At 32.2% G+C, this 135,124-nt stretch overlaps 4 protein-coding genes and 2 long non-coding RNA genes across 7 annotated transcripts; 4 read left to right on the top strand and 2 right to left on the bottom strand.

Annotated features, from left to right (window-relative positions):
• The first annotated feature begins 12,312 nt into the window (after window positions 1-12,312).
• On the top strand, window positions 12,313-17,045 carry LOC127734350 (uncharacterized). The gene is made up of 4 exons (XR_007997520.1): window positions 12,313-13,084; window positions 14,572-14,644; window positions 14,967-15,030; window positions 15,661-17,045. It is a non-coding gene; the product is annotated as an uncharacterized LOC127734350 (long non-coding RNA).
• An 8,211-nt stretch (window positions 17,046-25,256) lies between these two features.
• LOC127734334 (uncharacterized) lies at window positions 25,257-36,863 on the bottom strand. The gene is made up of 11 exons (XM_052244179.1): window positions 35,609-36,863; window positions 33,835-33,894; window positions 33,228-33,280; window positions 32,211-32,355; window positions 30,397-30,625; window positions 29,724-30,091; window positions 29,107-29,221; window positions 28,279-28,405; window positions 27,539-27,650; window positions 27,101-27,210; window positions 25,257-26,403 (listed from the first exon to the last, which is right to left on the bottom strand). The coding sequence occupies exons 1-11, from the start codon at window positions 36,476-36,478 to the stop codon at window positions 26,310-26,312; spliced, it is 2,283 nt and encodes a 760-aa protein (XP_052100139.1). The 5' UTR covers window positions 36,479-36,863; the 3' UTR covers window positions 25,257-26,309.
• Window positions 36,864-53,321: 16,458 nt separating this feature from the next.
• Window positions 53,322-98,878, bottom strand: LOC127734329 (3-hydroxy-3-methylglutaryl-coenzyme A reductase-like). 2 transcript variants are annotated; one of them, XM_052244175.1, is made up of 22 exons: window positions 98,734-98,878; window positions 83,690-83,861; window positions 83,248-83,359; window positions 82,746-82,833; window positions 81,482-81,654; window positions 80,725-80,742; window positions 79,115-79,221; window positions 76,769-76,888; window positions 75,607-75,755; window positions 74,822-75,042; window positions 74,049-74,269; window positions 63,089-63,204; window positions 62,612-62,690; window positions 61,459-61,617; window positions 60,690-60,775; window positions 59,367-59,438; window positions 59,074-59,179; window positions 58,296-58,402; window positions 56,321-56,525; window positions 54,978-55,136; window positions 54,234-54,388; window positions 53,322-53,838 (listed from the first exon to the last, which is right to left on the bottom strand). In XM_052244175.1, the coding sequence occupies exons 2-22, from the start codon at window positions 83,849-83,851 to the stop codon at window positions 53,463-53,465; spliced, it is 2,991 nt and encodes a 996-aa protein (XP_052100135.1). In that variant the 5' UTR covers window positions 83,852-83,861; window positions 98,734-98,878; the 3' UTR covers window positions 53,322-53,462. The 2 variants fall into 2 exon arrangements, with proteins under 2 accessions (XP_052100135.1, XP_052100134.1); XM_052244174.1 differs by lacking the exon at window positions 80,725-80,742 and having other exon boundaries at window positions 81,464-81,654.
• On the top strand, window positions 55,041-56,292 carry LOC127734348 (uncharacterized). The gene is made up of 3 exons (XR_007997518.1): window positions 55,041-55,903; window positions 55,966-56,027; window positions 56,090-56,292. It is a non-coding gene; the product is annotated as an uncharacterized LOC127734348 (long non-coding RNA).
• An 89-nt stretch (window positions 98,879-98,967) lies between the features above and the next one.
• LOC127734340 (protein PRRC1-A-like) lies at window positions 98,968-132,729 on the top strand. Its single transcript, XM_052244187.1, has 10 exons — window positions 98,968-99,082; window positions 102,744-102,849; window positions 110,557-110,657; window positions 111,120-111,151; window positions 111,851-111,942; window positions 113,268-113,410; window positions 117,271-117,325; window positions 118,283-118,392; window positions 126,655-126,812; window positions 129,797-132,729. Exons 2-10 carry the CDS (start codon window positions 102,759-102,761, stop codon window positions 130,110-130,112), a joined length of 1,098 nt encoding a protein of 365 aa, XP_052100147.1. The 5' UTR covers window positions 98,968-99,082; window positions 102,744-102,758; the 3' UTR covers window positions 130,113-132,729.
• LOC127734343 (uncharacterized) lies at window positions 119,222-120,733 on the top strand. The gene is made up of 2 exons (XM_052244190.1): window positions 119,222-119,490; window positions 120,062-120,733. The coding sequence occupies exons 1-2, from the start codon at window positions 119,406-119,408 to the stop codon at window positions 120,574-120,576; spliced, it is 600 nt and encodes a 199-aa protein (XP_052100150.1). The 5' UTR covers window positions 119,222-119,405; the 3' UTR covers window positions 120,577-120,733.
• Window positions 132,730-135,124: the final 2,395 nt, after the last annotated feature.

Here is a 135,124-nt window from a genome sequence, read left to right as displayed (position 1 = left end):
AGCTAACAGCAAGGTTGGTAGATTTATTTCATTTTATATATTTTCATGTTTATGGCTGTATATATATTTAATTTTTATATAGGTTTCTTGAAACAATTGAGGTAATGTAGCTGCCGAACCATAGCTCTTAGGTCTTTCTAATATGTCATAAGGACCTATTTAAGAGCTACCGTTCGGCACCTAATAGTTAGATTGGTTGATTTATTTCATTTTATATATTTTCATGTATATGCTTGTATATATATTTATTTTTTATATAGGTTTCTTCAAAGAATTGATGGTAAGGAAGCTGCGGAACCGTAGCTCTTAGGTCTTTCTAATGTCATAAGGACCTATTTAAGAGCTACCGTTTGGCACCTAATAGTAAGATTGGTTGATTTATTTCATTTTATATATTTTCATGTATATTGTTGTATATATATTTATTTTTTATATAGGTTTTTACAAAGAATTGATGGTAAGGTAGCTGCGGAACCATAGCTCTTAGGTCTTTATAATATATCATAAGGACCTAATTAAGAGCTACGGTTCTGCACCTAATAGTAAGATTGGTTGATTTATTTCATTTTATATATTTTCATGTATATGCTTGTATATATATTTATTTTTTATATAGGTTTCTTCAAAGAATTGATGGTAAGGAAGCTGCGGAACCGTAGCTCTTAGGTCTTTCTAATGTCATAAGGACCTATTTAAGAGCTACCGTTTGGCACCTAATAGTAAGATTGGTTGATTTATTTCATTTTATATATTTTCATGTATATTGTTGTATATATATTTATTTTTTATATAGGTTTTTACAAAGAATTGATGGTAAGGTAGCTGCGGAACCATAGCTCTTAGGTCTTTATAATATATCATAAGGACCTAATTAAGAGCTACGGTTCTGCACCTAATAGTTAGATTGGTTGATTTATTTCATTTTATATATTTTCATGTATATGCTTGTATATATATTTATTTTTTATATAGGTTTCTTCAAAGAATTGATGGTAAGGAAGCTGCGGAACCGTAGCTCTTAGGTCTTTATAATATATCATAAGGACCTAATTAAGAGCTACAGTTCCACACCTAATAGTAAGATTGGTTGATTTATTTCATTTTATATATTTTCATGTATATTGTTGTATATATATTAATTTTTTATATAGGTTTCCTCAAAAAATTGATGGTAAGGTAGCTGCGGAACCATAGCTCTTAGGTCTTTATAATATATCATAAGGACCTCATTAAGAGCTGCTGTTCGGCACCTAATAGTAAGATTGATTGATTTTTTTCATTTTATATATTTTCATGTATATTGTTGTATATATATTTATTTTTTATATAGGTTTCTCCAAAGAATTGATGGTAAGATAGCAGTGGAACCGTAGCTCTTAGGTCCTTATGATATTTTTTGACTATTTGAGGACCATCTATTTTTAAATAAATATCATAAGGACCTAAGAGCTATGGTTCGGCAGTTACAAATAATATGGTTGGTTGATCTATTTCATTTTATATATTTTTATGTGTATTGTTGTATTTGTATTTATTTTTTATATAGGTTGATTCAAAGAATTGATGGTAAGGTAGCAGCGGAACTGTAGCTCTTAGGTCTTTATGATATTTTTTTACTATTTGAGGACCATCTATTTTTAAATAAATATCATAAGGACCTAAGAGCTATGGTTCGGCAGTTACAAATAATATGGTTGGTTGATCTATTTCATTTTATATATTTTTATGTGTATTGTTGTATTTGTATTTATTTTTTATATAGGTTGCTTCAAAGAATTGATGGTAAGGTAGTAGCGGAACTGTAGCTCTTAGGTCTTTATGATATTTTTTTACTATTTGAGGACCATCTATGTTCAATAAATATCATAAGGACCAAAGAGCTATGGTTTGCAGCTTAAATAGTATGGTTGGTTGATCTATTTCATTTTATATATTTTCATATATATGGTTGTATATATATTTATTTTTTATATAGGTTTCTTCAAAGAATTGACAGTAAGGTAGCAGCGGAACCATAGCTCTAGGTCTTTATAATGTATCATAATGACCTAATTAAGAGCTACCGTTTGGCACCTAATAGTAAGATTGGTTGATATATTTCATTTTATATATTTTCATGTATATTATTGTATATATATTTATTTTTTATATAGGTTTCTTCAAAGAATTGATGGTAAGGTAGCTGCGGAACCATAGCTTTTAGGTCTTTATAATATATTATAAGGACCTAATTAAGAGCTACGGTTCCGCACCTAATAGTAAGATTGATTTATTTATTTCATTTTATATATTTTCATATATATGCTTGTATATATATTTATTTTTATATAGGTTTCTCCAAAGAATTATTGGTAAGGTAGCTGCAGAACCTTAGCTCTTAGGTCTTTATGATATATCATAAGGACCTAATTAAAAGCTACAGTTCAGCACCTAATAGTAAGATTGGTTGATATATTTAATTTGATTTATTTTCATGTATATTGTTGTATATATATTTATTTTTTATATAGGTTACTTCAAAGAATTGATGGTAAGATAGCTGCGGAAACGTAGCTCTTAGGCTTTATTATATATCATAATGACCTAATTAAGAGCTACGGTTCCGCACCTAATAGTAAGATCGGTTATTTCATTTTATATATTTTCATGTATATGGTTTGGCTGTGCGGGACATACATATTTGCAGCCACAACTGGTCAGAATGGGGACGTTAAATCTTATGCCTCGTGTAAAGAGAGTGGCACGCTCTTTGCACCTTAAGAAACCTTGCAACAACTCTTTGAGGGGTCCCAAGGTGACCTGTTGCAAGGCTAAATTTCAGTCCTTATCCAATATTCCCTCATTTCCCGTGGCAGTTTAAATTTTGCCAACCTTAACCACGGACGCCCCTATTACAGAACCTACCTATTGTATTTATTGTTAATTTGTTCTCGTCCTGAAAATGCATGAAATATTTGCCACTGGACGTTAAGCAACCAACAATCAATCAATCATGTATATGGTTGTATATATATTTATTTTTTATAAAGGTTTCTTCAAAGAACTGATGGTAAGGTATCTGTGGAACCGTAGCTCTTAGGTCTTTATAATATATCATAAGGACCTAATTAAGAGCTACGGTTTGGCACCTAATAGTAAGATTGGTTGATTTATTTTATTTTATATATTTTCATCTTTATTGTTGTATATATATTTATTTTTTATATAGGTTTCTTCAAAGAATTGATGGTAAGGTAGCTGCGGAACCATAGCTCTTAGGTCTTTATAATATATCATAAGGACTTAATTAAAAGCTATGGTTAGGCACCTAATAGTAAGATTGGTTGATTTATTTCATTTCATATATTTTCATGTATATGGTTGTATATATATTTATTTTTTATATAGGTTTCTTCAAAGAATTGATGGTAAGGTAGCTGCGGAACCGTAGCTCTTAGAGCTAATTTAAACCTATGGTTCCGCACGTAATAGCAAGATTGGTTGATTTATTTCATTTTATATATTTTCATATATATGGTTGTATATATATATATTTTTTATATAGGTTTCTTCAAAGAATTGACAGTAAGGTAGCAGCAGAACCATAGCTCTTAGGTCTTTATAATGTATCATAATGACCTAATTAAGAGCTACCGTTTGGCACCTAATAGTAAGATTGGTTGATATATTTCATTTTATATATTTTCATGTATATTATTGTATATATATTTATTTTTTATATAGGTTTCTTCAAAGAATTGATTGTAAGGTAGCTGCGGAACCATAGCTTTTAGGTCTTTATAATATATTATAAGGACCTAATTAAGAGCTACGGTTCCGCACCTAATAGTAAGATTGATTTATTTATTTCATTTTATATATTTTCATATATATGCTTGTATATATATTTATTTTTATGTAGGTTTCTCCAAAGAATTATTGGTAAGGTAGCTGCAGAACCTTAGCTCTTAGGTCTTTATGATATATCATAAGGACCTAATTAAAAGCTACAGTTCAGCACCTAATAGTAAGATTGGTTGATATATTTAATTTGATTTATTTTCATGTATATTGTTGTATATATATTTATTTTTTATATAGGTTTCTTCAAAGAATTGATGGTAAGATAGCTGCGGCAACGTAGCTCTTAGGCTTTATTATATATCATAATGACCTAATTAAAAACTACGGTTCCACACCTAATAGTAAGATTGGTTATTTCATTTTATATATTTTCATGTATATGGTTTGGCTGTGCGGGATATACATATTTGCAGCCACGACTGGTCAGAATGGGGACGTTAAATCTGATGCCTCGTGTAAAGAGAGTGCCACGCTCTTTGCACGTTAAGAAACCTTGCAACAACTCTTTGAGGGGTCCCAAGGTGACCTGTTGCAAGGCTAAATTTCAGTCCGTATCCAATATTCCCTCATTTCCCTTGGCAGTTTAAATTTCGCCAACCTTAACCACGGACACCCCTATTACAGAACCTACCTATTGTATTTATTGTTAATTTGTTCTCGTCCTGAAAATGCATGAAATATTTGCCACTGGACGTTAAGCAACCAACAATCAATCAATCATGTATATGGTTGTATATATATTTATTTTTTATAAAGGTTTCTTCAAAGAACTGATGGTAAGGTATCTGTGGAACCGTTGCTCTTAGGTCTTTATAATATATCATAAGGACCTAATTAAGAGCTACTATTTGGCACCTAATAGTAAGATTGGTTGATTTATTTCATTTTATATATTTTCATCTATATTGTTGTATATATATTTATTTTTTATATAGGTTTCTTTAAAGAATTGATGGTAAGGTAGCTGCAGAACCATAGCTCTTAGGTCTTTATAATATATCATAAGGACTTAATTAAAAGCTACGGTTCGGCACCTAATAGTAAGATTGGTTGATTTATTTCATTTCATATATTTTCATGTATATGGTTGTATATATATTTATTTTTTATATAGGTTTCTTCAAAGAATTGATGGTAAGGTAGCTGCGGAACTGTAGCTCTTAGAGCTAATTTAAACCTACGGTTCCACACGTTATAGTAAGATTGGTTGATTTATTTCATTTTATATATTTTCATGTATATTATTGTATATATATTTATTTTTTATATAGGTTTCTTCAAAGAATTGATGGTAAGGTAGCTGCGGAACCATAGCTTTTAGGTCTTTATAATATATCATAATGACCTAATTAAGAGCTACGGTTCTGCACCTAATAGTAAGATTGGTTATTTCATTTTATATATTTTCATGTATATGGTTTGGCTGTGCGGGATATACATATTTGCAGCCACGACTGGTCAGAATGGGGACGTTAAATCTGATGCCTCGTGTAAAGAGAGTGCCACGCTCTTTGCACGTTAAGAAACCTTGCAACAACTCTTTGAGGGGTCCCAAGGTGACCTGTTGCAAGGCTAAATTTCAGTCCCTATCCAATATTCCCTCATTTCCTGTGGCAGTTTAAATTTCGCCAATCTTAACCACGGACGCCCCTATTACAGAACCTTCCTATTGTATTTATTGTTAATTTGTTCTCGTCCTGAAAATGCATGAAATATTTGCCACTGGACGTTAAGCAACCAACAATCAATCAATTATGTATATGGTTGTATATATATTTATTTTTTATAAAGGTTTCTTCAAAGAACTGATGGTAAGGTATCTGTGGAACCGTAGCTCTTAGGTCTTTATAATATATCATAAGGACCTAATTAAGAGCTACGGTTTGGCACCTAATAGTAAGATTGGTTGATTTATTTCATTTCATATATTTTCATGTATATGGTTGTATATATATTTATTTTTTATATAGGTTTCTTTAAAGAATTGATGGTAAGGTAGCTGCGGAACCATAGCTCTTAGGTCTTTATAATATATCATAAGGACCTAATTAAAAGCTACAGTTCAGCACCTAATAGTAAGATTGGTTGATATATTTAATTTGATTTATTTTCATGTATATTGTTGTATATATATTTATTTTTTATATAGGTTTCTTCAAAAGATTGATGGTAAGATAGCTGCGGAAACGTAGCTCTTAGGCTTTATTATATATCATAATGACCTAATTAAGAGCTACGGTTCCGCACCTAATAGTAAGATCGGTTATTTCATTTTATATATTTTCATGTATATGGTTTGGCTGTGCGGGATATACATATTTGCAGCCACGACTGGTCAGAATGGGGACGTTAAATCTGATGCCTCGTGTAAAGAGAGTGCCTCGCTCTTTGCACGTTAAGAAACCTTGCAACAACTCTTTGAGGGGTCCCAAGGTGACCTGTTGCAAGGCTAAATTTCAGTCCCTATCCAATATTCCCTCATTTCCCGTGGCAGTTTAAATTTCGCCAACCTTAACCACGGACGCCCCTATTACAGAACCTACCTATTGTATTTATTGTTAATTTGTTCTCGTCCTGAAAATGCATGAAATATTTGCCACTGGACGTTAAGCAACCAACAATCAATCAATCATGTATATGGTTGTATATATATTTATTTTTTATAAAGGTTTCTTCAAAGAACTGATGGTAAGGTATCTGTGGAACCGTAGCTCTTAGGTCTTTATAATATATCATAAGGACCTAATTAAGAGCTACGGTTTGGCACCTAATAGTAAGATTGGTTGATTTATTTCATTTTATATATTTTCATCTATATTGTTGTATATATATTTATTTTTTATATAGGTTTCTTTAAAGAATTGATGGTAAGGTAGCTGCAGAACCATAGCTCTTAGGTCTTTATAATATATCATAAGGACTTAATTAAAAGCTACGGTTCGGCACCTAATAGTAAGATTGGTTGATTTATTTCATTTCATATATTTTCATGTATATGGTTGTATATATATTTATTTTTTATATAGGTTTCTTTAAAGAATTGATGGTAAGGTAGCTGCAGAACCATAGCTCTTAGGTCTTTATAATATATCATAAGGACTTAATTAAAAGCTACGGTTCGGCACCTAATAGTAAGATTGGTTGATTTATTTCATTTCATATATTTTCATGTATATGGTTGTATATATATTTATTTTTTATATAGGTTTCTTTAAAGAATTGATGGTAAGGTAGCTGCAGAACCATAGCTCTTAGGTCTTTATAATATATCATAAGGACTTAATTAAAAGCTACGGTTCGGCACCTAATAGTAAGATTGGTTGATTTATTTCATTTCATATATTTTCATGTATATGGTTGTATATATATTTATTTTTTATATAGGTTTCTTCAAAGAATTGATGGTAAGGTAGCTGCGGAACCGTAGCTCTTAGAGCTAATTTAAACCTACAGTTCCACACGTAATAGTAAGATTGGTTGATTTATTTCATTTTATATATTTTCATGTATATGGTTGTATATATATTTATTTTTTATATAGGTTTCTTCAAAGAATTGATGGTAAGGTAGCTGCGGAACCATAGCTCTTAGGTCTTTATAATATATCATAATGACCTAATTAAGAGCTACGGTTCCGCACCTAATAGTAAGATCGGTTATTTCATTTTATATATTTTCATGTATATGGTTTGGCTGTGCGGGATATACATATTTGCAGCCACGACTGGTCAGAATGGGGACGTTAAATCTGATGCCTCATGTAAAGAGAGTGCCATGCTCTTTGCACGTTAAGAACCCTTGCAACAACTCTTTGAGGGGTCCCAAGGTGACCTGTTGCAAGGCTAAATTTCAGTCCCTATCCAATATTCCCTCATTTCCCGTGGCAGTTTAAATTTCGCCAACCTTAACCACGGACGCCCCTATTACAGAACCTACCTATTGTATTTATTGTTAATTTGTTCTCGTCCTGAAAATGCATGAAATATTTGCCACTGGACGTTAAGCAACCAACAATCAATCAATCATGTATATGGTTGTGTATATATTTATTTTTTATATAGGTTTCTTCAAAGAACTGATGGTAAGGTATCTGTGGAACCGTAGCTCTTAGGTCTTTATAATATATCATAAGGACCTAATTAAGAGCTATGGTTTGGCACCTAATAGTAAGATTGGTTGATTTATTTCATTTTATATATTTTCATCTATATTGTTGTATATATATTTATTTTTTATATAGGTTTCTTTAAAGAATTGATGGTAAGGTAGCTGCAGAACCATAGCTCTTAGGTCTGTATAATATATCATAAGGACTTAATTAAAAGCTACGGTTCGGCACCTAATAGTAAGATTGGTTGATTTATTTCATTTCATATATTTTCATGTATATGGTTGTATATATATTTATTTTTTATATAGGTTTCTTTAAAGAATTGATGGTAAGGTAGCTGCGGAACCATAGCTCCTAGGTCTTTATAATATATCATAAGGACTTAATTAAAAGCTACGGTTCGGCACCTAATAGTAACATTGGTTGATTTATTTCATTTCATATATTTTCATGTATATGGTTGTATATATATTTATTTTTTATATAGGTTTCTTCAAAGAATTGATGGTAAGGTAGCTGCGGAACCGTAGCTCTTAGAGCTTATTTAAACCTACGGTTCCACACGTAATAGTAAGATTGGTTGATTTATTTCATTTTATATATTTTCATGTATATGGTTGTATATATATTTATTTTTTATATAGGTTTCTTCAAAGAATTGACAGTAAGGTAGCAGCGGAACCATAGCTCTTAGGTCTTTATAATGTATCATAATGACCTAATTAAGAGCTACCATTTGGCACCTAATAGTAAGATTGGTTGATTTATTTCATTTTATATATTTTCATGTATATTATTGTATATATATTTATTTTTTATATAGGTTTCTTCAAAGAATTGATGGTAAGGTAGCTGCAGAACCATAACTCTTAGGTCTTTATAATATATCAAAAGGACCTAATTAAGAGCTATGGTTCCACACCTAATAGTAAGATTGATTTATTTATTTCATTTTATATATTTTCATATATATGCTTGTATATATATTTATTTTTTATATAGGTTTCTCCAAAGAATTATTGGTAAGGTAGCTGCGGAACCTTAGCTCTTAGGTCTTTATGATATATCATAAGGACCTAATTAAGAGCTACAGTTCGGCACCTAAAAGTAAGATTGTTTGATATATTTAATTTGATTTATTTTCATGTATATTGTTGTATATAGTTATTTTTTATATATGTTTCTTCAAAGAATTGATGGTAAGGTAGCTGCGGAACCTTAGCTCTTAGGTCTTTATGATATATCATAAGGACCTAATTAAGAGCTACGGTTCGGCACCTAATAGTATGATTGGTTGATATATTTAATTTAATATATTTTCATGTATATTGTTGTATATATATTTATTTTTTGTATAGGTTTCTTCAAAGAATTGATGGTAAGGTAGATGCGGAACCGTAGCTCTAAGGTCCTTATGATATTGTTTGACTATTTGAGGACCATCTATGTTTAATAAATATCATAAGGACCTATGAGCTATGGTTCCGCAGCTATAAATAATATGGTTGGTTGATCTATTTCATTTTATATATTTTTATGTGTATTGTATATGTATTTATTTTTTATATAGGTTGCTTCAGAGAATTGATGGTAAGGTAGCTGCGGAACAGTAGCTCTTAGGTCTTTATGATATTTTTTGACTACTTCAGGACCATCTATGTTCAATAACTATCATAAAGACCTAAGAGCTACAGTTCCGAACTAATAGTAAGGTTGCTTGATTTATTTCATTTTATATATTTTCATGTATATGGTTGTATATATATTTATTTTTCATATAGGTTTCTTGAAAGAATTGATGGTAAGGTAGCTGCGGAACCGTATCTCTTAGGTCTTTATAATATATCATAATTTAAGGATTTATTAAGAGCTACGGTTCCACAACTTATAGTGAGATAGGTTGATTTATTTATTTTTATATATTTTCATGTGTATGGTTGTATATATATTTATTTTTTAATAGGTTTTTTCAAAGAATTGATGGTAAGATAGCTGCAGAAATGTAGCTCTTAGGTCTTTATGATATATCATAAGGACCTAATAGTAAGATTAGTTTATTTATTTCATTATATATATTTTCGTGTATATTGTTATATATATATTTATTTTTTATATACTGGTAGGTTTCTTCAAAGAATTGATGGTAAGGTAGCTGCGTAACCGTAGGTCTTAGGTCTTTATAATATATCATAAGGACCTAATTAAAAGCTATGGTTCAGCACCTAATAGTAAGATTGGTTGATTTATTTCATTTTATATATTTTCATGTATATGGTTCTATATATATTTATTTTTTATATAGGTTTATTCAAAGAATTGATGGTAAGGTAGCTGCAGAACCCTAGCTCTTAGGTCTTTATGATATATCATAAGGACCTAATTTAGAGCTACGGTTCTGCACCTAATAGTAAGATTTTTGTTGATTTATTTCATTTTATATATATTCATGTATATTATTGTATATATTTTTATTTTTTAATAGGTTTCTTCAAAGAATTGATGGTAAGATAGCTGCGGAAACATAGTTCTTAGGTCTTTATGATATATCATAAGGACCTAATTAAGAGCTACGGTTCCACACCCTAATAGTAAGATTAGTTGATTTATTTCATTATATATATTTTTTTTTATATAGGTTTCTTCAAAGAATTGATGGTAAGGTAGCTGCGTAAACGTACCTCTTAGGTCTTTATAATATATCATAAGGACCTTAAATTTAGAGCTATGGTTCCGCCCCTAATAGTAAGATTGGTTGATTTATTTCATTTTATATATTTTCATGTATATGGTTGTATATATATTTATTTTTTTAAATAGGTTTCTTCAAAAAATTGATGGGAAGGTAGCTGCAGAACCATACCTCTTAGGTCCTTATGATATTTTTTGACAATATGAGGACTATCTATGTTCAATAAATATCATAAGGACCAAAGAGCTATAGTTTGCAGCTATAAATAATATGGTTGGTTGATCTATTTCATTTTATATATTTTCATGTGTATTGTTGTAATTTTATATATATTTATTTTTTATATAGATTTCTTGAAAGAATTGATGGTAAGGAAGCTGCGGAACCGTAGCTCTTAGGTCTTTATAATATATCATAAGGACTTAATTAAGAGCTTCGGTTCCGCACCTAATAGTAAGATCGGTTGATTTATTTCATTTTATATATTTTCATGTATATGGTTGTATATATATTTATTTTTTATATTGGTTTCTTCAAAGAATTGATGGTAAGTAGCTGCGGAACCATAGCTCTTAGGTCTTTATAATATATCATAAGGACCTAATTAAGAGCTACGGTTCCACACCTAATAGTAAGATTGGTTGATTTATTTCATTTTATATATTTTCATGTATATTTTATATATATTTATTTTTTATATAGGTTTCTTCAAAGAATTGGTGGTAAGGTAGCTAGGGAACTGTAGCTCTTAGGTCATTATGATATTTTTTGACTATTTGAGGACCATCTATGTTCAATAAATATCATAAGTACCAAAGAGCTATGGTTCCGCAGCTATAAATAGTATGGTTGGTTGATCTATTTCACTTTATATATTTTCATGTGTATTGTTGTTTATATATTTTTTTTTTATATAGGTTTCTTGAAAGAATTTGATGGTAAGGTAGCTGTAGAACCGTAGCTCTCAGGTCCTTATGATATTTTTTGACAACCGGGTAATTGAGGACCATCTATGTTCAATAAATATCATAAGGACCAAAGAGCTATGGTTCTGCAGCTATAAATAGTATGGTTGGTTGATCTGTTTCATTTTATATATTTCCATGTGTACTGTTGTATATATATATATATTTATTTTTTATATAGGTTTCTTCAAAGAATTGATTGTAAGGTAGCTGCGGAACCTTTACTTGCTCTTAGGTCTTTATGATATTTTTTGACTATTTGAGGACCATATATGTTCAATAAATATCATAAGGACCTAAGAGCTATGGTTCCGCAGCTATAGATAGTAAGGTTGGTTGATCTATTTCATTTTATATATTTTCAAGTATATTGTTGTATCTGTATTTATATTTTATATAGGTAACTTCAAAGAATTGATGGTAAGGTAGCTGTGAAACGGTAGCTCTTAGGTCTTTATGATATTTTTTGACTATTTGAGGACCATCTATGTTCAATAAATATCATAAGGACCTAAGAGCTACGGTTCCGCAGCTAATAGTATGGTTGGTTGATTTATTGCATCTCGTATATATTTTCATGTATATGGTTGTATATATATTTATTTTTTATACAGGTTACTTCAAAGAATTGATGGTAAGGTAGCTGTGGAACTGTAGCTCTTAGGTCCTTATGATATTTTTTGATTATTTGAGGACCATCTATGTTCAATAAATATCATAAGGACCTAAGAGCTACGGTTCAGCAGCTCAAAGTTAGGTTAGTAGATCTATTTCATTTTATATATTTTCATTTGTATGGTTGTATATATATACTAGTCAACAAAAGAAATGATACAAGGCAACGTATTTTCCATATATAATGAAATTGGATACACTGCACCAAGGTAAATAATTGCCCAATTGGTCTAATATTTACAAAGTGTTATATTCTTACCAAAATCATTGATTTAAGGGAAATACATGAATTTTTTGTTGATGCCATTTTATTTCAAAAATCGTATTTTCACCCAAAAATTCAAAAATCGATATTAGAACTTAAACTTATGCATGGTCTGCTTAAAATTTTGAATGCCTTTGCAGATATCTGAATACTTAATTTTCATCTTCGAAATTAAGTGCTGACTTTTGTCATCATTTTCCGCAAAATAAATTTGACCCCTATGTTATATAACACGGTAGTTTCTCACTTTCCAATTTGGTCAGATTCTTTTAATCATATGCATTTGCTTTGGATAATTTAACAGTTTTTCCTGTTTTATTATATTTCATGATAAATTGGAGTTCAAACTTGTGTATCGTTACTTTTGTTGACTAGTATATTTATATTTCATTTCAGAGTTCACTCACAGATGTTTAATTTGTAATTTTGGAATTTTGCAGATTCAGCTTAGAGAGGATTTTTCAGTAGTCGACCTTTAATATGGCTAATAGACCAGGAAGAGTGGCATATAGATTAGGCGGGTGGGGAGCAAGAAGGTGAACTGTGGTTTATTTTTATCAATAGTACCGCTTAAGTCGACGCTAGGGGCCGTCTTGACCTTGTTGTAGGGTGTGAATGATTAGTTCATTGTTGAAGACCCTACATCAATGGTCAAGATGAAGAACAGGAATAAAAGCCCTGTTCATTGATAATTTTCTATGTTTTCTATGTATTGTGGTGCGATTTTGTCCCATGTACATTTACTCCATATCCTTTCATTTTCTATTCCGTAACTCTATACTCTATACTATACTCTATACTCTATATATTTTATTTTTATCACAGATGAAGCTAAATCTACTGTAAGCTTTTAAGAGAGCCTGCTTTGATAGAAGTGACAACAATTTTTCAAACATCACTAATCTTTATTATTTGTTTCCATTACAGAGTTCTTACAGAGATATATAGGTTACAATACTGTCTTTATTATTTCTGATGGTCTTTATATGTCCTATGTGTGTAATTGTTTGTCTTAAAGAAATAAAATATGGTATTGACTATTGATTTCAATGGGATAAAACACAAAGAAGAAATCAACTTAAATACCTCGATTTTTCTTATAGATTGGATTTGAGTAGGCATTCATATTTTCCCGCAAAACGAGAGAGCAAGGACCAATAACTCTGCATGTATCTGTATATAATCTTCACCTCCTTATAGGAGATTGCAATCGTTCTTGAGATATTCTTCCGCATGCGTTAATACAATTTTTTCTGTACGTCTGCATAGATATTAATAATTTTTCCTTACATACATATAAAACATTTTAATATTATTAAATTATGTTCTAAAAAAAATATTTGATGAGTATTCATTGAAGAAATGAATTTATAGCAAGCGATAAGGAATGTTATTTTGCACTCGATGATGTCGGCGTATTTATCATGTTTATAGATCGGTTAAAAACCCAAAACTAATTTACATAATGGAAATTTAGGCAATAGCAATACACCGGAATGACCTCACGGTCATCCGCTGTAAAAATAACTGTATTAGACATATTATAAATGTTTTTCTCACAGTAGCCATGTGAAGGGTGAGAACATATTTTCCAAGTCAGAAAACTGAAAACTAAAAGTTGTGAAAACATCTAGCTACCCGACGGAGAATTATTTTACCAGTTTAATATTTAAAGATACATGTACTAAGTATATTAACAAGATTTTCTATTAAAATAGCAATAGTAAATCCTGAGGTTGGAATAGAACTTCCAAGGGGAGGCAAATTCAATAAACAAGATTTGTTAATTTAATGGGAGATAACTCTGTAAAATATGCAGATTTTAATGCAGTTGAAATTCAAATCATTATTCTTTGACTTCCTTTTTTTCCCATCTTTATATTAATTTTACAAACTTAGGTGTTGATGTTATACTATTGTGAACATGTAGTAAGAAATCAAAACAATATTTAGTAAATGTTTATGTTGACAGAAATGGATTTATAAAATATATAATAATGTATCCATTTGAATTCCTTTTTAGGTTCTTTCTGTACGTGACATGTTTTCATGGTGTTGGGAATTAGACTTTGGGGTCTAATACATCTAAAAGGAAGGTAAGTACCAGAATGTTATTCCAGTTTTGAAGAGGAAAAAAAAAACATGTATTATAAAATTTCTTTGGAAAATTCTCTCTAGGCTTTTAGGAGTTGGTCAGGTCTACTCTCTCATTTATCAGTGCCAGTATATAAAACTTAATTTTAGGATCTGATGCAATTACATAAAAGTTTGCTGGGTTGCTGGATAGCTGTCTAATCCACATGTTCTCAACATCTATTACACATTTATAGACTACCAGTATTTATATTAAATATATATAAGTATACCAACAATGATCAGTTTAAACAATTTTTGATGATGAGGCATTTTATATTTCAGGTTAACATCACAGTTGGTCCGTAAGGATTGAGGTTGGGAATGGCAATTGGAGCTGACTTTTATGGTAAGAATTAGTACATAGATTTATGAACTATTCAACTTAGAGAATGTCACTAGAATTTTTCATGTTATAAGTGTATGTATAATTTGGAAGGGGGTATCAAGATACAAAAAAGGGAAGTCAAAGATTTGAATTTTGGATATCTTCTCTCTGTTTTTTTTTATGTAAATTAATCCCGCTATATATATAGAAATTAAGAAATGTAGTATTATTGCCAATGAGACATTAATCAACCAGAAACCACATGACAAGGATGTTAGCAACTATAGAATGCCATTCTATGGTCTTCAACAATGAGCAAAACCTATTCTGTATTGTAAGCTATATAAGGCCCCAACATGGCAAAATATGAAATAATTCATATGAGAAAACCAATGACTTTATAGGATAAAACAATAAACAAACAAAAAATATGATAGACAACAAACAACGACTTGTTTTTCATCTTTTTTTGCCAACAAAGACTGGAAGTCTAAAAGTTATGTCCACTAGTCACTTTAAAGCTAGGTAAAGAAATGTTATATGCATCATAATTGTAATGTCCAGTTAATTATTCTTTTGCATTAAATATTGTTTCAATTATTTTCACATAGTTTTGACAGATATGTTTAAGAATGAATATTTCTTTTTCAGGTAACTTTAACAGTGGCTGCATGAAAATGATTGGGTGACTGTACCAGTAAAGAATGTAATTCAGACAATTTTTGTGTATGTTTGAGAAAATGTTTATAATTTTTTACAAAAAAAAAAATAGTGTAAAGATTTTCCATTTTCAACAAGATTGTAAGTTATAGATAACTTATTTTGAATTTTAAAATCTCTCTTTTTACCATTAAAACCAAAGGATATACTCAGGTAGCTCTACTCATGTCCATTCTTGACAATTTTTTTGTCATGCATATTGATACTGAACTGGTTTTTGTCTCACCTTGACGGAGTCGAAAAGCGAGACATAGGTATGCTGTTTCTGGCGGCGGCGGCGGCGTCAACAATGTATTAGTTTGTGATTAGGTCTAGTTTATGGTGAATCACTAGCGGTAGGTCAATGATATTTGGTATGCAGTTGAATTAGCATTGGCACATCTCATTACCATGGAGATTATTTGGCCCTGCCCCCTCAGTCATGGTTTATTGACTTTGAAACTTTGCTTAGTTTTCATGTATTAGTTTGTGATTAGGTCAGTTTATGGGGAACCACTAGTGGTAGGTCAATGATATTTGGTATGCAGTTGTATAAGCATTGGCATAACTCATTTCCATGAAGATTATTTGGCCCCGCCCTTCAGTCATGGTCTATTGACTTTGAAACTTTTGCTTAGTTTACAAGTTAGTATTTATGTTTAGGTTTCTTTAAAGGGAATGACTTATGAAAAGTCAATGGTATTTGGTATGCAGTCGTATTAGCATTGGCTTATCTCATTTCCATGGAGATTGTTTAGCCCTGTACCTTTAGTCATGGTTCATTGACTTTGAATATTTGCATAACTTACATGTAAAAGTATTGTTATTTTAATTTCAACATTTGCATTATCAAAATAACAAATAGGCGAGACATATCTCTGTGTTAACAGTTTATTGGTATGTATAGTTTTGTTTTGAGTTCATAGTTCAGATTGTATTCATTATTTTTTTCCCCCTGTGGCTAGATTTAATTGGTACTTTGAAAATGAATTGAAATTGACCACTTTTATTTGAAGACCTACTCTTTTAGATATATTAATAATGGTCCATGTCTAGTCAAAACACTTCCAGAAGTTAAGAATGGAGAATCTTAAAATAAAAGAAAAAATGAAATGTATATTTTGGCTTTCACCGTTGTTAAATATATATCTGTTCCGAATGTTTTTGTTTTTTTATGCCCCTGCCATAGAGAAAGGAGGCATTAAGTGTTACCCTTGATGTCCTTCTGTCCTTTTGTTGTTCCTTTTGTCCCATTTTTGTTTCCGCACTATTTTTTAAGAGTAATGCCCCTTTATCAGTTGGAAAATTGCAAATTTGGGCATTGAGTCACTAAATTTTACTAGAGTTACCGGGTATGCTCCTTTTTAAAAATTTTAAAATTGCAAAGCTTGAGCAAGGGCATAGTGTCCTCAGACACATTCTTCTTTTATTTTTTAGCTGAGTTTGATATAATTTATATTTTTATCAATTGTTTTGTTCTGAATAATTATACATTTTTTTATACTGTCTAAAGTATACTTCCTGAGACGGTCTTCAGAGCATTAGGTTTTGGACTCAGGTTTCCAAAATTTTCCCACTACAAATTCAGTTTTTATACGACCGCAAAAAAAATTTTGTGGTCGTATATTGGTATGACGTTGGCGTCGTCGTCGACGTCCGAAGACACATTAGTTTTCGCACTCTAACTTTAGTTTTAGTGAATGGATCTCAATGAAATTTTATAATAAGGTTCAATACCACAAAAGGAAGGTGGGGATTGATTTTGGGGGTTATGGTACCCACAGTTAAGGAATTAGGGGCCCAAAAGGGGCCAAAAATAAGTATTTTTGGAACTTCCAGACATAACTTGTGTGTAAGTGTATGGATCTCTCTGACATTGTACCACAAGGTTTCATATCACAAAGGGAATGCTGGGATTGATTTTGGGGGTAATTGCTCCAAATTTTAGGAATTAGGGGCCAAAAAGGGGCAAAAAACAAGCATTTTTCTAGTTTCATGACAATAACTTGTGTGTAAGTGTATGGATCTCTCTGATATTGTATCACAAGGTTCCATATCACAAAGGGAATGCTGGGATTGATTTTGGGGGTATTTGCCTCAAAGTTTTTGGAATTGGGGGCCAACAAAGGGCCAAAAAACAAGCATTTTTTCTAGTTTCATGACAATAACTTGTGTGTAAGTGTATGGATCTTTATAAAATTGTACTGCAAGGTTCCATATCACAAAGGGAAACCTAGGTTTGAGTTTGGGGGTAATTGCCCTAAACGTTTAGGAATTTGGGGCCAAAAAACAAGCACTTTTCTAGTTTCAAGACAATAACTTGTGTTCAAGTGTATGGATCTCTCTGAAATTGTACTGGTAGGTACCATACCACAAAGGGAAGGCTGGGATTGATTTTGGGGGTAATTCCCTCAAAATTTTAGGAATTAAGGGCCATAAAGGGGCAAAAAAAATCATTTTTCTAGTTTCAGGACAATAACTTGTGTGTTAGTGTATGGATCTTTATGAAATTGTACTGCAAGGTTCCATATCACAAAGGGAAAGCTAGGTTTGAGTTTGGGGGTAATTGCCCTAAATGTTTAGGAATTTGGGGCCAAAAAGGGGCCAAAAAACAAGCATTTTTCTAGTTTCCAGACAATAACTTGTGTTCAAGTGTATGGATATCTCTAAAATTGAACTGCAAGGTACCATTCCACAAAGGGAAGGCTGGGATTGAGTTTGGGGGTGATGAATCATAAGGGGGTTCAACAAATTTGGGGGGGATTTTTTTTTCCTTTTTTTTCTTTAAAATTTTCCATTTTAAATTGGTTATTACTGATTTATATATAAAAGCAAATAATAATGATATGGTTTGAATAGGTAAATTAAAATTTTTTAAGTTCTTAGACCACATTCATTCTGTGTCAAATATTTAATTACAATCCAAATTCAGTGCTGTATCAAGCTTGAATGTTGTGTCCATACTTGCCCCAACTGTTCCGGGTTCGACCTCTGCGGTCGTATCAAGCTGCGCCCCAGCGGAGCATTTTATTTAAAGAAGTTTGACCAAGTTCAGTCGTTTTAGTCGGTTGTCATGGTTGTTACTGGCAGGGAGATTGTTGATGATAAGAGATTTTGTCATTATTTGGTATTTAACTTAAAATACAGCATAGAAGCATTTCATCAATTATGATTTTTATGATTATCTTTTATGTATATATGCTTACAATTTGTATACATGGATATTGTTTTAAAAATCATTAAAATCTGGTGTCCAGACGAGCTGTCTGGGTTATCAGCAACATGAATATATTGTTAGTTTTGTTTAAGCCTAAATATTTAAGGGATAGAAGTTATAGTAATATTATATGAATAGACTCGTTATTAAAATTAATTATACCCCACGAAAATTTTTTGCAAAGGGTATAATGTTTTTGACCCGTCCATCCATCTGTCTGTCCGTCTGTCGGTCCGACTGTCTGTCCGACTGTCTGTCCGTCAGTCCTGTTTCTTGTCATCGCAACTCCTCTCAAACCACACAACAGAATTTCATGAAACCTTTTCAGATAATAAGGACATACTATGGAGATGTGCATATCGACATGAATTTACGAATCAATTTTTTTCCCAGGAGTTACGCCCCTTTCAACTTATTTGCCCAATATACTACTGTAACCTTTTGTCATCGCAACTCCTCTGAAACCACACAACAGAATTTCATGAAACTTTGTAGATAATAAGGAAATACTATGTAGATGTGCATATTGACAGGAAATTACGATTCAATTTTTTTTTCTAGGAGTTGCGCCCCTTTGAACTCATTTGCTTTAATGTACTACTGCAACAGTTTGTCATCGCAACTCCTCTGAAACCACACAACAGAATTTCATGAAACTTTGTAGATAATAAGGAAATACTATGTAGATGTGCATATTGACAGGAAATTATGATTCAATTTTTTTTTCTTACACTTATTTTATTTCTCCAATGACAATGTGGGGACGTGGGGTATGTGAGTGCGCTCACTAAGGTTCTTTAATTTGAGAATGTCATGGACCATTAAAGTACAGGTCAAGTTAAGATTTTGATTTTTTTCACAATTACTGTTCAAGATTTGCAGCTTGCCTTTGAAAATGTTAGTTCTTTGATTTCTGGATGATAATTATAGTACCACTTGACCCAATCCTTTGAAATTGTACATAATATCATGGATCATCGAAAAACTGTTCAAGGTCCATTTTGATGGTTTTGAGAATAACCGTTCAAGAGTTATGCCCCTTAGTTACTTTAAACATTTAACTTTCTTATTTCCAGATGATAATGAAGTAATGTTTGACAAAAGCTTTTTTGATTTTAACACAATTTATGAAACACAAAATACTGGTCACATTTAATTTTGGTATTTCATTTACTGTTTTTTTTCTGCAAGCAGGTGTATCTGCTCAATTATTAGATCTTATCACTTAAATCTAGTTTGAATCTGGACGGCAAATGCCAGTAACAGGAAAGGGGTTTCTGAAATTAGGGGTATTTCGCATGATTTTATTTTTTCAGTCACTCGGTTAAGTTTAGTTTATGACTATTTTTGTTTCTGATCAACGAGACAAAAGGGATAGCCTCAACTTATGAACTTGTAGAAATTGTTTAAATGGATTCAAGTTAATATTTCGAAAGACACAGTGACACACTGCATACATATGGGATAAAAACACGTTTAGGTCCTTTGTGGTTTTTTTATTCACTTTTGTGCTACATAATAGATATAGGAAGATGTGGTATGAGTACCAATGAGACAACTCTCCATCCAAGTAACAATTTATAAAAGTAAACCATTATAGGTCAAGGTACGGCCTTCAACAAGGAGCATTGGCTCACACGGAACAGCAAGCTATAAAGGGCACCAAAAATGACTGTGTGAAAACCATTCAAACAGGAAAACTAATCTATAAAAAAACGAGAAACGAGAAGCGCTTTTTTTTCTTCCCCGGGTGCTTTTTCTTTTCCCCGGGCGCTTACGGGCGCTTTTTAGTAGGACCGGATTTTCATATGATGAAGACATAATCTTTCAATCAGTTTAATTGAGGTCTGGAGCTGGCATGTCAGTAACTGCTAGTAGTCCTTTGTTCATTTATGTATCATTGTCATTTTGCTTAGTTTCTTTTGTTACCTATTCCAGAGACATATATACACATATATACATGTATTATATGTCTCTGGATGTACTAACAACTGTTACATATGACAAGGACCTTAACGTTTTACTGATATATTACTTTACAAGTAAAACAGACATGGAGCATAATGGTTAAGTAAGTATTTCTTGTCACATATCGTAATGACCATCATGCGACCTTGCCCGTCTAATTCAGGGTTAAGCTATTTTTGTAACATTTATTTGTCCGGGTTATGGCTCTCTATCCTTTGACGTAGACTTTGGTTTTGGTATTTGTGTGCATTAGGACAAGAAGATTTTTCACTTCTATTGCAGATGACCTCTGACCTTGACATTCGACCTCAAGTAAAATAACTAATTGTTGAAAGACGGACATGTAAGTATTGCCCAAACCATATGATTATATATTTTTGCCTTGGCTATACCTTTCTGGTGCACTTTAGGGGTTGTACCTGAGGGACATGTCCCGTCACCTGATAAGATAAATTGTTAAATATATCAGAAACCATCAGTTCAGATCTCCACCCCTAAAACCTTTATAATCCTTATTGCCATTATAAGCCATTATAAGACTTTTATTGTGCTCCGTATGTTTTATTGTTAATTTTCTCCTTGATAACATTTATGTACGTTTCGGCAATAAAGTTTATCGACATGTTGTAAGTATTCCTATGGGCACCAATTGCGCCCCTTTAATAGCATACTTGTTCTTGTACTGTTTTAATCACAATGTATGACCAAACTCAGTAAAGAACCGTCTGTATTGCATTTAATTGATAAATTCAACAACACTTACAGTTATCTTGATGATATTGTTTCGTTAAATAATCAAGAATTTTCAAAATATACTGCCGAAATTTACCCAAAGGAACTTACCTTAAATAAATCAAATTTAAACAGTAATAACTGTCCTTTCCTAGAATCGTATATTTCAGTTTTACACTGGAAACTCTACACAAAAATTGACGACAAAAGGGACGATTTTTCATTCCCTATTGTTAATTTTCCTTTTTTTGGACGGTGATGTTCCTTTGGCACCATCCTACGGTGTAAATATATAACAACTCGTTCGCTATGCCCGTGTCTGTTGTGACGTTTTGGATTTCAGTGAACGTAATCTATTTATTACTGGTAAATTATTAAGTCAGGGATTTCGTTACCACAAATGACTTAAAACCTATACTAAATTCTTCCATAGATTCAGAGATTTGGTTTGGAAGTTTGGCTGTACCTGTAGAAAACTTATTTCAAAAACGGGACAGCACATGCTAATGTTTAGGGAGATGTTGTGTACCGAGCCCATAGATACAACCCTGGTAAACTTATCGATCCTTTATATCAACATATTCTAAAAGGTTACCAATTCAACACTGTAATTAGATCTATGAATATTGTTTTCATTGGTATAAATATTGATTTTGTTATCAATAAATTGAAATCAAACTAAATATTATTTTTATATACTTATGCACATTCATGGCTCTACAATCTGTCGATACCTGCATGTATTTTGGCATTGCACAAGGTCATGTTTTTTCTCGGACTGTTAATGGCGTCTTTACACTCAATCCATTGGATGTGGGATGTGTACTGATTGATATTTTAATCTTTATATATATATATATATATAGATGCATGATTTTTTTTATTAGTTGTTATTGGCTTTGAACTTGCTGTCAGTAACTGCGAGTACTCTCAGATCTGTACTTGGTGTCTTTTTTGTTGTAGGGATGTATAATAAAATACCCTGCCACTCCAGATCTATGTTTTTGTTAGATGTTTTTCTGCTTTGTATCGATCTGATGAGTCAATATAAAAATAAGAAGATGTGGTATGATTGTCAATGAAACGACTAAGAGACAAAATGACACAGAAATTAACAACTATTATAGGTCACCGTACGGCTTTCAACAACGAGCAAAACCCATGCCGCCTAGTCAGTCATACAAGGCCTCCAAAGCCCTTTTCAACTGATTTTAATAGTTTGTTCTTATGTTGTACTGTTACACCACTGTCCCAAGTTAGGGGAGGGTATGGCACCAACAACCTACTTTAACTCCGCCACATTCTGTATGTGCCTTTCCCAAGTCAGGAGCCTGTAATTCAGTGGTTGTGGTTTGTTTATGTATAGCATATTTGTTATTCATTAATTGTTTTGTACATAAATCAGGCAGTTAGTTTTCGCGTTTTAATTGTTTTACATTTGTCATTTCGGGGCCTTTTTTTAGCTGACTATGCGGTATGGGTTTTGCTATGATTGCTGAAGCCGTAGGGTGACCTATAGTTGTTAACTTCTATGTCATTTGGTCTCTGGTGGAGTTGTCTCATTGGCAATCATACATCTTATTTTTATATTTTACCCTTGCGCCCATTTCCCACCTCAAATATCGTAAATTGATAAGTATACTACAAAGTGCTCTGATTTCCACCTCTATACCATATATATGTTCTTTATAATCATAAGACCTTTCCTATGTAAACTATAGTTTTTTCCACTAAAACTGTTCCTACAACTTTATAGTTTAATCAAGACTAACAGCTTGTATTTTGTTTGAAAACTATGTACAACTATTCTTTGGTCACGTATCTTCTTGTAATGTTCATGACATTGTTGTAAGGAATCTGATCTCTGGCACAACCACTGATATTAGAGTGAAAGAGGCATGATTTCTATAGTAGCAGATGAAGTACATGGAGCTTGCTTTCAGTAACTACTTGATTCTTTGATGCAGAACTATTTTCAATATCAATTTACTTGTGCCTTTTTGTGTGCGTGTCATATACTGGTATTATTCCTAGCAATTTACCTTTTGATATTCATTGATAACCCCCTACATATTTCTCTTCTGAAGGAACATTATTGATGTAATCGGTATAAATTAGATTTGTAAACTGTAAAATCTTCCTGTAAATTATATCATTCTTTGCTCAACAAATGACTTTATGAATGTTTCTTTGGTCCCATTTAAAGGTTTGTGTGATTTTCCAGGTCATTGACTATACCTGTGTTTGCAGGAACGTCTGAGGTTTCACTAAAAAATAAATGGGGTATGTGTCCATGGGACACAGATGATGCCCCCACTTGCATATAACGGAAACAAAAATTTCAGCAATTTTTCCATTTGTAAAGGGACATAACTCAAGAACACTAAAAGTGATGCTACCAAATTTGTACTTGATCTGAGTTTTGTGGTATTAAGCATTGTGTATAAGATTCATAACATTTGGTTGAGGCAAACTTCAGTTAGAGAACGGAAACGAAAAACCTATAGTTGTTAATTTCTGTGTCAATTGGTCTCTTGTGGAGAGTTGTCTCATTGGCAATCATACCACATCTTCTCATTTTTATATAACTCTAGAACGGTAAAAGCGACACCACCAAAATTCTAATTTGATCTGTATTTTGTGGTAATAAGCATTGTGCATAAGTTTCATAACATTTGGTTGAGGCAAACTAAAGTTAGAGAACAGAAACCAATTTCGGGACGTACGGACAGACGAATGGACAAGGGTAAAACTTAATGCCCCCTCCTCTACGACAGGGGCATAAAAATAAGTGCAAGTGGGAGGGATGGAGGGGATGCTTTCATTTAATCTTGTATATTATGAATATAACTTATTTTTGAAAATTGTGTTATGGAGTGGAAGAGTTAATAGAATAATTTACAGTGGGGAAGTTAGGTCATTGTTACAGTGGAGAAGTTAGGTCATTGTTTACAGTGGGGAAGTTAGGTCATTGTTTACAGTGGGGAAGTAAGGTCATTGTTTACACTGGGGAAGTTAGGTCATTGTTACAGTGGGGAAGTTAGGTCCTTGTTATAGTGGGGAAGTTAGGTCCTTGTTTACAGTGGGGAAGTTAGGTCCTTGTTTACAGTGGGGAAGTTAGATCCTTGTTTACAGTGGGGAAGTTAGGTCATTGTTTACAGTGGGGAAGTTAGGTCATTGTTGAATACTGTACAGTGACCTTCAGATTTTAGGCGGATTTTGTATCTTTGGCGATCATACATCAATTTTTATAATGGACTTCAAACAAGTCATTTTTAAATATTTGGCATGTCAGTAATGGAAAATAAAGATCTAAAAAATAAACCAGGAACTGTAGAAAATGTAGTGCACATATGAGTGTGATAGATTATCCAAAGGAATGTTTTCTGCATTTACTATGTCAACAAGATTTTCTATGTTATTTTCAAGGATTGGTATGACGAGTACAGTTATTGAAAGGGTGTGGAATAGATCAAATTTCTTAGCTTTTTAAACTTCAGTGCAGGAGGCAGATGTTTTGAAAAATGCTAAGTACATCAGCAACAGAGAAGGATGTAGAACAGGCATTTTTTTAACTGATCATGTCTTTTTAGCTGTATTGATAACAATTTGTTTTAAGTGCAACAAAAAAACATTAAAGTATTTTTATTTTATCAAACTTTTTTGCACATACATAATAACATACCAAAATAATAATACTTATGAAGCATATTTTATAGTTATTTCCTGACCAATGTCAGAAAATTGGCATTTAAAAAGGTTTTGACATCAATATAATATATAGCTTCTTTTCCTCTACCATAAAACTGTAGCAACACCATGAAAAAGTCAACTTTAAACATAGAACTTACACAAGCAACTTAAAATCTAATATCCAATTCAAAGAAAAAAAAACAAATAGGAGAAAAAACGGGTATTATCTAAAGAAATATGAACTGGATTGAAGTAAGATTGTAGCTCTTAAAACATGACATTTTTTTTCAAACATGACTTCTGTAAAGAAGAAAAATGTTTGATTTTTCATCAATTCCAGTTAAACATTATTAAAACTACTGAAATTCAAGCTGTCAATTTGTTTGGTAAGACAAATACTGGTAATAGTCCAATAATGGCTACATTTAATTTTCTCTAATTTAAATATTTTGTTATTGTCTTTTTTCTATTAATAAGTTGTCAAGAGAGTCAACTCTTTAAAAATATGTTTACTAAAATTATCCAGATGATAGTGTCAGAAATATCTACAGTAACAGATTTACTTTTTTTTAAATCACTGTTGTCTTTTTTATTTAAGCAATCACAATTTAAAGGCCTGTATCATACTTTTAATTTTAATATAAAAATAACAAATAAAGGTTAGGTTTTTGCATATATCAGGTACTTTTACCTAAAAGATGCTGAAAATATTATCTTATTAAAACATTTGAATAGACATTGATATAAAAGGACATTCGAAAACTATTAAGCAAATTGTAGTATCCATACCTAATTATTATCATTTTTTTCTTCAGGTTACTTTTCATTTAGTAAAGATTCACAAGTATAAAATAAAACAAATTAATGAAATAAATAAAGCCTCTACATAACTGAATGTCAATTCTATGCAGAACATTTTGATACAATTGTATAATATAATAAATGATAGAATAAAAAAATCAGCAAAATTGTTTACAATAACAAAAGAACATCATTTACTGTTCTTCCTTTTCGTTGGTTTGGCTTTTTCTTGAGCTTTCCTTGAGATAGTTTTATTTGTGTTGGCATATTTTCTTGCATCATCCCTAAAAAAAGATATGTTGAAAGCAAAATTAATACACAATTACAACTGCTCTATAAAGTTTAATTATATATATATATAAAATTAACAATCTAATAATAGAATTTTTAATTTAATAATTTTTAGAATAATCTCTCCCAACCACCATAAACATTGTGAAGATACGGATGTGAATTTATTGTCAAATTGGATCATTGTTAGTGGAGTTGATATGCTAACAAATCAAACACTGTTAGTATATGAAAATAGATGAAAGAGGATTAATGTTTTTCTAAAATTAAATCAATTAAAATGTTGTCAGGCTTTGTTCTACTGCCTTTATTGCTATTTCAGACAGGAGTTAAACAAACTAGATATCATTGAGATGGGAGCCATCTCTGTGGGCCCCGCTGGGAATAATGTGGTAAAAAATTTGTATCTTTATCATTGGACATGGGGTTGTCAACTGAAACCAAAGTTTTTGACCTTGACCTTTGTCCTAGGAAGTTGTACATAAATTATGACACACCCTCTGGTGTTGGTTAATATACATGTCAAGTATAAACTTTGAAATCATAACGGTTCTCAAGATATAGAGCGGACACAATTTGTTACGGACAGACGGACAGACCGACGCGAACAGACTGATCACTATAGGGCGTCCGCCATTCGGCGAGGTCCTAATTATTATTCTTATTAATTATTAATTTGTTTATACTAACCTGTTCATTTTCACTTTGTCTCTGCAACCTTTGCCACCTTCCCAGAATGCTGAGCGACTTTTTGTCATCAATTGATGGCAGGCATTACATGGTTTTTCCAATGCAAAAGGCTGAAAATTTAAAGACAAAATAAATTTAAATATACTTATGGTACTAAGAGAGAGAATAATAAAGCAAATTTTCTTGTTATTTTCTAATTGAAGTAACATACTTTTAGCCTTTATACCTTGATATAATGTTGCTTCATTTTCTCTATCAAAATAACTGAGGTAAAAACGTAACAGCTAACATTAAAACAAAAAAATAAATGTTTCTTCTTTTAGTACTGTAAAACTTCTGAAACTCAAGTAAGGTTGAAATAAGTATAATTAAAAAATATTGTTTTCTCAATAGAATGTCACAAAAGTATAATATTCCATAAGAGTTTTTGTTCATTACCTGTTCTTTACAGCAATGTCCACATATCATTCTGTTAGCTATAACCATTAAATGATCTTCTGTGTCATCATGACAAACATCACATGGGTAACATTTCCCACAGCATGGGAATCTGAAAAGTACAAAATTTACTTATTAGAGCTATCAAGCTAGCCATGTGTTAGCTGGGTGAGTAATGCAATAAAAGGAACTCACATTCCGAAATCTGACACATATTTTTCTATGCAGCTTTTCCTGTAATCGCAATAATTATTCTTACATTTTGGTCTGTCATGTCGAATTCGCAATAATAAATGCATGCAATAATTTCAGAATTTAAAAAGTTTCATAAACAGCAAAGCATAATAACTGAATAAATAACAAACCCTACATGTAATATACTCTTAATAAATAGGATAACAATTTTCACAGATTATGCAGTTAAACACTGGTGGATCTTAAAGTGTTACGGGGTGGGACTGACTTCTTCATAAGCTATACAAATTTTAATGCACCAATAAAAGAACTTCGACAGTATCTATTCCAAAGTGAAAAAAAAAAAAAAGAAGACCTGCTAAAGATATGTTTTTTATTGTGTTTTACAATTATATGGCCTAGATAGGCAAAGGTTGATGGGGGTCTGTTGTACTGTTAAATAGTTTTAGTAATTCATGTTACCCTTTAAAGTATCATCTATTTTTACACTAACCTTAACTTTGCATTGGCCTTCTTTAGCATGTAAATTACGGAGTAAGACTTACCTAAACCATCTAAAACTCTTTTTGTAGTGTTTACAAATTCCATTATCTGGAAGTTGGTTGCCAAGAATGATTCTGGGATCTTTTGGAATCTTTTTTATTCTCATCACAGGAATATTCACTGCACCATCTGTAATTCAAAACATGTATCTTTAATAACAAATATATAAAAACTCTGTATGTTTAAAATAATCTGTAAAATATTGTTCAAATGCATTTTATCAAAGATATATATATATATATATATATATATATATATATATATATATATATAAGTCTAGAGATTTGCACAACGATACTAATATAAGATGGTATTATACGATCTTATATTAGTATCGTTGTGCAAATCTCTAGACTTATATAATTTTTTCCTTATCTGCACAGTATCGTCTATTCTAGACGATCCGGTACATAGTAAATTTGCTGGTTGGTCCTTTTTATAGACTTCTATATATATATATATATATATATATAATGGTTTATTGCTGTCTCTTTGTGGATTTAAGAACTGGAACAAATGTACTGAATCAATAAAAGAAATGCCATTTACATAGTTAATAAAATAAGGTCAACTACACACAATAACAAACAATCCTATAAAATATGAAAGCTAAGACAAGTTGTACTCACAAGGTGTTTGGTCAAAGTTCTGTAACTCCTGTAAAAATTTTCAAAGAGAATATGACAAAAAATAATTCTTCCAAGTTTTTGAAAGTTTTCTCTCAAATTGCCTCAGAGTATTGATGTGTTTCAAACAGATGGAGACCATTACCATTTCCCCAGCTGCAAGAAAACTTAGAGAACTTAGTGTGTTTATGTCGGAGCACTCACCCTGGTTAAGATAAGATGGCTGAAGTTCGGTAAACCTGACAGAATCAGCTGCTACTTTCATTTTTTGATAGCAAGTATAGCATGATACATCCTTCAGTTGTTCAGGAGGCAAACCCTGTAATAAATATGCATTTAAATAAAATAAAACTATCAGGGAACACAGTAATATCAAATCTTTTATGACTTATATAATTAACTTTCTTCTTCAAACGTTTCTTTTCTTTTGTGAAACAAATATCACAGGCTATAGCTACCTGGTTTTACCTGAATATTTAACTTTTGTGAAATATATAAATTTTAAAAAAAGCATTTTAATTTCTGTTTATAAAAAGGGTAGAGAAAAATGATATTAATATATTTTTCATCTTTCTTTTGTTAGTTTCAAAAAATATTATTTAATTTTAGATTCAGATGTGAAGTACTTGTGAACGAGACAGCATCCCAACAAAAAAAACAACAGATATCTTGAAGTCAATATATAGTTTTCAACAACAAACACATATCTATTTAACATGTCAAGTTCTAAATACCCCTTAAAGAATTCAAATACAAGTTATGAGTAAATTCAATAGAACATGCTTTATACATATAAATGTATATCAATCAGCTATGTTTACCTGAACTGTTGTTTCCTTTGAACATCTCATGCATCCCAATTTGAACTGACAATCTTGCATAACCAGATCAAAAGCAGTGCATCCTTCTACATCTAAATAACCAATGACAGAAGAATATTGATGAGCCATGGATGGTCGAAAGTTTACCAACTGTGACTGGTTACATTTCTGACAGGGAACAGCATTGACCTGGTTTGGAGGTGTCTTCACATCCAGACGATTGTGACATCTTGTACACTGTATGATTATCTTTATCTGAAGGAATACCATGGTGGATGCAGAATCCCTCAATTGAAGATTTCTTAGTCTTACTTCTGTACCTCTCACTTCAGTTTCTGTTACATCTAAATCTTTCTTACTGTTTTGTTCTACAAAATAATTTAGAGGTTTAAAAATAATTTTGATAAGGATTGCCACTTTGTAGAGTTGAAATATGACATAGAAAATAGCTTATTTCAAAGTGAAACATATTCATTTTTTTTTATAGTTCTGTTGTAAATTTTTATGTTATATTAATAAACTACAACCCTTTTGGTAAGTTGTACATAAAATGTTGAATTTTTTATAGATTTCTTACTAATTATAAATCATACAAGTATAACTCTATGTACATTTGCAAATAAAACGATCAAAATAGCTCTTAACTGTATTTTGTATATATATATATATCTACCTTCAGCATATTCATATTCATCACCACTGCTGAAGTTTTCCATTGGTCCTGTGTAAATTTCATCTACATCTTCCTTTTTATAAACGGTATATTCTCTCTCCTCTGTGTTTGTATCACTTCCTGTTTCATCACTGCTGTCGTCTGTTTGTGAACTGACAGCTTCCTTTTTTAGCTGACTGGCTGGAATAAATTCCATTCCTGCAGCTTTTGCCATAATTTCTCTTTGATACTATATGAGAAAAAGAACTTTTAATGAAAACTTTAGGCAAACTGCATTGCATCAAGGGTAGAAGTGTAAGTTTTTCACAAAGTTTTGTTATCGATGAAAGTGAGCACATTGCGTTCAAAATTTAAATTTATAAATGGGGAATGTGTCCATGGGACACAGATGATGCCCCTGCTTGCATATAACTTTATAAAAGGAAATAACACAAGAACCGTAAAAGTGACGCTACCCAAATTCGTACATTATCTGAGTTTTGTGGTAATAAGCATTGTGTATAAGTTTCATAACATTTGGTTGAGGCAAACTTAAGTTATCTGAGTTTTGTGGTAATAAGTATTGTGTATAAGTTTCATAACATTTGGTTGAGGCCAACTTAAGTTAGAGAACGGAAACAAAAAATTCAGCAATTTTTCCATTTGTAAAAGGGAATAACTCTAGAACAGTAAAAGTGACACCACCAAAATTCAAACTTGATCTGTATTTTGTAGTAATAAGCATTGTGTATACGTTTCATAACATTTGGTTGAGGTAAACTGAAGTAAGAGAACAGAAACGAAAATTCAGCAATTTTCCCATTTGTGAAGGGGTATAACTCTAGAACGGTTAAAGTGATGACACCAAAATTCAAACTTGATCTGTGTTTTGTGGTAATAAGCATTGTGTATAAGTTTCATAACATTTGGTTGAGGCAAACTAAAGTTAGAGAACGGAAACCAACTTTGGGACGTACATTCATACGTACAAGGGTAAAATTTAATGCCCCCTCTGCTACGGCATAAAAAATCAAATGAAGGAATTAATATATCAAACTCTATTAAAAGGTAATACAACCAAGATCTAAAGTGAAAAAAGGTATATGGCTTATTAATTCATGACACAATAAATGGGAAATGTGTCCATGGGACACAGATCATGGACACAGATGATGCCCCCTCTTGCATAAAACGTCATAAAGGGACACCACCAAAATTTGTATTTGATCTGTATTTTATGGTAATAAGCATTGTGTATAAGTTTCATAACATTTGGTTGAGGCAAACTAAAGTTAGAGGACAGAAACGAAAAATTCAACAATTTTTTTCCATTTATAAAGGGGCATTACTCAGGAACGATAAAAGTGACGCCACCCAAATTTGAACTGGATCTGTGCTTTGAAGTAATAAGCTTTGTGTATAAGTTTCATAACATTTGGTCAAGGAAAACTAAAGTAAGAGAACGGAAACCAGTTTCAGGACATACAGACGAACGTACAGACGGACTAAGTGCACTTGAAAAACCAACAGTAAAGGAAGAGGACTTTCATTTCATTACTTTTAGTTATCTCAAAGCAATATTCAAGCTTCCACAACAAACAAAAACATCAAATATAAATTTAGGAGCTTATTTATTAATGAAGGTCATTTGTTGACCTCTATATGATAATTTTCACACGGACTGGGTCACATTGATGTTTACCCTTAAACTTTTGAGTATTTTTGTCAATACCTATGACCTGTGTATGAACATGCATAAGTTTTATCACCACTGTTTTTCTTTTGAACATGTTTACACATAATTTAACATACATGTAATTTATTGTATTTTATACCTGTTTCAAACCTTCTGTAACCATATCCTCCAAACTACGATCAAACCATTTTAAGAAAGGTCTAAACACCATATTAATAACTCCTCTCTTGATATTCTGCTTATCTTTCTCTTCAATCCATTCTTGAATAGACACCTCTACATATCTAAAGAACATTAAAAGGATTATTATTATACATGTTATATGTGCTTAATAAAAAATATTGAAAACTTGCACATGTTGCAATGTATCATTAAGGATTATAAATAGTGCATAGTAAATGTACCGGGAAACTCCAAATAGATTTTCAGTCTTTTTGTTTCTGTCATAATAAATGTACCGGGCAACTCCAAATAGATTTTTAGTCTTTTTGTTTCTGTCATAGTAAATGTACTGGGCAACTCCAAATAGATTTTTAGTCTTTTTGTTTCCGTCATAATAAATGTACTTGGTGACTCCAAATAGATTTTCAGCCTTTTTGTTTCTGTCATAGTAAATGTACCGGGTAACTCCAAATAGATTTTTAGTCTTTTTGTATCTGTCATAATAAATGTACTGGGTGACTCCAAATAGATTTTCAGTCTTTTTGTTTCTGTCATAGTAAATGTACTGGGTAACTCCAAATAGATTTTTAGTCTTTTTGTATCTGTACATACAGAACACAATGTTGTTGAGTTTAAATCACAGTAAATGGAAATACAGATCCTGTGTCTATGCTTCTCATAGTCACTCATACACTGTTTGAAATTCTTTTGTTTCTGTATGTTAATCAGATTGACTCACTGGTGTGACCCAAATTTCTGTGAAGCATTGTTTTGCTGGAGAATCATTTGTATAATTTCTTTTGACCATGCATTTTCCATCGATTAAAAATTTGAATCAAACTCATTCACTGGGAATTTATGTTAACATTACAGTAATGTTTACAGTAATGTTTAATTTACCAAGTGATTTTGAGTACTTTACAAGGCATCCTTTACTATGTACAAGAGTTGAATCATAACTACCATTATAAATATTACTTTGAAGAACACTTACCTTCTAACAGTTTCAGGTAAATTCTGTTCTTGTGGCAGACAAACTTCCATCAGCTGTTTAAAAAGATCAGTGATGTACGTATCTAATCATATATTATCTTGATAATAATAACTTATATTTAATAGACTTAATATACCTTATATGCATATATCACAATTATTGAAAATTTTATAGACAGAAGACTAAATATTATTCAATGAGTAATGAGTAAAACAAAAAAATGCTTGTTTTTATGATACCTCTGATTAAAAGATACAGTATATATATTTATCTAAAACACAATTATATTATGTAAGAAAAAACATTCTAGTTATGACCAATCAATTTCCTTCTTTCTAACATCTACAAGGGTATTATGTATCATAGATAGGATAGAAGTTTAAAGTGTGAAATCTTTCATGGATTCATGTAACAATGTTATGTTAAAGATAATCCTCACTAAGCACACATATACATTTTAAGTATCTGTTGATAAATTCCAGTATAATAGTTAAATCCTTTCTCTGATCTTGGTTGCTGTCTAATTGACAAACATTTAACAAAACATCTCCTTTTATTCATATTAATGAAATAGTGTATTTCAAAATATAATTTTAGCCTAATTTACCTTTAGTGGGTATTTCACAGGAAATGAAATCTCCAGTTCAAACAGTTTCACATCATAGGGCTGAAAACAGATAAGATAGTATGTCTATTGTCATGTTACTACAATTGCATACCACTTAAATAAGCATTTGAATACACAGATATATATAAAGGTTTTTTTTATTTCAATAAACATGATAAACACTTTTAATGAATCTTGTCAAAGTTACTTGACCTTAACCCATGTCTTTCCAAATATTAAAGGTACATGTACATTGATTGTATTATGGAGCTATATTTACTCATGAGGTTTTCAAATTATTTTCCATTGACTTAATTGTAAAACCAGGTTTATCCAGATAAGTTTAAGTACTACGTCCCTATTTGATAATCTCCCTTATTCCAGGATGCTATTAGCAGCTAAATTGAACATTTCTGTGAAAAACACTGCTACATGTACACTGAATCCTGTGCAATGTTATATATTTTAGCATATGTATACAGTTTCCATTAAATACATTGTAGTTCTTGAGCTACTCATTACTCCCATTAGCATGACTAGTCAAAGGAGCACTATAAAAAAAAGTTGATTGTACAAAATGCACCTTTGTCCTTTATATTATCATGATTATAGCACATACAGCACAATAAAATTTGATATTTTACTTTTTTACATGTTTTAATAAAAGCTATTCCATTTACATATACATAGATATAAGAAGATGAGGTATGAGTGCCAATGAGACAACTCTCCATCCAAGTCACAATTTATAAAATTAAACATGTTTACTAGAATAAATAAAATGCTTCGCTGAGCACAGCCTGATACGACCGCAGAGGTCGAACCCTGAACAGTTGGGCCAAATTTGGACACAATATTCAAGCTTGATACTGTCTGAATTTGGATTGTGATCAAATTTTTGACATAATAAAGGTTTCTGACACAAATAAAATGTGGTCATAGATCTTAAAAATCTATTGCGCAATACTGTGCAATTGAAGATTTCTTCTTGAAACTTTTCAAAAAATTTGAAATTTGAAAAATTTTAAGAAAAAAATCCCCCCAATCTTTTTGAACCCCCCTTTTGAAGCAATTACTCCCCCCCCCCCTTTTGAAGCAATTACCCCCAAACTCTATCCCAGCCTTCCTTTTGTAGTATGGAACCATGTAGTACAATTTTAGAGAGATCCATACACTTAAACACAAGTTATTGTCTGGAAACAAGAAAAATGCTTGTTTTTGGCCCTTTTTTGGCCCCTTATTCTTGCATTTTTGGGGCAATTACCCCCAAACTTAATCCCAGCCTTCCCTTTGTGATATGGAACCTTGTGGTACAAGGTCAGTGAGATCCATACACTTACACACAAGTTATTGTCTAAAAACTACAAAAATGCTTGTTTTTGGCCCATAATTCCTGAACTGTTGGTACCAAAACCCCCAAAATCAATCCCAAACTTCCTTTTGTGGTATTGAACCTTCTTATTAAATTTCATAGAGATCCATTCACTAAAACTAAAAGTTATTATCCGGAAACCAAATATGTCTTCGGACGACGCAGACGACGACATTATACCATTATACGCACCCTAAAAAATTTTTGCGGTCATATAAAAATTACAGAAACTGATATACTATTATATCAAAAATATTGCTCTTTTTCACCTGTGAATATGTACATTTTTAGTACAAAGGTAACTCAAGTAAAATTGCAGTTGATTTCTTTGTTGTCTTACATTTACATTGTAAAACAGACAACCCATCTCAATTTTATCATAAACCCATCTAATAGTCTTACCCAATCAGGATCACTGGATGAAAAACTAAGCTGAAATACATCTTTGTCATCAACCTTTGGCAAAACTATCAATTTCTCTTTCGGGAACCTTTTCTTCAATTGTTGTAATTCAATACATCTAAGCTGATCAACTTCCTCATCAGAGGCGGATTCTCTAATCAATTCTCGAATAACATTTCCAGGTGGAATAGAAATGGTCGGCTTCAATATGATTTTCTCTGAAATTTTTGCATTATTGTCAATATCTAGTACTTTTTCTGGTGTATAAGTGGTGCTTGTTTTAGAGTTTTGTTTGACAAAGTCCTTCAAAATAGCATCTTCCTTGTCTTGATGTCTGTATCTGCAATCTTCTCCTTTCTTACAACTGCCAGCTTTGTAGAATTGGCAGATAGGTTTTCTCCTTCTTTTTGGTTTTACCTCTGGAGCATGAGACCTCTCTTGTTTTTCATTAGAAGCAGCAGTACCGTGTGGTGTGATTCTGCCCTCTTCCACCTGCACATGGTGCACTGGCTTAACCTGTTGACCTCCATCTGGGTGTACAAATCTGCACTTAGTTCCAAATTTGCAATTTCCATATTGATAGAAATAGTGACAAACCTTTAAATGTTTGTTAGCGTAGTCTTTCTGATTGAGAGTTACCTCCTCCTTTACTGATTCATTATGTTCTGTTGGTCGGATAAAATCTGGAGAAATGGTAGAACTGAAAGTTGAAGACGAATCTACAATTTCACTGCTTAGAATTCCATTTTTGTTCAGATTTTCTTGAGTAATATCTGGTGAAAAACTGTGCAAAAATCTACAACTAGTCCCAAACTTACAACCTCTAGACTTTTTGTAAAACTGACAAATAGCTTTAGAGGACTTTTGCATACTATGAGAACTACTGTTTGAAAGTTTAGCTGTCTTCTCAGACACCTTTAAATCTGTGTTCGATCCAACAAGAAGATGGACAACAGAAAACAGTTTTGCCTTGTTTTGTGGCTGAAAGCAAACCTGACTGGAGTTGTTAGTAGGAAACACTTTCACTGCTAAATTAAATTCTGAAAGTGAAAGACACTTCCAAATTATTGCTCGAACTACGGTAACTTTTACTTATTCTATAACGCAGGCTCACCAGAGACGCCCTCCACTCAACTGGTGATAAAGTTTGTGGTTCTGTCTTTAAATAGGTAAAACTGGGCCAGATAAACTAAATAAAGAAGTATGACGAAATTGTCTTGCACAACGAGTCGAAATTTAGAACAAGGTTATCTACTGGTTTATATCCTATACAGAAAATACGGAACTAGTAGTTATTGCTTTGTACAGATATGAATCTCCGTTCTATATCGGCGCACTCCAATATAGTATATTCTTTCTTTGTAGTAAATTCCTCCACTTTCTGGAGCACCAGATATATGCAAACAAAATTATAGAAAAAGTATACAAATTGCAGTTGATTAGTTGTTATTTTATAAAGTTTCAAATTTTGTAATTCATAATTGAAGAATTCATGTAAATGACTCTTGTTCTGCGTTATTTTAGTAATACACCTTATCGCTATTCCCGGCTGACCCGATAATCTGTCCCGCTTGAACTTTTGACGTCATACAACAATCACTTTTCCATTGTGGCGTCAGATATTTTGTATTGTGACGTCAAAATTTTACGGGAACCTGTGTGATGGCCAGTAATGGCGGACAAATAGCGATAAGGTGTATTAAAATGGGGACACAGACACTATAATGTATCAGATTTTTTTTTTATATAAAGGTATACAGGTAACAAAAATTTTAGACAAGTGCCTGTGTGACACATGTGCCACTTTTGTTTATTTGTTATTTCACAATTTGTGTACTTTATTACCTAAGGGCTGGGACATATGCCCGGCAGCTTATGGTCAAGCCCAGACCGAATTCTTCTGTCTCTATATAGCCTATATTTCCTGATCTTCATTTGTTTCTTTCAACTATTTTTTTGCGATATTGCACAAGCTAATGTTGTATAAATATTTCAGGACCTCCATAAAAACAAAATTTAAAATTTGAAAGTATAAATTTGTCAAAAATAGTTCATCTTCTTTCGGATGTAAAACAGGAGTCGAAGCCGACTGTTTAAATTCTGCTTGGCTACTAATGTCAAGCACACACAGATGTGGCATCCTAGTCTATTTACATCTAAACATTTGTTAGTTGTACAATTAAAACTATATACATGGGGTCTAGCCTGGCATCCTGCCCCAATCTAATACTTCGTCGAGCAGTGAGCCAGGATCCCAGCCTAACATGTGGTCCGGGCCGTCCCTGTCTAGTATATATAACTGGTACGTAAGGGGTTGCTTGCATTTTATTCATTTTAAACTTTATTAGTTCGCCAGATTCATTCTCAAGGGTTTTAATTAGATTATCATAATTTGAATCTGACAAGGACAAGGTATTGTCATCAGCATATATAATTATTAAGTGAATACTTTTTTATAACCAAAAATATGTCATTTATGAAAACATTCAATAGGAGAGGACCAAGTATGTCAAGTATTGACCATTGGGGTGCCCCCTTTCTAATGTTCTCCCAATTACTAAGGATGGAGCCAATTTTTTATACACTGGACGGCTAAAAATAGTTAGCGAAAAGAAAAACGGCAGAGTGACTAACTCAGAAAGCAGATAATTTAGCTAATAAAATTTCATGAGGAAGACAATCAAATGCTTAAAATTGACAGGTTCATTAAAATGGCTGCCACATACTCATTTGATCTAATGCCTTTTTCCAGTCCTCAATAACTTTATAAGCACTGTCTGACGTCACAATCCTTGTCCTTAAAACTTGGCATACAAAATTATTAAAAAAAAAAATTAAAAAGTCTGTAAACCGATTTTCTAGAGTTTTTTTTTTTAAACACTTTAGATATAATAGGAAGAATGCTTACTGGTTGTAGTTTTTTTTTCATCCAAGGGATTTAGATATAAGAAGATGTGGTATGAGTGCCAATGAGACAACTCTCCATCCAAGTCAAAATTTATAAAAGTAAACCATTATAGGTCACAGTACGGTCTTCAACACGGAGCCTTGGCTCACACCGAACAGTAAGCTATAAAGGGCCCCAAAATATTACTAGTGTAAAACCATTCAAACGGGAAAACCAACGGTCTAATCTATATAAAAAACGAGAAACGAGAAACACTTATGAACCACATCAACAAACGACAACTACTGAACATCAGATTCCTGACTTAGGACAGGTGCAAACAAATGCAGCGGGTTTAAACGTTTTAATGGTACCAAACCTTCACCCTTTTTCTGAAACAATAGTCACGGTAACATCACAACATAGAAAGACACACTATAAAATATCAACTGAAATAGCTTAACTCAATCAAAGGACATATTAACACCATTGAACATACACTGAACAAATAAATTTGACCTATGACACAATGTAAATACAAAATAAATAAACTAAGGGAAGAATAATAAAAGTAACATGTTATATCGGTAAGATCTGCCTTTTTAAACATAGGTGTGACTTGAGCCATTTTAAGTTTATTTGGATAAATATTTCTATCAATAATTATAACTCCCAATAATTACATTACATGTATGTTTCACATGTTAGGTCTATAATGGTTTACTTTTATAACGTATTATAATGAAACATACAGTTTAAATAATGTCAAATTATATTGCAACAAATGGCAACTCTCTTTAAATACAAACAAAACAAAATCCATGATTTTCAGTCAGTCCAAACAAAATGGTGAAACATCACATATTTACTATGAGAATGAAGCCATAGAGAGCGTATCAGAATATTCATTTTTGGGAATGTTGATAAAATGTAATGGAAATTTATCACAAAGTACCTTAGAGCTGACAAAAAAGGCAAAAAAAGTATTTTTTGCAATAAAATCCTATACTAAATCATTGAATAATCTACCTATAAAAGTAGCAAATAACCTTTTTGATTCTTTAGTAAAACCAATTATGACCTATAATTCAGAAGTAACATATTTGGATACATATATTTCTTTTCATAGAGCCAAAAACAGAGCCTTATCTTCAGGAAAACAAATTAATCAACTTGATTTTACAGACAAAACCCCTATTGAAAATATGCATCTTAAATTTTGTAAATCTACTCTAGGAATAAGAAAAAATGCATCCAATTTAGGGGCAAGAGTTGAATTAGGAAGATTGCCTATAGAATGTTTTATTAAAACACAAACCCTTTTATATTTAGCTAGACTATATAATGATAATATTAATCCATTGATAAAGGAAGCTTTTTCTCTAGCACAGTCTCTAGATTTGACTGGAACTTATTCATGGTATACATATGCAAAGAATATTGTTGAAGAGACTAATATTGACCTTAATATTTTTTCTAATTGTAAGGACATAAAAGATGTAAATAAAATAAAAAACGATATAAAGTTAAAAATGAAAAATAGATATGAAGATTTAATTGAAACTAAATTTGAAAACATTGATGATAAAAGTAAATTTTATCTATATAAAAAACTTAAAAAGGATTGCAAACTAGAATCTTATCTAAATATATCTAATTTTCAGATAAGGCGATTGATCACTAAATTTAGACTAAGTGATCACTCCCTCTTAATTGAAAAGGGGAGATATTTTAAAATCCCAAGAGAGGAACGACTTTGTCATAAATGTAAAATACTAGAGGATGAGAAACATTTTTTACTCTATTGTGATTATAATAAAACACTAAGAAATGCCTTTTTTGAACACATATGTACTGAAAATAATAACTTTAATAATTTAAATGAAGAAGAAAAAATTCATTATTTACTAAATCCATCAACGCCTTTACAAACAAATAAGTTAGGATCCTTCTTGAAAAAGTCATTAGAACTGAGGGCAGGGGACTCTTAACAACTTGTTTGTTTTTATAAATTTTGATGCTGTTTTTATTATGTTTGTTTGATATGTATGTATATATGTTTATTGTGTTAATACATGTTGGTCACAAACTGTAAAGTTTATAAGACAATAAAATATTTGATTTGATTTGATTTGTTATTTTGATTGACTAATAGCAATCTCGCGTCATTCTGAAATTAATCTTCATTTCAACATGAAATGTAATATTCATGCGATGACACGAGCTTCCACAATAAAGTGCACAGGTAAACAAAAGAAAAACTTGAAAGAAATCGTGTTTTCATGATCCTAGCAAAAAATGTAATTATAAGTATTGAATGCTTCTTTTAGTAATTTTATAGCGTTGTGAAAGCGTTGACCGTGCGCACATTTTTAGAATGAAGCACTTGGGATCCGCGCTTCATACAAAATGTACTTCGGTCAACGCTTTTACATCCCAATAAATTTACAAAAAGAAGCATCAATTCTTAAATAACTCCAAAACAGGTGGTTAAATTTTCAGATTAGGTAGATCTTGTTATGTTGATCATTTTTGCAGTTTATACTTTTAACTTAGCTCTTATAGTTTCCAAAAACGACAAAGGTTTGACATTTCAGGGGCAATATCTTGAAAAGTTAACAGACTTTTCTCTAATTTTCACGGTAGATACATCTAGCTAGTCATGCTGATCCTTTTTGCAAATTAAATTTTTAACCTAGCTTCTTTAGTCCAACAACTGCTAAAAATTGGAAGAAAAAAGTCGATATATCAGGGGCAATTGCTCCAAAAAAAGTAGATAGTTTTTTTTCCCCAATTTTCAGGATGGATACGTCTTGCCGAGCTGAACTTTTTGCAATTTACACTTTTAACCTAGCTATAGTTTTAATGATAATAGTCAAAACCTGGAAATTGGTAAAAACTTGCATTTCAGGGGCCATAACTCCATTATGGTTCTTTTCAGGTAGATAAAAATTGTCATAATGATTTTTTTGCATTTTCTCTCTTAACATAGCTTCTTAAGTTTTAGAAATAATGACCAATTCAAGAAATGCCAAATCAACATTTTAGGGGTAATAACTATAAAACAGGAGAACAAAATTTCATAAAATTTTCAGGATAAATAGAGCTTGTTGTGCTGAACATTTTTACCCTGTCAAATTTTCTCTTATCTCATTTTTGAGATATTAGCTAAACTTGGAGTTTGACCCCTGTGTTAATTTTTTAACCACCGTGGCCATATGCATGTTGGTTGATCAACTTGGACAAAAATCTTAAACTTTATAGTCGACATCCTATAAATGATGCAAACAAAATTTGCTTTCAAACTATTGAGCAGTTTTAGAGGAGAACATTTTCATAGAAAAGTTTAGGGACACTAGAAAGAAGATAGACAACGGACGCATGTCACAAAGTGATGGTAAAAGCTTACTGAGGTGAGTTAAAAATATGTAAAAAATTGTCATTTAAAGGCAATATGTCTGATGTTTTCCGCAATTTTTTTTCTATTTGTAAGTCTTATCTTAATTGCTGGTCATTTAAAAAAAAATTCTCTCTATCAATTATATTTTCAAGATGACAGCCAAAAACGGTATAATTTGATAAAACTGGAATTTTCAGAGGCACAACTCTCCAAAATGGGTTGTGTGATTTTTCATTAAAATTCAAGGGTGAAACATTTTGAACCGAGTATCATTTTTATTATTGTCATTTTGTTCTACAATTGTCAATACCTGCTTTAGTTTTTGAAATATATATTTATATATATATATATCAACCTGATATTTTTAACCACAGAGGTAATGTTTGTTGATACAATTGAAACCTAAGACATAATACCAAGGAACATTTAAACAAAGATTGATTCATAATCAGTAAGTGGTTTCAGAGATTTTTTTTTTAAGTTTACAGTATGACAATTGCTCACTTTGATCTTTTAGTTTAGTGGAGCGGCGGAGAGGACAGGTTTAGAAGTTAAAATTACCTGCATACCTCATGGCATTATAATAGCTCATTGGAAAACTAAAATCGTGTTCTTTTTGAAAATATGTGTCTTAAATATGAAAGCTGGTGCCACCATGCCTTAAATCAAGGTCAAAGGTCATCACTTAAAAAAATCTTATTTTCATATAGAGAAAAAAACTGCAGAAGATATACATACATTTGAGAATAATATATGTTAAAGGGACATTAGCTACGTGATATAACAAAAAATAAAATATGATTTTTTTTTTGTGTTCAATCATTAATGAAAATGATATAGTGAAATACTAATTCGCTTTTAGCAACCAATTTGGTTCAATTTTGTCAAAATAAGATAAGAAACATCGCTGATGAATTATTCACTTGCAAGTGCATAATTAGTCTTCATTGAATCAGTATTCATGTGACCTTTAATTTAACCCCTTAGCTGGAGATGGGTAACGCATGTATTCAGCTATTAAAAGGAAAAGATGTCAACATTGAAGTGAAACAAGGATGAATCATTTGGTCGACTGATTCGATCCACAAAAAATCTTTCTAACACAGGCAAAAACGACGATAAACATACTTTTTAACCTACAATATGAAATCAAACAGACCTAGAAAAATCCAATTGCACGTGGACGCTATCTGTTTATATTTATATTCATGTTTATATCGGGTTATATGACCGTCGGCAGTCTTCGGAGGTAATCTCGATGGTTAATTAAATGACGTCTAGACAAAAATACACACGAAATGTTGATATATGTATACATATTATCGAGTCCCTGCATTGTTCATTCGTTTAAGGATATTATAAATCAAATATGAGAATTTGAGTCAAATCGTGAACATGATTTTGACAGCTAATTAATGCCCCTTTAATAGAGTATCCAAAATACATTGTCAATAAAATCAAACAACATTTACAGGTTAGATTTTTGTCTCAGTTTTCAAGGATTCAACATGTCACGGAGTTTTCTTGAAAATAATTCTCACTGTTAATCAATCTTTCAGATGATACAAGAAGCATAAGTTATCATAGCGACAACTACGATTAACTTTGAAATTCATTCGACGGTACTGTAATGAATGCAAGCGGATCTTATGACAAATTCAAATAGTAAGATATATGACCGTTTTCATATACAAAATGAAACGTCGAAAAATTGTAGAAAGCTAAAATTCACATACGACATAAACGAGGAACACCCCAATTTATAGTTCGAAAATATTTTCAATAAATAATGTTCATGATATGTCATCTGTGTCATCGGCTATTGTTGCGATTACCTATATTTTGACAAAATTACACAAATTCGTGCAAGAAAGATTGATTGATTGTTGGTTGCTTAACGTCCAGTGGCAAATATTCCATGCATGTTCAGGACGAGAACACATTAACAATAAATACAATAGATAGGTCATGTAACAGAGGACGTCCGGGATGAAGGTCGGAGAAATTTGTACTGCCACTGGAATATGAGGGTATATTGGATAGGGACAAAAATTGTGCCTTGCAACAGGCCACTTACGACTCTTTTAAAAAGAAATCTTACGTCTAAAATTGATCGTAAGTTATACTGAAATGTTCATGAGTCACAAGTATTTTTTCTCGTTACATTGTTTTAGAAAAGAGTCGCTGCTCCTTGTTAACACATGCTTTTCCCCTTTTACGAACAAAGAAGTCTGATGTCATTTGTCCTTCAAAGAAAACTGGCTGTTACTTGTCATTTTGCAAAATTTTCCAAGCAAACGCACATGGCGTGTCATTATTTGGGTTGGCAACATTTGCCTACACCCAAACTTTGCTTTGCCATATATAGTGCACGTACAAATATAGTACGTGTTGCTTAATCACTAATTCATATGGTGGAACCTTTATTACACTCTTATTTTTATATATAGCCAACTGTTGTCTTAGCAAATTTAAATTGTTGTGCAATTTATTGAACTTGTATTTTAAGTCGTATATCGCAGTAACAAACACCCTAGCATCATCTATAGCACTATCAACATCACCGTGTGCTAATGCTACAAGATTACTGAAGTGGCTTGCTTTCGAACCAAAGAGGGAGGTTGCATACCGACTTTTTACCGATTCCACAAAACTTGAAATGGAACAAAATCCACTGTAGGCATGAATGATCGGCATAATTTCGGTGACAACTGCATGGGTAAAAAGACGAAACAGTAGCGTGAAGTGGGATAAATCGTCTGTTATCCTTCAAGCTGTGATTTGAATCAGTCTGAACACATAGTTCTTAATTTTGTAATTTTAAGCATCAGGTAGAAAAACATAGCATCAGCATGAAAAGCATGGAAAATCGTTGTGGTATCTGCCTCTTCATGGTTACAGCGTGAAGTAAGACAGCTGATAACCTTACCGTCTGTCGGCTTTTAAACAATTTTCGATTTTGCTTTGATGTTATTCGCCAATAGAAATGGCGCTTGCAAATTAAATGTTCGATTTACCATGTCCTTGTTTAGAAAAGAACACTATGGCATCTATGTAGTGCTTCTTAAGTTTAGTCTTGAGTTTAGAGTAATTGCAGTATAGGTCTTACTAATGTTATTTGGTAAGAAAGACTGGTACATTATCAACATTGATTGAATAACAAGTCTTTTTGTCACGAATAAGGTCTTTGTCTGTAATTTTAACTACTCTCTGCGTAATTTGGACTTTATGCCAAGCATGTGGTCAAACGTCATCGGTCGTCCCACTGTCTATATCACTCTGTTCTGCTGCTCTTAATATTATTCCATATCACGGCTTTGTGACGTCAAATACGTTGACCCGGCCTTAATAACTTTGACCCGGACATATCAGCGACGTCATAATGTTTGAACCGACGTTGATAAGTTTGACCCGAACTTATCAAGTCCTCTTCTGGTTGCTGGTGAAACTAAGAAAACACTTCCAAAAGACGCAAATATAGCCCGATAAATCGGTTATCAGATTATCTACATATTGATATTGTAAAATATCAGCTGCTCGACACAATATGAAGGCCTTTTGATCTCGTTCGCTGCGCTCACTCGACAAAAAGCTTCATATTGTGACTCGCAGCTGATATTTGACAATATCAACATGCAGACAACCTGATAATCGGTACTTATTGTGCAAATTCTCATGCTTTATTCGGTATATCATATCAGCGTCGCCTGCTCTAACAGTACTTCATTTAGATTTGCTAATCTTCCAGCATGACATATAATGTTTTCACTTTCAATGAGACAATCCCATTTTCTTGCAAAAGTAAACCATTATAGGTCAAAGTACGGCCTTCAACACGGAGCCTTAGCTCACACCGAACAGCAATACATCTTGTTATAACATGGAGCTACCTTTTCATACTGATTTGTCATTTTGCTATACTATTCTGTCATATTACTATCTTACGACGATTAAGTCGTATACTACAAAGACATTTTGATATAATGTTGAGCCACCTTTTCATACTATCTTATCACCTCACTATGCTATTCTGACAGATTACTATATCATAGAGATACTATGCTATACAGACGTATTGATATAACAGTAATGCCGACCAAGGAATGTAAAAAAGGCGCAAGTTTTTTTGTTTACGTAGAATTTAATAAATTCGAGGTGAATATGGCATGTGAAAAATTGCCTCCCTCCTTTTTATATGAAAAAGTTCATAATTCTGGAAGAAAAAATCAAAATTTCACCAAAAAGTATATAGACCCTTAGACTATCATAACAAACAACTGTGTAAAGTTTGAAGCTAATCAAGCAAGGTATTCTCAAGATACGGTGCAACATGTATACGACGGACAGACGGATGGACGGACATTTGTATACCATAATACGTCCCGTCAAAATTTGACGAGCGTATAAAAAAGGAATAACGTTATAAAGAAAAGAAAAAAATATAGCATTTTTATACTGTTCAAGAGTAACCATATTAACCAATTTAGTTCACAAATCATGTTAAGAAAGGGGTTAATAATGAGATTAGTCTATCGAAACAGCAGTGAGGTCTTCAATGACAGTTGGGTAACGTCATTTAAGGTCGTTTTTAAAGGGGCATTAGCTACAAGATATAATAAACTGCTTCGCTGAGCGCAGCTGGATACGCCCACAGAGGTCCAACCCTGAACAGTTGGGGCAAAAATGGACACAATATTCAAGCTTGATACAGGTCTGAATTTGGATTGTAATTAAATATTTGATATATTATAGGTTTCTGAATAAATGTAGTCAAACAACTTGAAATTGGTTATATGAAAGATTTCTTGCTGTTGTGCAATACACTGTGCTGTTGCGCAATACTTAGTAAATCTGTTGTCAGACTATAAACAAATAAAATCTTATAACTCTGAAATGTAAATTCGAAAATTTATAAAAATCAAAAGGGAGCTTACAAAAATAGATATAAACAATTTACCAAAGTCTCATAAAAAATGCTGAAAGCATTTTTGAGTTATTGTCCGAAAACTGGAAAATCCCCCTTTTTGTAATGAATAAAACCCCATAAATATATATTCTGAAATTTATAAAAATCAAAAGGGAGCTCATGTCGATAGAAATAAACAATTCACCAAAGTTTCTTGCAAATTGGTGAAATTGTTTTTGAGTTATTGTCTGAAAACTGGAAAATCCCCCTTTTTTAATGAATAAAACCCCAAAACTCGGAAACGGTAAATCCGAAATTTATAAAAAACGAAAGGAGGCTCACGTCAATAGATATGAACAATTCACAAAAATTTCATGCAAATTGGTGAAATTGTTTTTGAGTTATTGTCCGAAAACTGGAAAATCCCCCCTTTTTTAATGAATAAAACCCCAAAACTCGGAAATGATAAATCTGAAATTTATAAAAAAACGAAAGGGAGCTCACATCAATAGATATAAACAATTCACCAAAGTTTCATGCATATTGGTTAAAGCATTTTTGAAATAATGTCCGACATGTTGACGACGGACGGAAGGACGGACAGACGGACGGACAGACGGTCAGCGGTATACCATAATACGTCCCGTAAACGGGCGTATAAAAAAAAAAAAAAAAATGTGATTTTTTCTTTGTTCAATCATTAATGAAAGTGAAATAGTGAAATAATTATTCGCTTTTAGCAGCCAATTTGCTTCAATTTTGTCAAAATAAGCTACGAAACATTGCTGATGAATTATTCACTTGCAAGTGAATAATTCGACCTCATTGAATCCGTATTCATGTGACCTTCAATTTAACCCCTTAGCTGGACATGAGCATTCAGCTATTAAAAGGAAAAGAATTTCAACATTGACAGTGAAACAAAGATGAACCATTTGGTTGACTGATTCAATCCACAACAAAATCATTCTTATACAGGTAAAAACGATGATAAACATACTTTTTAAACTACAAAATAAAATCAAACAGCCTAAGAAAAATCCAATTGCACGTGGTCACTATCTGTTTATATTTATATTTATGTTTATATCGGGTTATATGACCGTCGGCAGTCTTCGGAGGTCATCTGGATGGTTAATTAGATGGCGTCTAGACAAGAGGCTCATCAGAGCCTGATATCGCTCACCTGTAATTTCAGTTTCAGGCATTTGACTTATTTGTAGATCTTACTTTGCTGAACAATTTTGTCATTTACACTTTCTCTCTTTCTATAATAATATTAGATAATAGATAACCCAAAAGTGTAAAATTTCCTAGAAATTAACTATTTCTGGACAGTAACCCAACAATAAGTTGTCCTATTGGTCTGAAGATTACTAGACAGGTAGATCTAAACCTGTTTAACACTTTCACCTATGTCAGTTTTGCTCTTACTGCTTTAGTTTTTGAGATTAAAGCCAAAAACTGCTTTTGTCCCCATTGTTCTATTTTTAGCCATGGCGGCCACGTTTGTTGATGGATCAAAACTTAGGATACAATTTAAAAACTAAATACCCTAAGGAACATTTATTTAAAGTTTGGAAGTATTTGGCCCAGTAGTTTCAGAGAAGAAGATTTTTGAAAAAGTAATAGACTTGCACAAAAAAATGTAAAAAATAAACGTTTCAAGGGCAATAACTCCTTAAGGAGTCAATTGCCTATTTTGATCATTTGACTTATTTGTAGATCCTACTTAGCTGCACAGTTTTGCCATTACTACTTTCTCTCTATCTATTATAATATTAAAGATAATAACCAAAAACAGTAAAATTTCATAAAAAATAAACTATTTCAGCCAGAAACCCTACAATGTCACTTTTGCTCTAACTGCTATAGTTTTTGAGATAAAAGCCAAAAACTGCATTTGACCCCTATGTTCTATTTTTAGCCATGGCAGCCTTTTTTTTAATGGATCAAAATTCGGATACAATTTATAAACTAGATACCCTAAGAAACATTCAGTTAAAGTTTGAAGGTATTTGGCCTAGTAGTTTCAGAGGAGAAGATTCTTGAAATAGTTTATGATGACGACGACAGACGACAGACGTCAATTGATGGCATAAGCTAACATGGGGCCCTTCGGGCCAGGTGAGCTAAAAATACACACGAAATGTTGATACATATTAATGAGTCCATGCATTGTTAATTGTTTATTTTAGACTTTTGGTAACTTGGATATACATTTTAGTATGTTATAAATCAAATATGAGAATTTGAGTAAAATCGGTGAAAATAAAGACAGCTAATGCCCCTTAACATCATTGGCACCACATTTATTTACGACAAATATTTTTTTTGAAGTTGAATAATTGATAGACATATTAAGACATTAATACTCCATGAGGTATTTATGTAATTTATTTCAACATTTGCCACTCCACTAGTTTGGGAAAGCTCAAAATGGGAAAAAAATCCTCAAACAATTTCATAATAGAAGGTGCACATCTTCAATCTGTGTGCAATCTTGAGTTTTAAAGAACTGGGTCAAAACCAGAGAAGTTGATAACACAAAAAAGGTTGTGATCTGTGGTGAAAATTTCACATAACAGTTCATTGCATATAAGATAACCATCACCGGAAGCACCGTAAACCAATCAAATTTTCAACCCTTTTTTTCCTGTTAACAAGCTTTAGTAACCATGTCACCTGAAGTTTCCAAAATATTTAATAGAAACATCAAATAAAAAAAGAATGGTGCTTTGAAACACCCAAGATATATGTTTATGACTCAGAATTTTTTTTCTGCAAAGAAATGCAGGGTTAAAACTACAACTGTCAAATTCACTAATGTACCTCTTTGTCTTCATTATAAGGTCTCTTTTGGTCCATTTATACCTCTTTTTCACTCAAAATTTTTACTTTTTAGGCTAATAAATCAAAATTTCGGGGTAACTTTCACATATTTACCGGTATGTAAGAAATGTGATAATAAATGAGTAATTGAAGTGTTCAAGCTGAATGAACTATCCATATAAAAGTTTACTGACTCCATGGAGGTTTCAATAAGTCCTTATGTAAAACTTAAGTTTACGCCGCGTTCCAGAGAGGGACATAAAATGGTTCCCTTTCAGTAAATAATTTGTTGTAACTGCTTCAAAAAACATTTCATTTACTTATTACTGTATATTTCTTAAAGAATTACTTAGGAAACAGTTTTCTAGTATAGCCCAATATAGGAAATAAGGAGAAAAAGTCAGAAAAAGCTCACCAAAACACAGAGTTTGGCTTGCTGTGCCTACTAATATTCATGGTATAGCCCTATTTCAAGGCAATTTCCCCTAAAATGTGTTTTTGAGACTCAATCCACTCAGAATGTTTCATGTTTGCTATATTTGAGTGAAATAGCATGAAATTTAAAAAAAATTCGTAAGGGTTCCACGGAACCCAGTGTCTCGCCTACTTTTGCTGTGAGTCGCAGGCTCAACAAAAATGGGGAAAAAATTATTAAAAATTTTCCTCTAGATACTATCTTTTGATTGTAAGAAGCTTCTATCCAAGTTTGGTAAAAATCCAGGATGGTTTATGAATCTAATAAATGTTTTAAAAACTTTAACTGCAGACTGTATGTAATGTTAACTGGAAGAAAAACTAAGTCCATTTATAAGTAATATATGGAAAAACAGGAAATAATTTTTACAAAATTTCCTTCTAGATACTAGCTTTTGATCATAAACAAGCTTCTGTCTAAGTTTGGTACAAATCCAGGATAGTCTAAGAAAGTTATTAAAATTTTAAAAACTTTAACCACAGAGTGAATGTAATGTTAACTGGCAGAAAAACTAAGTCCATTTATAAGTAAAATACATATAAACAGGATTTTTTTTTTACAAAATTTACTTCTGGATACTATCTTATGATCATAAACAAGCTTCTATCCAAGTTTGGTACAAATCCAGGATAGTTTAAGAAAGTTCTTAAAATTTAAAAAACTTTAACCACAGAGTGAATGTAATGTTAACTGGCAGAAAAACTAAGTCCATTTATAAGTAAAATATGGAAAAACAGGATTTTTTTTACAAAATTTAATTCTGGATACTATCTTATAATCGTAAACAAGCTTCTGTTCAAGTTTGGTAGAAATCCAGGATAGTTTAAGAAAGTTATTAAAATTTCAAAAACTTGAACCACAGCGTGAATATTTGTGGACACCGCCGCCGCCGCCAACGGAATGTAGGATCACTATGTCTCCTTTTTGCGACTTTTTGTCGCAGGCTTGACAAAAATGAGAGTAAATACAAGGTCAAAGGTGCATGTGCAGCTTCCCATTTTGGAGTAATACCACCATTGGTTTTCCCATATTAGTCTTTGTTCAATTGGTATTTTTCAAAAAATTGTGCAGAATTTATCTTTGTGACAAATACAGAAATACTTGGCATGAGTAAAGTTTTATCCTGTCCAGTACAGTGAAAATTTCACATAACATTTCATTGCATATAAGATAATAACCATCACCGGAAGTAAACCAATAAAATTTTCACCCCTTTTTTTCCTGTTAACAAGCTTTAGTAACCATGTCACCTGAAGTTTCCAAAATATTTCATAGAAACAGCAAACAAAAAAAATGGTGCTTTGAAACACCCAAGATAGATGTTTATGACTCAGAATTTTTTTTCTGCAATGAAATGCAGTCTTAATTTCCTACAACTGTCAAATTCAAGGGAATATTTTTTTTCGACCCTTTTTCGTATGAAACCAGATGTGACGTACTATGATTTGGTGGTATTACACCTAAAATATTTGTGATAAAATAAAATAAAAATCCAACTCAGCAAACAAGTGAAAACTAGAGGCTCTAAAGAGCCTGTGTCGCTCACCTTGGTATATGTGCATATTAAACAAAGGACACAGATGGATTCATGACAAAATTGTGTTTTGGTGATGGTGATGTGTTTGTAGATCTTATTTTACTGAACATTCTTGCTGCTTACAATTATCTCTATCTATAATGAACTTGGCCCAGTAGTTACAGTGGAAAATATTTTGTACAAATTTACAAAAATTTGCAAAATTTATGAAAATTGTAAAAAATTGACTATAAAGGGCAATAACTCCTTAAGGGGTCAATTGACAATTTTGGTCATGTTGACTTATTTGTAAATCTTACTTTGCTGTACATTTAGCTGTTTACAGTTTTTCCCTATCTATAATAATATTCAAGATAATAACCAAAAGCTGCAAAATGTTCTTAAAATTACCAATTCAGGGGCAGCAACCCAACAACGTGTTGCCTGATTGGTCTGAAAATTTCAGGGCAGATAAATCTTGACCTTATAAACAATTTTATTCTGTCAGATTTGCTCTAAATGCTTAGGTTTCAGAGATATGAGCCAAAAACTGCATTTTACCCTATGTACTATTTTTTAGCCATGTCGGCCATCTTGGTTCGCGGGCTGGGTCATCAGACATATTTTTTTAAACTAGATACCCTAATGATGATTGTGGACAAGTTTGGTTAAATTTGTCTTAGAAGTTTCAAAGGAGAAGATTTTTGTAAAAGATTACAAAAATTTACGAAAAATGGTTAAAAATTGACTATAAAGGGCAATAACTACCTAAGGGGTCAACTGACCATTTTGGTCAAGTTGACTTAATTGTAGATCTTACTTTGCTGAACATTATAGCTGTTTACAGTTTATCTCTATCTGTAATAATATTCAAGATAATAACCAAAAACGGCAAAATTTCCTTAAAATTACCAATTCAGGGGCAGCAACCCAACAACGGGTTGTCAGATTCATCTGAAAATTTGAGGGCAGATAGATCTTGACCTGATAAACAATTTTACCCCAGATTTGCTCTAAATGCTTTGGTTTCAGAGATATAAGCCAAAATCTACATTTTACCCCTATGTTCTATTTTTAGCCATGGCGGCCATCTTGGTTGGTTGGCCGGGTCACCGGACACATTTTTTAAACTAGATACCCCAATGATGATTGTGGCCAAGTTTGGTTTAATTTGGCCAAGAAGTTAACGACGACGGACGACGGACGCCAAGTGATCAGAAAAGCTCACTTGGCCCTTTGGGCCAGGTGAGCTAAAAATGTAACCAACAGTCCTTTTTCAAATGAAAAACTTTGTTTCTTACTTTGTTTTTTTTAGAAAGGGCAACAACTCTTAAGTAGGCATAAATGCCTTTACACAGACAAAATTATTGTCAAGATCACACACAATACAATTTGCTTGTTCAACTAGTGTTGTATAGGCAGGAATACAGTTTGTCTTAAAGTCATATGAAACTTCAAAAGGTAAATAGTAATAAATGATTCTTAAAGTACAAATTAATACAACAAATCATTTTTAAACAACTGTTAAGGAAAAGTTCACTAGACTTAATAAATTGGAATGCATGGAAAATAAAAAAAAAATATCATGGCTCTATCAATTCATTTCCTTTTCACATGCTCAACTATTTGCGATGGAAAACTTTGTTACAATAAAGCAGAAGCTGATAATCAAAGGGCCCTTATAATCATTATAGACACAAGGTTACCACATGTGTTTATTTTATGAATTCCAACATCACATTCTTACATTACATTCACCACTTTAAAACTGATACACAAAGCTAAAATGCCACCGTATTTTCGATAACAAAACATGAAATTCCTAATTAACTGCTTTGTCATGATATCTTATCCTTTTTATTTGAACAATCTTTGTCTGAATACAATTCAATACTGTTTTCATTGAATTTGCCACATTTCGTTGTATCACAGGATTTCCTACGAGAATCACACACAGGTGACAGAAAGTTATTAGATTTGGTTTGAGTATTGTTACTATCCACTGAATTTGATATACTATGTTCACTTTTGATGACATTTATTGAACAACCTAAAAGTTTATGAGAACTGTCTGCATGGGAATGATGTGATGACTGAGACATGTCTGATGAGCTGGACAAACTCTGGTTTGGTAAGACATGGGAATGTTGTGGTGACTGAGACAAATCTGATGAACTGGGCAAGCTCTGGTTAGGTAAGACATTTACTGTTGATCTGGAAGAAAAATTGAATTCAAAATTAGTATTTATTATGAATACATATATTTAGAATTTTTATCTATTTTTAAAATTATACATATTCTAAATATTCATACATAAAATTTAATTGTGTTCAAATGTGTTTTTACTAAAACACTACAATCAAGTACAACATCATAATTCTACAATTTTTCCTTGTTCCAGTCAAAGGCCATCCTATTGGTCACTTGACTGTGCAGTTTGTTCATTGTGTCATTGCTTTTTAAATTTTGAGACATATAAACTATAATAACATAACATTTAAGTTCGTTAATAAGTTACATTGACGTGTTGCACTTTACCTGGACTTTTGTACAATATGTTGGACAGCCAATGCTGACATTAGAATATCATTAAAGTATAACACTTTACCTGTTATGTTTTAGATGACTTCTGACAAGATGTCCCGCAGCTAATGCAGACATTAAAGATAATTCTCCAGCTAATACAGTTCCACATATAATACTGGCTAAAAGCTTGGCATTCTCGCCGGGATTTTCTGTACAAGACCCACATACTCCCAACATCTATAAATAAACATACATTTATATGATAATTTAATTCATTCACTCAAATATCTTTTCTAGAATTCAAAATTGATTAAAAAGTTTAATATCTAGTGCATAAGTAATTTTATCATTAAAAATATTTTGCTAAAAAAATGTAACCACAAAATTATCGATGGATGTAAAACCTAAAAATACATGAATTTGAATGAATTGCCTTCTACAGCTCAGGACTATGAAAAGGTTATGTCAGTCTGTTTATAATGATATGGTTACTTGAGACAATTCACTATCACATTTCTTTTTATTTTCATTATGATAAAATTTGTAAGTTGAAAATATTTAAAACCTTTTTAGTTATTTGTTTTTTTATCTTGCTTATCCCAATTTGAAACATTTTGAATATGCTGTGTTGAACTGCTTTTCTTGAAACAATCACAAAGAAGGTTAGAGCTTTGGAAATCAAAATAAGTATGGACTTAGCAAAAGTTGTGATCAAAGTACATTCATAGCTCTCCACAATCAACTATGAATGAAGGAATCTGTCATCTTGTAATGTTTACATTAAAGGGATGGGTGTGTATGTATAATTTTTACTTTTTAAACTGACCTCTAAACAAGCTGACTGAGGTTGCAGCACTGTGCCTCCTCCTATTGTTCCCACCTCTAAACAAGGCATGGTACAAGTAATATGAAGATCAGAGTTGTTTTCTCCTGTAGCTTCCATCAGAGTTATACAATTTGAACTAGTCACATTCTGTGCTGGATCCTGCAATAGTAAGACAATATTGTAAACTCTATCAGAAGCAAATATATAAATGAAATAACACTTTATATAAATTTGCTGCATCTGAAGTGCTTTTGAAAAAACCAAAAATTTGAAAGCTAAAAGATGTTTAAGTACCTAAACATGTGGAGTGCTCAACTAAAATAAATAGCCACATCTATCTAAAGTCAACTTTGCCTGAAGGAGTTGGAACCTTTTCTAATAACTGTACAAGGTTATTGTTTCTCATCCTCATAAATATCATAAATGTTCAATTCAACGTAGAAATACAAAAAATCAGTTAGTGACGCCAAATTAAATTATATATGCCACACTCTGACATAGTATAAACATAAAATATTTAACATTGACCCTAAAACATTGTCCACAAAATAATTTTATTTTTACAGTCAAATCAGTTATTAAGGTTACTTCTTTTAAGTATAAACCTGTTTGGCAGGTCACCCTCTAACAGTCCAGATGTAGTAATACATAGGCATTAAGTATAAACCTGTTTGGCAGGTCACCCTCTAACAGTCCAGATGTAGTAATACATAGGCATTAAGTATAAACCTGTTTGGCAGGTCACCCTCTAACAGTCCAGATGTAGTAATACATAGGCATTAAGTATAAACCTGTTTGGCAGGTCACCCTCTAACAGTCCAGATGTAGTAATACATAGGCATTAAGTATAAACCTGTTTGGCAGGTCACCCTCTAACAGTCCAGATGTAGTAATACATAGGCATTAAGTATAAACCTGTTTGGCAGGTCACCCTCTAACAGTCCAGATGTAGTAATACATAGGCATTAAGTATAAGCCTGTTTGGCAGGTCACCCTCTAACAGTCCAGATGTAGTAATACAAAGGCATTAAGTATAAACCTGTTTGGCAGGTCACCCTCTAATAGTCCAGATGTAGTAATACATAGGCATTAAGTAGAAACCTGTTTGGCAGGTCACCCTCTAACAGTCCAGATGTAGTAATACAAAGGCATTTTGAACTTCAATTCAATGATCACCTCTCTTATAATGTCATCTTTCTTTGGTCCTGTGGATGACCTTTATGTACTAGTTTTTTTATTGCATCATTCACTGTAAGTAAAGGTACCTTTCTATCACTTTTCTGAAAGTCTTTTCGAGATTGTTAATATGTAATGTAACTTTTTATAACTAGTAACTATTTTACCTGTCCTGTAGCAATAAAAATGGCTGTTACAATATTTGCTGCATGTGCATTGAATCCTCCTATGCTCCCTGCCATAGCTGAACCAACCAGGTTTTTACTAATGTTTAAGTCCACTAATGCTTGTACAGTTGTCTTCAGTAATTTTTCCACTACATGAGCAGGTATAACAGCCTCACAGACTGCAGATTTGCCTCTGCCTTCTAACCTGTAATGAAAAGTACACTAAACATATATAATGGGCAGGATATATGGCATGATCTTGTCACAATACATGTACTAGTATCATATATTTATAATATACATGACACTTGTGACTTACTGATAAATGGCTGATAGTGTCCAGTGGTCGAAATTACAAGCAGTTTTAGATAATTACATGTTACTGGGTAATGTCAAAGAAATTTCCCCCATACAAATCCAAACACATGTCACCTTAATCATCCTGAGTTGACCAATACAATTTAAACCTACACCCTACTTGAATGTTCATAAATCTTTTGAGAATCTCATTGTACATTCCCCCCACAGCATTCAATGGATATTTCATAATTAACAAGTTAACACTAAAATGGCACCAAAGAAATAGTTTTTCAAGGAATATTAATAATTGAAACTCTAGACAACAATAGATATAGAGTGAGAGACCCATATTCGCCGCATAATTCGTTCATTTCCACTTACATCCGACCTACATTCGAATATTTGGAACTTTTTATGAAGGTTTCAGAAATTTAACTATATGAAAAAAATGTTTGATAAAGAATTTATCTTCCAAACATTGGTTAATTGTTCTAAAAACGAACGTAAACTCAAGAGGAAATCAAGTTGTTCGTGTACCATGGGGGACACATTTTCGCCGCAATGTATGATATGACCATCCTCATTATCCTGGTATATTATAAAAACGAATGTTTGCAATTACATGAATTAGCTTGAGAGATCATTCCTATACGATTTTTCTCACAAATATTTACTTTAAGACTGCGCATGATTGCCATATAAATCTTACATAATTGCCAAAATCATTTAAAAACACCGGCGTATTTCTCAATATGTGCGAATAACCTTGGAAATGGGGTAAAGAGGAAAATCAACAGTTGTAACATTACAAACAGCCTTTAACATCTATTTAGACAAGTATTGGATAAAGGCACACAAATTTTACAGAAAAAATAGCAAAACGGCGAAAATGTGTCCAAGGCGAATATGCGCCACCCACTCAATGCTTTTTATGTCATTTCAAATTAAATTGTTTTCTTTAAACCAAGTGATTTTCCAAAAAAAGGATAAAAAAAGCAAACGAATGCTACTATAAAACAATAAAGTGCTTGTGAGTACTGTAGGTAAAAGATTGCTTTCATTTTGCAATTTTGTGAATTTTTAAATAAAACATTGAATTGTATTTTGATATGCAAATTAAAAATTTGAGTTCGAGTTATCTTCCTTTGTTCATGATGGTACATTTGTAGTTGAGCAGATTCATACATCATGCATTACTTACGTATTTTTTAATAAAAAAAATGTTTTCTTGACAAGTATGGTAATTCAAATACACATCATACTGTAACTTAAATATCAAAGTATAACATATTATCAACATATTGCATGACATTGACTGGATAGGATCTAAATAAAGATATCTTCGCTGCACTATTTTGTTTGAACTATCCAAGGAAGGTAGTGATCAACATTGGAAGATAAAGATATCAAGTCAGTACCATAGGGTTTTTTGATTGCATTTCATGCAATCTTTACACAAAAATTAAAGCCTGGAAATAATCTATTTTCAAACAAAGCTTAGTGAATGAATATTTGAAAAAAACTTTCATTTTCTTTCAATAATTAACTTAAGAATAGAACTGGAAGGCTTTATTATGATTGAACAGAGTCAATCTTATGCAAGGAGATTATCTTCATTTTATATAAAAAGCATAACCATTTTTATAATTTTATGGAAATAAACTTTCACACTTACCAATTCACAGCAGCAGCTTTCTTGTCGGTACAGAAGTTTCCACTTAAACTTAAAATTTCCATATCTGCAAACTCTATTGATAGCATTGCCAGGGCTTTTTCAGATCCCTAAAATTGAAAAAGAAATCTATTTCATATGTTACAAAAATATGCAACAAGGCCATTACTGTTATACTGATGGCAATAAAAAATCAATTTTAAAAATAAATGTTTTGTCCTTCTTACATCAAGTTTTCTGGTTCAGTCATATTCATTTATGGCTATTTCTAGCCAATGATCACAAGTGCAAAGATAAAAACCAAGCCTGATAAATGAGTGTCATCTTCTGACCAATAGGAACAATCACCTCTATTTTGAACATAAAAACAAATTAAAGGGGCCTATGTGTCTGAGTGGTCTAAGTAGATCATCAACAGTGGTCATTAGCCTGCCAACATTGAAATTGAAAGTTTGACTCTGATCTTAATTGACTAGGAATGCCAGTTTTCCTGCCTGAGGTAAGTGGTTCTCTCAAGCTTTCTCCCCAATGAAAACTTCCCATCTTGATATACCTAAGAATGTTTAAAGTAGTTATAAATACCAACAATAAATCAATCAATGTTCTTAGTCCTACATTTTTTTTACAATAAGATATCAAAATTTTTGTTTAAAAATTTACATAAAACTGATTTCCTACAATGATCTATGTGTTCAATTTCCGCAATAAAAAATTATTCTTCTCTAAAATTTTCCTCTATAAGACATAAACTGACAAAAAATATTGGGTGGATATAGCATACCTTTGATAACATATTCATGCCCATGGCATCACCTGTAACAGCTATAAACCTGATGTATAAAAGTTTTCCTGCTTGTACAATATGTAAATTAGTAAGTCTTGCAAACCTGAAATAATACAAGCAGACAAAATTTATGCTAGTTGTATAACAATCATCTTATAATATGTTCATGTGAATATGCTTTCTCAAAGACAGTCATATCTTAACCACTCTTGATATTTTATTACACAATTTTAGTATCTGTAGTATAAATTTTCATTAAATTTATAACTTTTTAAATGTTCTATATATACCTGCTAGTCATATCAAAACTTTCTTTTACTTTATCTTGATTGTCTTTATCTTCTAACCATTTCTTCACTTCACTAAAAGAATGAAAAACATTATTTTTAACTCATGTATCCTTCGTTAAACATGGTATACAATGTATTACAAATCAAGTACAATGCATATAATAACTCAAAATGTATCTGTTGACCATCATGCTTTCTTCACTTATTTCATACTGCAACCATGTTATCTAAGGAGTTACTTTATGTATATAAACATCTGTGATATATATAGTTTCAAATTAAAGAGGTATTAGCTACGAGATATGAAAAAAATTAGAATATGATTTAGTTTGGTTCAATCATTAATAAAAGTGAAATAATGAAATAATAATTTGCTTTTAGCAGCCAATTTGGTTCAATTTTGTCAAAATAAACAAAGAAACATCGCTTATTCACTTGCAAGTGAATAATTCGACCTCATTGAATCCGTATTCATGTGACCTTCAATTTAACCATTAGCTAGAGATTGGTTACGCATGTTTTAGTCGTGTTTAGACACTTAAAGGATAAGAATGTCAACATTGAAAGTGAAACAAAGATGAACCATTTCCTTGACTGATTCAATCCACAAAAAATCATTCTTATACAGGTATAAACGATAATTAAATATTTTTTTAACCTATAACATTAAATCAAACAGACATAGAAAAATCCAATTGCACAAGGTCGCTATCTATTTATATTTATGTTTATGTTTATATTTATGATGATGTTTATATCAGGTTATGTGACCATCGGCAGTCTTCGGAGGTCATCTCAATAGTTAATTAGATGGTGTCTAGACTAAAATATACATGAAATTCTGATAAATATTATCGAGTACATGCATTGTTAACTGTTTATTTCAGACTTATTCTAATTTAGATATACGTTTTAGTATGTTATAAATCAAATATGAGAATTTGAGTCAAATCGGTGAACATGATTTTGAAGCTAATGCCCCTTTAAATATAAAACCTTGTACCTTATCTGTGATGTTAACAATATACCTTTGTATAGTGGTATTTATGAGCCTGCAAATGAATACATTGTTCATGGATCTTTCAAGCCTTCTTCTTCATATGCCAATTTAAAATTTTCATATAAGTATTATCTTCTGCATAGTTTTTATAAGTTGATCATCATGAAAGGAATAACCATACACTGATACTGAGATAAAGTTTGTTTGTACTTGGAACAAAACAAGATACAAAACAGTAGCGTGTTTTATATTCTTAACTGTTTCTAAGCCTTGTACATACATATATCAATAGAAAATAAATGTTTTTTACGTATTCATAATACCTAGCTCTCTTGGCAGAAGAAAATCTAACAACAGGTGCCCTTGTCATTCCATCATTTATAACCACACTTGTAACTCCACCACTTTGCTGATAAATGTTATAAAGTTATAGGTAAATTGAATAATCATTCAGATCATACTTTCTATGCTAAAAATACTGAAAAATTAAATGCTACTGATTTATAATTTTACCAAAAAAGTCACTTATTTTTGTTATAATTAACATTGTTTGCTTGTTAGCTTGTCCTCAGATTTTCAATGGTCAATATTCAATTGTGGTGTCCTATGTGTTTATGTCCTGTTTAAAGAATTTATATAATACTTGTAATTGTTCAGCCATTGACATACAATAGCATATTCAGCATTAATCACAACATTTCATATCTTTTGTGTTATTTTTGGCATTGGGTTGCTGTCTCATTGACATATACCTCACATCTCCTTTTATTTATGATTGATTCAGGTTTTAAACCAAAATATAATTTAGGGATGTGGCCTTTATGACATATTTCCAATACAAAAGTTTTATTTTTTTTCACCAATTTTAAGCGAGTACTAAGCCCTCATCTTCCCATAAAAAACTGTCCTTGCAATTAATGATTTAAAAAAAAAAAAAAATTCTATAATTTCTTGTTGATAAATAATTAAGTTCATAACATTTAAATACATGTAGTACATAAAACTTCGCTAAGCTTGCTCGCTTGCACAAAAATTTAATTATGTAGTGTAAATTGATGTCTCTTAAAGTTGAAACAAAACATTGTACATTACCTCAAGAGCTTTACATCCTCTGTTAGTACTAGCTACTAGACAGCCTTCTGTTGTTGCCATGGGAACATGGAAAAGTTTTCCATTCAACAATAAAGGTCCTGCTACACCAACAGGTACTGGCATATAACCTATCACATTTTCACAACAAGCACCATTCACCTAACAAGATGCAAAACCAAGAATAATATCGTTACAACATCTAAAAGTTCATTGAATTAGGTCAGTTTAGTTTTTTTTGTAGCAATATGAATTTATCAAGTGCTAATTCAAAAGTAAAGATGTTTACAGGTACATGCACTGAAATCAATATGGCTCAGCAGATTCAGCTTGGGTTAAGTGACTTAAAAGAGGGAAGAAAGATACCAGAGGGACAGTCAAACTCATAGATCGAAAACAAACTGACAACGCCATGGCCAAAAATAAAAAGACAAACAGACAAATAATAGTACAGATGACACAACATAGAAAACTAAAGACTAAGCAACACGAACCCCACCAAAAACTGGGGGTGATCTCAGGTGCTCTGGAAGGGTAAGCAGATCCTGCTCCACAGGTGGCACCCGACGTGTTGCTTATGTTAATACAAATCCGGTAAATAGTCTAATTCGGTAGGTCACATTCGTGAAAAGGGAAGGGTATTGTAGACTTAACCTTTGGTGCATCTTAACTCTGTCTGAATAGCATTGAGTTTCAATGCCTGATTTTCAGAGAAGAAAAATAAACGGGAAGTTTTAAGATGATTATAAAATATATTTAATTCAGGATTAACTATATGGATTCCTTCTGTATATCAAATTGCCATAAATCAATGTGTTTTTTATTTTATTTCATAAACTTGTAAAATTGTATAAATATAACTCTAGATCGTTATACTTGTGTAATTAGGCATATAATTATTGTGTATCTAATCTTGTAATAGTGAGTAGAACTTTTTCCTAGATGTTAATCTGTGAATTCCTTTGCTACTTTTGTACTTAAAATATACCTCATTAATTTAAATCCAAAAAGAAGAAAATGGTTGAAGGGGATAGTACCTGTTATAAATGTGAAGTGAAAGTTAGTTGGTTGTTCCTAACAATATATCATGTATATATAGCTTGACAGGTTTGACTGAAACAAGAAATTACAATAGCTATAAAGTCACTTTACTTACATATTCATAAGCATAATCTGAGTAAGGTAGGTTATCTAATACTCTGCTCTGCTTCAAGCTATTCAATAACATTTCCCTCCTGAAAAAAAAATTAAATTTAAAGCATTGATTGTACATATGTCATTTAAATGTTACATCAAAGTACTACTAATGCCATTTGTATGTCTCCTTAAAAGACGTTTTGTTGTATTAATGGTCAGCGGTGATATTTCATTTTAACTAATGTCACCCCAAAATCCATAGTTTCTTTTATAACAAACCAAACATTAATATACTTAGTGCTGAAATTAGACCAATTTCTACTGTTCCTAGCAATGTGATTTGTTTGTTAGGATTCCAAGTAAGCTACCCAATAAACAATAAGAAAAAGATGTTTTAAACTGCCAAACTTGCATGCATAAATTTGCCTTTTACATCATACAGTGTTGTATTTCAATGAAAGTATCTCTAACTTACAAGTAAATGGCCATGACATACCTTATTACTACACCTCTTTCAAAATCATTCAACATAATTTCTAATTTGTATGCTGGTATATGGCGGGACTTGACTAGAATTATAATCTCTTCATCAGTTAATAAAGATGGTCCACCCTGAAATTTAAATACAACCAATTGAATTGCTGCATTGGCATCAAAATATAAACTATATACATGTCAGCCATTTTTTGCCTGTCATAAATTCTACCATTTTATGTCAAGGGCTAAATCAACAAGCATTCTGAGAGTATTGCATGGCAATACATAGTCCCCTACCGGGTAAAACTTCATTATACTGGAACAAAATGCTAACTTGTTCTATAACTTGTCATGGTGTAAACAAAAAGTAAATATCAAGTCAATATCTTCAAGCATGACTAAAAACAGTGTGGAAAACTGATTATATGAGTGAATTTTTCAAGTCAAAGGACCATAACTCTGCACAAAATTATTAGAACGAAACAAAAATTTAATAAACTTGATCTGTAACTTGTCATGATTAAACTATATACCAATTATCAATCAATATCTTATAAGCATGATGAAAAAAACATTAGATATGATTAATAGTTCTCTAAAATTAGATATGATGTAATACAGTGTATATCTATTTTCAAATTATAATCAGATATAATTAATAGTTCCAAATATATTTTTCTTTCATTTGTCACAAACTAATATAGATTTGTAACTTATCTATAAAATGTCAACAACTTTTATCTACACAATGTAATGTATTGAAATATATACATTAATAAAAATAGATTATTATCTAATTAAAGGATCATACACAAGAATCAGGGACAGCTCAGCAGGGGGTAACGTTATCAGTGAATAACAAGGGAGCACTTCTGGACTGATAAAATTTAACATTGTTGTATATGGAAAAAACATGACAGTTGCTTTAAAATGATTTGTCAACATTTTATTTGTACAATCATAAACTATTGCCATAGCAGGTGAAAAAGTTATTATCTTTATCTTTATTTTGATGTAAAAAAATTATTTTATGTTATTTAAAAGTGGTGTCCCTAATGATTTGAAAATTTCCCATGAAAAGATACGTTTTTCCTACATAACTTAACCAAATTCAATGATGATGAGTGGTAGTAAAAAATTCCTATAAAATTCATTATTGCAGTGACATTATTTCGCCATGTCCCATGTTATTTTTGTATAATTCTTCTTTCTGAAGGTGCCAAAAAAAATATTTTAAGTTTGCATTTGATGGTGTCCCTGGAAGTTTGAATATGGTGATTATTTCGTTATCAAACGTCAGTTCATGTATACGTATATTGTAAAGAACTGAAACGATATCTATACGTACCATATTGGGAAAGACAGAAAATGTTTGATATAAGATAGCGTCGAAACTTAAAAAAAAAAAAAAATAATAATATTAATCATTTTTCAATTATTGTTTAAAATAAATTCATGATGATGAAAATGTTAAATTGAATTTTAGTCCCGATTAAAAATTTTAAACATTATCCGGATAATTTAGATATATAGACAGAACTTAAACACATTTTGTATGATTAGAAAAATTGCTAATGAATTACAAAGAGCTTATTTGCAGTACACACCTAATGACAAAGGAAACAATGTGAATTTGAAATGCTGTACTAAAAGTTGGATGATGAATTAATTAACTTGAAATGCAAAGCATTTGTGTATTGCTATTTAAGTTTTGTAGGGTTCGGGAAAAGATACATTAATGATTTAATTGTTTTTCTTTCTCGTAAACACTTATTATGTATAATACATATTTTATTTATTGGAAGGAAAAAGCTATGTACAAGTATCGTTTATTGTGTTCTTATCTAACCATATTAAGGTGTGAATTTAAACAATAACCACCCGCTGTTTTATCATCTGTCAGCTATTCAATTAATGAAAGATGTAGACCAACATTCATGCTGATTTTGAATATCATTTGACAGTACTAAAAGTTTAATGTACACTTAACGTATAACTCCGTCAACTTCTGTACTCAGGGATGTTTATATATGAACATATATAGCCCCGTCTAGCATGTCTAGTGTGCACGAGAGATTTAACTAAAATTTTGAATGTTGAAATATTGGAATGATTCGTTCATTGTTGAAGACCCTACATCAACTGTCAAGATGTAGAACAGGAATAAAAGCCCTATTCATTGATGATTTTCTATGTTTTCTATGTATTGTGTGCGATTTTGTCCCATGTACATTTACTCCATATCCTTTTATTTTCTATCCAATATGTTAATTGTGCATCTAGAACATTCAAATGTCCGATGATATAAACAAGTTGCTCTTTTAAAAAAAAAAGACAATACGTGAACCTTAGAACTTTTTAATTCTAATTATTAATTCAACTGAATAAGAAATTATATATCAGTGTTATCTTGGCCATGTGTGTGGAGGATAATATTTTCTTTTTATTGTAAATCATTACAATTTTGGCATGTTGAGAGAAGTGTTAAATATAAAGCAAGGAGAGAAAAAAAAAAGATTCCCAGACGTATAATTTCTTAAAGAATAATAATAATTCAAAACATGTAGGACACATGAACCTTCTTTCAAAAATTCATAAAATTAATCTAGAAATAAGTAATGAGGCATTGCGAACTGGTCACAGTCAGCTAGCAGAACACATTAATGTTCATTACCGACCAATCTTCAATAAGTGTAACTCTCCTGCGAGAGATACTTACTTGATCTAATTATAAATATAAAAAAGAAGATGTGGTATGATTGCCAATGAGACAACTCTCCACAAGAGACCAAATGACACAGAAATTAACAACTATAGGTCACCGTATGGCCTTCAACAATGAGCAAAGCCCATACCGCATAGTCAGCTATAAAAGACCCCTAAATGACAAATGTAAAACAATTCAAAAGAGGAAATTAACGGCCTAATTTATGTACAAAAAATGGACAAAAAACAAATATGTAACACATCAACAAACGACAACCACTGAATTACAGGCTCCTGACTTGGAACAAGCACAGAATGTGGCGGGGTTAAACATGTTAGTGGGATGCCAACCCTCCCCCTAACCTGGGACAGTGGTGTAACAGTACAACATAAGAACTAACTATAAAAATCAGTTGAAAAAGAATTCTCTTTCGTGTGGATACAAATAGAAATACTACACAGAGTGGACGTGGCCGGGTGCTTGTATATCCCAACAACAAATAGACACTAAGTACAGATCTGAGAGTACTCGCAGTTACTGACAGCTAGTTCAAAGCCACTAACAACTAATTAAAAAAGTCATGCTTCTAAGACTAAATTATCAATTAGTACACATCCAACATCCAATTATTGAAGAGGCATAGCTTTTACATTCAAGATACAAAAAATTTCATTAATAAAATAGAGTCACACGAGGTAAAAAGGTATGCATTCTTATTGCCTATGATGTACGTCAATGTACACAAATAATTTTATGATGATTGATAATTTAGAAAAAAATGTTATCAATGCATTAGAATTTATTGACACATAGGAGAATATACTTTAAAGATTCTCAACAAAATAGATTTAACTGCATTTGTTAAATTAATTCTTAGAAACTAGAATTTGAGTTTATTGGACTGTTATACAAACACATAATAGGAGCGCCCATTGTCACCAACATGCACAGATCTGCATCTGTCTGCCCTATTCATTAAAATCTTAGATAAGGACAATGGAGAGAAAACATCAAATTACATTGTCAATAGGGATGACGGTTTTATGGTCTTCACAGGCAAATTAGAGCAAATTGAAGATTTCTTTAACCTTGCAAACGAAATTGACCATCTACTTAAGTTCTAATATGAGGTGTCAACATCTAGTATGGTGGTAAAGTGTTATTTTCGTGCAACGTTTTCGGCCTTTTTATTTCACGTGTTTCCGTGTTTCGACGTTTTCTTTCTCGTTTTCTCGTGTTTGGTTCGATGTGCGTGCTTCGTGTTTTCCTTTAATTATTTTCCGTGTTTCGTGTCGGTACTCTTATTTTCTCGTGCTTGTCCCGCATTTGATTAAAAAGTAAACCGGGACTAATTCAAAGTCAGCCCAAATATTGTTTTAAATTATAAACTAATTAACTGGTCCCAAGATATTTATAAATAGCCTATTGTATTACTATGATAAATCGGATGCAACTAACGGACGCTAAAAGGTGACCACATGCAGGGTTGCCATGTCCATTTATAATGACTGCATGATCTCCAAGAATGGCTGAGTAATAACTTTTGGTACTTTTTTTTTTTTTTAATATTTACGATTTTATTCCTTGGCTTAGTTTTTCCAGAGTGTTTTTTTTCCGTGCATCGTTTTTGCGATTTGTTATTTCACGTGTTTCCGTGTTCAGACCCTCCCTTTTACCACTCTCTATTTAGATACCGAAGACTCGGAAGTGTACAAAAGTGAACGATTCCATAATAATGGAATTCTTGATGTTAAGTCACATATATTAAAAACACAGAAACGTATCAATATTTACCAATCACTAGTGCACATCCAAAACACACATAAATTTAAGAGCATTACAGTGTGTGAATAATATAAGAAATTTCTACTTCTACCACTAAGTGACCACCGTCATCTAGTTGACTATCCTGTCACTGTTTGGTGTGCACTTGCATACTTAACAAGTCCAAAAATAATTTTAACAGAAAGGAAATAATTTGTGCTGTACATAAGATTTATTCATGGTGCAAATAAAAACATGGGACTTGAAATTTAATGTGCATGCAGTAGTCTCTTAAACGAGTCAAGACCTTCTGCAGCGGTCACTGAAATAATAGTGACATCAATGAATTAAATAAACATTTAGTTAACTTACAAGATAACTTATTTGATAGAGAATACTGCAAAAAGGAAACAGTAAAAGTTGTAAAAATGTATATTAACGAACAGTCTTTACTTGTTTTATTTTCATTTGAAACAGATTTTTTTATCTGATTTGTCAAAATGACAAGTGTGCATAATGATTTTATTGTTACAATCAAATCCCAAAGCCCACTTTAACTCATAATGTAGAAACCACAGCACTATTTTAAAATATCTCTCTGTGAATATCTTTACACAGATGTTTGATACCATAGGTCGTTATAATTAAATCTTGACCATTTAACTTTCACTTGTTTATCAAAGGGTACAACTGTCAACTTTGCTCAAGTCAGTAAACCCTTGCAATGCATAAAATGTAGCTTTACAATAAATATACATGTTTGAAAAGGATCTATAGATTGTTTATTATCATATATCAGACAAGTGAATTAGCGATCTGTGAAAATTCTTTATTGCCATGTTTTAAATATCTTAGATACACCGTATGGAGGTGCTCTTAATTGCAGGAAGCTAATACAGATAAGATGAATAGGTGTTCCGAATGAACAATAATTTAGCTTCCGAATATTCCTCCATAGACTATATTTCTAACTAATAAATATGCGTGAACCCTCAACAGTTAAATTATAATAATAAATTCAAAAACAGTTGGGCACTCTCTTTGACATATCATTTGATATGTGCAACAGGTTTTCTGATATTTCAAAAATGATATTACTTTGCCTTTCAATATCAGTGTAATCATTTCTATCAGACCATACTTTTTCTATGAATGAAGGTAGATGTGGGGTATAAGTAAATGCAGAAGTCATGAACTTCTGGTAAATGAGATAGCAACCCAACCATGCACATAAATAACTTAGACATCTAGAGAGCAAAATATAGCCTTCTCCAAAAGACAGGCTCATACAGGGCAACTTAAATACTCAACAATAGACATGCCTTTATAAAAATGTCAGGATCTAAATCGCCCAGAGTCTATACGTTCAATGTGAATTTAAAAAAAAAAACTATGTGGTGTTTGCTTACATCCTCGTTTTTCAGTCTCTGGCGGATTGTTTTCTAATATTGACAATAATACCACATCTTCTTATTTTTCTTAAGGTCTGTTATAAACACAAACATTCTCCAAATAACGAAAACAAATAAGATATGACATACGACAACTACTTACGAGGTCCCCAAATTTTGACAGGTACTAGTACATGTATATGGAAATGTGTTCGAGTTACACTTACTTTTGTAGGTCTCAACCCTCCCCCTTTTGAATCTCAGTATATATTAACAGAACGTGCATAAAAGAAAATACAAAACAGACAAGTTCTAGAAAAGAACTTAACTGTGGTTTGTTTAAGTTTATGCCACACATCTTATTTTTGGTATGTAAATTTGCTATCCTATGCCTTTTTTTCGCAGTTAATCGTCTAAGTTCCAATTCCTCCTATTGGTGTCTATATAAAAATGATCGTCCCACATGAGTGCATATTAAATATTTTTGAAAATCTATTTTGCCTTTCTGCTTACCGGGCTATGCGATTACAAAATTATTTTGGATAGACATGTTTTGTTTATGTCTAAAATTCAAAGAACCCTCATACAATGGCTGTATAAAAAGTTGTATATAGCAGACCTATAATGCTTTTTCATGAACTTATTTAGTGATTTTGCAGGTTAATATATATGAAAACATTTGTTATCTTCATCAATATGAATTGCTTTTTAAACTTGCCTGAGGAAGACGGAAAACGATCCCAGATACACATGTGAAGATGAAGCTCTATACTTTATTGAAAAATTTAGATTCACACCGCATATGTTTTCTAAATTTATGACTGAGTTTCATATGAAATTGTATTGTGTCTGGTTTTTGCATATTACTCCCATCTTTTCTTTTCAATATGGGTTTATGTTAAGAATAAACATCATTATCTAACGGTTATACAGATACAGCGAAAATTGACACGACGTAGGCAAATATTTCGAAAAATAGGAATTATACCAACCTGTATGTATTTCACACTAGTAAAAAAGAAGAAAAAACGTGAGACTGCCTTTTAATTAACCTCTTTAAAATTATTGTAGCCTTAAAATTGTCAAAACTTATCAAATCGACTTTCTAAAATTCACAGGTTTAGTCTTTTTTACCCAAATCTTCTGAAAAGCGTCTCAAAATCGAAAAATGGATTTTTTAAGATTAGAAAAAAAAAACACCGCTATTTTAACTACATGTAGTTGTGATTTTAGTCTCTTTTTTTTTAACTATGCTAGAACATAAATCAGGCCATTGTTTTTCTCTTTTAAATGATTTCTCATTTTTTCATACCGGGACATTTTATAACATAACTTTTTATAACATGTATAACTGGGTTTACTCATTGTTGAATGACATACAGTGTCCTATTGTAACTGTTGATAACATCCTCGTATTTTGTTTTGTCAGGTTAGAGATAGTTTGTCTCTGATTTACAATGTGAAAAACTTATCTCATAGTAATAGTTTGTGTTTTCTTGAACATTAATAATTATAAGTATAAACAACTTTGTAAACAAAATTAATTCACGGTAAAAGAATTCATAATGATCTAGTGATTATTTAGAAAATAGGCTGCGAAAATTTGTTATTACTTGACTGGCTTTATGGTACCAAGAAATATATCCTTTGCATGAATAAAATTTGACAAGTCTTCATTAATCAATTCTAACGAACAATATCCCAAGCTGTATAATGAATTTATGTGATAAAATGAAAGTACTTCAATAATTTAAGTTTCTCTAATATATTCAAACGATAGTAAACAGTTTTACTATTTAATTGTGAATTTTTGTCCTATCAATTATGAGACGGTCAGGCGTGGGACTTTGTGCCATTTACTTGCAACTCAGGACTGAAAAATTACCTTTACTTATGACCTCATAATACCGTTGTAAAGTCAATCGTTTACGGTTTCAGAGGCATATAAAACAGATAGTAAATACCTTTTTTTCTGATTTTTTTTTACATAATCAAGAAGGACAAAGAAGATTCTTTTGAAAGAAAGATTTGTAATTATGCCAAATGAAAATTAAACTATGAACTTTTTCGACATAGTTAGTCGTGAATTCTCTCTACTACAGCCCAAGTAATTTCATATTTAAATATAATTTTTCTTTCTCTTTAAAACCAAGTGTCTTGCTGATAGCAAGGATTTAAAACTATAAAAATCCTTGCTGATAGTTAACATGTTAAAGGATTCCCACTGATTACAATCAATTAACACATATATGATCATATATAGACCATCACGACACATATCGAGAGTTGTCTTATCTTGCGAACTGGACACCAGATGAGTCAAGGAGATAAGAAACCCAGTTCAAAAGAATTATTTCTTAATTTGAGTTATCTCCCTCAAAAGTGTCCACAATTCTTGTACATGTTCTCTTCATAATTTTTTTTTATATATATAGCATTCAGAAAATTAGTTTATACTAAATAACAAACAAACCTGTCAAAAAATTCTTCAAATAATTCAACAAAGAATGTCTTTTAAAAAATGAGTTATCTCCCTTTGTACAGAAAAATGGTTTAACATAGTACTCTAACATTAGATATGGTCCAGAGTTATGGTCCATAACTCTGGACTAAATCATCAGACCGAAACAAAATTCAAACTTGATCTATAACTTGTCATGATAAAACTATATACCAAATATCAAATCAATATCTTCAAGAACGAAGAAAAAAAGTGTGGAAAGCTGATTTGCCAGACTGACGGATGGACAGACGCACAGATGGACAGTCGGACGGAGTGCAAACCTAAAGTCCCCTTCGACTTCGTCGGTAGGGGAATAATAAAAGAACAGAGTTCCAATGTTCCCCGCGTTGCACATATTTTATCTATCCAAGGGCAATAACTAAAAAAAAAAAAAACTTTTTTTCTTTAAAACAATTTATGAATATCTTAGAAAAATGAAGGTTTTAGAGCAAATGCATTGCAATTTCCGTTACAATTAATTTTCCAAGGGAGCATATCTCGTTAAAAATATTTGATCAGCACTTATTTTCGAACTTGCCAAAGACATTGCTGATATAAACCTATGATATAAGTTTCATAAACTTCTGGCAAGAATTGTACACATGAGAGTGCTAACAATGCAATTTTCCATATAATCAATATTTCCAAGGGCATAACTCTTTTAACAAGCATTTTGTGAGTATTGCATGGCAATACATAGTCCCCTACCGGTTAAAAATTCTATGTATTGGAACAAAATTCTAACTTGATCTATAACTTGTCATGGTGTAAACTATATAACAAATATCAAGTCAATATCTTCAAGCATGATGAAAAAAGTGTTGAAAACTGATTATTTAAGTGAACTTTCTAAGTCAAAGGACCATAACTCTGCACAAAATCATCAGACCGGAACAAAATTTGAACTTGATCTGTAACTTGTCATGATAAAACAATACACCAAATATCAAATCAATATCTTCAAGCATGAAGAAAAAAAGTGTGGAAAACTGATTTGCTGGACTGACGGATGGACAGACAGACAGACAGACGGATGGAGTGCAAACCTAAAGTCCCCTTCAACTTTGTTGGTAGGGGACTAAAAAAAGTTGATTGGCACGGATTTTTGAACTCGTCAAAGACATTGCTAATATAAACCTATGATATAAGTTTTATAAATATCTTGCAAGAATTGTACACTTGAGAGCGCTAACAAGACCGGACGGACAGATGGACAGATGGATGCCCGGTATTCTATGTCCACTGCAACATGTTGCGTGGGGGCCAAAATGGTCAAGTGTTAAAACCAAAACTGCTCACACAAAACTTTTTTTTTCATCTAAGGCCTACTAATAATGATACCTTACAATTTTTTGATTAGCTCGTGAATAAATTAAATTGAACTGTTCAGTTGAAAGAAATTTGGTTTACAAATTTTTTACTTTAAATTCAAAATTTAATTGTTTACATAATTACTAAATGAAAAACAAGTACTTCATGAGGCATAAAAATCACAAAAAGGTCACTTTTATAAGGGTTTCTTAACTAAAATAAAAAATGATGTTGCTTTTTCTGAATTTTTATGACTCTATGATAGTAGAATGGCATTATATTCCCAGTTTATGCCTTCATCCAACCTGTAACAGGTAAAAAGTTTTGGTTTAAATGGAAGTTTGTTGAAAACCAACTACATTTATTTGTAATTTCCCACAGCATTTGTCATTCTGTCTTCATTTATAATACCATTTTTATAAATTCTGGTGTGCTTTTAGCATGAACTTATTGTTTCTCAAAACTAATAAATATCAAAAGCAATTTGTTCATTTTCAGAAAAAAATTCAAATAGCATTAAGATATCATTAAATATTTACAAAATATGAAAGAACAAAACTGTTTTGAGTTTGTGCCTCCCTTAAAGGCATACAATACAGTTACAGGGGAGGTAATGACGGTGCTAACGTAATATGCTAATTTTTGCGACGTCAAACTGTGATGTGACATATCGGGAAAAGATGCATTTTTCTATGGATTTTAATCATTACCTTGAAAACGCGTACATGGACCCCTCTTTTTTAAAATAATAAATTAGTTGATACTGTATGAAAATTATTTGTTCCAATGTTTATGAAAAAATCACAGATGAATTTTTTAAAAATTAGATAAATATGCAGCAAAAAATGCTGTTTTTTTACTAATATCATGAAATTTTAATAAAAATTATTTTCAAAGAATTGATACACAAATTAAGAGCAAACTTTTCTAAAGAAGATATTCCAAATTGTTTAACAAAAATCCACATGTGTTTATCTTTTGAAACAAAAAAGTTAAGTATGTCTGTCCAAGGGATAGAAATGTCCAAGAAACAGAAATGTTTAGTAAATGTCTAAAATTTTTACCCCATTTATCTCTAAATTTAGCACATGAAGGTATATTTTTTATTACATATTTGAATTAACTAAGTGAAAAATAGCTTGTATGCATATTTTTGTAAAATAATCACTGTGGGATCAAAACTGTATTGTATGCCCTTAATGCACTGCTATCACCTCTTTAATAGGAAAAAAGAGAAAAAAGTAACTTTTTATCAAAAGTTGATCAACACTTCAAAGGAACATGGAACTAACCAGTTACTTACATCTGAATTCAATATTTCCAAACATTTTTCCATTGGCCTTGGTGGCTGCAGTGATGGTAACCTCTGAAGAGGTTTGTAATATGACATTTTATTGTCTGTTTGCACCCCTTTATCACTGGACTTATCCTCTTCCTCTGAGTCGCTGTCATCCCCAATAGAAAATTTAAATTCTATAGTTTCCATTGGCTGTGTAAAGCTCACAGTATTCCTCTGTGTGAAGTCTAAAACAAACATATTTTTAAAATAAACATTTTAACCACATAAATATTATTTTCACAAGATGATGCAAAACAAACTTTTAACAGATAGGCACCGGTTCCCTTGTAATGTGAGATTTTTTCCTAATTGAAAAGTTTTGTTTAACCTTATGTGACATGTGAAAACATACGATCAGCAAATATCATTTCACAAAATGCTGAAAACTTTTGACTGGACATGACTTTTAGATTGGGTTGTTCAATAGCTGCCACTAATAGGAAGTAAGAAACAATTACTTGTCTAACCTGTTTTGATAAAGCTTCTTGCATCTGTTTTTAGAAAAAAAACATGTTATTGAAATATTATCAAACAGTTGTATAAGACATGATTTTTTACAGTGACATGTAGTAAATACACTTTTGGTTACATTACAATTCCACAACAGACAGGAGACATTCATTTTCAATAACTTTACGGAATCTGTAGCAAACATAAAAGACATCTAACTGTTCTATAAACATAAGGACAATCGCAGATAATGTAATGAAATGTTTATGTAAGTTAGTTCCGCATACCTATTTCATCTTGTGATTGAAGAATATTGTCCATCGATTCAGATGTTTGTGAAGTACCGTCCCTAAGACTGTCAGATATTTCTCTCCTCCTTGACTGACTTGCTTCTACAAGTTTACGTGTTAATTCTTCCTCTATATGATCATCGTAGAATACATACTTGACAGTTAGAAATACTGCTAACACAAACATAAATGTGTAGTCTATATGATGTGTTAACATTCTGAAAGAAAAAGAAATAAAAAACAAGTTAGAAGAAAATTAGAAAATTCTGCAGAAGCGGACTTTAAGTTTCAGTTCTTCATGATCATCTTGTGCTTAAAAGTGCATTTTATAAGACTTTCGTTCCATCGGTCTCTTAGAAGAATTTTATTTGTTTTATTGTAGTATCTTGTCTCAATTGATGACACAATATGATTGCTTTGTGTCTTATAGTGTTGGTCATGGCTTGTCCACTCACTGTAGGAAATAGAAATTTTGAAGTCTTTAGTTTGACTCAGATCAAACCCCTGATCATCCAATATATGAGACACCAAAAAGTTTAATTGCCATTTTAATAGCTTTTCATGCTGAAGCTGGAAAAGCAATTATCTAACATTTATAAATATGTATTATGCAGAAACATCCAGTTCACTATACTAGTAAGAAATACACTTATAAGGACAAACAGTTCTTTAAGAATATAATCAAAATTTTTCAGTCTTCCAGTTTTTTCCTCTCAACATAGCTAAATGGATATGCTATCCAAGTAACTTGAAAGTGTTTCAAAAATACACGAATTCATTACCTAAGTAAGTAAAACTGCACTAAAGGCATCTCTGGTTGTCTGTCTCTATCCAACAGTTCAGTTGTTGTTAATAAACTACTGAACCGTGACTTCTCTCCTTCTTCAGTTATAAATCTACTGTGTATATGTACTATCATCAGACCTGCTGACTGTAAATACAAGGTAAATATCTTATTTACAAATTTCTGAGTTAACAGGTCTTTAAAATCATAATATAAAAGATTATTACATTGGTTGCAATGAAATACCTTGATTTCCCAGTGAAATAAAAAAGATAATTTTCACTCCTCTGACGCCATACAACAGTAGGTGTTGTCAAGATGTTGTCGATGATGTCGCATTAAAGCAAATTCTGAATGTGTAGAAAAAGATATAGTTCCTTACATTTTCTACTTTAATTCCATTAATGAGCCCATTGTCAATGTAATAAAAAGAATAACTAAAACTCAAAGAATTCAAATATCGAAAAATATTCAACCTGTGACCAAACAACACTGATAATTAACTCATATGCTACACGCATTCGTGAATTAATGTGTTGTTCGGTTACTCGTTGAATATTTTTCTATATTTGAATTCTTCGATTAGTTATTCTATAATTGCTACATTTGCAAACACAAACATTTCCCTGATGATAGCTGAATTTAAGAATGGGTATTTTAAGCATATATGTAAATAACATTGCTTTACGCATAAACCGAATCTTGCCTGCTTTGGATAAAAACAAAAACTAAGTTGAGTTTTAACTAAAAAATTTGAAATATTTTAACTATGTAAAAGTTTAAGTAACTAAAGCAAGACTACAGGAATGGAACCTCAAAGCTCCTCAAAACTGAAAAAAGTATACTACTACAATAGTATTTTAAAGGAAATCACTCCTGAACAGTTGTGACACTCATGGCAAACATTAACAATGACATTCATTTTGAGGTATGTAAGCAATTTTGCTAATGGACTAAACAATTGCAATAGTTATAAAACTAATGGACGAATGTATATTTCCCCTCTATGTCCCACATACAATTTTTTTCAGGAAGCATAATAAAGAGTCAGAAGAAAAGCAGATCCTTTAAACTTCACCAAAAATGTCAAGTTTTAAAGAATAGCTTTTTTTTTCTTAATAGAACTCTATGAATGTTTTTTTCATGATATAAAAAGTTACCATTATCATTTTTATGTGTTGTATGACTGGATTTGGCTTCTTTTCCTCTTCATTCTCTAATACTCTGGCAAGCTGCTGAAGTTGAAGAAGAGGTCTTCCATTGTTTCTGGCTCTTGTTATCTTCAAAAAAGAAATTAAATATTTTAATACTATATAAAAACTTCAAATATAGAAAAATTTGTTGATAAATCATTTAATGATCACATCATCTCGAAATTGCAGATGCTATTGAAGATTTTAAGAAGCATTAATCAGTTGAAACTATATAACTTAAAAGTTAAAATGTACATACACGGAAAACAGTGGATGCTGTTTTTTAAGATTTGTAAGTTTTGTTACCGGTAATTTCCTTGTGGAATTTCGACTGAAACTGTTTTCTCCTATACTTTTCATGCCCCTGGTATATAAGGCCCTACATAAACTAGAAAATCGACATGGCAGCAGGGATCCCACTTTTGCACTTTTGTGTGATTAATAATGATGCAAAGACAGCAATACGTGTTGATTGGGTATTAATTACTGTATCCTTTGTCACCAGGAATTAATTCAGGGTGTGATTTCCATAAAAATAAAAGAACAGAGTTCCAATGTCCCCTGCGTTGCACATATTTTATCTATCAAAGGTACAAGGGCAATAACTTAAAAAAGCACTTTTTTTTTGTCCTTTAAAACTTTTTATTATTATCTTAGAGAAATGAAGGTTTTAGAGCAAATGCAATGTGATTTCTATTATAACAAGCATTCTGAGAGTATTGCATGGTAATACATAGTCCCCTACCAGTTAAGAATTCATTGTACTGGAACAAAATGCTAACTTGATCTATAACTTGTCATGGTGTAAACTATATAACAAATATCAAGTCAATATCTTCAAGAATGACGAAAAAAAGTGAAGAAAACTGATTATTTGAGTGAATTTTCTAAGTCCAAGGACCATAACTCTGCACAAAATCATCAGACCTGAACATAATACGAACTTGATATGTAACTTGTCATGACTAAACTATATACCAATGATTAAATCAATATCTTCAAACATGACCAAAAAAAGTGCAGAAAACTGATTATTTGAGTGAATTTTCTAAGTCCAAGGACCATAACTCTGCACAAAATCATCAGACCGGAACAAAATTCGAACTTGATCTGTAACTTGTCATGATAAAACAAAACACCAAATATCAAATCAATATCTTCAAACACGAAGAAAAAAAGTGTGGAAAACTGATTTGCCGGACTGACGGATGGACAGACAGACAGACAGACGGACGGAGTGCAAACTTAAAGTCCCCTTCGACTTCTTCGATAGGGGATTAATTAATATTTCCAAGGGGCATAACTCGTTAAAAATATTTGATCAGAACTTATTTTCGAAAGTGTCAAGAACATTGATGATATAAACCTATGATATAAGTTTCACAAAATTCTGGCAAAAATTGAACACAGGAGAGCGCTAACAATGTAATTTTTCATATAAATCAATATTTCCAAGGGGCATAACTCTTTTAAAAATACTTGATCGGCACTGATTTTTGAACTCCTCAAAGACATTGATGATATATAAACCTATAATATAAATTTCATAAAAATCTGGCAAGAATTGTACACATTAGAGCGTTAATAAGGCAATTTTCCATATAATTAATGTTTCCAAGGGGCATAACTCTTTTAAAAATAATTGATCGGCACTGATTTTCAAACTTGTCCAAGACATTGCTGATATAAACCTATGATATAAGATTCATAAAAATTTGGCAAGAATTGTACACGTGAGAGCGCTAACAAGACCGGACGGACGCCCGGTATTTCCATGTCCCTCGCAACGCGTTGCGCTGGGGACAATAAAGTTTTTAAATCAAAGCATAAGAATTTTTGATGTATTTTAGAAGATGTTTCTTAAAAATCGCGATTTGTAATACAAAAGCTATGATTTACTCAAAATTTCATATCAGGAATCAAGCTGAGATAGCATATCATACCTACATATCAATTTCCGATAATATTCTAGCAGAAAAAGAAATTTCTCAAAATATGTCATTTTTTTTTATCAAAAACTTAGTTTTTACCACAATTTTTTTACAGACAGACAGAGTGATTACTTAACTTCATTGAAATCTAATGATGAAGCTCTTATTGTTTCTTTCAAAGAACAGTATATCATATTTTTCTTATAATCAAAAGAATCGTTAAAAAAATCATATGTCATTTTTTCCTAAGATTTGTGTACATTTGTTTAACATCATAATTTAGAGCAGCAGAAAAAAAAAATACCAAACAAAACAACTTATTTTCTTTCCTAAACAAAACAACTTATTTTCTTTCCTAAACAAAATCTAATCATACATGTACCTGTATAATTAAGGACAGACAAGCAGGATAAAATACCATAAATGCTAGATAGTGTGCTACAACAGACAGACACCCATAACAACACATGGAATCTAGCTGCTTTACATCTGAAAAATAATTATATATCATTTTAAACTCTTTGTAGTGATAAGTATTTTACTATTTTCAATAATATATCATCAAATGAAGTTCATCAAACAGTTAAAATATCAGATCCAGAATGTTGGTGCCAAAAATCACTTTTCTTTTTTTTTTGGCAAAAAAAGAGAGGATGTTTTTCATTCTGATTGTAATATGCCATTGTAACAGTCTTTAAATATGTGGGATAGAGAACTGGTTTAATAACATTGACATTGATTAGCTGCGAGTTACCAATGTGATACATGTAAAACATATGTCCTACTTCAAACAGAAATCGAATGAAGATTTGCATTGTGGCACTACTTGGTGAAATGGAGCAGGGGTAACAAACTACGTACATATAGAACAAACAAACAGGATGTATATACAGAAATTTACTAAAACAAACTTATTATTCCATCATGCCAAAGAGCTTATTCTTAGTTCCACTGATCTGTGACCACAATACGGGTGGAGACAAGACATTACAAGACACTCCCAGAAGATCAAAGAACTAGTTTGGTCTGTGAAGATAAAATTAAAACGGAAGGTGCATGTATTGAGCATGTATTGACTAAATGTTTATTGTACGGCAATCTTAGAGATTGATTGATTGATTGTTGGTTGCTTAACGTCCAGTGGCAGATATTTCATGCATGTTCAGGACGACCAATCTTAGAGACAAACTGTATAAGATTTTAAATTTTGAAAATGGACATTTCAATCTTTGGCCGAATTCCGAGAAACTTTTATCTATTTTAGCCAATGACAATATTACTGTGATACAAAAATGTGCCAAAACCTGCCAACTTGTTTTAGAACGTAGAAGATGTTTTTCATACTGATAAAAAATGTAAATATGTTCTATGATTTAACTTTTTTTACATATAATAGTTTTTTTAGAATGTGTAAAAATACATCTTTTTATTTTAAATCTGTCTCTCATAATTATTTTTAGAATGGCATTTATAATTTTAAAAGTTTACTTTTACAATGTAAAATGTGTACACTGTATTATTGATGGTGAGACCGTAAGAAATTATTATTGTATTGTTGTAGTATTATTGTACAATGTATTTATGTCATAAATTCCTCATAGTACAAGAATTTTGTTTAAATAGGTTTTTGATTTATGCATGGTTTTCTTTAGTCAGGTTTTACTGTACAAAACACCTATGACTAAAACTTCACATACAGAATCTATACTGTATACAACAATTACCTGAGAGTGTTCCTTCACCTATGACTAAAACTTCACATATAGAATCTATACTGTATACAACATTTACCTGAGACTGTTCCTACACCTATGACTAAAACTTCACATACAGAATCTATACTGTATACAACATTTACCTGAGACTGTTCCTACACCTATGACTAAAACTTCACATACAGAATCTATACTGTACAAAACAATTACCTGAGAGTGTTCCTTCACCTATGACTAAAACTTCACATATAGAATCTATACTGTATATAACATTTACCTGAGAGGGTTCCTACACCTATGACTAAAACTTCACATATAGAATCTATACTGTATACAACATTTACCTGAGAGTGTTCCTACACCTATGACTAAAACTTCACATACAGAATCTATACTGTATACAACATTTACCCGAGAGTGTTCCTACACCGATGACTAAAACTTCACATATAGAATCTATACTGTATACAACAATTACCTGAGAGTGTTCCTTCACCTATGACTAAAACTTCACATATAGAATCTATACTGTATACAACATTTACCTGAGAGTGTTCCTACACCTATGACTAAAACTTCACATATAGAATCTATACTGTATACAACATTTACCTGAGAGGGTTCCTACACCTAGGACTAAAACTTCACATATAGGATCTATATACTGTATACAACATTTACCTGAGAGTGTTCCTACATCTATGACTAAAACTTCACATATAGAATCTATACTGTATACAACAATTACCTGAGAGTGTTCCTACACCTATGACTAAAACTTCACATACAGAATCTATACTGTATACAACATTTACCTGAGACTGTTCCTACACCTATGACTAAAACTTCACATATAGAATCTATACTGTATACAACATTTACCTGAGAGTGTTCCTACACCTATGACTAAAACTTCACATACAGAATCTATACTGTATACAACATTTACCTGAGACTGTTCCTACACCTATGACTAAAACTTCACATATAGAATCTATACTGTATACAACATTTACCTGAGAGTGTTCCTACACCTATGACTAAAACTTCACATATAGAATCTAAAGTAATAGCAGGACCAATTGAAGATATCCCTTCTGCAATGTTTTTCTGTACTTCTTCTTGTGTTTTTGATTTTAAAGCATATTGTGCTAATGTACATGCTTTAGACAAGTCCACCAACAACAGGAAAAATGGCAATGCTTCACTGTCAATAGAAATATGATTGAATGATTAAGTTTTATATCATATAAGTCAAACATGTAATACTGACCTTTAATTTATAAACAATTCAAGCTTCTAGGAAAAAGTTATGGGACCATATCTGCATGATTCAGGTTTACGATGTGCAAAATTGAAGGTCCAATAGATAAATAGGGAATCCTCAATATTTAGAATCCTTTAAATACAATAATAATAAATTCTTTATCTTATCACTCTTTATTTATGATAATATCTGTGTTGAATAATTTGTTATACATGAAATGTTATTGCAATGGACTTTGAATCAAAAGATAAAAAGATTGCTATTGAGTAGTAAATTGTCCTACATCAATATATTGGTGCATATTACTTAAGCAATATTGATTTACATGTGACAGAATTTTCTTTGTCACTTACATTTTCAAGGGAATTAACTCCCATATTAATAATCGATTAGCAAGGAATTGCAAACTTGTTATAATGCTGATGTAAACCTCTGACATAAATTTCATTAAAATCTGATGAGAAATATGTTGGTATGGCAGCACTTACTTTACCTATTATTAACATTGTTCACATGATTTATATTTCAAAAGAGTGCAACTCCCGTAAAGATAATTCAGCAAATTTTTCTGAGATATTCTTGATTTTATCCTTTATCATAAATCTCATTAAATTCCATTGGTTAAATGTAGGTGCGAGAGCGATTTCAGTGTTGATTTTCCATATTATTTACATTTCCAAGTTGTTTAACTAAGTTGACAAAAAGTTGATTGGCACTGATTTTTCAACTTGTCTGAGATATTCCAAATGTTAATTTGTGGTATAAATTTCATAAAACTGCAATAAGAATATACATGATATAGGGGGAAGAGGCCTTAAAATATTGATTTTCTATATTATTTACATTTCCAAAAACCACAATTCCCCCCAAAGTAATTAATTTTTTTTTTAAATTGAATTCCTGCAATAATAAAAACATCACCATGATCACAAGAATTTCTAGATCTAAAGTAATCTTTCTATGTTTCAATTTAAATCACTCAATATGTTTTTCTTACAAATCTAAGTGCATAGTTTATGTGAGATATATACCTAAGACCGGAGATATTACCACCAAATACTTTCACAATTACTGCAGTCAGCACAAAACTGGAAATAATCATCAATGAACCAGAAATACCTGGAAATATAAAACATGTGAGATACTTGAAATTGAAATATAATCTCTATTCACATGACTCATAAAAAGATAACTATTTGCTCCTTAATTACAGATAAATATGTATTTCATCCATGAAAAAGGCCCAATTTCTTTTTTGACAAACTAAAACGTATATTGTCAACTGATACAATTACATGTATCTGAAACTGCTTTTAAAACTAAAAACAATTCAAGTAAAGTTTTCTTTTCTGTATACTAGTTGAAGTTATCTACTGCATTTATAACAACAAAATAGATAGGATATTATTCTACAAATATTCTTGTAAAGCCTACACCCCTTTATTACACTGAGCTATATATGTGAATCTTGAAATGCGACCATGTTTTAATATAATGATCATCCTTAGTTACATGTTAATTTTCAAAACTTACAAAGTAAGTATTTAGATCCAAGCTGTCTTATATTTCTAAATTGCAAGTACAGATACATAACAGCCAAACACCGAGTGACTGTTAAAATCATTAAATCTGAGCCTTCCTCTTCCTGAAAAACAGTAGTAAAACAATTAACATTAAGGATGATGAAAAATGAAACAACAACAAAAACACTTTTGTATAAACATGATAAACAGTCTTTGTTTTTAAACAAAAATGTCATGCTAATAATTCAAAAATCTTCCTGTCTTGTGTGCAATTTTTTACAATATATCAGGCTAGGTGTCCTAGAATTTCATTGCATAATTTTGTTTGTGAATTTAAAAGAGAGGCAAGGGTACCAAAGGGACATTCAAACTCATAAGTTGAAAATAAAGTTACATTCACTGATTTATTTTACTAGAAATATTTTAAACATAGGAATATCTTAAACACTTACCTTGTCATTATCACAAACATAATTCCATCCACAAATTCTACTACCTGCTGTAAACAGACTGACAGACAATAAACAAGTTGTTACTGTAACTGATCCAATGATTATCTCCCATGGATGAGATGCACAGAAGTACCCATGAGTATGGTAAATACTAGACAACATCTTTATATGTCTGGGAAAAAAAATGAAAATAACATACTAATGAAAAAGTAATGGGAAACAATGGATATTGTAATTGTGTATTGATTCATGACACAAAAAAACCTAACAAGCATAAGTTGGTAATATAACCCAACCCAAAAGGAACAGAGCTCTATTCAAGTTCATTGCTTTTCTTCCTCCTATTATAATAATGAGGCTTCAACATGTAGCAAAATATTACACATAAGTGACAAAACATTCTTCTTTTAACTATACAGATGCGGATCCAGGATTCTGAAAATGGGACCCAAACTAGACAAAATTTGGGGTGGTATAGGTAAAAAGTCTGGATTAACCTTATAGGTTGCAATTCTGTAAATATAGACAATGCAATTTCCCATAGACTCCCTTTGCGGCTAAAACTGTGACAATTTTACTATGAAGTTTCGTGAAAAATAATATCCCAGAACGGAAAGTTTATATGCACTACTATTTTATTCAAAGGTCAAAATATAGGGCTGTGTGGCATATTTTCAACATTTATATGCCCTGAACTTCTAAGAGTTTAAACTTATACTAAAATTCTATACTACCCTTACCTTCATTTTTGGACCTCCTAAGAATTAAAATTTAGGCACTACCATGTTTTTCTATACTGGTTACATTCACAAGTGATGTCTCTATGAGGTGAAACACAGAGATCATAAATGGGAACCAGTACGTTAACAAATTAACATATCTATGAATATTATATATCTCCCCAAAAGAGGCGTGGTTTGAGAAACAGCTGTATTTACAAAGCGCAACCTAAATGTAGCTCCATAAGGGGGCCGGGCATCCTGCCCCCCAAATAAATCCACCTCTGCTATGTATATATATATATATGCTGTAATCAACAGTTTTGTTACATAAAGTAATTAATACTTATATCTAGATGCTACTTTAAAATTTAACCAGATGTATTGGTTTGTCAGCTTTCTTTGGTTAAACATTGTTAAACATTTTTTTTCCAAATCAATAAAAAAAAACTTTTTTTTTTTTTCAATAATCTATAGGAACAAGAAATTTGTTCACACTTAGCATGCTTGATGTTGAATTCAATTTTTAACCACTAATTTTCAATTGAAACACCTTTTTTCATCTCCCTTATGTAACATATAACTTAACACCCAGTCTACCATAAAACCATGCAAAACAGTCCACAAGGGGGGTCATCAGATTTAATTGAAACTGTGTGTGCTTAAACATTATGAAAGAAGTCCATCAAACAAATATTTCAGCTGGTTCCCATGCCTTTCAGTTAGGAGATGCTGTAATGTACCGGGAACCAGTTTCCCCATGTTGGAGGCAGTATTTTTTCTATGAAAATGACCAATTTCAAAACCCTGAAACTTATGAATGCAGAAAACAGCGAGATAAAGAACGATGATTAATTGAATAATAAAGTGTTGAAGCTTTATTAACTCATCAGTACTTGAATTTACGAGAAACAGTTTGTGGATTATTCCCAGGGAGATAATCCAGTAAAAACAAGCATTCTGAGAGTATTGCATGGCAATACATAGTGGCGGATCCAGAACTTTTTGTAAGGGGGCCCGCTGACTGACCTAAAGGGGGGAGGGGGGCCCGCTCCAGTGATTCCCTATATAATTAACGAAATTTTTCCCACAGCCCCCCCCCCCCCCCCCTGATCCACCTATGACATAGTCCCCTACCGGGTAAAAATTCGTTTTACTGGAACAAAATGCTAACTTGTTCTATAACTTGTCATGGTGTAAACCAAAAGTAAATATCATGTCAATATCTTCAAGCATGACTAAAAACAGTGTGGAAAACTGATTATATGAGTGAAAAAAACATTAGATATGTTTAATAGTTCTCTAAAATTACATATGATGTAATACAGTGTATATCTAATTTCAAATTATAATCAAATATAACTAATAGTTCCAAATATTTTTTCTTTCATTTGTCACAAACTAATATAGATTTGTAACTTATCTATATTAAAATGTCAACAACATTTATCTACACAATGTAATGTATTGAAATATATACATTAATAAAAGTTGATTATTATCTAATTAAAGGATTTCTCTTCATAAATTTTTCTTTATATATATATATAGCATTCAGAAAATTAGTTTATACTAAATAACAAACAAACCTGCTAAAAAATTCTTCAAATAATTTAACAATGAATGTCTTTTAAAAAAATAGTTATCTCCCTTTGTACAGAAATATGGTTTAACAAAATTAGTACTCTAACATTAGATATGGTCCAGAGTTATGGTCCATAACTCTGGACTAAATTATCAGACCGGAACAAAATTCGAACTTGATCTGTTACTTGTCATGATAAAACAATATACCAAATATCAAATCAATATCTTCAAGTATGAAGAAAAAAGTGAGGAAAGCTGATTTGCCGGACTGACAAAAGGAAAGACAGACAGACAGACGGACAGACAGACAGACAGACAGACGGACGGAGTGCAAACCTAAAGTCCCCTTCGACTTCATCGGTAGGGGACTAAAAATATTTTCAGAAAATCATAAAAAGTATGTATTTTTAAAATTATCTAGCCTTTGGTCCATTAAAAATATAAAGATAACTCCCTATGTTTTATCAATTGGAATACTTAATAATGCATTTTAGCTAGTAAACTTGCTGGGGTCTCATTGTAGTACAATCTAAAATTCTACTCTAAAAATGCCTAAATTTACACTTTCTCTTAATAAATCAATGAATTTAAGAAAGGTATTCTGTAGATAATTTTGGAAATGTAAGTGTTTCTTTTTCAAAAGCACTATAACATTTAACAAAATAAGTCAAAGTAACGATTACCAAAGTTCAATTACAATCAATTTATGATGCCATAAATATTGAATTTCTATGGTACAAAGGGAGATAATCTAGTAAAAATGCTTTTTTTTAAATCTTAAAACCACCATAGTTCAAGTACAATTTATGATGCCATAAATATTGAATTTCTATGATACAAAGGGAGATAATCTAGTAAAAATGCTTTTTTAAAAATCTTAAAATCACATTTTTTTAAACTTACCAGCTCTCTGTCCATTAAAATATATACATATCTCTATTTGGTTATTTTAAGTGACAGAGTTAAGAACGCATTTTAGCATATAAGATTGGTTAACTCTTGTTTTAGTACTTTTCAGAATTCTCCTTTGATAATGTCCAAATTTACAATTTCTCTTACAGAATCAATGAATTTTAAATATCAATCTGTAGATAATTTTGGAAATATATAAATTTTACTTTTTTAAAACCTACGGAAGCATATTAGGGCCATTCTTTTTTATTTATTTTTTTCAAAATTGTCCACTTTAATCTTGGAATTATCAACTTTAATCTTGGAATTATCAATTTTAATCTTGGAATTTCAAACTTTAATCTTGGAATTATCAACTTCCAACTTTAATGTTGATAATTCCAAGATTAAAGTTGATAATTCCAAGATTAAAGTTGGAAATTCCAAGATTAAAGTTGAACTTTTTTTTGTAGTGGTGTGCTATGTTTGTCTATAACAATGTACCCATTTTTATATAATATTAACTAATATTTGGTACCTTTATTTATGTATAAAAAATGTGACCCGCCATGACATTTCCAGGCTTATGGAGGTGGAACGTCATTGTTAGAAAACATGATAAATATCTAGATTCAATGGCATACGTATTTGTGAAAAAGAGAATAACACTTTACCTTGGCTTATTTTTTTGCGGACGCCGAACTATACATCATATATAAGTTTTGAAGAAGTTTTACTTTATCGTTTGAAGTGAAAAATATTTGAATCTACATGTACATTTTAAATTGATACTAAAAAAAAAAAAAAATCTCTGCTCTATAGATTTTCTTTCATAAATAAAGTCTGAAATTTATCCATAATAAATGCACAGTATCAAATGCATATAAGAGAACACCTACTTATAAACTGTTACGCGTCACATACTATGTATAGAGACATGCATAATAAATCTTAATTAAAAGACAAATTTAAAGAAAGGAATTCTTAAAGCTTACTTTGACAAATTAAAATTAAACTAACTTCATTTCAACAAGTTTAAATTACATGTTCTAAAATAGAGCTACAAAAAAATCAAAATTCTCTGCTCTATATATTTTCTTTCATAAATGGAGTCTGAAATATATCCATAATTAATGCACTGTATCAAATCATATATGAGAACACCTACTTATAAACTGCTAATCGTTGCATACTATGTATAGAGACATGCATGATAAATCTAAATTAAAAGACAATTTAAAATAAAATGCTCTGCTGGGCGCAGCTTGATACGACCGCAGAAGTCGAACCCTGAACAGTTGGGGCAAGTATGGACACAACATTCAAGCTTGATACAGCTCTGAATTTGGATTGTGATTAAATATTTGACACAGCATAGGTTTCTGACACAGAATGAATGTGGTCTAAGAACTTAAAAAAATTTAATTTACCTATTATGGTCCAATATCCAAAATCTAAATTCCACACTTGTAACAAATATACTTTAAAAAAATATTTATATCAACACCTTTATATATATTGTGGCAAAATATACCAATTAAAATAAACTCATAAAGAACCAGTGTATTAAAAAATTATCTTACCTTCACTTTCCCTCAAGAACTGGTCATATTCTCAATTCAAACTTCCAATGGACTTTGCAACCATAAAAGCCCATTTAAATACATCATAAAAGTATTAAAATAGAAAATGACATCATAGTCATGGCCAAAATTAAAAAACCTTCATCAGCAACATTTTATAGTAATATCTAAGAATAAAATTCCTTTGCAACCATAACAGCCCATTTAAATACATCATAAAGGTATTAAAATAGAAAATGACATCATATTCATGGCTAAAAATAAACAAAAAAACCTTAATCAGCAACATTTTACAGTAATATCTAAATAAAATTCCTATGTAACCATTAAAGCCCATTTAAATACATCATAAAGGTATTAAAATAGAAAATGACATCATAGTCATGGCTAAAAATAAACAAAAAACCTTCATCAGCAATATTTTGTATTGGCAAATTTCCAATGGAGTTTATTATACTAAAGTTATTGGCAAATTTCCAATGTCAGAGAGATCCATACACTAACACACAAGTTATTGTCTTATTTTTGGCCCCTTTTTGGCCCCTAATTCCTTAACTGTTGATACCATAACCCCCAAAATCAATCCCAACCTTCCTTTTGTGGTATTGAACCTTATGGTAAAATTTCATATAAAATTATGAAAGAACTATGCATATCACTATAGAATGTCATTAAAAAGTAGCGTCATAAATATAAAATCTCGCAAAATTATGGCCATTATTTTTGGCATATCCACGTATACCCATTATTGGGAAGTTACAGCCCCCCCACCTTTTTCATGGATATTAGGCTACGTGAAACTATACAAGACTTTAGATACACGTCTATTTTTCTGTAACATTTTACAAAAAATGTAGCCGAGAAAATAATTATAATTAGATTAAGTATACAAAGAAACACAATAAATTATGGACTAGAGGTAAAATATCAGTCGTTTTTAAGATAAAAGTTGATAATCCCAAGATTAAAGTTGGAATTTCCAAGTTTAATGTTGATAATTCCAAGATTAAAGTTCGAAATTTCTCAAATCGTACTTTCTTTTTAATTTGACCTGTTGAGACTATTTGTAATGCTTTTTTGTTATTTAATGTTAACATGGATCTTGTCTATATACCAGCTTTGATTATTTGGTATTTAATTTACTACAAATTTTCACTTCTTTGTACTATGAACATCAAAATTATTTCATTTTTCCTTAGATGCTGTTCTTGGACCTGTACAGGAAGTTTTATCTAGCACTAATTGTATATTTTTATTGTTGATATTCACCCCATATGTACCAAGTGTTAGATTAGTTTTATTGATATTAAAGAAATTTCTTGGTATTCCTAAACGGAAGATTTTATACACACAGAAGAAGAAGTATACTTAACAAAAAAATTATTTTCATTTACCTGTGTATAATATGAGGCAGGTTTCTTCAAAAGTGATGATTTTCTAAAAATTGTTTGAAATTTCACAGTGATATCATACTTTAACTTTGTTTAAACCTGTTTATTTACTTTTGACTTTAATTATTTATCCCTTGTAATTTTTTATTTACTGTGTATTTGCATTCAGGTGTCACAGGTCAAATTTATTCATTCATTGTGTGTTAATTTTATTTTTTGATTGAGTTAAGCCTTCCAATTGATATTTTATAGTGTGTTTTTCTATGTTGTGATGTTATACTATTGTTTCAGAAAAGGGAGAAGGTTTGGTACCATTAAAACGTTTAATCCCGCTGCAAATGTTTGCACCTGTCTTAAGTCAGGAATCTGATTACAGTAGTTGTCGTCTGTTTATGTAGTTCATACGTGTTTCTCGTTTCTCGTTTTTATATAGATTAAACCGTTGGTTTTTCCGTTTGAATGGTTTTGCACTAGTAATTTTTTGGGGCCCTTTATAGCTTGCTGTTCGGTGTGAGCCAATGCTCCGTGTTGAAGGCCGTACCTTGACCTATAATGGTTTACTTTTATAAATTGTAACTTGGATGGAGAGTTGTCTCATTGGCACTCATACAACATCTTCCTATATCTATATAGATCTTTTTACAGTTAACAAGTAGTTACAGTCTGGGGTTAAAATTTGTTACACATCAAATACTTTGGCAAACCTTCATATAATTTTATAAAACTTTGGCAGAAGCCTTTTTATGATTAAGAAATAATGTCTGAAGCAAACTTTTGAAAATATATTTTTTTCAATTCAGTATTTTTCTGAAAGATGGACTTAGTTTTTTACAGTTGACATTTACAGACAATCTGGGATTGAATTTTTTTGACATGATAAATTTGTAAACCTTCATGGATTGTTATAAAACTTGGACAGACGCTAATCTTCAAGATCAAGAAATAGCATCTAAAAAAAATGATTTTTTTCAATTTAGTATTTACTGATAAATGGACTCACTTTTTAGGTCAACATTATGCTTTAACACTGACAGCTGCAATCAAGGGCGAGACACAAGAATCCGAGGAACCCCTTACTAATTTTGTATTGTAAAGTATCTATCTATTGCAGAGATTAAAATAATTGGCAAAAAATTATGTCATTTAAGGGCAAAAACTCCAACACAAGCTCGTCTGACAGTTTTGACGTGAATAGATGGTAGGGAAATCTCAACATTTTGAAAATTCCTGCCCCTGTCAGATTTTCTCTACCTTTAGCAGTTTTCAAGATAATAGAAAAAACTTGCATTTTACCCTGTAAGTTCTATTTTTAGCCTTGTCGGCCATGTTGGTTGGAAAAAAGGGGGTGGTCATTGCACACAATTTCTAAAACTCTATACCCAATGGTGATTGTGGCCAAGTCTGATTAAATTTAGCCCAATAGTTTCAGAGGAGAAGATTTTTGTAAAATTTAACGGACGACCACAACGGACGACTGACGCCAATTGATGGGAAAAGCTCGCACTAGCCCTTTGTTCTTAAATTGTACTTTAACAATAATTTCAGAGACTGTATTTTTATAGCCGGGCAATCTGTTACATTAGGTAAAAAGCTGATGTTTACAAAAATAACTAGGGTAAACTTATCAATCCTTTAAATAAACTTATTCAAAAAGGTTACCTATTCAACACTGTAATTAAAACTTTGAATATTGTTTTTATTGGTGTAAATATTGATTTTGTTATCAGTAAATTAAAACCATACTAAATATTACACATATGTACTTTCACGGTACTACAATCTGTCAATACTTATAATAGTTTGGCATTTCACAAGGTCATGTTTTTCTCTGACTGTTAATGACGTCTTTACACTCAATCCATTGGATGTTGGATGTGTACTGATTTTTATTTTAGTCTTAGATACATGATTTTTTTCATTAGTTGTTATTGGCTTTGAACTAGCTGTCAGTAACTGCGAGTACTCTCAGATCTGTACTAAGTGTCGTTTTGTTTTGGGATTTAAAGTACCCGTCCACGTCTACTTTGTGTTTTTGTTAGATGTATTTCTATATTATCCATCTTATGAGTTAAGCCTTTTTCAACTGATTTTTATAGTTTGATCTTATGTTGTACTGTTACACCACAGTCCCAGGTTAGGGGGAGGGTTGAGCGCTCACAAACATGTTTAACGCCGCCACATTCTTTATGTGCCTGTCCCAAGGCAGTAACCTGTAGTTCAGTGGTTTTCTTTGGTTCATGTCTGTCATATTTGTTTTTCATAAACTGTTTTGTTATAAATTAGGCCGTAATTTTTTTCAATTGAATTGTTTCATATTTTACCACATCTCCTTATTTTTTTATATAGACATGATTTTTAGACTGTCAAAATGTAGTCAAACTTAAGAATTCAACTGCCAGACTTGAATGTACAGTTCATGCTGGATCCAAGGACTAAACACTCAAGAAAATCATTTTACTACCAAATTGTGATGCAACAGATGCATTTCATGATACATTACCAGACTCAAGCTAGCGAACAATTAGCCAGCGAACAATAAGATGCATCAGGCTAGCAAACAATAAGCCAGCGAACAATAAGAAAACGCGCCAACTTGATCATGCCTAAAAACCGAAGACTTGCAATAACACGAAACGTCCTTTGAAATCTGATGACAATCATTTCCAGTAGGAAGACGAAATGCAATTCCATTTTAACACAGACAAAGTTAATTAGTTATTCGTGTATTTGAGCTAGAAGATATAATTGTATCTTTAAACTAGTTTAGTGTGAACTATTTTTTTTTATTTTTTCATTATTATTATAAAGACAACAAACCCATCTCTAATCAGAGAACACTAAAAAGAGAAAGGATGAGCTAAAAGGAATTTCAGATGCCCGGCTTAAAAAAAAGTTGTATTAAATACACAAATAACTAATTAACTTTGTCTGTGTTAAAATGGAATTGCATTTCGTCTTCCTACTGGAAATGATTGTCATCAGATTTCAAAGGACGTTTCGTGTTATTGCAAGTCTTCGGTTTTTAGGCATGATCAGGTTGGACGTTTTCTTATTGTTCGCTGGCTTATTGTTCGCTAGCTTGAGTCTGGTTAGTACATTCACAAATATTTCTGATATATGTATATAAACACATATATTAGACAGAAGAAGAAGCAATAATTTCTCGTTATTATGTCCTCAACTGATCTTGAGTTCAATATATTCAATATTTGACAGTAGTACTTCAATGAAGTCTGAATCATGTCCTACATCTGCTTCATCATTTGTTTCAACTATATTAGAATTGTCCACCAATTCATTTGTTTTCATAAAGTAAAGTTTCCAAATAAGCTTCTGATCTAATTTGATGATAACCATTCTTTTGGTGGAAACATTTTACATGGAGTTGTTTTAGGGCGGTCGCAAATGCCTTCATAATGAGGTTTTTTTCATGTTGTTTTTCTCCTTGTTCAAAAAAGCATACAATATAAAAATAAAAAGATGTGGTATTATAATAACGTCTCTTACAATTTTGGGGAAATTTTACAACTTTCTTGGACTTTTTCAAAACCTAGCCTTTATTTATCAAAATCTTCATGCTTTTCTTAGTTTATTTGGGAAATCTAACAAGCTGACTTTTACATGTACAATGTATGTCGAAACTTTCTGATCGAAACTTTCAAAATATATTCCTGTAAATTTAAAAATTATTGCAATATGAATAACACAACAGATTTTCAATGTTACCCGTCTACTAAATTTTTGTACAAGGCTCATTTTCAAACTTGACCTGTTGTCTGTAGAAAGCTACTGCATAAATTTTATCCAAATTAGATAACGATTAATTATGCTAGAAAGTTTACAATCCGGACCGATGCTCGGACGGACAGACGAACGAACAGCATTCATATATTCCCGGGCGCAATGTGATGCTGAGGGGGACAACAAAAACAGATATGGGGTATATGTCAAGGAGACAATATTTCATCTCAGAAGTTAACTAACCAAAAATATACACCCAGAGGTCGCCACACGATCTGCAACAAACAGGAAAACCCACAACACGTAGTTACCCCTATAAGGCCCAGACTGTGATATGACCTAAGTTACATTTCATTTTTTGTACAATATTCAATATAATTTAAATTTGCTTTAATTAATCTCACATTTTTGACAGTCACCATGAATATGCAATAATAATATTACACACATTACGTTCTGAATTCACAGTATTTCAAATTTTTCTGCATAAAGTCAGAATTCTACCAAATTGTCTTTGAATTTAATTACAACTAGGTAGAACCGTTTTAGTGAATTAAAACTAATGTCTCCCCTGTAGAAATCATCCTGGTAAAAAAAAAGATTGTCATTGCAAGTAAGAATATATGGTTAATGCATGGAAATATGTACTGTTTTCCATATATTTACCAATTTATGAAACGAGGGGGTAGGGCATGAGGGACACAATATACATGTATGGTACACTTAATTGGTCTAGTCATGATATATTTATCTGAGTACATGATTTAGGGGTGGGTATCTGAACAGATATATAAGGGGCACAAACCACACCAAAAACATATATGGTGTACTCAAAGGTGCTGTCTTGCTGATTGAGAATATATATATGATTTAGAGGTAGGGATATGAACATATTTCAAGCTATTTTACAATCAATGGTATGTAGGGGGCAGGGCATGTCCCTCATGATGAACTAGAAAGGCAATTAAGATTAAATATGGGTTAAGGATGGAGTTCTGAACCCTTTTTTTTAGATAAATCTAAATAACATCATTATTTTATGAGGGACGGGGCATGAACCCCAGGGACAAACCCTTAGCTGCACTAAAAAAGGTCTTGCACTTAATGTGGCCTATGAATTGCTTACTACCACTTCATTTTAACTGACGTTGATAGTTGTCTCATAAGCTGCATCAGTCCACATCTCTTCATTTTAAAAATTGACATGGCAAGAAAGAATATGCTTGGTTTTAGGGTGACATATGAAATTAAATATTTGACCTTGACTTTTTATTTGACCTTGAAGGTAAAAGATCAAGGTCATCATTCATGGTAAGTGACACATGATATTGAGTAGCTGCACTTATGTGTAAATTATGAAAAGACTTTGTCAAGGGAGAGGAAAAGGTGTGCTCCAGATAAGATAAACTGCTTCGCTGAGCGCAGCTGGATACGCCCGCAGAGGTCCAACCCTGAACGGTTGGGGCAAAAATGGACACAATATTCAAACTTGATACAGGTCTGAATTTGGATTGTAATTAAATATTTGACATATTACAGGTTTCTGAATAAATGTAGTCAAAGAACTTGAAATTGGTTATATGAATTGAATTTATATTCAATTAAAGATTTCTTGCTGTTGTGCAATACACTGTGCTGTTGCGCAGTACTTAGTAAATCTGTTGTAAGACTATAAACAAATAAAGTTCAATTAATTCTCAATGTCATATTAGAAATTTATGAAAATCAAAAGGGAGCTTACATCAATAGATATAAACAATTCACCAAAGTTTCATGAGAATTGCTGACAGCATTTTTGAGTTATTGTCAGAAAACTGGAAAATCCCCCTTTTTTAATGAATAAAACCCCATAACTCAGAAATGTAAAATGTAAAATTTATAAAATCCTAAAGGGAGCTTACATCAATAGATATAAACAATTCACCAAAGTTTCATAAGAACTGCTGAAAGCATTTTTGAGTTTTTGTCTGAAAACTGGAAAATCCCCCTTTTTTTTTTTAATAAAACCCTGTAACTCGGAAACGTAAAATCGAAAATTTATCAAAATCAAAAGGGAGCTCATGTCAATAGATATAAACAACTCACCACAATTTCTTGCAAGTTGGTGACAGAATTCTTGAGTTATTGTCAGAAAACTGGACAATCCCCCTTTTTAAATGAATAAAACCCCATAACTCAGAAATGTAAAATGTAAAATTTATAAAATTCTAAAGGGAGCTTACATCAATAGATATAAACAATTCACCAAAGTTTCATAAGAACTGCTGAAAGCATTTTTGAGTTTTTGTCTGAAAACTGGAAAATCCCCCTTTTTTTTTTAATAAAACCCTGTAACTCGGAAACGTAAAATCTAAAATTTATAAAAATTGAAAGGGAGCTCATGTCAATAGATATAAACAATTCACCACAATTTCTTGCAAGTTGGTGAAAGCATTCTTGAGTTATTGTCAGAAAACTGGAAAATCCCCCTTTTTTTAATGAATAAAACCCTATAACTCGGAAACGTAAAATCTAAAATTTATAAAAAACGAAAGGGAGCTCACGTCAATGAATATAAACAATTCACCAAAGTTTTATGCAAATTGGTTAAAGCGTTTTTGAGTTAATGTCCGACATGTTGACGACGGACGGACAGACGGACGGACGGACAGAGGTATACATTAATACGTCCCGTAAACGGGCGCATAAAAATGTAAAAAAAATTAAGTATTTTGACCTTGAGGTCAAAGGTCAAGGTCATTTGACAGTTTTAATTTTTATGAGATACACTGTCTTATTGTAATACACCTTCATGCCAAATATCATAAGCCAGTGTCAAAAGATAAATAAGTTTTCATGATTAAATACACGGATTATTGTGAAAAATATGTGAAAGTTACTCATTTTTATTCTGTTGCCATGGTAACGGTGTAGGAGACCCCCAGATCAAAAATCATAAAACTTGTAGCACACATGTAAACTTTTATAGAAATATTTAAAACATTAAAAAATGCATTGTACTTTACAAGATTTCCTGTCTTTTTGTTGACCTTTTTAGGAAGTATCCAAAAAATGTCCAAAATGCCCTTTTTAGACCGGTCAGCCCCAAAATATAGCTATACTCAAGCAAAAACATTTTGTCAAGTTTTGAAGGACGAATGATGCTTGTTATAAAAATCAACTCAAATATCAGCTAAACATAACCATATCTAGCATATTCAGAGTAACAAAATTGTGACATTTTTGTGGAAATTTTGGGAAATTAAGCCTTTTGGAATAGATGGCGCTGCAAAATCTAAAATAAGCCTTAAATCAAATTTTAAAGCTAGAATTTTTTTTCTCTTGACTATCATAACATATGTGCAAAATTTCATTACATTTGGTTGACATGTCATGTGGACCCACTTATAAGCCTTTTGCATGGTTCTATCAAAGACTGGGTGTTAAGGTCATCAAACTAAACTTACTACATTATATTCCAAAAAGATAGCCATTAAATACTTTTTGTGGCTTATAAAATATGAATGTGACTAAACAAAATTTGTTATTTTTAACCACTTTGGCCATTTATTAATTCATTATGAACATTAATTGGTCATGTTGTTAGAGCTGCATTTGCATTATTTGTAACACAGAACAGAAAGGACATGAACAAAAGCTCACACAATACATAATTTTATAAAACACAGAAATGTAAAATGTATTTATATACCTATGCTGTATAATCAACAGTTTTGCTACACATCTAAAATGGTGCTATATGTATCTATGCAAGATGCACAGAAGCAATTTAACTCATACATGTACTTTTTTAATTTGCACCATGTGAACTTGGAATCTGGGTCCGTTTCCCCACAAACACATTCCCGCCCATTAACGTTCGCCCCCTTTCACTTTCGCACCCTACACATTCGCACCCAAAGTCCATTCGCACCCTACACGTTCGCACCCTTTTTATTGGTTTTGTGTTTAATAATTTTGTAATCGAGTTTTGGTAAGTGTATTACTGTAAACATATTTTTTTCATTGTTTCAAAATAAAGTGAGATTCAGACAACATTTTTTTGTGTTGAATAAATCTTAATCATGTTTTGGTTAGTGTATTGCTATAAAAAAAAATTATTGTCTCTAAATAAAGTGAAATTCTGACAATGTTTGTTTTTTGTGTTGAATAAATCTTAATCATCTTTTGGTTAGTGTATTGCTATAAATTTATTTTTTCATTGTTTCAAAATAAAGTGAGATTCTCAAGTGTTTTTTTGTTTTTTTTGTGTTGAATAAATATTAAATTATGTTTTGGTTAGTGTTGTGATATAAATTTTTTTTCATTTACTCATACCAAGCTAAATACATGCAGTATTCAGGTATTTACATCAAATCAAGTTAAAACAACAATCATGATTTTCAAACACACAACAATAATACCAAATTTAGCTGTGTATAAATACCAATTAGCAGTAATCATACATTTGTAAATAATTAACATTTAATAATTAATCATCAAACTGATAAAAAAAAAAAAAAAACTAAAAACATTCATATAATAATTCCCCAATTTATATTCAGGAAAATATATTTTTTTGGTATATACATTTAAAAAAATATCTAATAATTCAACTTGAATTTGAATTAAAATTGGGTGCGAACGTGTAGGGTGAGAATGGACCTAGGGGGCGAACGTGTAGGGTGCAAACGTGTATAGGGCGCGAACGGACCTGATACCGTGAACTTGTACCACTGCAAACATGGCAAAGCCGTACCAATGTGAACTTGTACCACCATTAAAATGGTTGTGCTACAACTTTTTCAAAATATATATTTAAAAGAATTAATAATATAAGCAGTTCTCAGGAATTTCTTTGAGTTACAAATGTTTGTACCTTGAAAGGTCTAAATAACAATAGATTATGCCTTTTTTATGGTCATCGTTTGGCGATAATCTTATCCAGTAATGTAATGAGACAAAAAACTATTTGAAGTTATTTTTTTAAAAGTTACAACTTTCAGTTCCACCACTGATATTTATTTAGAGCTGAAAATAGAGGCCTAAACAGGCTATTAAAAGGGATGACTATCATGACTATAGCCGCAATTTCATAATCATTTCTAAACATGCCCTGTACCATATGGAAAATTAAAGAGTAAAATACCTACCATAAATCCATTTGTGATTCAACAAAAAACATGAAAAAATCTCATTGTCATATTGGGTGGTTGCATAAACCAAATAACCTTAATTGTTATAGAGGTAACAGGAAGTGATGCCAATCTTTAGTTAAGAGTTATCATTTCCGGCAAAACATCTATTTTTAGAAAAAGAAAGTAGGCTTTTTGATTGGTTCCCTGTTGAGAAATGATTCATTCAGTATTTCATGGATAAGACTAGAGAACCAGTAAAATACTTGAAGATAAAACCAGAGAACATCCGAGCTTATTTTCAGACGTGGCTAGTGATGTCACCGACAAATTGACAATTTGTTTGTAAACAAAAGCAATTACACAGGTTAACACATTACGTGATATTTCTTCTTCTTTCATGAAACTTATTGTTCACGAATTTGTACATCATAACAGACATGAGGAATGACAACTGTCGAATGCAACAGATGCTACCTTTGTATAAACACATAAATACACAGATTATTGTGTTATTTATGACCAAATTCCGAGTTTGGCTTTCTTATATATATTTAAACCGATCGTTTAATAATTATTACATTTGATTTTGGCATCAGTTATACTCACACTCTCACACCATACATGATACAGCTACTTGACATGAATACATGCATGCTAACAGCACAATAATAAACGTATTTACACTTTTGGTAATTGGCTATATTTTGCCTCCGAATGACCTTTGATCTACTCCGATTCACCTTTTGACGTCAGGCAACAATCACTTTTTTAATTGTAACGTCAAATGTTTTGAATTATGATGTCAAAGTTTACGGGAACCTGTGTGATTTTACGTAATGGCGGACAAATTTGCATACAAGTGTAAATACGTCTATGCAATATGTAAGCATACTGTCATTCAGAATAGTAGATTTTTCTGGTTAAAGAAATCAACTAGTGTATTCCTTCTTCACACTAGTGTGTACATTCCCTAGGAAATAAAACCCTAGGGAAAATATGTCGGGGGAGTTTTTACACTTCTGATAATGATTTCTTATAAATCATGTAAATGGAGAGACTACGCTGGAAGAAATGATTCACTATTACACAACTTTCCAATTAATGCATTTTCCCTGGAAAAATTTTAAGTCAAAAATCAAATTTCTTCAAGTCACAATGTCATATGACATGTGTTTCCTTCATTGACCACAGGTCAACTGTGACAGTTTATTCATAAAACAGAAATTGGAAATCAATGTCATGAATGTATGGAACTAATCAACATTTGGAATTTTATTTCTAAACAAATCACTGTTGGATTGTAGTGTGTTATTTTCCCTTCTTATGTTAAAACTTTATGTGCACTGTCTTCGATCTCCTGTAATAACAGACACATGGGAATGAGGTTACCATTGACCTTTTTTAAAAAGTTTATTAAATCCTAAATGTCATGAATGTGACAGAACTTTAAACTTTCAAATTTTTGCATCCCAGTATGAAAATATTCCTTGGTCTTTAATAAAGACATCATTGAGTAAGTTGTAAATCTTGGAGTCGGTGAATTTAAACACTTAATAGCAGTTAATCTAATGATTTCCACACCATCCCCATAGAACATTTATTTAACTCCATTGACAAAGTAAAAAACAAATAATTTGAATTTGAAACATTTTTGTGAAAGATTGACTACGATATGTGATGAGTGCACAGAAATGAAATAATTCAATGGAAAAGTCTAATTTTATAAGATAGATGGATATTAATTATATCTTTGAATATTGTTTTAATTGGTATTAATATTGATTTTGTTATCAGTAAATTAAAATCAAACTAAATATTAATTTTATATACATATGGACATTCATGGCGCTACAATCTGTCGATACCTGTATCTTGGCATTGCACAAGGTCATGTTTTTCTCTGCCTGTTTATGATGTCTTTACGCTAAATCCATTGGATGTGTTCTGTTTAATATTTTAGTCTTAGATGCATGACTTTTGTTATTGTTGTTGTTTTTGGCTTTGAACTAGCTGTCAGTAACTGCTAGTATTCTCAGATCTGTACTTATTGTCTTTTTGTTGTGGGGGTGTATAAGTACCCGTCCACGTCCACTCTGTTTTTGTTAGATGTATTTCTATTTGTATCCAATCTGATTAGTTAAGCCTTTTTCAACTGATTTTATAGTTTGTTCTTATGTTGTACTGTTACACCACTGTCCCAGGTTAGGGCTCAGGGTTGGCACCTTCAAACTAGTTTAACCCCGCAAACATTCTGTATGTGCCTGTCCCAAGTCAGGAGCCTGTAATTCAGTGGTGGTCATTTGTTGCTGTGAAACATATTTGTTTTTCGTTCATTATTTTGTACATACGTTAGGCCTTTAGTTTTCTCGTTTGAATTCTTTTACATTTGTCATTTCAGAGCCTTTTATAGCTGACTATGCGGTATGGGCTTTGCTCATTGTTGAAGGCCGTACAATGACCTATAGTTGGTAATTTCTGTGTCACTTGGTCTCTTGTTGAGAGTTGTCTCATTGGCAATCATACCACATATTCTTTTTATAATTAATGTCTTTGATTATTTGTTTAATTTAGTTTAGCACCAACTCCATGCATTATTTCATGTCAGTCATTGAATGATTTTTTCTGTTTAATTTTTGATGGCATAAACTTCCCACTATCAAAAGTAATCTGTACAGGTAGATTTAGAACCAATAACTGAGAGCAGTCTTTGCCTTGAATTGTTGTTCATGATTAATTATATAGTAAACTACATGTATTGTAACTTATGATTTTCGTGTTCGGCAGGTTATAGGTCTTAGGTTTGCTGTAGTGGATCAAGTCAGACCAACAGAGCTGTCCAAATACCTATTAAAAGGAAATCATTGAAGGATTACATGAAATAACAATTAAGATCTAACAGCCAAGTTTGTAGTTAGACCAAGATAGTTTTAGAGAAACCATTGTAGAACCCTCTATGTAAATGTTCACGTATGTATCCTTGTCCTGTCTGCTGAAACTTCTAAGAAACTAAAACAACCTTAAAATTAAGTAGGCAGGTGTGTTTTAGAGAAATTGCCCAATTGTTATAGGATGTAAATGTAGGTCACATGAACTTTTATGTCATGGTTCAGTGGTTTTGATTAAGTTAAACTTTACTGATATAAGGTTTATGTCTGAGTTCAGATCTCAGATGCTTAGTGTCCTACAATAACCTGGTTTAACAATTGCATCTAGGGGTGTAAAGCTGCATCACACAAACATAGGTTATTGTGATCTTTAGACAATTGACCATTTTAGGTGCTCCATTATCCTTACATTTAGAGTACCTCTTCCTTTTTACTCATTATGATCTACATTGAGTACATTCTATGCCACACTGACTTGTATTAAGTTTTTATGTCAAATTCATATCTTAGATACCACGAGACCTATACAACCTTAACAATGTGTAGTGATGTTTCTAAGATACTGTGGATTCGTTTATTTTCGTGGGTACCAATTTTCGTGGATTAAGGAAAACTTACATGTTCGTGGATGTTTAATTTCGTGGTTTAGCCAAAGTCTGCATACATGCCTATAGGAAATTTGTCATTCGTTGAACATTTAATTTCGTGGTTCACCTGTACCTACGAAAACCTCTTAAAATTGGTATCCAACGAATAATAATGAATCCACAGTAGAAAAGCAGATGTACATTTATCTTACAAGTAGTTGGTCACTGACCTACATTTTACACTTCACTGACTTAAACTATTTAGTTTTACATTTGTGTTAAAATCTCAGACACTAAGTGGCCAGTCATTTAACTTGGTGGATGTTGATCCGATAAAAAGTTTCATAAATTTGTGATAAATTAAGTGATGAATTCAGAAAAGCAATTTCTGTTGAGAACTCAAGATGAAAACAGTAAATGGGCAAGTACTGGTTTATCAAGTCCAAGTCAGGAAATTAGTCCAATTCAGACTGCAAGGAAAACTTTGCACATTTCAAATCATACAATACAGTAGTTAAATAAATATTTTTTTTTTTTCTAATTGATATTTTAGTTATAGATTGACAAAATGATGGAGGAATCATCTGATGAATCCACAGAGATTATAACTAAAGAAGAAGCAGATATGGCGAGGCAAATGCAAGAAGCAGAAATAAATGGTAAATGTAAAATTTTGCAGCAGTTTTAAAGTCATATGAAACGAGTTTCTTGTAATTTGGATGTTATCGAAATTATTGAACCAATGCATGCATATATACTAGACTAAGTCCTGTATGCATGTATTTTATATTTATTACGAATCTAAAATGTACTATTGACAAATAATATTTCATTTAATGATTGTTGATTGAAAGCTAATTAACTTTCGAGTTTGTTGACGAAGTTTACCTGATTGTGACATTGATAAACAATCAACAGAGAGCATGTGGAGCACATGATAAATAAGGGGATGGATAAAGCCATGATAATTTTGTTTTATATTTTCCATGCATTCTCATTTGTAAAGTAATTCTTTAACAGTTGTTAATGATTTGTTGTATTGCTTTTGTTCTTTAAGAATCAGTTATTACTATTTAAATTCCAGTGCACATTTGATTACATTTTTTCATCCCTTTTTTGCTCCTGCACTTGCGCTGTGCGGTGGCCGAACTTCTAACGAGAGGTCTTGTAGTAAAGGTCACTGCATACGGGAAAATCTTGGCTAAGTAGTGTACAGGAAGACAATAATTCAATAGCAGTACATTTATGAAGATTTTTAAGTCTCCCAAACGAAGTTTGGGAAGACTTATTGTTTTTGCTCAGTTCTTATTAAGTCTCCCAAACGAAGTTTGGGAAGACTTATTGTTTTTGCTCAGTTCTTATTATTATTATTCTTCTTCTTCTTCTTCTTCTTCTTCTTCTTCTTCTTCTTCTTCTTCTTCTTCTTCTTCCGCCGCTTTTAAATTTGAACTTGTCCGCACCCGTTCACCAAAACCGCTTGTTAGATTAACTTAGGGTTTCACAATATGTTAGACTAACATGTCTAGTGGTGCAATCAGGGTTTTGTTTGTGCAATGGGGTTTATAAAGGGGTACTTTGAGGGGCAAAAAGAAAAGAGGGTTTTACTATAGAACCCTATGGGATTTTATTTTTAAAAATTTTCAAATGATTATAAATTGAAAACCGTTTGTGATAGACACAATCTTTTTAATTGAAAATGTTCTAAATGATAAAGCCCATTAAATGAAATACAGGGTTAGTCCCCAGGGGTCACCCCCACCCCCTGCCATTTAAGAATGTTCTAATACCTTGTAAGTGGTCAAGATCCCCACCCCTAAACCATATATATTCTGGTTTGTCATGCTAAGATGGTTTGAATGATATACAGGGTTAGTCCCCAGGGGTCATCCCGACCCCCTGCCATTTGAGAAAGTTCTAATATCTTGTAAATGGTCGAGATCCCCACCCCTAAACCATATATATTCTGGCTTGTCATGATAAAGCACATCAGATGAAATACAGGATTAGTCCCCAGGGGTCACCCCCACCCCCTGCCATTTAAGAAAGTTCTAATATCTTCTAAGTGGTCAAGATCCCCACCCCTAAACCATATATATTCTGGTTTGTCATGCTAAGATGGTTTGAATGATATACAGGGTTAGTCCCCAGGGGTCATCCTGATCCCCTGCCATTTGAGAAAGTTCTAATATCTTGTAAATGGTTGAGATCCCCACCTCTAAACCATATATATTCTGGTTTGTCATGATAAAGCACATCAGATGAAATACAGGGTTAGTCCCCAGGGGTCATCCCCACCCCCTGCCATTTAAGAAAGTTCTTATACTTTGTAGGTGGTCAAGATCCCCACCCCTAAACCATATATATTCTGGTTTGTCATGTTAAGATGGTTTGAATGATATACAGGGTTAGTCCCCAGGGGTCATCCCGACCCCCTGCCATTTGAGAAAGTTCTAATATCTTGTAAAAGGTCGAGATCCCCATCCCTAAACCATATATATTCTGGTTTGTCATGATAAATCACATCAAATGAAATACAGGGTTAGTCCCCAGGGGTCACCCCCACCCCCTGCCATTTAAGAAAGTTCTAATATCTTCTAAGTGGTCAAGATCCCCACCCCTAAACCATATATATTCTGGTTTGTCATGCGAAGATGGTTTGAATGATATACAGGGTTAGTCCCCAGGGGTCATCCCGACCCCCTGCCATTTGAGAAAGTTCTAATATCTTGTAAATGGTTGAGATCCCCACCCCTAAACCATATATATTCCTATTTGTCATGTCTCGAACATTTGAATGACGTATACAGTCAGTCCCCAGGGGTTCCCCCCCACCCCCAATCTTCTAATATCTTGTAAATGGTTGAGATCCCCACCCCTAAACCATATATATTCCTGTTCGTCATGTAATGAACATTTGAATGACGTATAGGGCCAGTCCCCAGGGGTTCCTCCCCACCCCCAATGTTCTAGTATCTTGTAAATGGTCGAGATCATCACCCCTAAACCATATATATTCTGGTTTGTCATGCCAAGATGATTTGAATGATATGCAAGGTTATTCCCCAGGCATCACTAATGCATATAACTTTATTGGACCAAACCAATTTTCACAAGACGTTGCCCAATGTCAGGCGACCCTGGGAATTACGAATTATGGGAGCTTCGTTTGGGAGACTTCGTAACAGCATCCTGTTACAATCATTTCTTGTTATTATTATTATTCTTCTTCTTCTTCTTCTTCTTCTTCTTCCTCTTCTTCTTCTTCCGCCGCTTTTAAATTTGAACTTGTCCGCACCCGTTCTCCAAAACCGCTTGTCGAATTAACTTAGGGTTTCACAATATGTTAGACTAACATGTCTAGTGGTGCAATCAGGGTTTTGTTTTTGCAATGGGGTTTATAAAGGGGTACTTTGAGGGGCAAAAAGAAAAGAGGGTTTTACTATAGAACCCTATGGGATTTTATTTTTTTAAATTTTCAAATGATTATAAATTGAAAACCATTCGTGATAGACACAAACTTTTTAATTGAAAATGTTCTAAATGATAAAGCCCATTAAATGAAATACAGGGTTAGTCCCCAGGGGTCACCCCCACCCCCTGCCATTTAAGAAAGTTCTAATACCTTGTAAGAGGTGAAGATCCCCACCCCTAAACCATATATATTCTGGTTTGTCATGCTAAGATGGTTTGAATGATATACAGGGTTAGTCCCCAGTGGTCATCCCCACCCCCTGTCATTTGAGAAAGTTCTAATATCTTGTAAATGGTCGAGATCCCCACCCCTAAACCATATATATTCTGGTTTGTCATGATAAAGCACATCAAATGTAATACAGGGTTAGTCCCTTAGGGGTCACCCCCACCCCCTGCCATTTAAGAAAGTTCTAATATCTTCTAAGTTGTCAAGATCCCCACCCCTAAACCATATATATTCTGGTTTGTCATGCTAAGATGGTTTGAATGATATACAGGGTTAGTCCCCAGTGGTCATCCCCACCCCCTGTCATTTGAGAAAGTTCTAATATCTTGTAAATGGTCGAGATCCCCACCCCTAAACCATATATATTCTGGTTTGTCATGATAAAGCACATCAAATGAAATACAGGGTTAGTCCCCAGGGGTCACCCCTGCCATTTAAGAAAGTTCTAATATCTTCTAAGTTGTCAAGATCCCCACCCCTAAACCATATATATTCTGGTTTGTCATGCTAAGATGGTTTGAATGATATACAGGGTTAGTCCCCAGGGGTCATCCCGATCCCCTGCCATTTGAGAAAGTTCTAATATCTTGTAAATGGTTGAGATCCCCACCCCTAAACCATATATATTCTGGTTTGTCATGATAAAGCACATCAAATGAAATACAGGGTTAGTCCCAAGGGGTTACCCCCACCCCCTGCCATTTAAGAAAGTTCTAATATCTTCTAAGTTGTCAAGATCCCCACCCCTAAACCATATATATTCTGGTTTGTCATGCTAAGATGGTTTGAATGATATACAGGGTTAGTCCCCAGGGGTCATCCCGATCCCCTGCCATTTGAGAAAGTTCTAATATCTTGTAAATGGTTGAGATCCCCACCCCTAAACCATATATATTCTGGTTTGTCATGATAAAGCACATCAAATGAAATACAGGGTTAGTCCCAAGGGGTTACCCCCACCCCCTGCCATTTAAGAAAGTTCTAATATCTTGAAAGTGGTCAAGATCCCCACCCCTAAACCATATTTATTCTGGTTTGTTATGCTAAGATGGTTTGAATGATATACAGGGTTAGTCCCCAGGGGTCATCCCGATCCCCTGCCATTTGAGAAAGTTCTAATATCTTGTAAATGGTTGAGATCCCCACCCCTAAACCATATATATTCTGGTTTGTCATGATAAAGCACATCAAATGAAATACAGGGTTAGTCCCCAGGGGTCACCCCCACCCCCTGCCATTTAAGAAAGTTCTTATACCTTGTAGGTGGTCAAGATCCCCACCCCTAAACCATATATATTCTGGTTTGTCATGCTGAGATGGTTTGAATGATATACAGGGTGAGTCCCCAGGGGTCATCCCGACCCCCTGCCATTTGAGAAAGTTCTAATATCTTGTAAATGGTCGAGATCCCCACCCCTAAACCATATATATTCTGGTTTGTCATGATAAAGCACATCAAATGTTATACAGGGTTAGTCCCCAGCAGTCACCCCCACCCCCTGCCATTTAAGAAAGTTCTAATATCTTCTAAGTTGTCAAGATCCCCACCCCTAAACCATATATATTCTGGTTTGTCATGCTAAGATGGTTTGAATGATATACAGGGTTAGTCCCCAGGGGTCATCCTGATCCCCTGCCATTTGAGAAAGTTCTAATATCTTGTAAATGGTTGAGATCCCCACCCCTAAACCATATATATTCTGGTTTGTCATGATAAAGCACATCAAATGAAATACAGGGTTAGTCCCAAGGGGTTACCCCCACCCCCTGCCATTTAAGAAAGTTCTAATATCTTGAAAGTGGTCAAGATCCCCACCCCTAAACCATATATATTCTGGTTTGTTATGCTAAGATGGTTTGAATGATATACAGGGTTAATCCCCAGGGGTCATCCCGATCCCCTGCCATTTGAGAAAGTTCTAATATTTTGTAAATGGTTGAGATCCCCACCCCTAAACCATATATATTCTGGTTTGTCATGACAAAGCACATCAAATGAAATACAGGGTTAGTCCCCAGGGGTCACCCCCACCCCCTGCCATTTAAGAAAGTTCTAATATCTTCTAAGTGGTCAAGATCCCCACCCCTAAACCATATATATTCTGGTTTGTCATGCTGAGATGGTTTGAATGATATACAGGGTGAGTCCCCAGGGGTCATCCCGACCCCCTGCCATTTGAGAAAGTTCTTATATCTTGTAAATGGTCGAGATCCCCACCCCTAAACCATATATATTCTGGTTTGTCATGATAAAGCACATCAAATGTTATACAGGGTTAGTCCCCAGCAGTCACCCCCATCCCTTGCCATTTGAGAAAGTTCTAATATCTTGTAAATGGTCTAGATCCCCACCCCTAAACCATATATATTCTGGTTTGTCATGATAAAGCACATCAAATGAAATACAGGGTTAGTCCCAAGGGGTTACCCCCACCCCCTGCCATTTAAGAAAGTTCTAATATCTTGAAAGTGGTCAAGATCCCCACCCCTAAACCATATTTATTCTGGTTTGTTATGCTAAGATGGTTTGAATGATATACAGGGTTAGTCCCCAGGGGTCATCCTGATCCCCTGCCATTTGAGAAAGTTCTAATATCTTGTAAATGGTTGAGATCCCCACCCCTAAACCATATATATTCTGGTTTGTCATGATAAAGCACATCAAATGAAATACAGGGTTAGTCCCAAGGGGTTACCCCCACCCCCTGCCATTTAAGAAAGTTCTAATATCTTGAAAGTGGTCAAGATCCCCACCCCTAAACCATATATATTCTGGTTTGTTATGCTAAGATGGTTTGAATGATATACAGGGTTAATCCCCAGGGGGTCATCCCGATCCCCTGCCATTTGAGAAAGTTCTAATATCTTGTAAATGGTTGAGATCCCCACCCCTAAACCATATATATTCTGGTTTGTCATGATAAAGCACATCAAATGAAATACAGGGTTAGTCCCCAGGGGTCACCCCCACCCCCTGCCATTTAAGAAAGTTCTAATATCTTCTAAGTGGTCAAGATCCCCACCCCTAAACCATATATATTCTGGTTTGTCATGCTGAGATGGTTTGAATGATATACAGGATTAGTCCCCAGGGGTCATCCCGACCCCCTGCCATTTGAGAAAGTTCTAATATCTTGTAAATGGTCGAGATCCCCACCCCTAAACCATATATATTCTGGTTTGTCATGATAAAGCACATCAAATGTTATTCAGGGTTAGTCCCCAGCAGTCACCCCCATCCCTTGCCATTTGAGAAAGTTCTAATATCTTGTAAATGGTCTAGATCCCCACCCCTAAACCATATATATTCTGGTTTGTCATGATAAAGCACATCAAATGAAATACAGGGTTAGTCTCCAGGGGTCACCCCCACCCCCTGCCATTTAAGAAAGTTCTAATATCTTCTAAGTGGTCAAGATCCCCACCACTAAACCATATATATTCTGGTTTGTCATGCGAAGATGGTTTGAATGATAGACAGGGTTAGTCCCCAGGGGTCATCTCGACCCCCTGCCATTTGAGAAAGTTCTAATATCTTGTAAATGGTTGAGATCCCCACCCCTAAACCATATATATTCCTATTTGTCATGTCTCGAACATTTGAATGACGTATACGGTCAGTCCCCAGGGGTTCCCCCCACCCCCAATGTTCTAATATCTTGTAAATGGTTGAGATCGCCACCCCTAAACCATATATATTCCTGTTCGTCATGTAATGAACATTTGAATGACGTATAGGGTCAGTCCCCAGGGGTTCCTCCCACCCCCAATATTCTAGTATCTTGTAAATGGTTGAGATCCCCACCCCTAAACCATATATATTCTGGTTTGTCATGCCAAGATGATTTGAATGATATACAAGGTTAGTCCCCAGGCATCACTAATGCATATAATTTTACTGGACCAAACCAATTTTCACTGGACGTTGCCCAATGTCAGGCGACCCTGGGAATTACGAATTATGGGAGCTTCGTTTGGGAGACTTCGTAACAGCATCCTGTTACAATCATTTCTTGTTATAATATAAAGTTAAAAGGATTTTCTTTTACAAGAAAGTTCATGTACACTTGTTTTATAGTCAAACTTAACCATTCAAGTATATAAAACATATTCAACTTTTTAAAAATTTTTATATGACTTTAAATATACTGTGGATTCATTATTATTTATTGTATACCAATTTTCATAGATTCATGACTATAGACAAACCACAAATTTGAATGTTCAACAAAGTATATATTTTACATAGGCATTACATGTACAGTCTTTGACAAAAACACAAAAGCTTATAATCCATGTAAATAATTGAATCCATAATAGTGAGAACTGTTGTGTTCCTTATTTTTTGTAGTATGTTGAAAATTTTTAAAATGAAGAAGTATTAGTGAATTAAAAAAATATCTTTTTAAGTTATTTGATTAATGTTATATTCTCTAGTGTATTACCTTGAAATGTTTAAAGGATGGGGATGACTGAAAGGATGGTGCCACTTGCTATTTTTGAAAATCACCCCTTCATTCAGTCCGCACATTGTCAGTAGTGATAGTCCTTTTTATATTCATACTGAAATCTTTATACTGAAACAACATTTAAATATTTAGAAAGAATGTCAAAAATTTGAAAGGACATGTGGGATTTAAAAAAATATTACTTTATGATGTTATAGCTTCAGGTAGTTCCACACCAGCTCTTCCTACACCAAACATCAGTAGTGTCTCACCTCCTACACCACTTCCTGCTTTTATGAATGTTAGTAGTTCAGCAGAAGTAAGTATGATAAAAAAGTCTCCAAAAGCTTATTAAGTAAAATCTTGCAATTGTTTGGCTTTAAAAATCATTAACAGCAATATATAAAAAAGTTAACTTTCGTGTGAGTCTCTTGAGTTGGAGCTCAGCAGATTTCAAAGATTCATGGACTTGTAGAAATTGAGACTTACATCAAACATTGACCAAACTTGGTACAATACATTCATAATAATTATGGAAAACACACTACATCTAATATGATATGAAATTATATGTATTTTATGACATTTTTATTGATAAAACTCAGTATATAAATGATGAAAAATATGAATAAAAGGGGATGTTGGGTAAAGATAATTAAGACAACACCCCAGCATAATAGATAAGACATTTTGTGTTCATCAGAAATAATATTGTAATTATTGTCTTCAGTTGATACATTTTTATTTAAATATCATGTTTATTTTTGGTTTGTAATTTCAGAAAGAGGGATCACCTTTGTCTACACCACAAAGGTATTTATATATGCCCTTTTCTTTCCATTACAATGCATCTATTTATCTGTCCATCTATACAAGTGCATATCTTATTTTTCACAACACAACTGAGCTTTACATTCTCTCTTCCCTTTACTTAATAAAAACTTAGCAATAAAAGAATATACACACTTTTCAAGTTATAAGAACAAGGTCAACAGAAAAGGGAGACAAAAAATTTGTAGGCATGATATAGTTTCCATTTTTGCATCAACTTCTCATATTTGATGTGATTCTTCATGATGGAGAGAGGATAATTATTTTTATCAAGGTTAAAAGTAAAGGTCACATAACATGCATAATGACTTACAAGGCAAACACAAATACATGTTTCCTGCCTCCCATTAATTTGCATGTCTACCCTAACAAATTTTGTAGACATTTTAGGTAAACACTGTTAAATTAGACGATATAAAGGAGATAAAGGATATTTGCACAACTCACATTTTCATCACAATTTTAAAATTTGTTTACAAGCAGCATATGATTGGAAGTTAATTTTGAATTTACGTATTTACTGCTAGACTTAAAAATAAATAGTAAATAAATTAATACAAAAATAAAGTTGTACTTTTGGTATGTAGTCTCGTCCTGATCATGCATGAAATATTTGTCACTGGACGTTAAGCAACTAACAATCAATCAGTCAATCTGTATGTAGTAATTCTTATCTTTTAGACCAAGTCCTGGATCAGCCATATCAACACCAGGGTCTGCTGTGGCAACACCAGTACCAAGTCCAGCAACATCTTCTAGTATTGCAGCTCCAGGTAATTAATCTGAAATCATGTGATATGACGTATTATAGATACGATGAATCATCGCTTATCCATTGTATCTCTATCTTAAACTATTGTGTTGATGTCTTTTCAAAATCAAAGCCTTTACTTAATTAGAAGGTATTGTAAGTGAGTTTCAATAACCATGTTATCATGTTCAACGATGCATTAATAAATCTAAGTTCACAATTAATTGGTTACAGAAATACAAATATAACATAACACGTCTGTCATTAAATTATCAGGCATCTGAATATCATCCGTAATTTACAAAATAAGACATATTCAAACGTATTTCTAAGTACATATAATAAGTATGCTACCGAAAATTCTATCAAGAAGCCTAATTCTAGGCACATCACAATTTACTCGCATAGGGATTTGCGAATAAACATTTGTTAAGATTATGTAGTAAAATAGATGAAAGCATACTATATCTATAAAACAAAAATGGACAAATTGAATGTAATCATTTTCTTTTCAAATATGTAAAATAGCCAATAATAATCTAAAAATAAACGGGAAAACTCACTATTATTACAAAATATCCTCAGTCACATACAAAATAAGAAAAACGGAAAAACTAAAGAATAGGGAGAACAAAGAGAATACAGGGATTCGAACCTAAACCGACAAGTCTCTACCTTTAACTTGACCCTTTAACTCATTGATCTTAACCATGTTAACCTCGCGGCTACCAACTTATACTATAGGATTGTCTATTATGTATACATAAAGGTACAAACCCTGTGTGTTTGTTGTACCGATGTGTATCATATGTTCATTTATATGTATATAATAGACAATTAAATTGCAACCTATTGGTAGCCAATAGGTTTCGTCGATGTGTTGATTTCAGTCACACATAACAGATTTCAAGGAGGGGTTTGATTCCCAGTGAAGGCATATACAAAATAAAAAAAATTAAAGGTAAGTTTTAAATTAATTCTATTGGTGAACAGAAATCAGTAAATTGGCTATTTCAAACTTAATGAAATTAGGCACACAAAGGAAACAATTGAATATAATTTGGTGAGTCCATTTAAGCAACAGATTTAGGAAGCGTTTATTCTAGAAAAAGAATCCACGGTATATGGATAGGCTGGCGTCACGACAATGGTTTAAATGTTTAATAACCCCCACTGAAAAGTGTAATTATGTGATGTGAGATGTTTGATGACCCACTGTAAATATACAACAATTAAACATGTAAACATACTGTTTTATATTCCAAATGTTCTTTTGATATTAAGCTTATGATGTGCATTATCAGATAAAACAAAATTTAAAAAAAAAGGTGAACATTTTATCTGCAGCTCCAATCCAGTCTCCTTATGAAGCAAGTGCACAGATTGAAGTACCAGCAGAAATGATCCCTGTATCACCACAGAGTCCTGCAGGTCAAGATAAAGGGCTGTTTGGGTGGATATCTGGAAACAAAATCATGTCCAAAGTGAAGGTATTTTATGGTGATAAATAGATGTATTGAAGAAATAATAATAAGATTTAGAAAGTTGTTAATGGATCATTGTCCTATCTATTTGTGGATATGTGTGCTCAGCCCTGTTCCTGTGTCCAGTTTCAAATTTTTCTTATACATCCAACAGCTGTGGCTAGCTTAGCTACCTTCCTTTAGTAGCTAGCACATTTTGACATTGCTTCCAAATTATGTTTCTTATTCTTTTTCCTTGTTCAAGTTAGTGGTCATGATGTAGATAGCTGGTCTGTGTAGGATCATTTTTTACTTTCACAACACATGGTCTAGATAGGCAAAGACAAAACATGAAAGAGGAGGTTTGTGTGTGGTTAAAACTGCTTCCACCCCACCACAGTAAGTACCTGCACTAAGTCAGGCTATTTGGAGCATGTTTTGTTTGTTGTTATTAGTCCCCTACCGACGAAGTCGAAGGGGACTTTAGGTTTGCACTCTGTCCGTCTGTCCATCCGTCAGTCCGGCATATCAGTTTTCCACTCTTTTTTTCTTCATGCTTGAAGATATTGATTTGATATTTGATGTATTGTTTTATCATGACAAGTTACAGATCAAGTTCGAATTTTGTTCCAGTTTGATGATTTTGTGCAGAGTTATGGTCCTTTAACTTAGTAAATTCACTAAAATACTCAGTTTTCCGCACTTTTTAGCTCACCTGGCCCGAAGGGCCAAGTGAGCTTTTCTCATCACTTGGCGTCCGTCGTCCGTCATCGTAATCATTAACTTTTTACATTTTAAACTTCTTCTAGAGAACCACTGAATGGAATGAAACCAAACATGGCATGAATGTTCCTTATGAGGTGCTGACCAAAGTTGTTACTTTGTAGCCGATCCATCATCCAAGATGGCCGCGAGCAGGGGACTTTGTTTAACATAGGTCCCTATGGACAATACATACAAATGTCTTCTTTTAGAGAACCAGTAAATGGAATAAAACCAAACATGGCATGAATGTTCCTTATGATGTGCTGACCAAGTGTTGTTACTTTGAAGCCGATCCTTCATCCAAGATGGCCGCCAGAGAGGGACTTAGTTTAACATAGGACCCTATGGGAAATACATACAAATGTCTTCTTTAAGAGAACCACTGAATGGAATAAAACCAAACATGGCATGAATGTTCCTAATGAGGTGCTGACCAAGTGTTGTTACTTTGAATCCGATCCATCATCCAAGATGGCAGCAAGAGAGGGACTTAGTTTAACATAGGACCCTAAGGGAAATACATACAAATATCTTATTTTAGAGAACCACTGAATGGAATGAAACCAAGCATGGCATAAATGTTCCTAATGAGGTGCTGGCTAAGTGTTGTTATTTTGTAGCCAATCAATTATCCAAGATGGCTGCCAGCCGGGAACTTAGTTTAACAAAGGACCGTATGGACAATACATACAAATGTCTTCTTTTAGAGAACCACTGAATGGAATGAAACCAAACATGACTTGAATGTTCCTTATGAGGTGCTGACCAAGTGTTGTTTCTTTGTAGCCAATCAATCATCCAAGATGGCTGCCAGCGGGGAACTTAGTTTAACAAAGGACCCTAAGTGAAATACACACAAAAGTCTTCTTTTGAAGAACCACTGAATGGAATGAAATAAAACATGGCATAAATGTTCCTTATGAGGTGCAGACCAAGTGTTGTTACTTTGTAACAAATCCATCAACCAAGATGGCTGCCAACCGGGACTTAGTTTAACAAAGGACCCTATGGAAAATATATACAAATGTCTTCTTCTAGAAAACCGCTTAATGGATTGAAACCAAACATGGTATGAATGTTTCTTGAGAGGTGCTGAACAAGTGTTGTTACTTTGTAGCTGATTTGTCATCCAAGATGGCTGCCAGCAGGAGGAGTAAGTTTAACATAGGACCCTATGGGAAATACATACAATTGTTTTCTTCTAGAGAACCACTGAATAGAATGAAACCAAACATGGCATAAATGTTCCTAATGAGGTGCTGACCAAGTGTTGTTACTTTGTAGCCGAACCATCATCCAAGATAAACTCCAGCAAGGGACTTAGTTTAACATAAGACCCTATGGGAAATACATACAAATGCTTCTTCTAGAGCAGCACTAAATGGAATGAAACCAAACATGGCATAAATGTTCCTATGAGGTGCATGAAGTGTTTTGCTTCTTTGTTGCCGATATACTGTTCAAGATGGCCACCAGGATTTTTTATTAAATTACGGGGCCAATATTGAACCAGATTTGGCTCCAATCATTATAAGGGTATCTGTTATGATTTTAATCTATTTTTACATGATTTCCAAAACCAAAGTAGAATCAGGTGAGCGACACAGGCTCTTGAGAGCCTCTAGTTTTTGTCATTCTTGAAGATATTGATTTGATAATTAGTATTTAGTTTTATAATGACAAGTTACAGATCAAGTTCAAATTTTGTTCTGGTCTGAAGATTTTGTGCAGAGTTATGGTCCTTGGACTTAAAAAATTCACTTAAATAATCAGTTTTCAACTCTTTTTTTTTCGTCATGCTTGAAGATATTGACTTGATATTTGTTGTATAGTTTGTACACCATGACAAGTTATAGATCTAGTTAGAATTTTGTTCCAATACAATGAATTTTTAACCGGTAGGGGACTATGTATTGCCATGCAATTCTCACAGAATGCTTGTTTGTAGTTATTTTTTGGAGGATTCAGGTGTTGGTGATTGGTGTGATCTGTTGTTTTAAACCAAAATTTTTGGTATTTTGGGTTTCATGATATATATTTTATTCTGATCTAATCACATATTAAACATGTATGTTTCATAAGAATCCATGCTTTTGGATGGCTGACAACAATCAAGAGGCATTTCAAAATTAGATTTTATTTCCCATTAAAATACAATATTCATAACTGCACATGCTTCCCATGACAACAAACAAATGGAAATTTTTATATGACATTGTATTTCATTGTAGCATAAAAATGTAATTATAAGAATTGAATGTTTCTTTTTGTAATTTGATAGGGTTTTAAAAATGTTATCATGTGCATATTTTTATTATGAAGTGATTCTGCGCTTCATTGCTTCAGGCAATGCTTTTACACCCTAAAAAATCACAAAAAGACACATTGAATTTTTAAATAAATGGTATTATAGGAGTACCACACAGAAAAATACATTAAGTGGTACATTTCCAAGGAATTACTTTTCATGCATCACTAAATTAGTGGGGGGAAAAAAGGCAAAACTAATAATAAGAATTTATATTTAAAAATTTCTGATGGCTCAAAGCTTTAGCTTTGTTTTGTGAAATTCAAATGATATATATTTTATGTAGTTACATATGTAGACATTTTTTATGCCCCCACCTTGCAGAGGGGCATTTAGTTTTACCCTTGTCCGTCTGTCCGTCCGTCCGTCTGTACGTAAGTCCATACCTCCCGAAGTTGGTTTCCATTCTGTAACTTTAGTTTGCCTCAACCAAATGTTATGAAACTTATACAAAATGCTTATTACCACAAAACACAGGTCAAGTTTGAATTTTGGTGGCGTCACTTTTAATCGTTCTAGAGTTATGCCCCTTTACAAAAGGAAAAATTGCTGAATTTTTCGTTTCCGTTCTCTTACTTAAGTTTGTCTCAACCAAATGTTATGAAACTTATACACAATACTTATTACCACATAACTCAGATCAAGTACAAATTTGGGTAGGTTCACTTGTACCGTTCTTCAGTTATGTCCCTTTATAACGTTATATGATATGCAAGCGGGGGCATCTGTGTCCCATGGACACATTCCCCATTTATTTCTACAGAGGCCTAGAGTATATAGTCAGATATCTGCTATACTTTTTTCTTATTTTTAGAGCTCAATGGAAACAATGATCACAACATTGGACCCTGGGATGAGAGAAATTATCAGTAAGTTATTATGTTAAAATTGTAAAAATTTGCAGCATTTTGCTGTAGATTTTTATTTATCATGTTTATGTTACATATGCTTAGTTATCATGTTTATGTTACATACGCTTAGTTATCATGTTTATGTTACATACGCTTAGTTGTCATGTTTATGTTACATACACTTAGTTATCATGTTTATGTTACATACGCTTAGTAATCATGTTTATGTTACATATGCTTAGTTGTGTTTAAATTATTTTTTGAATTTTCAAACTAAAAATTAGTCAAACTTGGTTTATATGGATAGATGTACATTAGGAAAAACTACAAATTCTTATTCATCTATAAACTTTAATTTATGATCTACTGTGGATTCATTATTCCAGGGATACCAATTTTTTGTGGATTTCGTGGGTTTAATTAAACAACAAAATTGAGTGTTCAACGAACTATTAATCTTGTAAAAGTTGTATGCAAACTTTGAGAAAACCATAAAATCAACTATCCACAGAAAGAGGTATTTTGCTCTATCCACAAAAATTGGTATCCATGAAAATAAATGAATCCACCGTATATATATTAAAATATATACAGTGATATTTTATAGTTCTTATATTTTCAATTTTACCTGAATATTTTGTACCCCCTCTAGATTTGCATAGACGGAAAAGTGGTGTGATCTTTAATGGTACTTAACCAAAAATGTCTATAAGGGTAGGGAAGGAAATTAAGGATAGGTTGGGAGGTAGGAAACACAGTTATATTGGCTGTATTGACTGATTAAAATATATTTTATTATTTCCATTAAAGCAACAAACACGCTGACATGCATTACTTAAATTTGCAAAATTTAATCATCAGAGCAGAGGATAGACAAAAAAGCTCTTTGTTATTTTTTGTAACTTTTTCGTAATGTTTTTAAATAAGTAATTAAAAGGGTATTTCAAATGTTTAATGGAGTTTTTCTATTTTTAGAATCTGGTGGAGATATAGATATAGTAGTTACATCATCCAATGAAAACAAAGTTGGAGCTGTTAGGGAAGCATTTCAGCATGTTTTTGGGAGAGCCACAGTTTCAGGGGTGGTTAGTTTTAAAATTGATTGGATGAGCTTTGGTTTTTATCATTGTTGAAGGCCGTACAGTTGCCTATAATTGCTTACATCCACTTTATTTGAACTTTGATGGATAGTTGTCTTATTGGCAATCATACCACATCTCATTATTGTCCCCTGCGTAACGCATTGAAGGGGACATGGAAATACCGGGCGCCCGTCCGTCCGTCCGTCCGGTCTTGTTAGTGCTCTCACGTGTACAATTCTTGCCAGAATTTTATGAAACTTAAATCATAGATTTGTATTAGCAATGTCTTGGACGGATTTGAAAATCAGTGCCAATCAATAATTTTTAAAGGCAGTGCTTTAATGCCTTTCTAGTTGCCGGGTTAATCCTTCCTTCCGCGATATCCAACTTATCTACGTGGGGGGTCATTAGACTCCAAGTAGATCCGGAAATGTTGAATTCTCTCCTCTTCTTATTGCGATATAAAATGTTTTTTGTTTCATTTCATTTACATTGGGAAATAGAGAAACGATCATTGTGTTTTGTTAGTTTTAAAAACTTTTGATATATTAGTATTTTGCATTATAAGCAGTCAACCGATTGACAAACTAGAATTATTTGAATTCCGTGTGGAAAGAGCTCGGGTTAATTTCGAGTGTTATCTGCAATCTAGATGTTTATAAATCATTTCAGTCGTTGATATAATATTTAAAGGTCGACTGAACATGAATTATATTATACAATTTAAAGCGCAATTCTGTTTATGCATGTGAACCTAACGTTATTTTCGCAGTTATATAAAGTAGCAAATTATCGTTCCTGAATAGGTGGCGCCGTGGTAGCGGATCCTGTTCCTCTACTTCCGGTTTCTGCACTGTGCAACTATTTCAGTTATATTTTTAATTAACGATGCCAAGTACTTGTTGTTGTGTACCGGGATGTCATTTAAGAGGAGGACATGCAATTTCCAAATGACTTAAAAAGAAGGAAAAGTTGGATCAACGCCATGGCCCATACGCAGATTGGACGAGAACACGATGATATCGTGGAGTCCATCTCAATCAGCTGTTGTTTGCAAGGCACGTTTTACTGAAAAAGTCTACGTGCAGGAAACTATTCATGGTAAAACTCTATTTTCTTTGTGAAATATATAGTTATATATGTAATCGCCATGCGAATAAACCAAAGTCTGTTTACAACCGCAATTATCGTTTTAGAATAAAAGGGGGTGGGTAATTCAAGACGTCATAATTTTTTGGATTACGATTCAATGTGATCTGTTTGAGATTTTTTGGTGATTGCTACAATTATAATGATTTCTTACAAGAGGTATATCATACTGAGAATTATTTTAGCAGTAATTATGCTAATGTAGTAATGACAGGAATGCATAAGCTATGCCTCATAGACTTTCTTGAAAAATATCAATGACAATGTTAACAGGAACAAAACAATGACATGCTCTCATCTATATTATAGTTATTTAGGTACAAACAATGTACGTTTGTTGCATAAGTCTCTCATTGTTTGTCCTTTGGATTTACATAACATACATTGAATCAGGCAAACATAAGTTTTATCCAGATTGTAATGAATAAATCTAGTTAATATTTCGCCAGGTAGTACAAAGTATACATTGCTAATGGAAGTTCATTTAATTATAAAAAAACTAATGTTTTATAACCTTTTTCAGGGCGCAAACCCACCATACAGAGACTTAAGTCTACTGCAATTCCCAGCCTATTTTCCTGGACCAAGCAAGAGACTGAATCGTCCGCAAAAAGAAAAATCAGGGCAGTTTCCTGTGAAAACAAAAGAACTAAACTTGATGAATATTGTAGTAGAAATCTAGAGGAAAGTTTTGATTGTAAAGTTGGTTTTCCTGAAGAAGTCATTCATACTGCAGAAAGGATTTATGGCTGTCCACCACCAACTGCCGAGCTAATGTTGAGCTTCACAGATGGAATTACGCAAACACCATCAATGCCTATGTTTTCAGCAGAGAATTTTGAAATGAAGACACGTGACACAGCCATGCATTTTTATACCGGTTTAGAGTTGTATACTAAATTTTTATTTGTTTTGACCACACTTGGTCCAGCAGCACATTGTTTGAGATACATATATTTTCAAATTGATAGGGTGTCAGTTGAAAATCAGTTTTTTTATGACTTTGATGAAATTGAGGCATCATACAACCAACTTTGAACTGTCTAGATTCTAGATTGAATCTAGTGTTAAGAATATTGTGTATACATGGATTGTTTTTATGTCTAAACAGTGGTGTGAGGCTAACACTTGGCCATCTAGTGGTATAGTCAGGTATTTTTCACCATCCAACTTCAAATTAAAGTTTCCTACGACTTGGATTATTATTGACAGCACAGAATATCCCGTGATAAAACCTAAAGCTCCTAGAGCTCAGGCAACCTTTTCATCAAATAAAAACAGAAACACTGAAAATTCTTGAATGTTCGACACCTGGTGGTTTAGTCAACTATGTCTCTATGTCACATAGAGCGAATTATTGGACTTGGCAAAACATACAAAATTCTAATAAATCCTATGAATGGAACTGAAACAAAACTTTCATCTGAAATAACATTTAGTTGTTTTATGTTGTGTAATTTTAGAACTTGTATTGTGCCAAAGGATGCATAAATAAAAGTGACGCAATGAATTTTGTTCTGATATATATATATTTACAATTATATGCACATGTAAATTGTAATGCATATAAAAATAAGGAGATGTGGTATGATATTCAGTGAGTTTATCAAACTAAAGTGCATAAGAAATGGGTTTAAGCAGTTACAGGTGTTACTGTCACCGTACAATCTCCAACAATGAGAAAAACTCGTACCCTGTAAAAAATTTCAGAGATCTTACAACTAAGTTTTGTTGTCTCACCTTGACTTTGGTGAATTTTTTATATCTGTTGATGTAAATATAAAAAAGAAGATGTGGTATGATTGCCAATGAGACAACTCTCCACACATGCACAAGAGACCAAATGACACAGAAATTAACAGCTGTAGGTCACAGTACGGCCTTCAACAATGAGCAAAGCCCGTACCGCACAGTCAGCTTTAAAAGGCCCAGAAATGACAATGTAAAACAATTCAAACAAGAAAACTAACGGCCTATTTTATGTAAAAAAATGAACAAATATAACAAATATGCAACACATAAACAAACGACAACCACTGAATTACACTTTTATAGGCTCCTGACTTGGGACAGGCACATACATGTACATACAGAATGTGGCGGGCTTAAACATGTTAGCGGGATCCCAACCCTCCCCCTAACCTGGGACAGTGGTGTAACAGTACAATATAAGAAAGAACTATAAAAATCAGTTGAAAGAGGCTAAACTCATCAGATGGATAAATACAAATACAAGTGGACGTGGTCGGGTAGTTGTACATCCAAACAACAAAAAGACACTAAGTACAAATCTGAGAGTACTCGCAGTTACTGACAGCTAGTTCAAAGCCACTAACAACTGATAAAAAAATCTTGCATCTAAGACTAAATTATCATTCCGTAAGCTCCCTTTAGAATTTTATAAATTTTAGATTTTACATTTCTGAGTTATGGGGTTTTATTCATTAAAAAAGGGGGGATTTTCCAGTTTTTGGACAACAACTCAAAAATGCTTTAAGCAGTTCACATGAAACTTTGGTGAATTATTTATAGCTATTGATGTAATCTCCCTATTGATTTTCATAAATTTCAAATATGACATTGAGAAGAAATTGAACTTTATTTGTTTATAGTCTGGCAACAGATTTATTAAGTATTGCACAACAGCACAGTGTATTGCACAACAGCAAGAAATCTTTAATTGAATATAAATTCAATTCATATAACCGATTTCAAGTTCATTGACTACATTTATTCAGAAACTATAATATGTCAAATATTTAATTACAATCCAAATTCAGACCTGTATCAAGCTTGAATATTGTGTCCATTTTTGCCCAGCTGTTCAGGGTAGTACCTCTGCGGGTGTATCCAGCTGCGCTCAGCGAATCAGTTTATTTCTTAATTAAGAACTCCTTTTTATACAACCGCAAAAAAATTTTTGTGGTCGTATATTGGTATGACGTTGGCGTCGTCATCGTTGTCGTCGTCGTCCGAAGACACATTAGTTTTCGCACTCTAACTTTAGTTTAAGTGAATGGATCTCAATGAAATTTTAAAATAAGGTTCAATACCACAAAAGGAAAGTGGGGATTGATTTTGGGGGTTATGGTACCAACAGTTGAGGAATTAGGGGCCAAAAAGGGGCCAAAAATAAGCATTTTTGTAACTTCCAGACATAACTTGTGTGTAAGTGTATGGATCTCTCTGACATTGTACCACAAGGTTCCATATCACAAAGGGAATGCTGGGTTTGATTTTTGGGGGTAATTGCCTCCAAATTTTAGGAATTAGGGGCCAAAAAGGGGCAAAAAACAAGCATTTTTCTAGTTTCATGACAATAACTTGTGTGCAAGTCTATGGATCTCTCTGACATTGTATCACAAGGTTCCATATCACAAAGGGAATGCTGGGATTGAATTTGGGTGTAATTGCCTCCAAATTTTAGGAATTAGGGGCCAAAAAGGGGCAAAAAACAAGCATTTTTCTAGTTTCATGGCAATAACTTGTGTGTAAGTGTATGGATCTTTATGAAATTGTACTACAAGGTTTCATATCACAAAGGGAAAGCTGGAATTGAGTTTGGGGGTAATTGCCCAAAAAGTTTAGGAATAAGGGGCCAAAAATAAGCATTTTTCTAGTTTCCAGACAATAACTTGTGTTCAAGTGTATGGATTTCTCTGAAATTGTACTGCAAGGTACCATACCACAAAGGGAATACTGGGATTGATTTTGGGGGTAATTGCCTCCAAATTTTAGGAATTAGGGGCCAAAAAGGGGCAAAAAACAAGCATTTTTCTAGTTTCATGACAATAACTTGTGTGTTAGTCTATGGATCTCTCTGACATTGTATCACATGGTTCCATATCACAAAGGGAATGCTGGGATTGATTTTGGGGGTAATTGCCTCCAAATTTTAGGAATTAGGGGCCAAAAAGGGGCAAAAAACAAGCATTTATCTAGTTTCATGGCAATAACTTGTGTGTAAGTGTATGGATCTTTATGAAATTGTACTACAAGGTTCCATATCACAAAGGGAAAGCTGGGTTTGAGTTTGGGGGTAATTGCCCTAAACGTTTAGGAATTTGGGACCAAAAAGGGGCCAAAAAACAAGCATTTTTCTAGTTTCCAGACAATAACATGTGTTCAAGTGTATGGATCTCTCTGAAATTGTACTGCAAGGTACCATACCACATAGGGAAGGCTGGGATTGAGTTTGGGGGTGATGAATCATAAGGGGGTTCAAAAAATTTGGGGGGGGGATTCTTTTTCCTTTTTTTTCTTTAAAATTTTCCATTTTAAATTGGTTATTTCTGATTTATATATAAAAGCAAATAATAATGATATGGTTTGAATAGGTAAATTAAATTTTTTTAAGTATCTTAGACCACTTTCATTCTGTGACAGAAACCTATGCTGTGTCAAATATTTAATTACAATCCAAATTCAGTGCTGAATCAAGCTTGAATGTTGTGTTCATACTTGCCCCAACTGTTCAGGGTTCGACCTCTGCGGTCGTATCAAGCTGCGCCCCAGCGGAGCATTTTATTTCATTCATAAATTACTTTATGCTTGGAAATATAATTTTGCTTGGAGTTGAAAGAGTTGACATGTTGCAATGTACATTTACTCTACATAGTTCTATGGTACCAAATCAAAAGTTTATATAAAGAAAGAAGTCAAAGGTTTCCCATCATAGTTTAGTTACATACATTTTTTTTGTACCTGAGGTCGTTGAATATAGATCATTATATAAATAAGGAGATGTGTTATGATTGCCAATGAAAAAACTAAGGATTTTCTTATCCAAGGAATAGATTACCTTAGCCGTATTTGGCACAATTTTTTGGAATTTTGGGTCCTCAATGCTCTTCAACTTTGTACTTGTTTGGCTTTGTTACTATTTTGATCTGAACGTCACTGATGAGTCTTATGTAGACGAAACACACGTCTGGCGTTTTAAATTATAATCCTGGTACCTTTGATAACTAATTTGACTATAAACATAGATAAAAAAGGTACAAACTGGACATAATGCACTAGTTCATAAACAAGTGAGAACAATCGCCTTCATATAGTGCTCAGAATATGACATTCATAAAACTTATTCAATATCATTAGAGAACTCTAAATCTTAAATACTGAAAGCCACCTCTGATAAGTACACTGTACTATGCAAGATAATGATATAACTGGACTTAAAATACACACAACCTGTAATTAACTGCCTTTACAGCGCTTTCGTGCTTTGATTAAAAGAGTTATGCCCCTTGGAAATATTAATTATATGGAAAATTGCCTAATGAGCTCTCTAATGTGTACAATTCTTGCCAGATTTTTATGAAATTTATATTATAGGTTTATATCATCAATGTCTTTGAGGAGTTCAAAAATCAGTGCTGATCAATTATTTAGAAAAGAGTTATGCCCCTTGAAAATATTGATTATATGGAAGATTGCAATGTTATTGCTCTCATGTGTTCAATTCTTGCCAAAATGTTATGAAACTTATGTCATAGGTTTATATCAGCAATGTCTTTGGCACTTTCGAAAATAAGTTCTGATGATCAAATATTTTTAACGAGTTATGCCCCTTGGAAATATAAATTATAATGGAAATCACATTGCATTTGATCTTCAGCCTTCATTTCTCTTCAGATATTAATAAAAAGTTTTAAAGAACAAAAAAAAAGTGCTTTTTATACGACCGCATTGGTTTCCGGACAATAACTTTAGTTTTAGTGAATGGATCTCTATGAAATTTTTTAAGAAGGTTCAATACCACAAAAGGAAGATTGGGATTGATTTTGGGGGTTATGGTATCAACAGTTAAGGAATTAGGGGCCAAAAAGGGGCCCAAAACAAGCATTTTTCTAGTTTCATGATAATAACTTGTGTATAAGTATTTCGATTGCTCTGAAATTGTACCACAATGTTTAATACCACAAGTAGAAGGTCGGGATTTATTTTAGGGGTTATGGGGGCCGACAGTTTAGGAATTAAAGGCCAAAAAGTGGCCAAAAACAAGCATTTTTCTAGTTTCCAGACAATAACTTGTGTGTAAGTGTATGGATCTCTCTGACATTGTACCACAATGTTCCACATAACAAATGGAAGGCTTGGATTGAGTTTGGCGTTAATTGCCCCAAACATGTAGGAATTAGGGGCCAAAAAACAAGCATTTTTGTTTCCAGACAATAACTTGTGTGTAAGTGTATGGATCTCTCTGAAATTGTACTACAAGGTTCCATACTACAAAGGAAAGGCTGGGATTGAGTTTTTGGGTTATTGCTCCAAGAGGGGTTTCAAAAAGTTTGGGGGGGGGGGGTGGGGGCAATTTTTTTCCCAATATTTTTAAGGGATTTATATTTTTTTTCAAAATTTTTAAAATTTCGAATTTTTTGAAAAGTTTCATGAAGAAATCTTCAATTGCACAGTATTGCGCAATGGATTTATAAGATCTTTGACCACATTTATTTTGTGTTAGAAACCTATATTATGTCAAAAATTTGATCACAATCCAAATTCAGACAGTATCAAGCTTGAATATTGTGTCCAAATTTGCCCCAGCTGTTCAGGTTTCGACCTCTGCAGTCGTATCAGGCTGCGCTCAGCAAAGCATTTTATTTTATTTATTGCCCTTGAATTGGATAGATAAAATATGTGCAACGTGAGGGAAATTGGAATTCTGTTCTTTTATTTTTATAATAATTATTTATGAGAAAAACACTCAATAGGGAAAAATATTTTAATATGGTTACAATAGAAATATTGCATAATGACACAACAACTATATACATTTTCCGCAACCCTTGCTTTCAACTACAATAGGATGAATTTGCTATTTTACATGCAAGTTCTCTTTAAAGTTAGAATTCCTCTATACCTAGGCAATCATCTTTTTTTCAACCAACAACAGTGATTACTTTGAAACTTCAAATATATACAATAGAAAAATCAGAATAACTCACTGTTCAATATGGAGATAACCAATTTGTAAATGGTGCCAAAGTTTATTAAATATGGAAGATAATCAATTTGTAAATTGTGCCAAAGTTTATTAGATATGGGAGATAACCAATTTGTGAATGATGCAAGAGATTTTCTCCAAACTAACAATTTGATTTATAATTACAGGATAGTCAAGCAACAACAGCAGCACAACCTGTTGGGTTTACTGCAGGTCTGAAAGGTGCAGAAGAGAGGATTCAGAATCTCAGACAACAAGGAACAATTTCAGAAGATATTCCTGTGGTTTCATTAGAAGGATTCATTATAGAAACACTTCCTGACAGGTAAATTTCCATATTATGGTTTACGATGTATTTATTATATGTTCGTATAGATTTAAGGATCATGTACCATTTTTAGCTCACCGGGCCCGAAGGGCCCCATGTGAGCTTATCCAATCACTTGGCGTCCGTCGTCGTCCGTTGTCTCTCGTCGTTGTCTGTCTTTGTCATTTGTCGTCGTCTGTCGTTGTCGTCGTAAACTATTTCAAAAATCTTCTCCTCTGAAACTACTGGGACAAATACCTTCAAACTTTAATTAAATGTTCCTTAGGATATCTAGTTTATAAATTGTATCCGAAGTTTTAATCCATCGACAAACATGGCCACCATGGCTAAAAATAGAACATAGGGGTCAAATGCAGTTTTTTGCTTATATCTCAAAAAACTAAAGCTTTAAGAGCAAATCTGACATGGGGTAAAATTGTTCAATTGGTCAAGATCTATCAGCCCTGAAATTTTCAGACGAATCGAACAACTCATTGTTGGGTTGCTGCCACTAAATTGGTAGTTTTAAGGAAATTTTGCAGTTTTTTGTTATCTTGAATATTATTATAGATAGATATAAACTGTAAACAGCAATAATGTTCAGCAAAGAAAGATCTACAAAAAAGTTTTGCGTGATCAAAATTGTCAATTGACCCCTTAAGGAGTTATTCCCCTTAAAAGACAATTTTACACAATTTGTTCATCAAGTTTGCCAACATTTAAAAATCTTCTCCTCTGAAACTACTGGGACAAATACCTTCAAACTTCATCTAAATGTTCCTTAGGATATCTAGTTTAAAAAGTATATCCGAAGTTTTAATCCATCGACAAACATGGCCACCATGGCTAAAAATAGAACATAGGGGTCAAATGCAGTTTTTGGCTTATATCTCCAAAACTAAAGCTTTTAGAGCAAATCTGACATGGGTAAAATAGTTCAATTGGTCAAGATCTATCAACCCTGAAATTTTCAGACAAATCGAACATCCCATTGTTGGGTTGCTTCCACTAAATTGGTAGTTTTGAGGAAATTTTGCAGTTTTTTGTTATTATCTTGAATATTATTATAGATAGATATAAACTGTAAACAGCAATAATGTTCAGCAAAGTAAGATCTACAGAAAAATTAAATGACCAAATTTGTCAATTGACCCCTTAAGGAGTTATTGCCCTTTAAAGACAATTTTACGCAATGTGTTCATCAAGTTTGCTAACATTTAAAAATCTTCTCTTCTGAAACTATTGTGCCTAATACTTCTTAACTTTGAATGAATGGTCCTTTAGGAATCTAGTTTATGAATTGTATCCGAAATTTTGATCCATCAACAAACATGGCCGCCATGGCTAAAAATAGAACATAGGGGTGAAAAGCAGTTTTTGGCTTATATCTCAGAAACTAAAGCATTTAGAGCAAATCTGACCTGAGAAAAATGTTCAAAAGGTCAAGATCTATCAGCCCTGAAATTTTCAGACACACCGAACAACCCATTGTTGGGTTGCTGCCACTAAATTGGTTGTTTTAAGGAAATTTTGCAGTTTTTGGTTATTATCTTGAATATTATTGAAGATAAAGATAAACTGTAAACAGCAAAAATGTTCAGCAAAGTAAGATCTACAAAAAAGTTTTATATGACCAAAATTGTCAACTGACCCCTTAAGGAGTTATTGCCCTTTAAGGACAATTTTACACAAGTTGTTTTATGTTTTTTAACTTTAAAAATCTTCTCAAATGAATCTAGTATAAATTTTGTATTTCATTTCCTTGTACGTCAAGAAACATAGACACTATGGCTAAAATGGAACATATGGGTAAAAAGCAAAAATAATCATTGATGAAAGATTTAAGCAAAAAAAATAACATGTGAGCGATTCAGGCTCTTGAGAGCCTCTTGTTAAAACAATATACCAGTTTTGTTTGTACATTATAATCTCATTATTTTGACCACTTTTGTGTAGTACATTTACCTTTTAGAAAATGATAAAAAAAACGAAAAGGATGCCATATCTGTTGTCTCCTATAAATCTAAATTTCTATTTGAAAAAAAAATAACACAAACAGGTTCATAATTATTCAAATTTCCAATATGCTTCTTTGTCATGAATATAAATGAAACACCGAAATTATTAAAACTTGCAAATGGTTTCTATCTGAATTATGAGTACAGTCACCGTCTATATGTATATCTATTTCATTGTTCTATTTAGAAACTGCTAAATTAGGCCTATGTGTGTACTCTTAAGATTTAAAACCATATGGATATCATTTAGAATTCTTAAAAGAAACCAAATTAACACACTATTTCCATGATAAATCATATTTTCTTTAATGGAGAGAAACTTGATCAAGTGAACACAAGACTTTATTATATTAAATTATTTTAAGATTAGAGTCTTTGTGAAAATCTGGTATAATTTACAGAATATTATGTATTATAAGTGTTAATTATTTTAAGATGTTCTTTAAAGTATTATAGGGTTCTCATTTCAAGTCAAAATTTGTTACACAATATACATGTATGTAATAAAATCATGTAGGGAACTTTTTCTTATTATTTGTTTTAATTAATGGCAAAAACATATTTTTTTTTGAAAATAACAAGATTAGTTTAATGAAAGTACTTGTGATTATTCTATATTAGATAATGAATTTAACACATTAATATATGGAGCTGTGTGGTATAATTCAATGACACGAAAAAAACCAAAAGACATCTAGATTTGTCATTATTCTGTTAATGATTATATCATTTCTTGTAGAAATTCTTTATGGTATATGTTTTCATCTGTATTTGAGTTTTTATAAATGATATTTATTAGTTAAAAAAAAAGAAAATTGGAAGAATTCATATTCAAATTCAATCCTTTACTCTGCATTGTACTCTCATAAGGAAATGTTATATATCTTTAGTTAATTGGTAAATATTGTGCTACAGCTAATTGATAGAAATAAGTCTTTGCTGATATATAATATTCTTCATTCTAAATTGAATTATTTGTTTCAGATGGTTTGAAATGACGTGTTTAATTCTTCGGGACCCATCACATAGAGTAGAACTTCAGACATTCTCACAACCTACGCCTGTACCTGCAGAATATATACTAAAAGCGCAAGACTCAACAGCATCAGATTATCCGTTACGATGGTCAGGACTGGCGAAGTCTATTGGTCAAGTTATAGAAGAAACAAACCCTCATATTGGACATAGTGATTGGCAGAATGCATTGACTGGCATCAGTCGGAGAGAATCTCTGTGTATGGCTTCAAGACAACTAGCATTCATGTATAAAGAAAGGCTTCCTACTTCATTTGTATCATAAATAGAATGTATTTTAACTTTTCTTGTTACAGGGTTCATATTTTAATTTTCCTTTTTGTCTTTTACTTTAAAGGCTTTTTAAAAGCTATTTTTGGGCTTATGATGACACTAGTCAAAAGATATATTTAGGATTACTGAAATCAGTTTCAGTTGTCAATGAAAAACCAAAATGAAAAAAAAATCATGAACATACTATTTCTTTTAAAAAGGGAAAAATGATAAAATTCTGTTTTTCAATGTACACTCTTTTAATGCGATTTACATATGTATTGTAAACATTTAATTTGAAGGATTTATTCTCAATTGTCTTCCAATTAACTGAAGTAGACAAACAAATCAAACTTGAATGAGTTGCAGGTAAAATGCTTATTGATTACTTCTATGATTTAAAAAATATTTGGTATTTGGAATGCAATAAACAATTGTAATCTATTTTAGAAAAGGAATATTGTAAATGTTAAGATAAAATCCAACCTTTTAAATAGTGGCATTATAGCTTTCATTGTAGTTGTTTGGTTTATGTACATGACATGTGGAAAGGTGAATTATCATCCTTAATAGTAATATATATCTGTTGCATCTGTGAGCATTTGTTTTTATTCATTACACAAATTTCTAACTTTTTCATGGTAGAAAATACATTGCATTACATTGCTGTGGTTGGAATGAATGTACCTACACATGTTAATGATGTGATTTGGGCAAACTTGAGATAATCTTTTCATGTGTTATTATGTGATGTATGAAAGAACACAAACATTAATGGGAGTTTAGGTGCTTGATTTAGAACTGCTTAATAAAAATTTCAAATGAAACATTGCATTACTTTACTTAAAGATTTAACAAATGTATGAATGACTTGATATTTATTCAATTAGAGTTATATCCCTTTATCAGAATATAAACCATGTAAGTGCTATTATGTTAGTAAAGTCATTCGTTTGAAAATCACTAATAAATCATTCCTTCATTAACTGAAACTGAAGTCTTATTAGTAAAGTGTTGAACATGACCCTTTCATAACAAGTTGAGCTTTAGTTAGTACCTACTAGGAATTTCCTACTCAGTATACCATTTCAAGGAGGATGAAAAGTCTTAGAATTCAGCATTTTAGTAAATGTAAGAAAATTATGAATGTTGACTATAGAGTTTCAATTTTTTATTGGAAATAAAAAAACACTGCAAATAGATGACACCCATCATTAAACATATTTTTATGCCCCCGCCGTAGCGGAGGGGCATTAAGTTTTACCCTTGTCCTTCTGTATGTCTGTATGTCCCAAAATTGGTTTCCTTTCTCTAACTTTAGTTTGCCTCAACCAAATGTTATGAAACTTATACACAATGCTTATTGCTACAAAACACAGATCAAGTTTGAATTTTGGTGGCGTCACTTATACAGTTCTAGAGTTATGCCCCTTTACAAATGCAAAAATTGCTGAATTTTTCATTTCTGTTCTCTAACTTAAATTTGCCTCAACTAAATGTTATGAAACTTATAAACAATGCTTATTACCACAAAACTCAGATCATGTACAAATTTGGGTAGCGTCATTTTTACAGTTATTGAGTTATGTCCCTTTATAACGTTATATGCAAGTGGGGGCATCATCTGTGTCCCATGGACACATTCCCCATTTATTTAGTAAATATATTAAAAACTGAAACAACTTTAAGATTATTAGATATAGAAAGATGGCAAATATTGTTCATCTTAGAATTTGTTATTTTGATATCAATAAGTAATCAAAGATGGCTGCTGTCAGAGATAACCGTAAAGTTTGACAATAAAATTCTATGGAAAAATTCAGCAAACATTTTCTCTCTGAACTGAATCTTCAGATTGAACCAGTAAAATTTTGATTCAACAATCAAAAACTTGTAATTTTGGTGTCTGTAAACAATTCAGCATTGCTTCAATAGTAAATGAGTACAGCAACTAATTGGTAGATACCATGATAGCAGTTCCCTACATTTACCCTTTGTGATAATCTGACATCATCATGACCTGTTCACAATTTACGGGCTTGAGATATATAACAAAAAGCATAATACAAATGTGAGTCTTTCATGTTTTGTAAATGACAACCTAATATTTATGAAATACTGGTAAATTGGATAAAAAATTTAAGGTTTTTGTCAGAGTATATGTATTTTTTACAATGCTGGCCTATTATTGTGTATGTCCCCTAAGTCCATTCATTTAATGTTATATCAAAGGACCTATGGTTGTATTTACTTAAAGGTCAAACAAAATTTACAGAGATGAATTCTGTCTCAAGAATAATTCAGTTTTTAAATACTCCGTTTTCTTGGTATGCAGCAAGAATCTTTCCCCAAGTATTCTTTTTATGTTGATACAACAGATTTGATAAAAGAAAACCAATAACTGTAGTAACATGAAGAATTTTTATCATTTATGATTTTGATTGGTTGTTTGATATTAAATATTACAATGTATGTATTAAATATATAAGCCTTTGACTGTCTAGTTTACCTTAAAGCCTTTGTTATGTATTAATTTATTCATTATGTATTACTGCAATTGGGTTTAGATGTCATTGTAAATGGCAAATTGTACAAGTGTATAGAATATTCAATAAATTATTTAAAATACACTTTGAATGTCATTGTTAAGTATTCCTAAAGACATTAACTGGTTCATCTCTGATAAATAAATACCTCTGCAACTACTGTATTTTATCATGTATATAAGGCATCATATACATGAAGGTTAACTTAAATGATTTTCCTTAGTCCTACCAGAAAGTTATTTCCAAAACCTGTACAATACACTTTGATGGAAATTATTAATTTATAACTAAATAGGGCCATCACTTGTCTGTCATTGTCATCATCAGTTGATGTCTGTTGTTGTCTTCGTCTGTCATAGTGCATCGTAGTCCTCCATCCTTGTTATAAACTTTTTCAAAGATCTTCTCCTCTAAAACTAGTGAACTAATTTCAACAAAACTTGAGGAGAATGCTTCTTCCCAGTCAGTCAAAAAACATGGCTGCCATGGCTAAAAATAAAACGTAAGGGTAAAATGCATTAATTGCCTTATATCTTGAAAACTAAAATAGATACAGAAAACCTACAGGGGCAAAAATGATGAGTAAGTCATTATTTAACTTCTTCCTTGTTGCACCAAATGTATCAGATGACCTCTTAAGGAGTTGTCACCCTTAGATGACAATTTTTTACTAATTTTATGTTTTTGCTTGTTAACTTAAAAAATATTAGATAAGTATAAACTGTTACAGTAAAAAATAATCAACAATACAAGATCTAAAAAACTGCCAATATGACTGAAACAGTTGGAAGACTACTTTAGGAGGTATGGTCCTTACATGACCATTTTTTGGCATTTTTATGTTTTTGCCAATTATCTCAAGAAGTATAACAGATAGATAAAAAATGTAGGCATCAAAAATGATCAGCAATATAGGATCTACATAATAGTTGAGTGATCAAAACTATTAGATGACTCCTTAAAGAGTTGTGTTCCTTAAATGATAAATTTCTGTTATTTTTTTACCGCTTTTTTCTTGAGAACTACATAAAAATATACTAGTAGATAAAAACTGTACACAGCAGAAGTTATCAGCAATTTTGCTTTGGGTTCTTATAGGAGTTTTTGCTCCCAAAACAATTTGTTGACTTATTTTAATAATTTTTCAAATTATCTTGAAAACAATGATAGGTAGGTTGAAACTGTAAAATAACAAAAATTGTCAGGTATACAAAAGATACAAAATGCTAATATGACTGAACATATAGATTGCAATACAGGTAAAAGTTAATATCAAAATGACATATCGATTGAGGTTCTTATGAGCATATTATTTGAAGAATCACTGGTTCCATACCATATGTGCTGGTTAAAGAAAGCACATATTTCCAGTTAAGGCTGAACTTACTATTATAAAGCTGACATTATTTGCTACAAACTGATATTTAATTTTATTTCTACTTATTTGCATTGCTTTGAAAGCAAATTACTTGCTACCAAGGAAAATTGTTTGAAGTAAATCATAGCTCAGTTCAGAAAGTTGAAAAGGACTTTCTAGTAAGAAACATAAAAGATACTGCTGAAAACCATGCACTGGAGGTTTCAACATAAGATTTTTGGTACAGACATACAGCTTTGATTTAAAAAAAACTCTACATTTATATGAAATTTTGTGAAAACCCAGATTGTTTTGTATATTTCATGTCAAAGTAATTACCCATTCATACATTGCTCAGTTGTCGCATATACAAATTGGTGCGTATATAAAGCTTTGTATATAGATATATGTGTAGTATTATAATGATGATAATTACTTTATCTAAAGATGCTGACTTAAATATATTTCTGCTGTGTAGGTTTATAACTGGACAACAGAGTTCTTTAATATAAAAGTAAGGAGATGTAGTATGATTGCCAATTAGACAACTATCCACCAGAGTTCAAATGAAGTGGAAGTAAGCTATTATAGGCACAACCGTACAGCCTTCATCAACGGGAAAATGTATCAGATATTTGTCAAATCTATTTATCTATCAATGAAATGGTGTGATCATGATACCTATAGGTATTGTTTTGTTAAAAAAATATAGGATAGGCTATGTATTTTTGTTATTCAAAATATATGAAAAGGATGGGGTATTTAAAAAAGTCTAAGCTGTTCATCCCGAACACAAATGGATTGAAGTGCCCTCCATCCCCGATTTTTGTTTATTCATATAGGAAGAGGTCCCCTGTGAAACCATGTTCCATAATGTACATTTGGTTAGATTCTTATTAAGATAAGACATACAGACAGAAAGTGCTCAAATTTCAATTTAGGATCTTTTTTTAAATAAAGATGTTTTAGAATTACAAATTGCACTTGTAAATGTTATAATATTGAATCATATGCCGTCATCCAGTTTCATTTCATATTTGAGCTGAGTAAATTGGTCTGATTTGAACGTAACTAACTGTATGATGTACCGAAATATAAACAGTTTGTTGGAAATATGACTGC

The sequence above is a fragment of the Mytilus californianus genome, unplaced genomic scaffold (genome assembly GCF_021869535.1).
Source record: "Mytilus californianus isolate M0D057914Y unplaced genomic scaffold, xbMytCali1.0.p SCAF_3, whole genome shotgun sequence".
NCBI classification, from domain to species: Eukaryota; Metazoa; Mollusca; class Bivalvia; order Mytilida; family Mytilidae; genus Mytilus; species Mytilus californianus.
The sequence above is the reverse complement of the archived record's forward strand: the minus strand, read 5'-3'. Positions and strand labels throughout refer to the sequence as shown.

Bases quoted from the DNA above. Each gene is read 5' to 3' on its own strand.
- LOC127734334 (XM_052244179.1), bottom strand. From the start codon at position 36,478: ATGCAAAAGTCCTCTAAAGCTATTTGTCAGTTTTACAAAAAGTCTAGA. The intron at 33,281-33,834 runs GTAAATTAGGCT...CTTTTTAAACAG, and splicing joins CTGTGAAATACCCACTAAAG to CTGATGGAAGTTTGTCTGCC. The intron at 32,356-33,227 runs GTAAGTGTTCTT...AATGTTCTTTAG, and splicing joins TTACCTGAAACTGTTAGAAG to ATATGTAGAGGTGTCTATTC.
- LOC127734329 (XM_052244174.1), bottom strand. From the start codon at position 83,851: ATGTTGTCTAGTATTTACCATACTCATGGGTACTTCTGTGCATCTCAT. The intron at 79,222-81,463 runs GTAAATGTTGTA...ATTATTTTTCAG, and splicing joins AGGTGTAGGAACACTCTCAG to ATGTAAAGCAGCTAGATTCC. The intron at 62,691-63,088 runs GTATGTCATGGC...TTTTTTTTTCAG, and splicing joins GAAAGAGGTGTAGTAATAAG to GAGGGAAATGTTATTGAATA.
- LOC127734340 (XM_052244187.1), top strand. From the start codon at position 102,759: ATGATGGAGGAATCATCTGATGAATCCACAGAGATTATAACTAAAGAA. The intron at 111,152-111,850 runs GTATTTATATAT...CTTATCTTTTAG, and splicing joins CCTTTGTCTACACCACAAAG to ACCAAGTCCTGGATCAGCCA. The intron at 118,393-126,654 runs GTTAGTTTTAAA...TTATAATTACAG, and splicing joins GAGCCACAGTTTCAGGGGTG to GATAGTCAAGCAACAACAGC.
- LOC127734343 (XM_052244190.1), top strand. From the start codon at position 119,406: ATGATATCGTGGAGTCCATCTCAATCAGCTGTTGTTTGCAAGGCACGT. The intron at 119,491-120,061 runs GTAAAACTCTAT...AACCTTTTTCAG, and splicing joins CGTGCAGGAAACTATTCATG to GGCGCAAACCCACCATACAG.